Source organism: Callospermophilus lateralis, chromosome 18 (genome assembly GCF_048772815.1).
Source record: "Callospermophilus lateralis isolate mCalLat2 chromosome 18, mCalLat2.hap1, whole genome shotgun sequence".
NCBI classification, from domain to species: Eukaryota; Metazoa; Chordata; class Mammalia; order Rodentia; family Sciuridae; genus Callospermophilus; species Callospermophilus lateralis.
In genome coordinates this window covers 14,062,417-14,202,401 of record NC_135322.1, presented here as the reverse complement: position 1 = coordinate 14,202,401, position 139,985 = coordinate 14,062,417, and the positions used below count along the sequence as shown (strand labels likewise).

Genomic DNA, 139,985 nt, shown 5'->3' with positions numbered 1-139,985 from the left:
TATCCCACTTGAATCAAAGTGTGAAATATGATATATCAAGAACTATGTAATGTTTTGAACAACCTACAATAAAAATTAATTAAAAAAAAAATAAAATAATGTAAAATAAAGATATTAAAAAAAAAAAGATATTTTGAGAGAGAGACCATATTCATATAACTTAATTTTGGCACAACAGATTGAACCCAGGGGTACTTAACCACTGAGCCACACCCCCAGCCCTTTTATTTTGAGATAGTACCTCGCTAAGTTGCTTAACAGCCTCCCTAAGTTACTAAGGCTGCCTCTGAACTTGCTATCCTCCTGCCTCAGCCTCCTGAGCTGCTGGGATTACAGGCATGCGCTACCACACTTTTATAACATAATGTAACTTTTATGACAGAATATATGTTCAATGTTACTATTGTTGTTAATCTCTTAAAATTTATCATAGGCATGTATGTATAGAAAAAAATGCACAGAGAGAGTGGGAGGGTTGGTATCGATCACTATTTTAGGCATCTACTGAAAGAGTCTTGGAACATGTCCCCTCAGGTAAGAGGGGACTACTGTAGCAAGACAGGAATCAGAGAGAGCCCTTTCTTAAAGGGTAGCCAGGAAGGCCTCTCTGAAGAGGTGATACTTAAACCAGGACCTAAAGGCTATTACTAGAATATGAGCCATCCCCAGTGCCCACAATAGGCACCTGGCACATAGCTGTGAAATCAATGACGCCACATGGATAGTGGGAGGGAAGGGAATCCAGGCGAAGGGAGAAGTGGACAAAGGCCCAGGGAGAAGGAGCCTGGGGTGTCTATAGAAGGCACAGCAGGTGCAAGAGTGGCTGGAGCCAACAGAGGGAGTGAAAGAAGGACAAGCCCAGACCACTCTGAACTGTATGTGCCACTAAGTTAGGGATCCATCATGGGAAGTGGCTGACAGTGGGTGACAGCTCCAATTTCGGTGTTAGGCCAAGAACTGCTATGTGGGCTGCAGACCAAGGGCAGTGGACACAGCATTGTCCAGGCAGGAGGAGCCAGTGGCAGGAGGTATAGGAAGGAAGGGACAGCTCCACTGCCCAAGGACTCTACTATGCATGGATCCTACCAGTGCTACCACACACACTTCCTCCTTTGTCCCCAGGACAACCAGGGACCTGAGCCCCAAGGAGAAAGGAACACAGCAGTTGCCCTGCCCTGGGTTGTCCTGCTGAGCAGGACCCAACGTGCCCCAGAGGGAAGCTCAAGGAGGCAGAGGTGGCCAGGCTGTCCTTCCTACTTCAGGAGTAAGGGCTAACTGTTGGTCTGAGAGTGGGCCTCTGCCCTTCACCCTATGCATGGCTTCCTCTATCACCAAGGGGCATTTTATGACTGGACGGTATTGGGTTCCTTCCCTTCTCATAGACAACATCAACTGGGAGGACAAAGTTGATATGTACAGTCCTTACAACAGGATCTGGCTCAAGAGAGTTAGTTTTAATTATTCTTGTATTCATCCAACAAACATTTACTGAATACCTATTCATATGCCAGGCACAAATAAATAAATATAAAATGCCACACTTAGTAGACAGGTTCTATAAAGAAAAATAAAGCTGGGTAAGGGAAACATTCACGAGGAGGCAGGATAGGATACTCTGAGAAGGTGGCATTTGAATAGAGAACTTGTGAAGTTAAAAAAATAGCCATGATATCTGGGCAAGAGGGTCCTAGGCAAGACAGCAGCAGGTGCTAAGGCACCTATCCAAGAGTGTATTTTGCAAGTTTAAGGAACAGCAAGCAGACCAGCATGACTGAGTGTGGGCTCCAGTGGCAAGAAATAAGTCTGGAGAGGGGCAGGGCCTTGTAGGACATGGCACAAACCCTGGAATTCACTCCAAGAAGGACTAACAGCCATTCAGATTCCTGAGCAGAGAAATTACATCAAAAAGATCACACAGGGGCTGAGGTTGTAGCTCAGTGGTAGAGCACTTGTGTAGCACGTGTGAGGCACTGGGTTTGATCCTCAGCGCTACATACAAAAATAAATAATAAAGTTATAAAAATATATTTAGAAAAAAAGTGTCCAGGGGCTGGGGCTAGGGTTGTGGCTCAGTGGTTGTGTGCTTGCCTAGCATAGGTAAGGTACTGGGTTCAATCCTCAGCACCATGTAAAAATAAATAAAGGCATTGTGTCCACCTACAACTAAAAACATATTAAAAAACAAAACAAAACAAAAAAACTCCACTGTGTGGATGGACCACGTTTTAGAAAGAAAAAAAAGTGTATTGGATATACACTATTAAGCACTCCTCTCAAGGCTACCGGTCTGCAAACATTCTATAGAGCCAAGTAGCAAATCTCCAGGCTCTGCAGGCCACCAGCTCTGACACAACTATTAAACTGTGCCACAGCAGGGCAAAAGCAGCCATAGAGCAGCCATATACAAATGCACATGGCCATGTTCCAACAGAACCTTCCTTACCAACAGGAGGCAGGGTTATAGTGGGCCAACCCTACTGTGGACCTAACTTCTACTTTACAGGAAATACACCCACAGGGAACAAAGCAAACAATGTCAAAAGGCAGTAAGGGACACATTCGGCCTTTCTACAACAAGACAGTCAGCCTGGCTTGTCAAGGCTATCAGTTCTTGGAGGGCAGGGGGACAGAGGGCTAAAGTAGATTAAAAGAGGCCAAAGAGACAGCAGGAACCTAAAGGAATCCTTGTTGAAGAAACATTTTTGGAGGTAACTGGGGAAATTCGAGTATGGCACAGATAAGGAGAGGGGAGCAGTAAACACACGTTACAGGTGAGCATCCCTCATTCAAACGCTTTATATCTAACCTTGGAATTTTTTTTGGATTTGGGGATTTTTGCATAGCCCTTATGAGCATTTCTGACAGGAAAATCAAAAATGTTCCAAAATCTGAAACTTTGAGCATCATGTTGGTAGATAAAGTTTCCAATGATGAAGTATTTCGGATTTCAGATTTCCAGATCAAGAGGCTCAACCTGTATACTCATCTCAGGTGTGAGGATATCATGATCTTGTGAGGGAAAGTCCTTATTCGTGGCAGATGCCTGTCTGCAGTGGTAAGGAACAGTGTCATGAAGTACAAACAGAAGCACAAAATAATCAGGAAAATAACAAAAGATTCAGTAAAAATAGCTGACCCTCCATAGTGGTCAGGCCTAAAGTCTGTCATTAATAAGCTCTTTCTAACAAGTCACTGTCATCAGTGACTCTGATGTGCCTACAAGTCCAAGGACAGAGTGAAATTTTCACACCAAAACTTCCAGTTCTTCTCAGTTCCAGGTAGAAGACTTCACACCAGAAGGGTGGAAAACTGGGAATTCCTCAGTTGGGCCCAGGGGAATCTGCACCCAGGCGCAGGTAGCTGCAGGTTCACACAGTGATACTATTCTTTCAACTTTTCTGCATCTGAAACAAGCTGCCAGCAGGGTGGGGTGCGAGGAGGGTCCCCAGCTTCCTGGGGAAGGCAGGAGAGGCAACCAGGTTCCCAGTAAGGAAGGTGCTGCAGTGTCCAAGCCATGTTCAGCCACCGGCGTGCTTCCTGTCTCCCCTGCCACCCCATCTCTCTCCCCATCTCTCTCCAGACTCAGGGCAACTAGTGACCTCAGGCCTATGTGGGGCAGAGCAGCAAGGAAAGCATGGCCAGCCATAAGCAAAACAGAGTGGCCTCCCTCTTGCTGGGTTTCTGGCTCACAACGCCCCCAGGGCTAAGGGCAGGAATCTGGGGTTTGGTCTCTCTGGATCCAACCCAGCAGTTCTCTCTCCAAAGGCAGCAGAAGTTCCTAAGAAAAGGAAAAATGCTCCATCCAGCTCCCACAGTCTTAGTAATGGGAGTCATACCACACTGAAGGGTGTGTCACCTTGTGAGAATGGAAACTAGATCATCTCTCTTGCCTACTAAACCACTGCTGGCTCCCTGCTGCTCCTTTTCCAGGCTTGCAAGTTGTGTGCCAGGTACTGCTGAATCAAGGGCTTCCTGTTTATCATCCCCTGAATCTCTTTAACAACGCTGTGACAAATCCCAATTTATTAGATGCCTGCCAAGCTCTGCAGGGATCTCCATCTAGGGGCCAAGGCCCTGGCTGGGCCCTCCAGCTTCAAGCGCCTCCACTTCCCCTCTTTCAAGACTTCCGCTGGTAGATTCCCTGGTGACACAGAACTCTCTGTGGTCCCTGGGACACACAAGCTGTTTCACTTCCAGGCCTCTGCATATGCTGATCAGTCCTTTTCCTGGACCTTTCTAATTCCTACCTCCTATCCATCCTTCAAAACTCAGGCCCCCTCCTACCAAAAAAAGAGAAACATAACAAACAAACAAACAAGAAAAAAACAACTCAGCCCAACACCCAGGTCCTAAGCACCTATTTGTCAGATTCGCTCTCACTGACAGCCTATATTTTGGTCCCCAGTTTTCAACTGAGTAACAACTAAGCTGGCCTGAAATGGTAATTCTGTTCCCCTTGGTGGGGTAAGTATATTTTTAACCTTGGGGAGATATGCAACAATAATTACAGAATAGACTGTGGTAACATCTTGTGATATTATTTTGTGCAGGCTCTAGAACTGCACTGTCCAAGAGGGTACCACTAGCCATATGAGTGGCTACTGGAACTGATTAAAGGCAATTAAGATCAAATTTCCACTCTTCATTTGCCACACTTAACATTTCCATCACAGCAGGAAGCTCTCTTGCATGGCCCTGTTTAGGCTTCTCCAGAGGGTCAGCAGAAGGCCTACCCCACAGGCAAGCTAGACGTGTTTCTCAAAGTGATGTCCAAAAGGACGAAGTAGGAGGAAGAACTTTGCCACTCGTTATAAAAGGAATGAGTTTTCTGATATACAAAGAACCTTCAGATATAAATAAGAAAAACACCAACTACTCAATAGAAAATATTCAATAGAAAAAAGATATAAACAGATAGTTCAGAAAAGGAAATTCACATGGCCCTTGAGGCTCAAACTCAACCAGAGAGAGAGAAACCCTGAAGTGCTATTTCCCACTACTCAGACTGATAAAAACCCAAATGTTTGAAAACACAAGGCCATGAAGACACTCAGACATCACCTCATAGAACTACTTCTGAAAACAACACATGCAAGCTGAACACAGTGACTCAAGAGGCGATCACAGATTCAAGGCCAGCCTCCACAACTTGCAAGCTGCTGAAAAGGGCTGGGAATGTGGCTCAATGGTAGAGTGACCCAGGTTCAATTCCAAGTACCATTAAAAAAAAAAAAAAAAAGTATACATTCTTGTGACCCAGCAATCCTACATCTAAGAATTCCTCATACAGGCTGACCTACACACATGAGAAATGAGACAGCACCCATTTCATGTGGCATTGCTTATAGTGAGCCAAAGGCTGAACACAACCCCAGTCACCATTAACAAAGAACTGCTAGTTAAACAGGGATGCATATGTCCAGCTGTTAAAAAGAGAAGCAAAAAAACACTGTGGTGGGGTGGCAGCTCTCTATACGAGACGAGACGGAAAGAGTCCACAAGATACTCAGTGAAGTGCAAAAGGCAAGTTCAGAACAGCGTGGGTACAGTGCTGCCTTCTAGGGCCCAGGCGCCAAGGCCTCCATCTGCTCTTCAAGCACACAGAAGACAAGTAGTTTTGTGGGGGATGGAGAACGGAGGGAAGGGGAGCGGTAACAGTGAAACTTTCACCAGACACCTCCTCATTCCATATGGCAAGGACGGGGGAAGGCAGTTTGTTTGTTTGTTTGTGGTGTTGTTGTGGAGTTGAAGATGGAACCCAGGGCCTCGAGAATGCTAGCTAGGCAAACATTTCTACCTCTGAGCCAAGCCCCAGCTTGCCTTTATTTCTTCTTCCTCTTTTTGGTACTGGGATTGAACCCAGGGTACTGGGATTGGTTTACCCCAGCTCTTTTTATTTTTTATTTTGAGACAAAAACTTGCTAAGTTGCTGAAGCTGGCCTTGAACTTGCAATCCTCCTGCCTCACCCTCCTGAGTTGCTGGGATTATAGATATGTGCCTTGGTTCCCCACTCTCAGCCTGACTTTTGAACCAGATGAATCTACATAACTTCTTCTGATTATTAAATTGAACTTTTAAAGTGACTTTCTAGACCTACTTTAGAATCAACAAAGATGCTCACTAGGAACAGTCTGCTGTCATGAAGTACAAACAGAAGCACAAAATAATCAGGAAAATAACAAAAGATTCAGTAAAAATAGCTGACCCTCCATAGTGGTCAGGCCTAAAGTCTGTCATTAACAAGCTCTTTCTAACAAGTCACTGTCATTAGTGACTCTGATGTGCCTACAAGTCCAAGGACAGAGTGAAATTTTCACACCAAAACTTCCAGTTCTTCTCAGTTCCAGGTAGAAGACTTCACACCTGAAGGGTGGAAAACTGGGAATTCCTCAGTTGGGCCCAGGGGAATCTGTCCATTGTGCCTCTTCCCCTCGCACCAAGCTTGACCATTCTCAAAGGGCAGCCACATAGAGGTTCAAACTCACCTCTCATCTGGAGAGTCCACATGGAAGGTCCTCTCGATGACAGTGGTCCACTGCAGACAGCGAATGACGAAGGTGTTGGGCCTTGGCCTCTCGGTCTTCATCAGCTGACATTCTGCAGGCAGGGTAGGAGGATTGGGACAGTGAGGGGATGACCCTGCTGGCCTGTAGCCCATATTCCCTGAGCCACCTGTGTGTCAAGTCCCATGTCAGATGGTGCTGGGGACCCATCAGAGATCAAGACAGCTCTGGCCTTGCCCTCAGGGCAGACCACCAGATGGTAATAACTTAGCAGTCAGGTTGGGACAGAGACAGCCAGAGGCAGCATCCAACCCAGCTGCAGCATCCAACCCTGAGGAAGGGGCATCTCTGACCTGAGGCCTGAAGGCAAAGAAAACTGAGTCAGAGGGGATGTCATGTACAGAAGCCCAGCGGTTAAGAGGCGCCCAACATACTCAGGGATGCCAACTCTGCTCCAAGTGTTAGACAGGGGAAAGTGAGCAGCCACTTAGGAAAGGTGGGCCAGAGTCAGCTGGACAGGGCTTTGGAGGCTATGATAAGGAATAGGAACTTTGTCTTCAGGGCAGCAGGGAGCCATGAAAGGACATGGACAGACTGAGACAGATCCCCTGGCTGCCATGGAGGATGAGACTGGAGGCCAGAAGCCAGGGAAGAGACTGTGGCAGGACCCAGATGGAGGGGATGAGCTGCAGCAGAGTGGGGCAGGCAGGAGAGGAAAGGGAGCAGGTTGCAGCAGGAGTGAGAGGCATTTGGGACCAACACCAGGCACAACAGAGCTGTCCCAAGGAAACTGAGAAGATGACAAGTTTGAGAGAGGGAAGGAGAAGGGAGGTGGGAAGGTCAGTTTGAAACATGGTGAGTATGAGGAACCTGGAGAACACCTGGGGAGAAATGTCCAGGAAGCTGCTGGGGAAAGGCTGGGAGTACAAGCAAGAAGTCGAGGTAGAAGCCACCAGCATATGGAGAAAGCAGCCAGGAAAAAGGCTTCCTACAGACAGTGTGAGGGCTGGGTTGCAGGAGAGCCTCCAGGGAGGAGTCGGGCTGGGGAGGAAGCTGTAGGACAGACCTGAGAGGACGGTGCCGAGGAGACTGGGCTGCCTGTGAAACATTCTTAGCAGGTACAACAAGGACACAGTACAAATCACATCAGCAGGGAAGGAAGGAGGTGGGGGTTGGGGGAGTCCCCTGTTCCACAAGAACAAGGCAAGGAAACTGGTTTGCAAAGCTGGCTCTGTAGCACAGGTGCTACAGAAGGAACCAAGGACATGAGGTCAGCCCTGATCAGCTGAGTGGGAAGCTATGACCCTTCTAGGTGAGAGGGATGAAGGGAAGAGGCTGTTACCAGAGCAGGACAGCACTCCAGCTAGAACCACAGGGCCAGCTGGCGCTGGAGCTGGGGCCCAGAGAAGGGTGTGTATGAATGCCCTGCTTACGCCCTCTTCTCATTCTCCACCTCCCATAGGATGACCCCACAGCACCCAGCTGACAAGGAGGGACAGCAGGAAAAGGATGGGAAATGGATCTGAGGGCAAACAAGCCCAGGACAGTCCTCTGGCTCAAGAATGACCAAGACTCATGTGCCCCAAAGACCTGCCAGCCATTCTCTGAGTTCTGCAACACTGGCCTACTTGCCCTGAGACTCACCTGCTACAGAGAAGTTGTTTAAGGGGGGTGAAGTCTGGTCAGGAGCCTCTGGCCTCTCCTTATACCCAATGAAGGAGCCATCGCTCTTCAGAAGGAAGTACCGGGGCCTCCATGTCTTGATGTATTCACCTGAAAGAGGCGGGAGAGGAGAGAGGTCAGGACAAGGTTGAACAGTAGTATCCCAGGCGGTCAGGCAGGCAGGCAGGCGGGCAGGCAGGCAGCCCAGTGTGAGGGTGACTCTCAAGGGGCACCACAGTGGGAGGAGGGTGGACGAGTGTGCCTCTCCCAGGGGAGCCCTTAAGGTGGCCCCTGCTGACGCAGGCTGGGGCACTGGGCTGGTCCTGAGTGATCCACAGGGTCATGCCTGGCAGGAAGGCGCCTGTAACAGTGCAACAGAACACCAGCTGCCTCAGCATGTGGCCAACAGCAAGCTATCCCTGCCAGATGGTCCCATCCTAAGGGAGGCCCAGGCCTCTAAACACACATGCCCTGTGACCCTGTTAAGGCCAAATGCCATGGGCTTGAATTCACCAGCATAGCCACGTAGGTGAATCAAATGTCAAAATACTTTTGTGCCAGGTGGGCTATAGCTGCTTCCACACCCTTCGAGCACCTGCAATCCCTTCCACTTTTCTGGAGGCTGGGAACCAGGAGGAGGCTGAGGCAGGACCCACATGCACTTGCCTGAACACTTTCTACAAGGACCCACTCCTTTGAGGGCTGCCAAGGGTGAAATGAGATGGTGAAACAAATGTCCACATAAAACCCACACATGAGCATCCACAGCAGCAGCACTCATAGCAACCCCAAAGTGGAAGCAGCCCAAATATTTATCAACCAATGAGTGGTTATCAACAGAACTTGGTGGATCCAAATGGAAACTTGTAGGCCATAAAAAGAAATGAAGTTCTAATACAATGTTCATCCAATGAAGTGGATGAACCATACTTAGGCTAAGTGAAAGAAATCCATCACAAAGGACCACAAATTCCAGACAGTGTTTTACAATGGTTCAACTTTATGACAGCATGAGGCCAACATGCCTTCAGTACATAGCACACTTCAATGGGGGATTCTGAACTTTTCCCAAGCTACCTATACACAGTATACCTATATACAGTATATGATACTGGGCTCCTGGTCAGCCACATGATCACAAATGTGCTCAACCAACACTACCATTCCTTACTGCTAAGCTACAGTGCTCTGTAAGTTAGGTGCATTAAATGTATTTTTAACTTTTGATAGGTTTACCACGATGTAATCCTGCCATGTTGAGGAGTATCTATATCTATATCTATATCTTGGGATGCAGAGCCTAGGGGAAAACTGGAAGGTGATGGCCAATGGGGACAAAATCTTTTGGTGTGTAAAAAAAATCTTCTACAATTGACTGTAGTGTTGGTTGCACAACTCTGAATACTGAACTGTACCCTTCAGAAGGCTAAATTGTAAGGCATGTCCATTATATCTCAATGATGAGACAGCAATACCCAGCTCAAGAGCCCAGCACACTGCATATACTCAATGAATGCTCTTCATTATCAGTCCACTGTGCAAGAAGTGTGAGCCAGGCACTTGACTTCCATGGCACATGAAGAGGCAGGACACAGTGGACTGAGGTATATCTGCTGGATGTAAGTAAATCATTTCTCTTTTCTGAACTGTTTCCTCTTCTGGGGCCATCAACTAACTGAGGAGGAAGATAGCAATGAATAATAATGATACCACAGTGCTCTTTGTATCAAGCACTGTCTTAAGTATCTCATGAGTGGGTTTTAACTTATAAAATTCTCTCAAATGTAGATATAAATTACTCCATTTATATAAAGTTCAAACACTAGCAAAATCCTAAATTCAACAGCATATTAAAAAGATGCCTGGTGTGGTGGTGAAGACCGAGAGCCCCAGCTACTCTGAAGACTAAGGCAAGAGTTCAAGGCCAGCCTGGCCAATAAAGTAAATCTGTTTTAAAATATATATACGTACATTTATATTCCATGACCAAGTGAAATGTATCCCAGGAATGAAAAGATGGTTCAACGTACATTGAAAAAATGATGTGATCATCCCAATCGACACAGGAAAAGCATCTGACAATCCAACTCCCTTTCAGGATAAAAATACTCAGCAAGCTATGAACAGAAGGAGCTTCCGTAATGTGATAAAAGGCATCTATGAAAAGCCCACGGCTGACGACTGACGTCACACTCAATAAGGAAAGACTGAAAGCTTCTCCCTAAGGTCAGGATCAGGACAAGGATGCCCGTCTTTTCCACTGCTGTGCAAAATGGCATAAAAGGTACTAAAGGGAAAAGGAAAGAAGAAAATTACCTTTACTTTGCTGATAATGTGATCCTATGTAGAGAAAAAACCCAAAGAATCTACAGAATAGCCAGGTGTAGTGGCTTGGACCTAAAGTCCCAGCTACTCAGGAGGCTGACACCAAAGGATCATTTGAGCCCAGGAGTTCAAGGCTGACCTGGGCAAAATATTGAGACCCCAATTAAAAAAAAAAAAAAATACCCGGACTGGGATTGTGGCTCAGTGGTAGAGTGCTTGCCTAGTATATGTTAAGTCACTGGGTTTCATCTTCAGCACCATACAAAAATAAATAAATAAAATAAAGGTATTGTGTCCAAAGTAACTTCTAGAGTTAATAAGTTTAGCATAATCAACGCACAAAAATCAGGTACATGGGGGGGGGGTGCTGGGGTTATGGCTCAGAGGTAGAGCGCTTGCCTACCATGTGTGGGGCACCGAGTTCAATCCTCAGCACCACATAAAAATAAAATAAAGATATTATGTCCACCTATGACTAAAAAATAAATGTTTAAAAAAAATCTATATACCAACAACCAATAGCCCAAAAAGGAAATTAAAAAAAAATTCATTTACTATAGTCTCCAAAAGAATAAAATACTTAGGAATAATGTAACCATGGAGATAAAAGATTTTCATACTGTAAAACATTAATTAAAAAAATAATCTAATAAATGCAAGGACATCCCTTGTTACTGGATTGGAAGATTTAACATTGTCAGGATGACAATATTCAGAGTGACCAGGTGTGATGAAATCTCTCTCAAAATTCCAACAGCCCTTTTAGAGAAATGGAAAAGTCAATCTTCAAATTTATATGGAATTGCGAGGCGTTCCAAACATCCAAGACAACATTAAAAATTTTTAGCCAAGTTAAAAGACTCCATATTTCCCAATTCCAAAACCGACTACACAAAGCTACAATAACCAAAACAGTGTGGTATAAGGATAAATATATAAACCAATGAAACAGAATCAAGAAGTTAAATGACAAACCCAAACACTAAGGTCAAATGACTTTCAAAAAGGGGTGCCAGAGCCCTCACTAGAATAATTCAGCAAATAGGGCTGGCACACCTGGAAGTCCACATGCAAAAGAGTGAAGTCAGACCTCTACCTCACACTATCCACCACATACAAAAACGCATTAAAAATCTATTAATCTAAGAGCTGAAACTGCAGAACTCTAACTAGAATACAAAGGATTAAATCTTTACTATCGTGGATTTGGCACTCTTAGATGACACCAAAAAGAAAAAAAAAAAAAGTGAACTTATCAAAATGAAAAACTTTTGTGCATGAAAGAACACTATCAAGAAAGTAAAAAGGCAGCCAGGTGTGAAGGCACATGCCTATAATCCCAGCTACTCAGGATGCAGAAGGATACCAAGTTTGAGGCTAGCCTATCAACTTAGCAAGACTCTGTTTCACAACAAAAATAAAAAGGGTTGGGGCTGGGTATGCTGGCACACTCCTATAATTCCAGTGGCTTGGGAGGCTGAGGCAGAAGGATCATGAGTTCAGAGTTCAGCAACTTAGCAAGGTACTAAGCAGCTCAGCAAGACCATGTCTCTAAGTAAAATATAAAAAGGGCTGGACACGTGGTTCAGTGGTTAAGCTCCCCTGGGTTCAATCATAAATGCCAAAAATAAAAATAAAGGGAAAAGGAGGAGGAAAGAAGGGAAAGAGGGAGGGAGAGAGGAAGGGAAGAGAAAGAAGGAATGAAAAGGAAGGAAGCAGGGAGGGGAAGAGGGGAGGGATGAATGGACAAAGACAAAAATAACCTACAGAACAGGAAAAAATGCTTGCAACTCATATGACAAGAGTCTAGTATCTGGAAAATATAAAGAACTCTTACAACTCAACAACAAAAAGACAAACAGCTTATTAAAAAGGGGGTAAAGGACTTGAACAGACATTCCTCCAAAGACTATACAAATGGCCAACAAGCCATGAAAAAATTCTTAATAACACAGTTGTTAGAAAAAAAATCAAAATCATGATGAGACACTACTTCACACGCACTGAGATGAATATAATAATAATAATAATAATCTTTTTTTGGTATGGGGGGGTGGGCGGTCGGTGATTGAACTCAGGGGCACTTAACCACTGAGTCACATCCCCAGCCTTAGTTCACTTGCCTCACATTTGTGAGACACTGGGTTTGATTCTAAGTACCACATATAAGTAAATGAATAAAATAAAGGTACATCAACACCTAAAAAAATATTAAAAAAAAAAACAACAACACCACAAACAAAACTGAGCACGGTATTACACATCTGTAATTCCAGTGGCTCATGAGGCTGAGGCAGGAGGATTGAAAGTTCAAAGCCAGTCTCAGCAACTTATAGAGACCCTGTCAAAATAAAAAATAAACTGCCGGGCACAGTGGAGCATGTCTGTTAATACCAGCGGTTCAGTAGGCTGAGGCAGGAGGATCACAGAATTCAAAGCCAGCCTCAGCAAAAGCCAGGTGCTAAGCAACTCAGTGAGACCCTGTCTCTAAATAAGATACAAACTAGGGGTGGGGTGTGGCTCAGTGGTTGAGTGCCCCTCAGTTCAACCCCTAGTACTAAACACACACACACACACGGACTGTTTAGTAAGGAGATGAAGAAACTAAAACCCTGGGCATTTTTGGAATGTAAATGGTACAAGACACTGTAGAAAAATCTGGTGCTTCCTCAAAAAGTTAAACACAGGGGCTGGGGATGTGGCTCAAGTGGTAGCGCGCTCGCCTGGCATGCGTGCGGCCTGGGTTCGATCCTCAGCACCACATACAAACAAAGATGTTGTATCTGCCAAAAACTAAAAAATAAATATTAAAATTCTCTCTCTCTAAAAAAAAAATAAATAAAATAAAATAAGTTAAACACAGAATATACTATAAATTATAAATATAGGAAATATGACTCATATTATATAAACACATATACATATTATGTATATTAGATATTAGATTATAAATGCAAATTACAAATACAGACTACATGATCCAGCAATTGTCCTAGGTAATGCACATGAAAGAACTGAATACAGGTATTCAAACAAATACTGTACATTTTGTTCATAACAGTACTATTCACAATAGTGAAAAGGTAGAAACAACTCCAATATATATCTAGAGATGGATGGATAAACAAAATATGATATGTCCATAAAGTTGATTATTTGGCCATTAAAAATGAATGAAGTACTGATACATGCTGTAACACAGAGGAACCTCAAAAACATTATGCTAAGTGAAAGAAGCCCGTCACAAAAGAGCATATATTGTATAATTCTATTTATACGAAGGGTCTAGAGTAGGTAAACCCATAAAAACAGAAAGCAAACTGATAGCTGCCAGACACTGGGAGGAAGAGGGTACAGAGACTGACTGCTTAATGGGTATAAAGTTTTCTTTGGAGGTGATGAAAACATTTTGGAACTAGTTAGAGGTAACAGTTAACACAACATCATGAATGTACTAAAAGGCTACTGAATTGTATAATTTAAGATGGTTATTTTAATATTATGTAAATTCCACCTTATTTTTATTTATTTATTTATTTATTTGTTTTTTTTTTTAGAGAGAGAGAGAGAGAGAGAGAATTTCAATATTTATTTCTCAGTTTTTGGCGGAAAACAACATCTTTCTTTGTATGTGGTGCTGAGGATCGAACCCAGGCCGCACGCATGCCAGGCGAGCGCGCTACCACTTGAGCCACATCCCCAGTCCCGTTTTTTTTTTTTTAAAAAGACAAAAATTAGAAAACTGCAAGCTTGGGAAGGGCGCAGAGGCTTCTGCAGATTGTTTTGTTTTCTTTCTTTCCGTTTTTTTTTTGGGGGGGGGACTAGGGATTGAACCAGAGGGGCTTTACCACTGAGCCACATTGCCAGCCCTTTTTATTTTTTGAGACAGGGTCTCACTAAGTTGCCTGGGCCCTTGCTAAATTACTGAGGCTGGTCTCAAACTTGCAATCCTCCTGCCTCAGCCTTCCAAGTTACTGGGATTATAGGCATGTGACACTGTACCCAGCTCTATTTCTTTATTACACGCACGCTGGCACAGAGGTGAGGTAATGATCCAGAATTTGTCTTGGATATCAAGAAACCTAGATTAAAGAAAAAAGGAGTCTTGTTATCTTATCCCCCATTTTGTATGGGGAACCTGAGGCACAGGCAGCCTTGTCAAGGTTCACAGCTGTGGGCCGGGGATGTGGCTCAAGTGGTAGCACGCTCGCCTGGCGTGCGTGTGGCCCGGGTTCGATCCTCAGCACCACATACAAACAAAGATGTTGTGTCCGCCGAGAGCTACAAAATAAATATTTAAAAAAAAAAAGGTTCACAGCTGTCCTGTAAGAGCTAGCACTCCTGACCACTAAGTTGGCCTTGTACGGAGCCTGGCAGAGGGTGGGCACTCTGCTAATGATGGTGGTGGTGTACTAAGGCCGTGCCACAAGCAGGACCCACACATAGCACAAGGGACTCCACATTCTTAACCTTGCTGAACAAGAGGCAGCACACAGACTAGACTTTGAGGACATTCATTCATTCAGCAGCCAGGAGGCCTGAATTCAACCTCACACTCTGCACTAAAACTCTAGGTGATCACTCTTGCTGCTAGTAAAATGGTAGCCACCTTACAGGGCATCTGTGAAAATTCAACAGTGGGGCCAGACACAGTGGTGCATGCCTGTAATCCCAGTGGCTTAGGAGGCTAAGAAGGAGGATCAAAAGTTCAAAGCCAGTCTCAGCAAAAGCCAGGCGCTAAGCCACTCAGTGAGACCCTGTCTCTAAATAAAATACAAAAAAGGGCTGAGGGTGTGGCTCAGTGGATGAGTGCCCCTGAGTTTAATCCCCAGGAAACCTCCTCCCCGCCACACCAAAAAAAATCAACACTGGGCTTGTCTGGGGCAGAGTCCAGAGCCTGGCAGGGTGGGCACTCCAAAAAACAGTACACCAATTATTTTAGCCAGCAAGGGTTGGAGGAGAGGTGCCAAGACAACAGCTGCCTCAATGACAGGCACCAGGGGGGCCTGGAAGTACACGAGCACAGGTGTGCACACGTGTGTTGTGCTAACTCAAGGCAGGTATGTCCAAGTTGGGCCAACTCAGCAGACAGGGACAGGACTGTGGACCACTCATCTGGTCTCGCAGCATGAATGGGGACAGTGATGCCCTAATAGGAACTGAGACCCACTTAATGCCATTGGCTAAGTCCCCAGGCCAGAGATAAACTCCCCAGCCTTTGACAGTTCTCCAATTACCTTCAGGATTCCTGGCACTTGAGCCCAGTGAGCCATGGGCCTCAGGAAGCTTGAGTTGAGGGACAGACCCAAGACCCTTGCACACTCTAGCACATTCGCACCACACACAATTCCAGTTGTTCATCCAACTATCATTTACTGAGTGCCTACTGTATGACAAGCACTTTTTGAGGTGATGAGGACCCATCAGTGAACAAGTCACGTGGAAATCCCTGCCCTCATGGTCACAGAGGCCTGGGCTGTTAACCTAAGATACAGATGTAAAATGAAGGCTCAGTCAAATGACACAACTTGCCCACCATCACCATCTGTCAAATTTTGCAAAGTTCCACTAACAGACCCAAATTCAGGGTTGTCTGTAGGGGCTGGGCTGAGGTGCCGTGAATGCTGCCCCTGCCTGGACAGGGCAGCAGGAAATGGGTCCTTCTGCTCATTCTGATGGGGAGTCCTTGCCTGGCAGTGGCCTCTCTCTCGCATCACTGTCTGGTGTCTGTGGACTGGGACAGGGCAGAATGGTTCTCTTCTCCTGGTTCCACAGGGTCAATCCCATCAATCACCTGCTCACCCACCTCAGGACTCGCTGGCCATCCCCTCTGTCCATGTGCCCCTGACCCAGTGAGCTGTGGTGCCCTCTTCTGCCTCCCCCAGGTCTTTTTTCCCTGGTTACTGTGAATTGAGCCCTGGGGTACACCTTGCCACTGAGCTACATCCCTACCTCTTTTTCTTTTTCATTTTGAGACAAGGTCTTGCTAAATTGCCCCGGCTGGCCTCAGCCACCCAAACACCTAGAGTTACAGGTGTGCACCACCAAGTCTGGCTCCTTCAGGTCTTCATTTAGACATCCTCTTCTTAGTGAAGGCCTCCTCCTAACCACTGAAATTAAGATGGGTCTCCAAGTTCCTGCCCACCTCACACCCCATCCTTCTCTCATTGTCTGGTTCTACTCCACAGCATGTACCACCACAGCATACTTGCATCAGCCTGGGTGCTACCTGCCTCCCACCCAGAATGTAAGATATCATCACAAGTACGGGATGTTGCTATAACCCTGGCACCCGAACCACAGGAACTGATCCACAGGGACTGTACCTGAACCACAGGGACTGATCCATCAATAAATGCTTGCTGAATGGATGAAAGTGGAAGTAGAGGGAGAGGCTAAGGAGATAGCTTAGTGGTAAAGTGTTTGCCTGACATGCATGAGGCTCTAGGTTCAAATCCCAGCACCACCACCACATACACACACACACCAAAAAAAAAAAAAAAAAAAAAGAAGAAGAAGAAGAAAAAGAAAAAGAAAGTGAAGTGCAAGTAGAACAGCTACTAAAAATTCAGCTATGGACAAAGCCATGTCATAGCATGATAGCATGTGCTTCTTCCTGCCTGCATCCCAGGGTCACCTGGCGGCTGGCCCAGGGAACAGGCAACTTTGGGAGTCTTAAGGCCTAGTCTCTTCCCCACCCATGACTTCATTAGCGCCTCAACTTCCCATCAGTACACTGCATCAGGTCCCACCATGGGTCACAATACCCAGGGCTTCTACTGTCCAGAGTTAAAGCTAAGGTCCCTTCTGTGGCCTACAGGGCCCAACATGGTGGGAGCTATGTCACTCCTCTCTCCTCCACTTCACCCTGCTCACTGCACTCCAGTCATGCTTTTCCTAGAAAACAATGGGCATATGGGCTGGCCGTATGGCACCTTAAGAGAGAGTACCTGCCTATGTGCATAAGGCTTTGGGTCCATCCCCAGCACTGCAAGAACACAACGCACCAGGCATCACCTCCATGTTAGAGCCCTGACCTTGCTGTCCCTCCCGCTGGGCTCACTCCTGCACCTTCTCCAGGGCTCCTCAAAGCAGCCTCCTTTGCCTTGCCCATCTCCCTGGCCCCTTGCTCCTCAGAGTTTCTACGTTTTTTTCACAACAGCACTTATCACTATCACATATTGTTTGTCCCCATTTCCTACTGGAATGTGAATTCTATGAGGATGCCACTGTGTCCCAAAACCTGGGACAATGTCAACGAATATTTGCTGAATGAATGTTGAATACTGCCCTCAATTAAGTGATTCCTTTCTCTGTCTCTTTCCACACCTATTAAATGAGGCTAGGAGCAGTGGTGCATTCAGGTAATCCCAGTGAATCAGGAGGCTGAGGCAGGAGAACTGCAAATTCAAGGCCAGCCTCAGCAATTACGTGAGACCTTCAGCAACTTAACAAGACCCTGTCTCAAAAATTATAAATAAGTAAGTAAATAAATAAATAAACAAAACGGGGTTATGAACAAGATCACTGATGCAAGGCAGAGCCTGAGGCCTGGTCTGTGGCTTGTCCAGGGTGTCCAGCTAGGCCTGGACACTCAGCCCCAGTAGATCCTCAGCTCCCTCCCCAGGGACCCTGAAGGATTCCATGAAGTGGTATGCACGTAGCTAGCGGCATGGAGGCTACAAACACTAACTCCTTGGTTCAGTAATCACCCTACGCTTCCACCTCTCAGGGTGCCAGATGCCAAAAGAGTCAGGATAGGAGGGGAAGACACATGATCAAATGGGCAAAAGCCACCCCTTACCACGTTTGTGCAGCCAGCCTTCTTTGATGACAGACACTTCATTCATGGTGGCAGCGTGACACGCTGTCACCTAGCTTGGGACAGATCAGGGCAGCAGGACATGCAGGAGGTGCTGTGGATATAGTCTGGAAGACAAGAAGGAGCATGTCAGAGTGGGAGAAATTCTGCCCCAGCCCCTTCTCTCAGGACACTCAAGACTCTGAGGCCCTCTGGCCACTTGGCCTGCTGTGCATCAGGTATAGCCAGTGAAGATGGGGGACAGCCCTGCCCTTGAGGGCCCAGACTTAGCAGAGACATAACCAGGTCTCCGGAGACCCCAATCCTATGTGTGGCCAGGCCTCTGCACTCAGGCCCCTCCTGCTACCCTTCCTGCTGGCTGGGTGGGCACTGAGGTAGCTATGGCCCTGCCCGCTACATCACTCCCATGCCCCAGTACTGAGGTAACCCAGAGCGAATCACACAGCCCTGGGCACCAAGCGGAGGGTGTGCTCACAGCCATCAGCATCTGCCTGCCCAGCAATGCATATATCCACACACGCACTCTTTCTCTCTCATTCCCATTCTCTCTTTTCCAAACCAGAGAACCACCAACCTATCACCTTCAGCAAAATAAATGTCCATCCACCCCATGCTGGACTACCCCAAGCCACTCTCTCAGCCTCAGTTCCCTTCCTGCTCCCACCAAGAGGACTAAGAAAAGACAAGCGTGGCATTCTGGGGTCCTGAAAAAAGCAACCTACTGTGTATGCGCCTGTCTGGGCCTAGGAGTCAGTTCTGGTCCCTTCCCCAAGACCTCTGCTTCTGTCCTCAGGGACCAGCAGCCAACAGACTAATGGACGCCGAGGCTGCTGCCTCGTCTCAGGTTCCCAAAGCGGAGTGCAGAAGGGTGCAAGGAGCTGCCAGCTGGGCCCTACCTGGAGCCAGGGGCCTGGACTTGAGCCACGAAGCCCAAGGCGCCTTTTGCCTTTCCTGGCCTGAGGTTATTTGCGGACAGCAGGTCAGGAGCTACGGTGGCCCCCAGAGAAGTGTCAGCTGGCTCTAGGGACACCATGGGCATCAGCTTTCTCTCGTGCCCCAGGGGAGCTGGTGGGCCGGATACGCTACTGCCTGGCATGTGACGGTGGCAGGCTGCCCAGACCCTGGGCAGAAGGAAGGGAGGTAAGTGGGAGGAAGTGGGAGGAAAGGCAAGATGGACAGCGACAGGGATATAAACAGGACGGTGAAAATCACATTTTGGACTCCTAAGCTGCAAAGGCAACGATTCTGGGCTGGGAATAGCAATAAGGGCCTCCTTGTAAGCAGGCATGGCACCTCAGACCCTGAATACAGGCCAGCTAGAACCCTCCACTCTCTCCCCACAATGTCAATCTGCAATGTGACTGCCTGGCCCCATGCCTCCCGTTCCCTTCCCAGTTTATGGCCTGGCTAGTGGGATCACGCTCCGCCTCCTCCCTGGACTCCCCCTGCATCCTATCCCCTATTCAGCAGCTAAAGGACTCTCAAATTTGACTCTGTTCTTTCCCTGCTCAGAATCCTTCTGTGGCCCTTCATTGTCCTTGGCAAAAAAGTCAAACTCCTCAGCTTGATATCCAAAGCCTTTCAGGACCCGCTCTGCCGCCCTTCATCCCTGCTGCCTCTGCACACTCACCCTGCACGCCTCCCGCCCCAGCACCGACGCAGTCCCCACAGCCCCCCCCCCCCTCCAGCCCTGGCCTCCTCCCTGGGCTCACAGCCTCAGCTCTCATCCCTACAGCTCCATTTTAAATGGACCTTGTCCCTCTCCTCACTCAAAACCCTTCCACAGCTCCCCAATGTGCTCAGAACAAGAACAAAGTCCGTGCTGTACTGAGGAGGCCCCGTGGGAGCTGAGACACACATCCAGAAAGCAAAGGCTAAGACAATGGCAACGGTCATTAACATGCCTCGCTACCCCCCCCCAAAAAAAATCAGGCATCTGTCAACCTAGACTACATCCCCTATGCCTTCTCCCTCCACCGTGAGGTCTCAGTCAAAAAGTGACTCCTCCAGGAAGCCTCCCAGTGCTCTGTGTCCCCACCTCTGGCAATTCTCCCCACCCCTGTCAAAGCTAATTCAGTGTCCAGCACAGCACCAATACCAGCTGAACATGATAAATGAATCACGGCTCCCAAGGCAGCAGCCCAAATCAGAGATCACTGCAGAAACCTCTGCATTCTACTCATTCCACCAGTCTTTCTGAGTGTATCCTAAAGCTTCAGACACTGTCCTGGGTGCTAGATAGAGCATCACTAAGATACAGCCCTTGCCCTGTCTTATGAAGCTCACATTCTGGGGAGAAGGCAGAACCACGTGCATTCAGAACCATGTCAGCTTTGGCAAAAAGGCACTGAGAGGGAAAACAAAGTAAAGAGAAAGACTGGCAGGGAGTGGGGTGCTGTGTGAGCCACACAGCGTAGAGGACCCATGAGCAGATACCTTGAGGGACCAAGGAGTGAGGAGTGCAGAAGTACAGGGAAAAGCATTTCAGGCAGAGGAATAGTGAATGCAAAGTCCCCAAGGCAGGAAGGAGCTGGTGCGGGCAAAGCCAGGAGAAAACACTTGAGGTATTCCGAGGTGTGGCAGGGAGCTGAGGTGGACACCACACTTCTCCCTGCTGAGTTCACTTCCCAAAGAGCTGAGATGGAGAACTCAGCTGAGGAAGAAAGACAACAGGGGTCCCGGGTCCAGCCTCAGCTCCTCTTGGCGGCCCAACAACATCACCTCTTGGAGCCTCTGCAACCCAGTAGCACAAGGCTCCAGAGCAGCACCCAGGAACCTACTGTGGGAAGAGGGTTCAACCCACTATCTGGACCTGGTAAAGCCAAATACATGGCTGCCATTATTCAAAAGCTAAGTGAAGGCAGTCAGGTGTGACCGAGAGTGGTCAGGGTTCCAGAGTCCACGAGCCATCCCCAGCTGGGTGGCCTTGGGCAGGGTGCCAGCACTCCTGTAAGAGCCTCTCCTGAGTGCTCGTAACACCCTACCAGAGGGGCCGTAACTGTGCCCAGGCAAGGACAGAGGCTCAGAGAGGGGAAGCCATTTACCTCAAGTCTCCCAGCTGAGTGGTGGAGGCCTGGCAGCGGCTCAGCACGCCAGAGTCACGTTTTATGGTCTTGTTTCAGCAACTAAAAAGCCAGCGGCAGCTCAGGCGAGAACAGGGGGAGGAATTGGAAGATCCCCTGTGTCCCGCCTGGATCCTGCCCCGTCCTCCCACTGAGGGTGGCGCCTCGGCTGAGGTGTCTGTGACGCAGTCCTGTGGTGATGAAACACCAGGCGGCATGGCCAAGAGGACAGCCTGCTCACCAGGGAGTGCAGGCCTAGGACACAGGCAGGAGGGAACCCAGGCAGCACGCAGGGCTCTGCGCTGGCCACTCAGCAGGCAGCACCCCCTCTGCAGGGAGCTGTATGGCTCTTCCCCACTCACTACTTCCTAGGACGCCCATGCATGAGTGTGCTGAGGGTTCTGGCCAGGGCTACAGTTGTTGACCAGAGGTGAGCCACCTGGGAAGCAAGGCGAAAAGAGAAAGGGCAACTCACAGGACACCCAGATGAATAGGGAACAGGCACAACCTCATTAGTTATGGGGACATACAGATTAAAACCACCTGTCTGGGATGCTGAAATTAAAAAAACTGACAACACCAACCATCAGCAGGGATATGAGGAATCACGATTCTATGCACTACTGGAGGAGTACAAAATGGCCCAACCACTGTGGAAAAGTGTTTGGCAGTAAAAATTAAAATCTCGCCGGGTATGGTGGGATGCACCTATCGTCTCAGCACTCAGGAGCCTGAAGCAGGAGGACCCCTTGGTGTGGGAGACTAGCCTGGGCAACACAGTGAGACCCCATCTCAAAACAACAAAATTTACACACACACGCCTACCCCATAACCCAGCAATTCCAGTCTCCCAAAAGAAATTAATACATTTGTTCACCAAAAAACACATAGAAGAAGGTTCACAGGAGCAATATTCCTAGTGATTGCCAGGATTCCACTCACGAGAGATTGGCTAAATCAAGGAGTGAATTAATATTCACAGAAGAACACCACTCACACCACAGGGAGGAGGCATCAGAGAATTAGATGGAGTGGAAGAAATCAGATACAAAGTAACATAGCCAGCAAGAGTCCCTTCACAGCTAGATGGAAAAAGGACAGGCCATGCTGTTTGCTGTTTAAGAACGTCTTTCTCTGCAAAAAAATCAAGGAGAAACAAATGTCAACAAATGCCACAAAGGCAGGGCCTTAGGGAAACTCTGGGAGGTAACAATGTTCCCCTGTGGTCACACTGGGACCTGCTTTACAACCACTGGTTCTACTGCACTGTAGAAAGTATCTTCCATGTATTTTTCTGCATTTTATGACAAAAGAAGTAACTATACAGAGGAACCCTGGTTTGGAAGTTCAGATGATGAAGCCCAAATTGGGCCTCCTTCTATGTCCCAAAGCAGGGCTCTTCCCCCTTCCCCAGGAAGGCTGGCCTGCCTCCACTTCCCCCTCAAGAAGGCCTGGCCATCTGTGCACAAGGAGGCCTCTGGAGTCCCAAGGAACTGAGTTTCAGCCTCAGGCTGTATCTTGGCCATGTGACCGCAGGCAAGTGACACCCCTGGTGCTCCCATGTGTACACTAATCCCACTGGAGTGGTGGCCTGACCCCTCACAAGGAAGCTGGAGGTAACTTCTTGACCTATGCATAGAAATGAAATCATCACACACAGTGTGACCACACAGTGGTCAGCTCTAGATGGGGAAGGAGGGGAGGCAACTGGAGAGGAGATGGGAGGCAACCCAACAAGGCTCTGACTGTGCTGGTGAGGTTTTATTTATTTATTAAACATTTATTTTTTTCTTTTTAAAATTTTATTTATTTTTATGTAGTGCTGAGAATTGAACCTTGTACCTCACACATACAAGGCAAGCGCCCTACCCCTGAGCTACATACAGCCCCAGCCCTGGTTGTATTAATTTTTTTAAGAGCTGCTGACTACATGAGTATCACTGACTAATTTATCTCTATGCTGCAAACACTCTTTAATAAATTACTTTAAATTTTCTTTAAAACATTTTTATTTCCATCTGTCTGGCTCAGGGGTCTATTTCTCAATGGTTTCTAAACTGAAGCCCTCAGAGGCTGCATCCTTGAGATTCAAACGATGCCACAATGGCCCTGGCAGAGGTGAGCAGAAAGGGTCCCTCAGGTGACCACCTAGCTGGGCAGCTAAAAGGGGCCAGGTCCTCCAGAACCTCATTTGTTTACCTATAAAGCTAGGGTCATTATGGTTCCTGCCCCTTTAGAGTGACCCAGGGCAAAAGCCAAAGTCCTGACAGGAGCCCCAGGATACTATGGGGTCTGCACTGTCCCCAACTGATTTTCCAAAGGCACTCCATTCCAGTGGCATCTGCCACCATAGCTCCTGAGCCACACCAGGACACCACCCCAGGGCCGCTGTGTGCCCTGCTCCCTCAGGGGACTGACCCAGTCTGTACTAAAATAATCTGATGTTTCTTAAGCTCCTATCTCTGCCTCCCCTTATCTTCTTTTTTTTTTTTTCTGTATCACTGCAGACTTACATTCTGTATATATTTACTTGTTTATCAGTTTATTGTCTCTCTGCTCTAGAATGTCAACACAGTGAGGGCACGAACTCTTGCTTATCTTGGTCACCGCTGAATTCCCACAGCCTTGCAGTGCTGGGCACACAGTGGGCACTTAACTAAAAACCTGTGGAATGAGTGTGTACAGAGGGAAGCCCCGTGCACAGCAGTAGTTCAAAAAACATTCCTTCCCTGCCACTAGCTACGTGCTCCCCCTTCCACACCCCCCTCGCCCCCTCTCACTGACCTGGTTTAGATGCCAGGCAGCACATACGGGTTCAGGGCAGCAGGGAAATCAGAGATCTGCATCTCCTGGAGCTGGTGGCAGTGGGCTAGGGACTCCTTCCTTGCTGTGCCTTACTGAAGTGGTGGCAGTGAGCCCCTCAGGAGCCTCTGTCACCTGTCCTCTTATCTGGGCCTTCCTATAGCTCCCCAGGACCTGCTCAAGAGGTAAAATTCAAAGGAAACTATCATGGTAGAGAGCGTTTGCTTATGGGAATAGGGGGCAGAGTGCAGGGAAGCAACACTCTTAGATGCTACTCGCCACTCTGGAAACTGGCCCATGGATTGTGAGGGCATTTCAGCAAAACTAATGAGCTGGAGAACATGCGAGTACTCGGAGGAGACTTTCCTACATAAGACTGTGCCGGGACTGAGTTTTTTTTGTTTGTTTGTTTGTTTGTTTAGTTGTAGATGAACACAATACCTTTATTTTTTTATTTTTATGTGATGCTAAGGATTGAACCCAGTACTCCACACGTGCTAGGAAAGTGCTCTATCACAAGCCACAACCCCAGCTAACCGGGGCGGAGTTCCAAGGCAGGACTCTCAACTTGGCATTAGTGACATTGGGGGCCAGGTAATTCCTATTGTGGGGGCTGTTCTGTGTACTTCAGGAGGTTCAGCAGCATCCCTGGTCTCTAGACACTAAGCCAATAACACTCTCCCCTGGTTGTGGTCAGCAAAAATGTCTTCAGACATCACCACTTGTCCCCTTGGGAGCAAAGCCATCTCAACTGAGAATCAGAGTTCTCCCTTCCAAGCACCAAGCAGGCCTGACCTGCTTAGCTTCTGAGATGAGATGAGAACCACAGTAATAGTAAAAATCTGGAAGCAACCGAAATGCCCTTGACAGGGGTCTGGTACTACAATAATGCTTAACATGACAACCCCACTAAGTTCAGCAAATGCTCAGGTAGCATCACCAGGTACAGGGCCCATTTAGTGCCCTGTACCTACCAATCCAACCCACACAGCAACACTACAAAGTAGACTTTTTACTACCCCCCCTTTTTTTTGAGAGAGAGAGAAAGAGAGAGAATATTTTAATATTTATTTTTTTAGTTTTTAGCAGACACAACATCTTTGTTTGTATGTGGTGCTGAGGATTGAACCCGGGCCACACATATGCCAGGCGAGCGCGCTACCGCTTGAGCCACATCCCCAGCCCACCACCTCCCCTTTAATAAGGAAATTGAAGAACTCAAGTGAAATGACTTGCCCCACAACCCAAAAAGGAAAGAACAGAACTGAGATGTGACCCGGGGCAGCCGGGCTTCACCTCACACCGTACCCTTTCAAGTTAGGGGGACTGAATTCAGGTCCCTGCTCCCCCACTTTATAACCTTCCCAAGCTTCAGTTCCCTTTGCTGTGAAACAGAGACATCAGCAGTTCCTCCACCACAGGCTCACACAGGGAGGTCTCAACACAGTCCTCCCAGCCCAAGGAGTGGGTGCCGCTACTCAGCAACATTCTCTGTGGTACCAATCCTGAACACAAATACCAGCCTGGCAGTACCAGCACTGAGACCTTCAGCACTCAGCAAAAGGCTTGATGCTTGGCAGAACTTATATTGTCACCCCTTTTTCTGAAACACAAACAGGTATCCACCACATTGCCTCCATTCTGATGTTACTGAGGGTGTAAGCAGCTCATGACCCATGCATACAATTCACCTATAGCATCCTTTCAGAAAACCAATGAGTTACAGATCAACAATGAGACTTACAGGGCACGGTGTCCTGGGCGTCAGGACAGGGAAAAACAGATCAGAGGGGCTGTGCTAACAGAGGCAGACTTCAGGATGTGGGAGTCAAGGCAGGCTCACAAACCAAACATCGGACTCTGAACCCCACTCTGCCATTTGCTGTGGGACCTTGGGCAAGTCACAGTCCCTTTCCTCATCTTATCCATATACTAGAGATAATAAGAGTGTAGGCCTCCAAGGCTGTGGCAGGATTAGATGAGCTAATCCACATGAGCCCTCCCAACAGAGCTGACACAGCAGCTGTCCAGCACACATCAGATGTTACGATCTCCTCTGGTAGGTGGAGACATGGGAACTTCACTTCCTACACTGTATATTTCTGAACATGTGAATTTTTACCTATTCTACCTCCTTGGTGAGAAGGTGGCGTCAAAGAGACTTTTCTCTTCATCACCCTCCCTACCCTGCCACCTACCCCATCTGTCTACTTGGAGCAGGTGGAAATGGGGACAGAAGGAGGACGTGGGCAGGCTGCAAAAGAAACCAGAACTAGAATAAGCACTAGAACAGCTTTCCTCGTCTTCTCTGCCTCCCCCCACCACACGCACCTTCCCCATACTGCCACTCAGGGCCTTACGAACCCACAGAAACTATGTCAAATTATTTTGAGTCTCTCTGGTCATGGTGCCTGGCCATGGGCTCCAAACAAACAGAGCACCAGGCCATAGCCAGCAGGGTCCTCCAAGAACAACTCTGACGCTACTCAGGCCCTCTCCTAGGTACACATCTAAGGCCAACTTGGAGACTGCCAGGGCCATCTGCCTCAGTCCCTCCTCCACTCTTCAGCCTCTTAGGTCAGTGGCTCTAACACACACAACTCCCTCTTCTCCTGGTCCCTTGAAGACTTTGCTTTCTCACTCCAGAGCCTTTGCACATGCTGTTGCCCTGACCAGCATGCTATTTACCCATTTTCATTTGCCTACTGCTTATTTCCTCAGGAGAGCAGACTCAGAGCTTGGCCTTCTCTCCCCTTCACCACACTTACCTCTAATGCCCAGCCACCTGGACGATTATCTGGGTAATGTGGCCTCCCCTGCTGGACTGGGAGCTCCACATGGCAGGAACAGAGTCTGCCCTGGTCCTCACTGTGTTCCCAGCCACACCCAGTAAGGGCCAGGCCCAGAGCTTTAATTCATTCCAGGAGCAGGTGGCAAAGAGAATCACAATTTTATAGCTCAGAGTTCTGCCACGTGAAGGTGAAACAAAAATCTTTCATTCACTCACTCCACAAACATGGCAATAACTGTATCAGCACTGTCTTGGCCACCAAGGATGCAGCAGTGACCCGAACAGAACCCCTACCATTAAGGAATGTGGGGATAGGCAGTAAAATAAACTCAGGAGCAAACTATACAATATATCCAAGATTGACAAATGTTATAGGAAAAACAGCCTATGGAGATAAGATGTAAAGGAACGTTAAGGGATTCCAACTTTATACAGAGTGATCAGACAGAGGCTCATGGAGACAGTGACGTCTGAGCCAAAACATGAGAGCCACATGGAGTCCTGAAGAAGAGCATTCCAGGGGCTGGGGAAGTGGCTCGAGCGGTAGCACTAGCCTGGCATGCATAAAGCCCGGATTCGATCCTCAGCACCACATACAAACAAAGAGCACCACATACAAACAAAGATGTTGTGTCCGCCGAAAACTGAAAAATAAATATTAAAAAAATATTCTCTCTCTCTCTCTCTTTTTTTTTTAAAAAAAAAGAGCATTCCATGCAAGGAGAAGACAAGCAAGGCCAAGAAGTGGGGTGCATGAGGCTCCACCAGGAGGTGGAGAGAGAGTAGAAAAGAGAGGGACAGGAAATATGGTACAGAGAAGCCTGGCTGGGCAGTACTATGGATGCCCCTGCGAGGGGTGTGCTCTCCATAGGAGTAAGATGGAGACCTGCTGGCCTGAGGTGGGCAGAGGGAGGGGGCAGCACATGGAACCATCAACATCAGTACAGGGTGCTGGTCTTCAATAGGCAGAGCTGTGTTGCAGTCTTCCTTTCTAGGAGCTGTACCCAGAATAAGCCCTGTGCACTAGCCTGACACTTCCACCACATGTCCCACGTGGGGACCAAAGAACCTGCATTTGACAGATAAGGAAATCAAGGATGAGATTAATTCCCCACAGACAGAGGGCCAGGACACAGTCAAGGAGACTGGACTCCTACTGTCAGACCCTGAGTCCTTGTCTACCTCTCTCTGCCTCCGCTCAAAAGATAAAGCCAAAGCTACTCTCTCGTTGCCTATGCCTCTGACCCCTGGGCAGCCCTCTCTTACTTACCACTCCAGTCATTCTGCAGAACTAAGCTGTCCCCAATACATACACAAAAACCTGTGTCCATTCACACACACTACAGGACCCCTCCAGACCGGCTGAATGGGCACCTCCCGCACACATGCTGTTCTGTGTCATCACCATCTGCCTCCCCACCCCCAGGGACCTCTGAATCTGAAGCAGGGCCTGGTGGCCTGAGTTCCTACCTTACCTCTAGGACACCTAAAAGCAAACAGGCAGGGAGTGACCAGGGCCAATATTTAGTAAGTGCTCACAAAGTGCCAGGCACACACTACTGTTGAATCCTCCCCACAATTCTGAGAGGTAGATAGTACAACATCCCTGTTATACAGATGAGGAGACTAAGGCTCAGAGAGAGCCACATGCACAAAAGCACAGTGAGCCCATGCAGGGGATGGGCTGAGCCTAAGTTGGAGGCACCCAACAGAACAGAGATGTGGTTACTGAGAGTCTGAACTGCAGCCTCGGCAAAAGAATTATGTTTTTATTTTTATTTAATTTTAATTAATTAAAACTCACACCTGGAGTCTGAAGTAGGAGGAGGGATGGGCCAGTCACCCCGCCTGGATAAGAGAAGCTCCCATGCTACAATCCCTCTCCAACACCCCAACCAGCTCACCTCAGAGAACTGGAGCAGGACTCGGAGGCCCAAACTCACACCTCCAGTTGACTCCAATCCTGACTCTACCACCTCCAGGCTTCACAGATTGCTTCTCTGAACCTTAGCTCACTCATCTGTAAAATGGGATTTAATACCATCAGACAGAGTATATATTTATGTCACCTCAAAATTTTTTTGGGACAACCCCGTGTTGTCACGGGAACGCACTGAGATGTGCCTTATGCACAGCTAGGGATAAGACCAGTGCCTGGAGAAAGCAGCAGCAATTACACAAAGGTGAACTCTGAAATCAAGGGCCACCTTGAGCCTCAGTCAGGGTCAGGGAAGTAGGAAGGAATCATCCAGATGACTTTCATCATGCCTACATTAGCTTGTTGAAAATATCATCTAAATGAAAACACAGATTTAAAAAAAAAACACAGATTAAAAAAAAGTAGACATTAAAAGGCCCCTGGATGCCAGCATGAGAAGCTGGGGGAGGGACCCTCCTGCCTCCAAAGCAGAACATGGCCTACTTCTTTGCCCTCACCCATCTTCTGAGCCACCACTTAAATCCAGCCAGCCCCCTCTCACACAGTGCCTCCCCACCTACCTGTCTGTCCCTCCTCTTGGGGTCCAAGTCATGATTCCTCACTATTGTCTGGTTCCTGGGCCCTCCCACCGTCCCATCTCCTGCTACATTGATCAACTCTATGTCACCACCATACCCAGGTCTCTCTCACCTCAGGGCTTTACCTGTGCCGACTCTGCCAGCCCACCCCTTGGGGCTTCCTGCCATGGCCTGCACGCTCCCTCCTCAGAATTCCCAAACCCAGCTCTATATGTTCCCATCCTCCATACCCTCTGATAGGCTAGGTACCATTCCGGGGCACCCAAAACTACACATGGCAGAATAGGGACTCAATAAATATTTGGTGGTAGACTGGAATACACAAATGACCAAAACCAGCCACGGGCTAGCTCCTGTGGCCATTCAGGAATCAGAATCAAGGCAGGGGAGGGATGTGCCTCCTAGTCTCCTCTCTTCTCCCAGCCTCTAGGGGTCTGTAGGGAAAGGATGTGCCAAGATCAGAGTTGCACAGGCAGCAGGGGTTAGAAAGAAGCAGTCACACCCCACCGCTCAAGCCGGCATCCAAAGGAGGCCTTTCCAGGATGACTGATGCCTACTGTGTGCCAACTGCCTAGGAGAAGAGAAAGCAAGAAAGAATTCATTACAATAACTGTGATGACCCCAGGAACATTAACCACAATATCTGTCAAAAGAAGATCTGGTCTTATAAAGGCAGGTAGAGCCAGATGTGATGGCACACACCTGTAATCCCAGCTGCTCAGAAGGCTGAATTAAGCAGGAGGATCCCAAGTTTGAGACCAGCCTGGGTAACTTAGCAAGGCTCTGTCTCAAAGTAAAAAATAAAAAAAGCCGGAGATATAGCTCAGTGGTATAGTGTCCCTGCTGGGTTCATGCCCCGATACCAAAAAGTGGGGGAGGACAGTTGTAACATAGATGGAACTGGGTCCAAATTTTCAGTCACTGACACTGACTGATCTAATGTGTCCCTGTACCTCTATCTCCTCCCCTGTAAAATGGGGAGATAATAGTTGCACTGAGTTCCCAGGCTGTGGGACAACTAATGAAGGGAGACACATTCAGCTTCGGAGCCATGTTCAGCATAGAGAGGCCACTCAGCTAACAATTCTCAATAACAACACAGATAGGCTATGTAGCTTTCAGTTCTGCAGTTTCCCATCTACAAAATGGGGTGACAACATTGTCCACCCCCAAGGCTGCCGTAAAGGTTGTAAACTAACTGGCTAACTGGCATGGGATACTTATTGCAGCTCAGGGTGGGGCCCTCCCAGGTGAGCGCCTCAACTAACAGATCCCCCACTCTTCCAAGGCTCCAACTTTGAACTCACCCTGCCAATAGACAAGTGCAGGCTGGCTGTCCCCAGAGCCCTTCTCTACTCTCAGATGCCCATCAACCCCAGCCTCCCTTCCCAGAAACAGCAACTCAAGTAAGTCAAGCACTTTCTCAAGAGGATGATGCTTTCCAAGGCTGGACTTGAACTTTTGATACTCCGGCCTCAGCCTCCCGCATATGGGGTCAGTGCTCCCTAACACCTTAGCTCCCCAAGCCCTCCTACACCCCGGCTAGGCAGGCCCTTCAGAAGTAAACCAAGGTCCCCAGGGTTCCATGGTAACTAAGGGGTGTCAGAAGCAGAGTTCTCTGCCATTAGTTGTCCTCAGCCTGGATTATTAGGCAGTCCAGGCGAGGTGAGGGCAGGCCAATAACCCACCAGTCAGTGAGGAGCCTGAAAGCAAGCCAATAAGGGGAACAAGGCAGTGGCAGCAGCCCCAGTTCATTAGGAAAGAGCCCACAGGGTGGCAAGCAGAGGAAGGCTTGGATTTCTGGCCTCACCCTTAGAAACAACATCTGTAGACAAGCTTCCCAGGCAGGGCGGCTGGGCTCGAGGAACTTCCTACAGGAACCTCTGACATGGAGTCTCTCCTTGGCTGGCCCTGGCGTGCTCAGTGCACTCAAGAGCACCCAGGCCCTACTGTGGGTGCTAAGCTGGCAGTGGGTCCTGTCCCAATGGGGCCAGACCAAGATCCCCACTCTGTCCCCTCCCATACTCGCTCCCTCCCTCCCTCCCTCCTGGTGCTGCTCCGGAGCTGTCTCCCCAGCTGGGCCTCTCGCTGCTTGGCTGGCTGTCCAAAAGAGCCTGCCACGGAACCACCCCACCACGCAGCCCAGAGGCCTGATGGCTGAAGGCCTTGCTCTGAGAGCTCAGGAAAGCTGGAGGCCCAGACAGGGGTGTTCCTGGTCCTTCAGAAGCCTGAGATTAACTGCAGAAGACACTCCTTCCCATTCCCACTTCCCAGGGGATTTCTGGAACCCCAGGAGGTTTCATCTGAGGGAGGCTCTGTTCCATCCAGGATGATACTCCAGATCAAGCCTCAGAAAACATCAGGGGTCAGGCCCACCTAGGGTTACTGAGCCTCTTCATGTGCTGGAGAGACCCCCCGGGAGCCAGACCACCCAAATTCAGCACCTGGAACCAACACTTCCAGTTGGGAGACCCAGAGCAAGTTAGAGGGTCTCACTGCTGTCAGGTGGGAAGTGGAACTGATTCCTTAAGTCTGCAGGGTCTTCACCTAGGTCATGCTATGGCCCCTTCCACAGCACTCCATCACTGCCAGGGGAGGCCACCCTTGACTATTCAGCTAAAGCAGAGTTAACATTCCCACCCTTCCTTCCCCTGATGCCCACTTATCTTGCCTTTATAACACCAACCACAACCTGATGTGGCACTGCAGATCCACAGGCTGGGCACCTGTCTTCACTGGAGGGTGCCCCAGGAGGCCTGGTCTTTTCAACTCTCCAGCAGCACTGAGCATATCACAGGTCCACAAGCTGAGCAGAGGGCACGATCTGCAGCAAGACTGTTTCTATCAATGTCTGCAGTTCTGCATTATTTGCCGTCCACCCAGCTGGCTGCGTTAGGGAGGGGTGGGTGGAAAAGCCAGCCCATCGCCCCTCGCCTTGCTCCCCAAAGGTAACAGCCATGGGCCCTAGGGAACACAGTGTGAAAACCACAGAAAAGGGAGGTGACCATTGGGCCTCTGCCAGTCGTAAGGCAGTGATTCTGCTCAAGGGGGAAGTGGGAGGCATGTGAAACTCCCTGCCCAGCTCAGTCAATGTACCCGCCTCCAGGGAGAAGCCTGAGAACCTCTCATGGTGGAAGTCACCTTCTAACTAAAATTTGCCCAGGCTGCTCCAAACTCCTCCTATGGCAGTCTACCAGGATCTGAGGGAGCTAGGCCCTGCCTGCCCTGCTTGCTTTAGCCCCTGACTCCCCTCATGGGCTCTGCCCAGTCACACAGGCCGCTGTGAGGTCCATTCCTGCACCTCACCCAGTCGTCCTCCCTTTGGACCCAACCACTGTGGGTGCCCCCACCTGGAAGGCTGTTCCTTCACTGATTCCACAGGACCACCTGCCTGTCTGATATCAGCTCCCAGGTCCTCCCTGCCACCATGTATAAGGGAGCTCCCCATAAGTCTCCATCATCTAATCTGAATTTGCTGCCTGGCATCTAAACTATTCCATGCTTAGTCACCTGTTTTACACTGTTCTCCCTCAGTTTCACGAGGTTAGGAATTTTGATGAGTATACCCCCATATCCCCAGTACCTAATGCAAGGCCAGGCAGAGTAGAGGCTCAATAAATGGTGGTGGATGAATGAAATACTTTCCCAGCTCAAAGACCTCAGGATAAAATCCATACCTCTCACCTGGGTCCCACAGGTTCTTCCAGGACTCTCCCTACCAACTCCCACCCTTGGTGTCACTCTAGGAGCTATGGTGGAGAGCTAGGCATAGTGGCACAAGCCTATAATTTCAGTGACTTGGGAGGCAGAGGCAGGAGGATCACAAGTTTGAGGCCAGCCTCAGTAACTAGGTGAGACCCTGTCTTAAAATAAAAAATAAAAGGGGCTAGGATGTAGCTCAGTGGTTGAGTGCCCTGGGTTGAATTCCTAATGCTACCATTAAAAAAAAGAAAGAAAAGCACATGGAGAAGGGTAAGCACACAGCCTGACATCTAGAAAGATCTAGAATGTTTATCTAGGAAGGTCTCAGGGCAACAGCTATAGGTAAAAGAGAGGGGGCCTGGGAGCTGCGTTTGTCAGCTTTTACTTGATTGTATGCCCACCACACACCATTTCTGATCTGGAAAATGGAGATGCTGATGCAAGACCCGCCCTCTTCCTAATGTTTTCTGACATGGTCCTATGAACTAGCAAGGGCCTTCAACGACCTAGCAGGAATGATAAAAACTAGAACTGCTGGCATACCTGGGGGTGCATCTGTCTCTGTCATCTGTCCTAAGTAGAGAGAAGAGGAAGCAGTTACTGCAGACTTACTATTCTGCCCACAGAGTTTTAAATGCTTTCCAGAAATGAACCCACTTAGCCTTCCCAATAACCCTATCGGGTGAGACTCATGTCATTCCCATGACATGAATGATGAAACACTCTCCAAATGGTAGAGGATCCTGCTCAAGGCCACACGAGAAAAGGTGATAGGGCTGTTGTGAACTCTGCTCAGAATTGCTTCAGCGCAGCTCTTCAGAGGCTGGCAACCAGGTTATCAAATGTCTGGATCCTGGCTGGGGCAAACTGGGGCCTGGATCCTGGGACGCCAGAGGGGATGCAGGGTGGAGGGTGGGCAATGCAGGATGCCTCAGTCCTGCACATAGTAATACAATCGAGGTCACCAACTGGGACATCCACAGATCCAGGTACTACGGTAGGTACTTCTCAGGGATTAACTCACCAAATCCTCAAAACAGCCTGAGGTGGGGGCCTTTCTGAGTCCACTGCCTGGAGATGTGTGCTGTATCCTAGGTAACTGCCAAAAAGTGACACTGCCAGAACACATACCCATGCCCATGTCCCCACCATTCCTCTAACAGGTCCCCAGTAGTTGTGTCACCACCTGCATAGTTCTCTTGCTGAATCCTGCTCCTAGCACACATCTGCCTAGGCTAAAAGAAGCCCTAGCTCAACTCCAGGAAGACACCAAGTTTCCCCAGCAAACCCAGAAATGCTGGACTCCATAAGCAGGAGCCTTCATGGCAATCCAGGCTTAGGAGTAAAGGGAAAAAAATGCCTAGGGCGGGGCCAAGGGGACAGAGACCCACTTCAGCATGGAACCTGCTGAGCAATGATGTGTGTGCAGCACCAGGGTATAACTACCTGGGGTTCCAACCCCAGCCTGGCCTCCCAGGGTCTGGTAAGACCTAGGGGAAGGCAATTCCTCCTCCAATCCTTCTATGCACAACACACACAAACACCAAATAAAGCCCCAAGCCCAGTGCCAGGCAGGGTATCCACTCACAAAAGCCACTACCTGTAGGCATGGTGGCACACACCTGTAATTCCAGCTACCAGGAAGGCTGAGGCAGTAGGATTACAAGTTTGAAGCCAGCTGGAGAAGGAACTCTGTGAGACCCTGTCTCAAGTTAAAAAAAAAAAAACTTTAAAAAAAGGACTGGTGATGTAGTTTGGATATAGAGCACCCCTGGGTTCAATCCTCAGTATGGCCAAAAAAAAAAAAGCACTGCCCAGTTACCAATTACTCATTGACAAAAGGAGCACTGTGGGGGGAACATGAGCCGAGAGTTTACATCCCAACTACACCATTTCCAGACCTTAGGGAAGTGGTTTCGCTTCACAGTGAGTGCCTCATTTCCTTATCTGTAAAATGGGCATCACCCTACCTTATTCACAGAACTCTATAAAGTAGGTATAACAATAGATAAATTTTGAAACTTAAATGAAGTCTCTTAAATAAAGTTGCGTGACCATATGTGCAAAACACCTGTCACATGTCCAGCATGGAGGCGAATGCTCAATAAACACTAATTATCCACTCACTCTGGAAATGGTGCCTCTCTGTACCTCAGTTTCCTCATCTAAAAGTGCCTGTCACTCTAGAACACTAGTGTTCAGCAAGTTAACCTACGTGAACTATCCTTAACATAACGTGGCACAGAGAATTCACTCATTTAATGTCAGGCATCAATTTCAGGTTATTTTTTTTATTGCTGTTAACCCCATCCGGTGAACCCTCTAAAAGTTAGTAGGAGGAGAAGACTAGAGGAACAAACCCTGAGTGTAGACTAACCCTAGAGAGCACTGCTTCACATGACTCCAGGATCTTTCTCTCCAAGAACCATGACCCATGGAGGCCAGTCAGCTTGAAAGCCACCAGCTATAGACCACAGGCAGCCATCTGCCCCCTTGACCATTCATCAGCCCAGTCAGCAGGATCAATCAGGGACTTCAGCCAGTCCAACCAGAAATCCAGACCCAGGGCAAAGGTTATAGGGCAAGTCAAGGTCACAAGTTGGCCTAGGGAGCAGTGGCCACACACTTTTAGAGCTGTCTGCTCCAAACACCCATCCAGTGACTACAAAGAGAAACCAAATCTATAAAGGATCTGACTGTCCCAAACCTTTCAGAGCAGCATTTCTCCCTGAGCTCTGGACCGGGGCACCCCCCATTCAGGTCCCCTTGGCCTATGCGGAGAGGAACAGCTGGGAAAACAGCTCTCAGCCTCACCGTGAGGCCAACTGTTATCACCAAACTGGTAGGAAGCATAAACATGACTGGCAGCTGGGCTGGTAACCAGGAGACATAAACACCAAGGTGGTGCCAGGATGGAGGAGCTTGCAGTGGTGCCCACCAAGGATGAACTCAGGCAGGACAAACTCTGGCTGCTTCTCTGGGAAGGGAAGAGTGAATAAGGTTGAAAAGGAGCCCAATCAGAGGTCCTAAGTGCTCCAGCCCAGGCCTCTGCTAAGCCCCAATTCGTCTTCAAATAAAAGAAAAAGAATCTTAGAATCCTAAGGATCGAGATGTCCCCTGCTACCCTGCCCTAGGGGAGAGTGTCCCTCCAAACACTCCTTTCTCCCAAGTCTTAACAAGCAGGTCCTGGGGCAGCTCCTCAAATATAAGCCCAAGACCCTCTACCCTCCCTAATAAGGAACCTAAGGCTCAGAAAACTTACGTGATTTCTAAGACCTATTACCCCCACTCCCGAGAAGGAAAAAATTTGCCAAAGGATGTCCCACACACCTTAAAAAGAAATAATCTGAGCAGATTCTGAAGTCCTGAACAAACAACACCGTGGTTCAAAGGACCCCAGTAACCATCAGTTCTCCCCAAAATCATTAATAAAAGTTCAATCAAGAGTGAGTTCCACGTAAAAACCCACCACTACACATTAAATACGGAAAGCAGAAGCTCCTTCTCACCACTCGGTATCACAGCTCTATCAAAATACACCCCTAAACACCCACCTGGCCCGTCCTGCCCCCTGTTCCTCGTCCCCCCTCCCTCCCTGACCCAGCTCCCCACCAGGCCTCGGTGGTAGGATCCAGACGGCCCCACTACTGACACACTTGGTACAGGCCCCTCTCCAGAAGCCCCACTCCTCTAAATGCACTATAGGAACGGCTCTTAAGCCCCCAAATAACACAGTCCTCGACACGAGACCCCATGAGCCCCCTCAAGGATTCGGTCCACTCCGGTTCGGCCCTCAGCCCCTCAGGGGTTCGGCCCTCGCAGGCCTGGTGAGCTCCCCCAGCCGCCACAGCTGCGCAGCTCGCCACCCCCGCCCCTAGCCCCTCTGGGCTAGTCCCCCCGCCCCCGCGCAGCCACCCCCACTCAGTTCCGGAAGGGGGGGCTCGAGGACTCGGTCCCCGCCCGGCGGGCAAGGGTGGTACGGCCCAGCGCGGCACCGCGGGGGGCCCGGACGCGACCATCGCGGGGGGGTGCGCTCGGGGACACGCGCTGGCGCACTCACCTGTCACCGGCGGCCGCCCAGCCTCTCCGGCGGGGCTCTACCCCCGCCCATCGCCACGCTGCGCTAGCTACAGCTCCTTGTGTTTTCTGGCAGCGGCAGCGGCAGCGGCAGCGGCGACGCCTTCCCCGAGCCAGGCCCAACGGCTCGCGCGGCGCGGCCCCCCCGCCCCCTCCCCCCAGCCCCCGCTTGCCGCCCCCTCCCACCCCCTAGCCGGAAATACCGCCTTCTCCCGCCACAAACAGGAACTGACGTACAAAGAACGAGGGATGGCCTTGGACTGGGCCACGGCGCAAGCGCAGGGAAGGGAAGGAAGCCGGCCCACAGCCGGGCGCCTGCGCTCGTTGGGCAGTTTGGGTCGGTGTGGCTAAGAAAAGGGGCTGGCTTGGGCGGAATGGAAAGGAGAGGTAGGGCAGCGCAGGCGCCGTAGAACTCGGACGCCTGCTTTCTCTAGAGGCCAGCCACAGAGAAAATTTCCCGGCAGCCCCCGGTCCTTATTTACGTACGCTTTGATCTGCTCGGCTCTCGCCTGTACTCCTCGTTCCGAGGCTCTTAAAGAGCCCAGGAGCCGGAGTTGGAAGGTTCTTCTTTTTCAGCGTGCCAGTCATGGTTGAGCTCAGGCTCTGAAGCCACACAACCCCAAAATTTGAGTTTCCTCTTTTTCAGTGACTGTGGGCAGACGGTTTTCTGTGCCTCAGTTTCCACATCTGCAAAATGGAAACAATCACAGTAACATCAGTGGGCTGTTGAACAACTTTAAGTAAACAGAACGATTTTTATCGATATGACAATCTCTCATTCCAAAATCTATATTCAAATAAATATGGGCTGTATATCTTTTTTTGTGGATCAACTTGGGCCCACAAAAGTCTCAAAATCGCCCTTCTAGAAAAGAGATTTAAACAGATCGCGGCCCCATGTATTTGCTAGTGTACCAGACAATTAAAAGACCTCTGGCTCCCAGTCCCTTCTCATCGTTTGGGAGAGGATTGCTACCTTCTGAATTTGGGTTTCACCCTGCCAAAAAGCTTGGCAAGTATGCACCGGTGAGCGAGAAAAATGGCTCCAAGCTCTATCCTGGTCCACCTCTGTGAGAGGGTCTCAGGCAAGTCTCACCCAGGGCTAGGCTTTAGTTTCTCCAAAGGTCAACTAATACTGGTACTAGCTCTTAGTTAAGGGATTTCCAACTTGGAATTCGCTTGCTCCTCTGTATTCCTCTATTCCTCTTTTCCTTTCTTTTTCTTTTTTTTTCACCAGGGATTGAGCCCAAAGGCACTTAACCACTGAGTCCACATCCCCAGCCCTTTTATTTCTTGAGACAGGGTCTCACTAGGTTGCTTACAGACTCACTATGTTACTGAGGCTGGGTATGAACCTGCAATCCTCCTGCCTCAGCCTCCCTAGCTGCTGGGATTACAGGCATGTAGCATCACGCCCAGCTGTGTTCTTAATTTCTGAACTTCCCTCCTCAGGGTTGATAATTCTGACCAATGCCTCTGAGATCTCTAACCATTTTGGTATATTACTGTCTGGTGACAAGTCTGTCTCACAACACAGGGAGCCCCCACGAGAGGAGAGACCAAGACTCTCAATCATCACTGTGTACTCAGCACTGCCCCTGCAAGTCCTGCAGGGAGTGGGCTCTTAAGGAATATTTAAGAATTAGCTCTGGGGCTGGGGTTGTGGCTCAGCGGTAGAGCTCTTGCCTAGGACGTGCAGGGCCCTAGGTTCAATCCTCAGCACCACATAAAAATGAATAAATAAAGGTATTGTGTCCAACTACAACTAAAATAAATAAATAAATAAATAAGAATTAGCCTACTCTAGACCAGTTACTGTGGCCTACCCTCTTCATTCTCATCAGTGCCAAATAACTCACAGCCCATCGTTTCCCTACCTCTGAGTCTCCCTGGGCTAACCCTTTTAGGGCACCTGGTGAATTACAACACACTAAGACCTCACTGAAACTTTCCATGTGCTTATGTATAAACTCTTTGGGGAAACCTGTCATGAAGGACAATGCCTTTCAAACTATTTATTTGAAGACCTATTACACCCATGTGTAGAATTTCAGAATAATGAAACTAGAATAGCACCAAATGTATTTACCCTCATGTTCGGTACACTCTAATATTTAATATTCTTTTTACTTTTTCAATATTGAGACCTTGCTGAACTTATTTTATGAGCCACTAATGGGTTTGAACCTTTCTATTTGAAGATGGGCAGGTTCTAGTCACATCTTTCCTGTGTTCTTGTCAAAATAACTTTCCTTTTCTGGACTTTGCCTTTCCTTATTGGAAAATAGTATTAATGGCATTTATTTAGCATTTGTTATGGCCAGGTTCTGTGTCTAATACATTCCTACTGATGCTACCCATGGCTATCTACACAGTAATCTTGAGGATGAAGTGCAATGGTTAAAGGGTTAGCTCAAGTTCCCAGGACAATTTAGGGATAGAGATAGAGACTCAGACTGTCAGATACCAGAGCCTGTGCTTTTAACTCACATCATGCTGGAAAACAGAAAGTACAGGCCCTACTTCTGGGCCCTGTTCTGCTTCAGCAAACCACCTAATTATTGTTTGAGGGCCTCAGTCTTTCAATTTCAACATCAAGGGTGATGGAAGAGAAAATTCCCTAAAACCCAAATTTGTTCTTTTCCCTCTAATCTAGTCTATGAACTCCTGCCCATAACTATAAACATGGGTTGCACATACATTTTTTGGAGGGGTGAGGAGATTTCAGATGAAATCTTGATTAACCACAAAAAAGATTAAGGATCCTTCCCTGAGGGATAAGGAGGGTATTTTCTCAAAGCCTCCTACTGTCCCAGGAGAGAAGAGATCAGGACCCAGAGCCTGTTTCAATCCTTGCCACAGAAAACAGTTTCCCAATGGTGACTGGACAAGCTGCATGGATCAGCCCCCAAAGAACCTCTTAGCCCCAATCAGAAAGACTCGCACTCCATCCCTGTGAGGTCTAGGGGTCAAAGCCTGGCAGTGGTGGAGGATGCCATTAGGAGAGAACCTTCCCTTCCCTTCTACGTGGGCAATCAAGAGAGACAACCAGGAGGAATGAGAATCCCCCCTTTCTCACCCTAGTAAAGCGTTGAGGGGTTGCGGGGAGCAAGTCCATAGCGTTGATCAGATTCTTGAGTCTGGAACTTTTCATTTTAATTTAAAATATTTTAAAGAGGTCCCCATGTTATAAAGAATCATTGAAACAATATCTTCAAATCCCCAGCCAGAAATCACTAAGCTCCCCCAGATGCTACTGTATTGGGAAGATCTTTTTTAGAGTAATGTTATGTGTTTGGCAGAAGTACAGATAAGCCTCAGGGATTATGTTGGTTCCAATTTCCTCGTTTATAAAATGTTTCAAACTCTTTCAAAATTGTTAATAGAAGACACCATGCACATTGCTTCATTTCTTTTTTCTTTCTTTGTATGGGGTATTTAACCCAGGAGGATTTTACCACTGTGCTCCATCCCCCAGCCCTTTTTGAGACAGGATCTCACTAAGTTGTTTAGGGTCTCACTTAGTTGCTGAAGCTGGCATTGAACTTGTGATCCTCTGTCTTAGCCTCCCAAGTCACTGAGAGACAGGCATGCATATAATGCCTGGTTTTGCACACTCCATCTTGTCATACATCAGAGATTCCCAGTTTAAGCAACTGTGCTAGGTTGATGCACTTTAGTGCAGACTTTTGGGAGGAAGTTTTCTCAACTATCAATAAGACTGAACAACGTGCTTCAGAGACACAGATGGCTTCCCATCCATGTGGAATAAGAATCAAAGATTTTACCATGGCCTCAGGGCCCTATGCAGGCTGCCCCTGCATGTTTTTAACATCACCTCAAACTACTCTTGCCTGGACCCATGTTGCAGACACACTCACCTCCCCTGGTTCCTGCAGAAAGACAAGCTTGAACACGGACTGGTCCCTCTGCCTGAACTCTTCATTGTTCCCCAGCCCCATCCTGATCCTTACATGATTGGCTCCTTACCTTTCAAGACTCAGTCCAAATTTCACCTCTTAACTTTAGTTTGGTACCCCAAATCTGAAACAGCCTTGCTGTTACTATCTTGTTAGCATGTTTGAATCCCCTGTACAGATGTAACCCTAAAAGATACTTTGTTCATTTTGTAGCTGTCTTTTCACAAACCACTATACAAATATGCCTGTAAGGGTGAAGGCCTTGTCTTGAGCATCATTATCTTCCCAGCCCACAGTACAATGCCTGGCACAGAGTCAGGACACAGGGATCAAAATATAGTTTTTGACTGAATATGGTTTTAATAAGGTTAAAGCTCTGTACTGGTCTAATTTTTATTATACATCTGAACTGGTAAACTCCTGAAGAATTGAAATGAACAGTAAAGTATCTTCCCAGCCTTTATTGAAGAATTTCCATGTATCAGGCACAGTATTAGGAACTATATCCACATTTTTACTTTTTTTCTTTCTTTATTTATTTATGTTTGGTATTGGGGATTGAACCCAGAGGTGCTTAACCACTAAGTCACTTCCCCAGCCCTTTTTAATATTTTATTTAGAGACAGGGTCTCCCCGAGATGCTTAGGGCCTTCCTAAATTGCTAAGGCTGGCCTCAAACTTGAGATCCTCCTGCTTCAGCCTCCCAAGTCACTGGGATTATAGGCATGCACCACCACATCCAGCTCCACAACATCTTTACATGTTCTTTAGGCAGAAGTCTCTAAGGCTGATTTTGCAGAAGTAAACACAGACCCAGAGAGGGGCAATCCCCTGCTAAAAATCACACAGCCAGAATGTTGTGGCTCCCAGATTATCTTCAAAGATATCTCAGATAAAGCCCAACCTTCTACCTGCAGCATCGGATTTCTTTATGTGTGTCCAGATTTGAGATATAGCAAAGTCTCCTTTGTGTTAAGCTAAAGTAGGTAATTTTAAAACAGTGAAACACCTAAAAGTCTACCCTATTATGAAAAATTAAAATATCAACCATTTTTTTTTTTATAATGACATCAAGAAGGGAAGCCGGATGTTGTGGCACTTGCCTCTAATCCTAGGTTCTTGGGAAATTGAGGCAGGAAAATCTTGAGTTCAAGGCCAACCTGGATAACTTTGCAAGAGCCTGCTTTATAATGAAATAAACAGGGCTGGGATATAGTAGAATGTACAATACCCCAGGGTTCAATCCCCAGTACTTCAAAAACAAAGAAAATAATTTCTCAGATACTGGAATGATTTATTAACTCTATTCACACTACTGCCACAAGATGGCACCACACAAGCTGGCCATCCCTCCTTGAACCTACTGACTAGGTATCAAGACTGATTTTTTTAAATATATGTATTTATTTTTTGGGTTGTAGTTGGACACATTATCTTTATTTATTTTATGTGGTGCTGAGGATTGAACCGAGGTCCTTGCACATACTCAGCATGCACTCTACCACTAAGCCACATTCCTAGCCCATAGGTGTCAAGACTTTCTAGAGCAATTGTGGGGACCCTTGTCCCCTCCCTGTTACTTCAACATTCACTGTACAAAAGGAAGTTCTTATATGACACCTAAATGCAACACCTGATTCTAAACTGTATTCTAAGTCGGAGGGGGAATAACAATAAGGAACACTCTTCAGACGGATGATGAAATTGGAACAATAATTATGAATTTGAGTACCGTTTCTATGTTAAATTTATTTTTCTTTTTGTTCTGTTTTGTTTGTGATGTTAGGGATGCAGCCCAGAGCCTCCACCATGCTAGCTAGGTGAGTGCTCTACCATCCAGCTACCTCCGCAGTCCAATTTCTTGATTTTGATAGCTGTGCTGTGCTTATGAAAGAGAATGTTCTTGGACTGGGGGTGCTCAGTGGTAGAGCACTTGCCTAGAATGTGCATCAGCTCTGGATTTTTTCCCTAAATGCCCCCCAAAAGAGAGAATGTCCAAGGTAAAGGGAGCATGATGTTCTCTGACTTAACTCTCAAATGTTTCAAATCAGGACTTGCATACAAATGTAATTGTTTCCTTATGCAGGGGAGAATTGCCAACAGTTAAGACAAGCAGCGCAAATTGTAAATAACTAACCAATCAGGGTGTAGATTTGCTACTTTTCTTTTTTTCTCTTTATTGGTACTCCAGATTTAACCCAAGGGCTCTTAGCCACTGAGCCACATCCCCAGCCCTTTTTGGTTTTCATTTAGAGACCAGAACTCACTAAGTTGCTTAGGGCCTTGCTACGTTGCTGAGGCTGGCCTTAGACTTGCCCTCCTTCTATCTCAGCCTTCTGAGTCCCTGAGATCACAGGTGGGCACCACCACACCTGGCTTGTTCCTGCCTCTTTTCTAAACATTTACAATTATATTAAAATAAAAAAGCTCTCTCTCTTTTTTTTTAACAGCCTATAAGAATGTCATTAAAGTGTTCTTTAAATGGTGGTGCCAATGCCAGTGCCGAAAACCATCAATTTCAGAGATAAAGCTAGATAGCTCTATGTGCCTGCCACAGCTTTAAGCACTTCACACTAATGGATTCATTCAATTCTCATAACCATTCCATGAGGCAGGTGCTATTATTAATCCTCCCATTTTAGTGCAGAAGAAATTGAAACAGAGAGGTTGAATAATTTGTTCAAGATTACACAGTTGTAGAGCTTAGGTTCTTAATAATAATACACTATCCAGAAGGCCAATCAAGGCAGATGCAGGCTTCAGAAGGCTGAGGCAGGAGGATCACAAGTTCTAGGCTGCGGCAAGATCCTATCTCAGGGAAGGCGGGGGGCGGGGGGAGATAAGAAAGCTCGGGATGTAGTTCAGTAGTAGGGTGCCCCTGGGTTCAATCCCCAGTACCCCCCCCCCCGCAAAAAAAAAAAAAAAAAAAGCCAAACAAGGGGCTCAGTGGTATGTGGGCTTAGCACTTGTGGGCCCTAGGTTCAATCGCAGCACTAAAAAATAAAAATTAAAAGGTAAAGAAGACCAAATAGTTGCCAGAATATGTGATACTGGGGCTATTGCTAACCACAGTACAAAATATAAAGGGATAGAGAAGGCAGCTATAGGGGAAAACTTTGCTAAAACAAATGTAGGTTGATGTGTTCTGAATCTCCTGCCTCAAATGCACATTTAATCCATATCGTTTAACCAAAATAACACAGTAGGAAAAATAAAATAAATAAAATAGGGAGATAAGGTGGCTGCTAAGTATGATGTGATTGAGCCCACTAACCATTATTATGGAGGAAAAATCAGAATGTTCCTCAAACAAATCTGGTTATTATCAATGTCCACTTTTAAATACACAAATGGCATAAATTCAAACTTATTTTTTAATAAGTACTTTTTAGTTGTAGTTGGATACAATACCTTTATTTTATTTATTTATTTTTATATAGTGCTGAGGATTGAACCCAGGGCCTCTCATGTGCTAGGCCACCACTGTTGAGCCACAACCCCAGCCCCATAAATTCAAACTTATAAAGCATAGGTACACTTCCCTTTGACCTTTACAATTTTACCCCTGGGCATTTAGCCTATGGGTATGTTCACACATGAACAAAATATAGCGTGCATAAGAGGCACTGTCTCTAATAGCAAAGTATCAGGAAACCAACCATCTAAGTGTCCACAGTATAATGACAGTTAAACACACCATAGTGCGTCCACTTGAGGGAATACTATGCAGTTATTTTAAAAGGAAGTTTTTTTCCAATAAGCATACTAAAAGGCATTTAATAACATTTAAAATTATTAGCCATCAGGGAAATAAATACATATCAAAACCACAATAATAAGCTACCATTTTGTACCAGGATAACTATAATAAAAAATTCATCCGGTCACAGTGGCACACGCCTGTAATCCCAGCATCTTGGGATGCTGAAACAGGAAGAGCGGAAGTTCAAGGCCAGCCTCAGCAATTTAGTGAGGCCCTTAGCAACCTATTGAGAACCTGTCTCCAAATAAAAAGTGCTGGAGATGTGGCTGAGTGGTTAAGCACTCCTGGGTTCAATCCCTGGGAAGGAAGGAAGGAAGAAAGAAAAGGAAGGGAAGGGAGAGGAAGGAAGGAGGGAGGGAGGGAGACAGGGAGGAAGGAAGGAGCTCACTGGTAAAGCACCTCTGCATTAGATCCCCAGTATCCCCCAAAAAAGTTCACTAGGGATAGAACTTAGCATGTTAGCATGTGCTTAACATGCTTGAGTCCTGGGTTGGATCCCCAGCACCACAAAAACAAAACAAAAAAACTTAAGTAATAATAAATATTGGCAGGCTGGGGATGTGGCTCAAGCGGTAGCGCGCTCGCCTGGCATGCGTGCGGCCCGGGTTCGATCCTCAGCACCACATACAAACAAAGATGTTGTGTCCGCCGAAAACTAAAAAATAAATATTAAAAAATTCTCTTAAAAAATAATAATAATAAATATTGGCAAGAATGTAGAGAAATTGGAACCCTCATATACTCCTGATAGAAAGGTTAAAATGGTCTAGATTCCCTCAAATGGTTAAAAACAGAATTACCAATGAACCAAGAATTCCAATCCTGGTATCTGGCCAAAAGAATTAAAATAGTAGCTGGGGATATAATTCAGTGGTAGAGTACTTACCTATCATGAGCAAAACTCTGGGTTCCATCCCCAGAAACCACCCCCCCAATACATACACACTCAAATTGAAAACGCATCCAAGATAGAGCTGGGCACAGTGGCACACGTCTGTAATCCCAAAGTTTAGGAAGCCGAAGCAAGAGGATCGCAAGTTCAAAGCCAGCTTCAGCAATTTAGTGAGGCCCTAAGCAACTCAGTCAGACCCTGTCTCTAAATAAAATATAAAAAAGGTCTAGGGATGTGGCTCAGTGGCTAAGCACCCTGGGTTCAATCCCTGGTACAAAAAAAAAAAAAAGTCCAAGATAGGATGGATGGCACATGCCTAGAATCCAGGAACTTGGGAGTCTGAAACAGGAGATCACAAGTTCAAGGCCAGCCTCGGCAACTTAGGGAGACCCTGTCTCACAATAAAAACTAAAAAAGGCTGAGGATATAGCTTAGCGGCAAAGCACCCCTGGATTAAATCACCAGTACCACAAGAAAAGAAAAAAGTACAACTCACACATGAATACTTATAGTAGGGGCATTGTTCATAATAACCCCAAAGTGTAACAACCCAAACTGATGAATGGGTAAAAAAATGGTGATATACATTCCATACAATGGAATATTATTCAGCCATATAAAGGAATACATGCTAAAACCTGAATGAACATTGAAAACATGCTACATGAAAAAAAAAACATGCACAAAAGGCCATATATGGTACAATTCATTTGTATATGTCCAGAATAGGCAACTCTATAGAGATGAAAAACAGATTAATGATTGCTGAGGGGCGGGGGAGGGGCAAAGATGGAAGACTTGGGGAATGGTGTTTAGTGGGTGTAGGATTTTTGGGGGGAGGATAATGAAATGTCCTAAAATTGGTGATGGCTGCCCAGCTCTGAATAACTAGAAGCCAGTGAATTGTGCACTTTAAATAGGTGAATTGTCTGGCTTGAAGATTATATGTCAATATAGTGTTTAAAGGGAAGCTCTTTACATACTGTTATGATCTCCAAAATATATTAAGTGAAAAAAAAGTAAAACACAAACAATTATTTATGCAACTGAATGGGAAAATACAGCTGTTTGTATAGGAACCCAGGGCCTTGCACTTGCTAGGTGAGCGCTCTGCCGCTGAGCCACAACCCCAGCCCCTGGACCTTTTTGTTTTCTTTAATTTTGAGATAGGGTATCGCTAAATTCTGAGAGTCTCACTAAATTGCTGGTCTCAAACTTGCAATCCTCCTGACTCAATCTCCCAAGTCTCTGGGATTACATGTGTGTTCCACCAGGCCCAGCCCTCACCATCTGCCTTTAAAGGTCATTACTAGTTGGGCGCTGGAGGTAATACCTGTATCCCAGCTATTCAGGAGCCTGAATCGAAGGATCATAAGTTTAAGATCAGGCTCAGCAACTTAACAAACTCTTGTCTCAAAATAAAAATAAAAAGGGCTGTGGATGTAGCTCGACAGTAGAACACTTACCCGGCATGAGTGAAGCCAGTTCAATATCCAGCAACACCAACACACACACAAAATGTATACTGTGTTGAATCTCCATGTGTCCCTCTCCAATCACATCCCAGCTACCCTTGGAGGGAACTACTGTCCTACATTTGGGGTTTATCTTTCCCATGCATTTTATACATTTACTATACTTTAAGTATCCCTAAGCAATACTGCATGTTAAACTATACATATTCTTTTACAATTGTTTTTTTCACATAATATTTCGACTCATTCATATTGATATGTGCAATGTTAGTTTGTTTTATTTGCTGTATAATATTCTATACAGTATATAATATATCTGACATTGATGCCTAATTTTCCAAGATGGCCATAATGCAATTTCTCATCCCACATGCTCTTATTACTGACGCTCCTCTCACTGAGTGGTAAAGTCTATGATCCCTCCTGTGAATTTGAGTGGGCCAGTCATTGTGGCAAAAGTAGAGCAATGCAACTTTCAATGCCACATTAGAAGAGACAATAGTTTCCTCTGGTTCTTGAGAAGCTCCCTCTTGGAACCTAGCTGCCACGTTGTAAGGAAGCCCAGGCCACATGGAGAAGCCATGCATAGGCATTCTAGTCAATGGCACACACTGAGGTCCCAGCTTAGTACTAGCACTGGTTATCACCAAATATGTGAAGAATTTTTAAGAGGACACCAGCCCCAGCTAACATCTTTCTGCAAACACTTGAGAGACAATAAGTGACAACAGCCTAATTGAACCCAGTAAACCCCCATCACCATAAAAAAATTTTAAAAAATGATTGATTTAGGCAACTAAGATTTGAGGTGATTCGTTAGGCATTGGACAACTGGACTCTGTCACAGTCTGTCCTTTCTCCAGTTGATGGATATTTAGGTTGTTTGCAAGTTTATGCTACTACAAATAGTACTTCTATAAATACTTTTATACATGTCTTTGTGTGTATGTGGAAGTTTCTCCAGGGTACATTCCTAGGAGAAAAATTGCTGGGTTGGAAAGGAGAGTATGTCAACCTCAACTTTTCATAGCCCATCAAATTATTTCCAAAGTGGTTGGCACAAAGTTATGTCCCGTCAGTAGTGTATATACTCTCGTTATTCCAAATCTTCCCTGACACTTGAGACTTAGATTTTTGCCAGTCTACTGAGCACAGGATGGACTTATTGTGTATCTTTTTTTTTCCCCGCTCAGTACTGGAGATTGAACCCAAGGATGTTCAACCGTTGAGTTACATTCCCAGCTTTTTTTTTTTTTTTAAACAGGGTCTCATTAGGGAGCTGGAGATGTGGCTCAAGCGGTAGTGCGCTCGCCTGGCATGCGTGCGGCCCGGGTTCGATCCTCAGCACCACAAACAAAACAAAGATGTTGTGTCCACCGAAAACTAAAAAATAAATATTTTTTTAAAAATTCTCTCTCTCTCTCTCTCTCTCTCACAAAAAAAAAAAAAACAAAAAAAAAAAACAACAAAAAAAAAAACCCAAAACAAAAACAAAAAAACAGGGTCTCATTAAGTTGCTGAGACTGGCCTTGAACTTGCAATCCTCCTGCTCAGACTCCTAAGTTGCTGGGATTACAGGTGTGCACCACTATATCCAGCACTGTATATCCTTTTGAACCTTTGAATTTTGTACTGTTTGCATGAATTAATTCAAGATAAGTACTTCAGTGTATGTGAATAAGTGCTTTTCTGTTTTAAACATGTGGTACATATTTGGGTTCCATATTAAGATTTCATTTTTTAGAAAAAGAAGATATGCTAGTAGCAAAAACTATATTTCACAACTAGACATTGGTGTCTCTCTCTCTCTCTCTGGTGCTGGGGACAAAACCCAGGGCCTCACGCATGCTAACCATGTACTTTACTACGGAGCAACACCCCCAGCCCAAATATCTTAGTTTCTAATACTGTTCAGCAATAAAAGCAATTGGGCTCCTTGAAGACAGGGCCAACTCTAGGACTAGGGCAGGAAGCAAACAAGATGAACTGGAGCACCATGCAGTGCCAGAAAGTAAGGATGTACTGGAAAAACAAAAGCCAAGCTGGTGGCCCACACCTGTAATCCCAGAGACTCAGGAAGCTGAGGCAGAGGATTGGAGTTCAGGGACAGATTCAGAAACTTAGGGAGGCCCTGTCTCAAAATAAAAAATAAAGCAGGTAGAAGTACGTCAAGTCAAAGAGACACAATAGCCAACTGAAAGAGCTCCAATGGCCAAACCCAGAATAATGAAAGAAGAAAAAAAAAAGTCATATAGGTTTATAACTTAGAGTAAAATAAATATCCATGAGTCTGGATAAATAAATATAGCCAGGCATGGTGGCATATGCCCATAATCCCAGAGACTTGGGATGCCAGGGAGGAGGATAACAAGTTGAGGCCAGCCTTGACAATTGGGTGAGACCTTACCTCAAAATCAAAACAGAAGCTGGGAATGTAGTTCAGTGGTACAGTGTCCCCACTTAATTTAATTAATTAACAATGCTTGGGTTGATTTTTTTTGGGGGGGGGGTGGTATTGGGGATTGATTTACCACTGAGTTACATCTCCAGCCCTTTAATTTTTATTTTGAGGTGGGATCTCTTTACGTTGCTGAGGCTGGCCTCAAGCTTACCATCCTCCTGCCTCAGCCTCCAGAGTCACTAGGATTATGGGTATGCACCACCAGCCCAGTTAAAAATAATTCATTAAAATTTAAATTAAAATAAATTACTGGCTGGGTACAGTGGCGCATACTTATAATCCCAGCAGCTCCAGAGGCTGAGGCAGGAGGATTACAAATTCAAAACCAGCCTCAGCAAAAGCCAGGTGCTAAGCAACTCAGTGAGCTCCTGTCTCTAAATAAAATACAAAATAGAGCTGAGGATGTGGCTGAGTGGTCAAGTGTCCCAGTACCAAATAATAATAATAAAATAAAATAAATTATTGAATAAGTTAATAAATCAGAAGCGATGGATCGTGTAGAATTCCAAATAATTTACGTAGGTACTTTGCCCTCAAAAAGGACAGCACAGGGCTGGAGTTGTGCCTCAGAGGTAGAGTGCTTGCCTGGCGTATGTGAGGCACTGCGTTCAATCCTCAGCACCACATAAAAATAAATAAATAAAATAAGGTATTTTTAGAAAAAAAAAAAAAAAAGGAGAGTGCAACACCTCCCCCAGCTCCTTAAATGTGGACTGCACTGAGTGATTTCCTTGAAAAAAAGCACAAGATGTAAAGGGAAAAAGAAAAGTAACTTTACAAAGTGAGGAACTTGACAAATATAATCACAACTTACATAAACAATGCAAACTTGGGTTGGAGTGTGAAGGCTTGATATGGTAATGAAGTGGTACTAAATGGTTAAGGACTTCTGAAAAGTTCCTGACCTCAGTCTGATCTTGAAAACACATCAGATAAATTCCAATCAAGGGGCATCCTATAATAAACCTGACCAGCACTTTTCAAAACTATCAAGGTCATCACCCAAACCAAATAAAATCTGACAAACTCCCACTGCTAAGAGAAGCCTAAGGAGACATGCAACTCCTTATTTGATGACAATGTCACATTTGACAACATAAATGTAATATGGTATCCTAAATGGGATGCTGGAACATCATCTACTGTCATGTATAACTAATTAGAATATATAAAACAAAACTAAGACCATCAGAATAAACTTTGGATTTTAGTTAATACTAATGCATCTATATGGGTACATTAATTATAACAAATACACCATGTCAAGGTACTATGTTAATAACTGGGAAAATTGGGGACGGGGCATATGGCAACAGACTCTCAGACCTTCCGAGGCAGATCAGCCTGTAGGAGCAGTGTTTACCAAACTAAGTCAGCTCAGGATCCCAAAGCAAGGGACAAGGTCACTGCAGCTCAACTTCTGGCTCATCTCAGGCACTGGAGGAAGGGATAGGGAGTGGCCTGTGCCCTGGCTGCCTGCCACAGGTTCTGCAAGTTCCTGTTTTTCTTTAGTATCCACTGATGTGAGCCACTAAAAGAGATGACAGGTCCAGAGACAACCAAGACCACCGTCCACACAGAATCATTCTGCTGGGCTGTCTCAGATCTGACCCTGGCCCTGGGCTCACTGCACTTGTCTCCTCACCTGCTCACCTGATGAGAACAGAAAGGCCCTACATGGTGCTGCCCTTGGGATTCAACAAGTCCACCAACTTAACCAAATGCTTATTTAGAACTTCCTAGCGCAGAGGTGGTGGTCAGTGTTGGCTCTTGGCATCCCTTGACCCAATTTCTCAAGCAAGTCTCCAATTAGAAGAGTCCAACTTCTATTCATTTCCTTTTATTTTTATTTATTTATTTATTTATTTTGCGGTACTAGGGATTGAACCCAGGGGTGCTCTACCACTGAGCTCCATCCCCAGCCCTTCTGATTTTGTATTTTGAGACAGGGTCCCACTAAGTTGCCAGGCTGGCCTTGAACTTGTGATCTTCCTGCTTCAGGCTCCCAAGTAGCTGGGTTATAGGTGTGCACCACTATGACCTGCTTTCCATTCCTCCTCCTCCTCCTTTTTTTTTCTTTTTTGTAGTTGTGGATGGACAGAATACCTTTGTTTATTTTTTTAATATGGTGCTAAGGCTCGAACCCAGTGCTTCACACATGCTAGCAAGCACTCTGCGGTTGAGCTACAGTCCCACCTCCCTTTCATTCCTTTTTGAAATGGGGTGGTCATTATAAAAATATGCCAGCTGAAGAATACCAATAATCTTGGGGGAGAGCTTGGGTCAAATTTGCTATTGACCCACCATCAGTATTTGCACATTAAAGATATCGCTGGAGCAGGGCACAGAGTTGCGGGTTTGTAATCCCAGCTACTCCAGAGGTTAAGGTAGAAGGATTGTAAATTCAAGGTCATCCAGGGCAATTTAACATGACCTGATCCAGTCTCAGATAAATTGGGTTGGCCTTGTACTTCAGGGATAAAGCACTTTCCTGGCACGCACAAGTCCTTTGGTTCAATCCTCCAAATCTTAAAAAAAAAAAAAAAAAAGCCAGGCTTGGTGGTGCACATCTATAATCCCAGCAGTTTAAGAGGCTATGGCAGGAAGATTACAAGTTCAAGGCCAGCCTGGGCAACCTAGCAAGACCCTGTCTCAAAGTAAAAAATAAAAAGGTTTGGGGATGGAGCTCAGTGGTACAGTGCCTCTGGGTATAAGCACCAGTACCACAAAAAAAAAAAAAAGAAAAAGAAAAAAGAAAAAAAGATATCATTGGAGATCTTCAAATTCCCCCGAGAGTTGATCCTACATGTGCATCATTCATCATAGCACTACTAATGATAGCAAAAAATTGGAAACAATATGGATTTCCTCCTAAAAGGAACCAATTAAACAAATGAGACTGTTAGTATGTATGTGTGTTTGCTTGTGTGTACGTCTTTTCCTCTGGTTTATGTATGTATCGTATATGTAAATTTGTGTACGTGTGTCACATATGACTCTGTAATGTTTACACAAAAAAATTAGTAACCCTGGTGGCCTCTGGGGAAGGGATAGGGTGCTAGGAGACGTGGGAAGACTCTTCATTCTTGTTCCTTTTCCATCTTGAACCATGTGAGTATATTATTTGTGTTCAAAAATGCTTAATAGAATCAAGAAAATAATAATCCAGTCCTGTGGGGCACAGCTGTTTGGGTTGATTTGGAGGAATCTCTGAGTCAAGTGAATGGGACATTGTAAGTCTGGAGAGGTTGAGAGGTAGAGAAGGCATCAGTTCTGGTCATTCTGAGGACAGTGGCAGGACAGGGCAGGACTCCCAAGCCCTGTGGCGTCTTAGAGCTACAAATGCTTCCTAGGACAAGTTGATGGGGTGTGGAGGACATGTTCACATAGATAACTCTAGTCTAAAACCACTGTTGGAGGACTGGGGTTATGGCTTAGTGGTAGAGCACTTGCCTTGCATGTGTGAGGCGCTGGATTCAATCCTCAGCACCACATAAAAATAAATAAATAAAATAAACGTATCATGTCCACCCTCAACTAAAAAAATTATAAATAAATAAATGGAACCACTGTCCTAGGACCCTGCCCCCATCCCCAAAGGGTCATGTTTCAAATACAGAATGGAGGCAAGACAGGGTCAAGGTAAGGATCCTGGAGTCAGCTCCCTGAGGTCAACCCATCCAGGCACATGCCAGCTGGCTGAGGCCTTCAGCAATATACTCCCCTCTGTGAGCCTCTATGAAAAGCAACAATGACAGAACTTACCTGTGGTGCAGGTAAGCCTTCTGTGGTAAGTGAGCTAGGTGTGTTTTTCTATCATTGTAGTTCCTATTACATATCAAGAAATGACAAGGACTGGGGATGTAGCTCAGTGGTAAAGTGCTTGTCTTGCATGTTTGAGTCCACAGGTTCAATCCCCAATACCACAGAAGAAAACAAATTAAGTAAAATAAAGATATGAGGTCTAGTCTGATTGTCACTGGCTCTCTTAGATATCCTCCAAACCCCTGCCCCGTCCCGGGTGACTCCTTTATCAGATCCTGTCCTCTCAATAGGAAAAGGTCCACCAATTCTCCTCCAGGGACCTCCCAATCTCTCTGCTCTTACCAGCTGGTATCACTGGGCCTTCGGCTTTGGCTCCAGCCTGCAACCTACCCATTGGGAACCCTAGCAGTGCCTCACTCTCAGCATGGTCAGAACAAAGCTCCCTGATCCCCAGCCTGCTCTCTCTCCTGCCTCCCTGTCTCTGCCAATGGCTATTGCCCAGCAGCTCAGGGGTAAAGTTTGGGTGGGACGATGATTCCCTTCTTCCAATCAGCGTCTGCTGCCGTACTTCCAAAGCACACCCTGTGTCCACTGGTTTCTCTGCTCCCCCACTGCCACGGTATCAGGCAGGTCACCTTCGTTCCCTGCCTGGAAACCTCAGTGGCCTCCACCTCTGCCTTCCCAACAACGCACTCTCCTCACAGCAGCCAGTGCCACCGACTGTCATACACGGCAACTCAGTTTATCACTCCCCTGCTTCAAACCCTCCAAAACTAGAGCCCTCAGCCCCATATCAACATTCCTCGCCCTGCGTCCCAAAGCCCCAGAGCATCTGCTTCCTGTCTACCAGCCCCCATCTCATGGTAGACAGCTGCCCCTCACTGGCAGCCCCGTGGTCTTCTTCATGTTCCTTGAAGGTCTTTGCCCCTACTTGTCCCTGTGTTAGAATGTTCCTACTGAACTTCACAAAGCCACTTCTTGTATCCCAGTTCAGTCAACATGTCACCTCCTCTGAAAGGCTTTCTCATCCCATATACCTACAGTGGCCCTGGCCTCTTTCTCTTATCCCTCCAATTTTTTGGACAGCACCATCCTGTAGCCACCTTCTCCCTCATTACAGAGGCTGACCATGCAGCCAGGACCCTGGCCAGCCCTGCCCACCTGCTAGAATAGGCAGGGGCTGCGCAGAGTGAGGGGGTGAACAACTGAATCAACAAGAACTAATTTCCTCATAAATGAAGCCCACAGTTTGAAGAGCCACCAACAGGCAGAGTGGCAGAAACAGGTGGAATTGTGGAGGAAGGGCAGAGTGGCAGAATAGTGGCAGCATGTTGGGGGAGGAATGAACGGTGACTGTGACCATTACTCCCTCTACTCGAGGCCCACACGTGTACAGGAGCTTGACCTTCAGTGACGGAGCCCAACCCTTGGCCAGCGCCCCTACCCCACACTAGGCTTGCAGTGAATACCCTTAGCTCACCCTGAAGGAGGGGAGAGAAACGGTTTGGAAGTCACAAAAATATATTAAATCAGCTGTTGTCTTCTCTCTCCAAACTGGCCTCCCTTCCCAATGCCCCTTGCCCACCACCCACCACAGACTTTTAGAGAAAAAGATGCCCAGGGCAGGAAAATGGAGGTGCCCCAGCAGTAGCCCAGGGCCTGGGAAGTCCCTCCAGCCTGGGCGTGGAGGGCATCTAACAGTCTCTACAGGCTCGACGCCACCGTCGACGTGGGGGCCGCTGGGAGGCCGGAGGTGCAGGAGGGTCAGGCAGGACGCAGCGGACAGTCGGGCCTTGCCACGGGGACAGAAAACAGAAGAGAAATGAACAGAGTGAAGAGGAAGAAAGAGAGGAGTTACAGCAATGGGGAGGGGCAGAGGAGGGAGAAAGGCTGGGTGCCAGGAGAAGGGAGACCCCCAGGGGACACCCACTTTGAGCGTGGGCAGGGGAACAGGGAGCTAAGGAGCTGGAGTTTGAGGCAGCAAGTGCTGCTGAGAGGGAGGAAGGGGTCACAGGAAAGATGATGGCACTTGGCACTTGGAAGAGGTAGAAAAGTGGATTCTGCCAAGGCCATGGCCAGAGAGCAGAGAACAGAGGGCAGGAGAGAAGGGAAGTCCCATAGCAGGCAAAGCCAGGCCAGTGACCAGCCAGACCAGGAACTATGGGGCAATTCCTCAGAGTGCTCAGGCCCAGTGTGAGTGCCTGAGGGAGACAAGCAGTGTCACCAGGAGCTGGCAGGTGGGCGGACAGGCCCTCGAGGAAGGCTCTGAAGGGACCAGGAGCCTGAAGAGGGGCCGGACACAGGCCGGCAATTCTGCCCTCTGCACCCCGCCCCACATGTGGGCTAGAAGGTCCTGCGGCCCAGTCTTTTGAACACGCTCACAGTGCCTGCATGGTCCATCTGGGCACCAAGGCCCTCAGTGGAGCTGCTCCCCCGGGGCCCCACCAGAGTCCTCTTAATGGTGACCTTGACCTCAGCCGAGGACTTACTCTTGGTGCTTGTGACCTGGCTGTCCTGGGCCTCAGGCACAAGGGTGGCCTTGCCCAGTCTCTGGATGATGCTGACTTTGGACAGGGACTCCGGCTTCCTCTCCAGCCCAGGGCGTGAGGAAAGTGTCAGGCGCCGCAGTGTTGGGGCAGCCGTCGTTGTCATTGAGCTTGTGGCCTTGGCTTTGACAGTCAGTGCTGGCTGGGGACTGGTCTTGGCTGGGCCCCGTCCTAGCTTCTTCAGGACCCCAGCATACTGCAGGACAGAGCTGCTGCTGTCATTGTCACTGTCCCATGCCAAATCCTCATCCATCTCTGGGGTGGCCCCGAGGCGACTGAAAACTCCCGTGGGCTGTGGACATCAGAGATAGGACAGTGAGTCATGTAGTCACTCAACACACTGCCTTCCTGGAACTCAATGCTGGATTAAACACCCATCAGTCAGATGGTGGTGACAGCATGGGGTGGAGATGACAGGGAGTAGGAAGCCCAGAGAAAGCACCAGACCTTGCCTGAAGTTCAGGAAGGCTCCCTGGGCGAGAACGCAGCTGGGCTGAGATCTGAATGGTAAAAGAAAGGGTCCAATAAAGCAGGGAAGGAACAGGGTGTGCTGCACAGAGGGATGACACGGGCGGGGTCTACAGAGGAGTATGGGAAAAAGTCACTTGGTCATTTACTCAGCAAATATATCCTGAGCCCCAACTCTGGGGCCTGGCCCTAGACCAAGCAATGCTGGGGATACAGAGCAGTTCCAGACCTGCTCTCAAGGGGCTCACAGTCCAGTGGGGAAGACAGGCTTGGCTCCAAAGTATGACAGCAATAACTGCAATTATGGGGCTGGGATTGTGGCTCAGCGGTAGATTGCTCGCCTAGCACGGGCGGGACCCGGGTTCGATCCTCAGCACCACATAAAAATAAAGGCATTGTGTTGTGTCCACCTACACCTAAAAAAATAAATATTAAAAATAAATAAATAAATAACTGCAAGTATGACATTGAGGTGTTCTCTGAGGAAGAGTATGCCAGGGTTACCAGCACTTCAGTAGAGCAGATTCCCACTCGGAGGTGTGAGCCACCTGGGAAAATAAAAGTCTGAAATAATCAGTAAGAAATAAAGACAGGGGCTGGGATTGTGCTCTCCTAGCCCGTGTGAGGCACGGGGTTCCATCCTCAGCACCACATAAAAATAAATAAAATAAAGATATTGTGTTCAACTACAATTAAAAAAAAAAAAAAAAGAAAGAAAAAGAGAAAGAAAGACAAAGCCAGTCAGAAATCAGATTTAAAAGGGGGTGCCTGATGGGTCTTCCAGCCCAGCTAGGAACTGGAACTGAACAACTGAAAAAGGCCCCAGGGGAAGGATTCAAAGGCAGGGATCTTGAGGTAAACAGGTTATTGGGTGTTTGGCAGGTTATGCCTATCTCCCCACCTCTGGGTGGCTGTGTTTGATCCTGAGGCTTTCTCAAACTGGGAAATTTCAGGCAGGATTTCCCAGAAAAGCAGCTTCCCTGCCTTACTGGCTCAAATAAACCCATAATTTATACAACAGAAGAATGCGGGAGGGGAGGAGCTAGGGGCAGCTCAACCCTGCTTAGAGTTCAGAGGGACTCCAAACTCCAGCTCCACAGCCAGGCACCCTGCAGAATGGATGAGCACAGAGATGCCTCCACCTGGCTGGACCCCTCAGCCACATGACCCCAAGAATGATTATCATCCCAGTGGAATGAGGAGGTGAGAGACAGCCAGAGCAGTGGCACCTGGTGAGCAAGAGAGTGAGGAAGGAGAAAGAGCCAAGGACCCACAGTTCAGCAAAGGTGACATCGGCTCATCACACATCCATGCCCTTCCACCATGCAGGGATTATCTGACTCATGCCTCATGACCACCCTTTGAGCTGGTACTCTATAGATGAGAACCTGAGGCACAAAGGGCTTAAGTGAATGGCCAAGGTGACATGGCCAGCCACAGTGCGATCCAGGGTATGCTCCAAACCATACTCCATGCCTGGGACCCAGGGAATTGCAGCCCACTACAAGACAGTGGGCTTCGTCACAGGAACAGGGAAAAGCCTCAGAGGGGTTTCCAGCAGAGAAGGAAGCCAGCCCATGCTGCAGACAGCACACCTTGCCGTTGGGGAGACAGGGGCTGGGGGGGGTTAACGGCAGCGGTGTGAAACCAGTTAGGAGGCTGTCACCCCATCCAGGCAGGAAGAAGTGGCAGCAGAGGTAGAGAAAGACAGTCACCCAATTCAAGGACTAACTGGAATGGAGGAGGGGGACATCCCTAAGAAGGGGTCCTAGAAGAGGAGTGACTTTGGGGGAAGATTCTGAGGACAGTTTGGGTTGGTGAGAACAGGAAACGACCGGCAGAAATCAGGACAGATTAGGACTGGACTGGAAAGAGAGAGAGAGAGAGACAGACAGACAGACAGACAGATAGACAGGTAGACAGACAGACTACAGACAGACACAGGGGCAGAAGACAAAGGGGAAAGCCACCTGAGCAAAGAAGGGAGCAGCCTGGGAAGGTGGGGAGCCCATGCTGGGGCCCATAAGGGGCGAGATGCAGGAGCTTTCAAGCCCCACAAAGCTCCACCTTTGCCAACTCACTTTATTCCCCATCGTCGTGTCTGCCTTGGTCTCAGCACCGAGACGGTCAAACACGGACGTTCTGTGGACACCTGAGAGGGAAGAGAGGCCATGAGAAAGCACCTGCCCAGCAGCCCTGCAGGCCCAGGCCCAGGCTGAGCAATGCAGACCCTGAGGCAGGGACGACAAGGCCAGCAGACTCTAGTCAGCTCCACTACAGCCGAGTCAGCTGTACACCCACACTATTGGCTACTGTTGACCCTCACCCTCACACCGGCTAGAGTCAGTGTGGGAAAGATCATCGCAAACTGACACCCTGACACCCCAGACTCCTTACTCCTTAGTACAAATTCATGAAATATGTGTAGGGAAAGAGTCCTTAACTCCTATTTGGTCCTTTCTCTTTGGGGATCATGGGTCCTAGGAGACTATGATGAATGGTAATGAGTCCTCTCAGCAAATAATAACCTAAATCTCCACCAATGGAATGTTTACCAAATCATGGTTCACAAATACTATGGAAATAAATGGCCATTAAAACCGAATGAAGAGTATAACTAATTAGAACAAATTTAAAAGAAAAACAACAATGATGAGGAACCAGGCACAGTGTACACACCTGTAATCCCAGAGACTCAGGAAGCTGAGACAGGAGAATCACAGGTTCAAGACCAGTCTCGACATCTTAGTGACACCATCTCAACATAAAATTTATTTTTAAACACATTTTTAGTTGCAGATGGACAGAAAACCTTTATTTTTATGTGGTGCTGAGAATTAAACCCAGTGCCTCATATGTGCTAGGCAAGTGCTCTACCACTAAGCTAAAACCCCAGCCCCCAACATAAAACTTCTAAAAGGGCTGGAGATGTAGATCAGTAGTAGAGCACTTGGCGAGCATGCTTGAGGCTCTGGGTTCAATCCCCAGTACCAAAAATAAACAAGTAAATAAAAAAGTAAGATGATGCTATTTGTGTTTAAAAAGAAAAAAATATCCATATGTGAGCAGATACACACAAGTTCACAGATGTTACCCTAAACAGGTTAACAGCAACCATGGGATACAGAAATGATGGGAAAGTCTTTTTACTGTATGATTCTGCCCCATCTGAAAGTTTTTCTATAAGAACAAACGTAACATTCTTCTATTCTTTTGGTACTGGGAATTGAACCCAAGGGCACTTAACCACTGAGCCACATAGCCACATCCCCAGTCCTTTTTGTCAATTTTGAGACAGGGTCTTGCTAGGTTTCTTAGGGCCTCACTATATTACTAAGATGGCTTTGAACTTGTGATCTTCCTGCCTCAGCCTCCCAAGTCACTGGGATCACAGGAGTGTGCCATTGTACCTGGCCTCAAACACAACATCCTAAAATAATGCTACCATAACAAAGTACACCTCCATGCTACCAGCCCCCGCTTGCACTGACTCTCAGTCTAACTTCCCTGGCTCACAATGACAATGCTCACTTTGGGGCACTTGCCCTCACTCAGGCAGGGTCATTCACTTCACAGGCAGCCATCACTGACTCCTTACCCCTGTCCCCAGGAGCCTGGCTACACTAACTGCAGGACGACAGGACACAGGTGATGTGTTCCCCTCCTCTATGGCCACTGTTGCATCTCCTTGGCCCAAGGTCCCCTAAGTCCATTAGTCTACTCCTCAGCCCCCACCTGCAGGCCATGATGGGTGTTGTGTGATGTAGCCAGGAGACCCACAGTCTCCAGGACACACAGGCCAGTACCTTTTGCTGCCTGCTGCTGCTCCAGGATCTTGCGGGTCCGGGGGGTGGTACCCTTGGGCATGTTGATGATGTATTTCCCCTCCATCTCAGCAGTGACGCGCCGACGCTTGGTGGGAACAACCAGGCTTTCCTCCTCCCTGCGGGCCAGGGCTGCTAGGGGAGGGTTAGGGTTAGACTTTAGGCAAAGGGCACATATGTTCTTTATTTCCATATTTGCATGACTGGACCCCTTACTGGCCTCATCACCACCAATTGAGGCCTGAGGAACTCAAAGGTCTTGGTGTCACAAGGTCACAGAAGGCACTTGGGATCTCCAGACATCGGGGGCACCCAGGCTCTCTGTGATTCACCCAAATCCAGCCCAAAAGCCCTCAGATGGGGATCCTTCTGGGTGAAAGGAAGGGTCTACACTTTCACAACTGTGCTTTTTCCCCTCCCTTTTCTAATGCTCATTTTATGACAACTAATAAAGCTGTATATGTATCACTTAGGCATTGTGCATAACTAAATTACACTTCAATTAAAAAAAAAAAGAATTCCTCAACGTGTCAAGAGGTGAAAGAGCCAGTCACCATTATTTCAACACCTTATAAACTAATGGTAGCCTTATTATTTGTGGCACACAAATCAAGGACAAAAGGGGGCGAGGCTTCCAAAAAAACAAGGCAAAGGGGAGCCCATGTGATAGAGATGGGAAGAGTACGATGAACTGGCCTGGGAAACACGCAGTCCCCCTTGGGCCTCAGCTTCCACGGTGCCTATGACACCACACTGTGGGGCCAGGGCCAACCAAAGCACAGGAGTAGGGCAGATCTTGGTGTCCAAAGGTTCGAGTCCCATTCCCAGCTCTCAAGGTGAGACTGGGAAGAGGAACACAGGGCAATCATGGAGAAACCCGAGGAGGATGCCCACGGAACGTGAGGGGCAGAGGTCCACTGTTAGAAGGAGGCCATAGAGGCACTGAGCCAGAGCATGCAGAGGAGATGCAAGAGATGAGTCCAACCACGCAGGGCCCTAGGAGACCATGGGACAAGGGTGGGCTTCATTATCAGAAATGGGAAGCCCAGAGGGTTACAGACACAGGGTTACAGGCTCAGACTGACAGCTGGAAGGAGGCAGTAGGTTCTTTACCTTTGACCCAGGCACTAAGCACAGGGTCCAGCACTAGTGGGGCTCAGTGAATGGCTGCTAAAAAAGACTGAGCCACTGAGTGACAAGAGCAATCCACACCTGTGCCAACATGCCATTGAGCACTTCCCACCATCCTCCCAGTTGGAGACCTGAAGTGAGCCCTACAGAGGTGTGGTGACTTGACCAAGTTCACAGAGGTGATTTAAGTTCAAAGGTTTTGTAGCCCCTGTAGCCTTCAAAGAACCTTGCAATATTGGGGATATGTCACCCCAAATACCTTCTGTCAACACATATTCAGCTCCAGCTGTGCCCACCACCTGCCCAAGTCCCTCACCAGCAGCCTTGGCACTTTTTGCTGCCATCTTGTTGGACACAGTGACAGAGATCTTGGAAGTGCTGGTGTCTGACCGTCTGGCGGGAGTGCTGGGTGGGGAGTCTCGGTTCAAGCTGTTGGCAATCATTCGGGAGGCAGCTGAGGGGAGAAAAGAGCGGAGTCCAGTCAGGCGGGGCCCTGGGAGGAAGGCCTGAATCCAGCAGCCTCAGAGCCAGAGTGGAGAAGGCTGGCACTGGACAGCACAAGGAAGGGGCAGCCCGTGTCACCCTGTGGCCGCACTCTCCTCATAATAGGGATGCTTGGAGGAGGGCTTTACCTTCCCTGTGAAGCTCACCCCTCCCAGTGCCCTGGACCAGACTCGTTTCCACCACACCTCGCCCATCAGGTGCCCAATCCTGGGCTGAGCTCACTCCTCCCCTCCCCAAGCTCCTCATCCGTGCCAGTCTCCAGGATCTTCCTCACCTGGCAAGCGGGAGCCTCCTGGCACTCTCTGTTCCTTCTGGCTAGAATGCTGCTCCCCAAGGACCGATAGGCTGGCTTTCTCTTCACTCAGGTCTCCTCTCAGGTGGCAACTCTGGGTCAGCACCCGTCACCTCTATCGCCCTGACCCACACTATGCTTTCTTGTTCTTGTAGCCCTCAACTCTGCTTGACAGTCAGTTATATCTGTTTACTGGTGGACTCCCCCACAAAACCAGGAGTCTGTGAGGAAACATGGTCTGCTAACCGCAGGGTCCCCAGTAACTAAAGTGGTTTCCTTCATACGTCCACAGTGAATGTCTACTGAAGAGATGAACTCATCGCTGAAAACACCAACATACCCACTAGAAAGGAACCCCTGCGAACCAATTCTACAGATGAAGGATCAGGACTCAGGGAGGGCAGTCACTCAGCCAGGCTCCTGAGCAATGTGGGTCTGGCTCTAGTTGTGCTGGGGCAAGAAAGAGGTGGCCTCCCTCTGGTGATGGGTGGGTAGTCTCTGGTAGTCTGTCACCTGTGAAGCAGGAGCGGGGATGCCTGGGGTGCGAGGGTGGGAGCTGCAGCATGCCAACAGGAGAGCCCGCCCCAGAATGAAGAAGATGGTCTTGCCTGGGGTTTGTTGCTGCTAGCTCTAGGGCATGGGTTTCAAGAGCTCTCGGGGAGCCGCTGCAGGGGAGGGAAGGGAGAAAGTCTTCATGCTGCCATTACTTTCTGACTAGTCCCAGAAGCCTCACCTCAACCCCTACTTTCTGCCAACTGGCTTTCAGATTGTGTGTTGATGTTTTCCAGGTGCTAGGGATGGAACCCAGGGCCTCGTGCTTACTAGGCAAGCACTTTACCCTGAGCTACATCCCCATTCCCAGACTTCAGTATTTTGTCTCACTACCCTCCCAAAGTCATCTTCTTTTCCTGTAGGGACTTTCTCTCCCATAATGACCCTCAATGCACTGCTATAATTACCTATTGCTTTTTTTTTTAATAACAACTATAACATATAGAAAACTAAATTAAACCTACCCAGACCATTTAATAAAAGATGATCCTCACATACCCAGCACCCAAGTCTGGAGGCAGAGCAATATTAGTTCCTCAAAGTCCTAGGACTAGAGCTGGGCATGGTGGTGCACATCTATAATCCCAGCAACTAAGAGGACGAGGCAGGAGAATTGCAAGCTTGAAGTCAGCCTGGGCAACTTAGTGAGACCCTGTCTTAAAATAAAAAAGTAAAAAGGGCTGGGAATGTAGCTCAGTGGTAGAGAAACCCTGGGTTCAATCCCTAGTACCACACATGCACACACAAATGTCCTGGTCCTATCAGACTGCCTCCCTCTCTGGAAAGAAACGTCTGGTTCCAGCCCTGGTCTCTTCTCTGCTAAGGCTCTGGTATATACCCAGGGTCAATTTCCCAGAGACATCTCTCCAGCTCTTCCTTCAGCTGGATGGGGTGGCGTTATGACCAGCAGCTACAAACTCTTGGGCTGTGTAGAATCTGCCCCAGGAGAGCTTCCACTCACAGCATTGTACCTGGCCAGGTGCACCATGATCAGGAACTTCTACAATAAAAGGAAGGCAGCCGAGACGGTCACACTTCTTGTATTGACACAGAGGGAAGTATATTGCTGACAGAGGCCAGGGACCTGCTGCTTTATCATCATGACAGCTAAGCACTGTTTGGGTGGAGGTAAAAACACTCTGTCTTGGCTCCACTGAATTTTTGCTTTATTTTCGTTTTGAGATGGTCTCTCATTATGTTTCCCAGGCTGGCCTTGAACTGCTGGGCTAGAGCAATCTTCCTGCTGCAGCCTCCCAAGTTGCTGGACTACAGGCATGCTCCAGTCTGCCTTGTTTTCCATTGAAATTGAGTTGAGTCAGGATGTCAGAGAACAATGAACTGTCCTCCCTCCTGCACCAGAGAGACACACATGATGGATGCTAGGAAGTGCATACAAGTGATCTTAGTGGGAATGCTGTTTGGAGATCTCTTCCACACCCTTTTCTTTCTTTCTTTGCCTGTTACCCCTTCTCTTCTTAATTGCCTACTTTCTTCACTAGTTCTTAAGTATATGTGTTCTCATTTTTTAAACTTTGTTTTGGTAGTACTAGGGACTTGAACCTAGGGCCTTGCACTTGCCTGGCAAGTACTCTACCACTGAGCTCCACCATCAGCCCTTTTTATTTTTTGTTTTATTTTATTTTTTAAATACTTTTTTAGTTGTCAATGGACTTTATTCATTTATATGTGGTGCTGAGAATCGAATCCAGTGCCTCACACATACTAGGCAAGCGCTCTACCACTGAGCCATAACCCCAGCCCCACTTTTTATTTTTGAGACACAGTCTCACTAGGTTGCCCAGGCAGGCTTTGACCTCAGCAACCTACTGCCTCAACTTTCCAAGTAGCTGAGATTACAGGTGATGCACCACCACACCTGGCTAAACTTAAACTATTAACAATATTCAGAAAGGCATAAAAATGTCCTCATTAAAGATTTAAAAGACTGGCAAAACTACTCTATGCTATTAGAAATCAAGGCAGTGATGCCTCAGAGAGGGGAAGTGACTGAGAGGACCTCAAGCGGGATTCTAGGAGGCTGGTCATGTTTGTGTTTCTGCATTTGGATGCTGGCAACACGGGTGTCCTACACATAAGTCATTCAGCTGTACCATTATGATCAAACCTTTTTCTGCATATATGTTGTGGGACTATTGTAAAAATAATCACCGATTTGTTCAGCTTCCCTGAATTCATGCCTTTGAGTTGGCGCTGCCTACAGTGATTCTAGCCTCAGCACAAGGTGCTTATGCTGGCCAGTTAGGAAGAGCAAATATTATGCAAGCAGAGACTAAAGATGTGCTTTACACACATCTGGGGCCTGATCCTGTCTCAAAACAATAAAAAGGGCTGGAGGTGTAGCTCAATGGCAGAGGGCCCCCTGGACTAGATCCCTAGCCCTGCAAAAAAGAAAAGAAGGCCTGAGATGGCTTTGCTTCTACCTCTTAGATTGCTTTTGGGCACTCTGGAACATGTCCACAGTGAATAAGAACACACTGTAAGAACAGCCACTCACTTCCCAGTTTATTTCTCTCCCTTAAAGAGGGCTGCAGATGGCTGGGCACTGTGGCCCATGCCTATAATCCCAGCAACTTGGGAAGCTGAGGGAGGAGGCCAGTCTGGGCAACTTAGCAAGATCCTGTCTCAAAATAATAAAAGGGGCTGCAGGTGTAGCTCAATGGCAGAAAGCCCCTGGACTAGATCCCCAGTCATGCAAAAAAGAAAAGAGGGTTCGAGATGGCTTTGCTTCCACCACTGCAAAATTCAGAAGTGATGCAATGGATAACCAGGTGTGTCCTCTTTGCTGACAGAGTGTGAAGAGGAAAAGAGGCCTGAATAAATGAGACTCACCACTAGAGGCACCACGGCGAAGTTCTCCTGGGAGCGGGCTGGGACTGCAGGGCACTGACTCAGTGGCAGCTTTACACATGTCCTGTAAAAAACAGGCACCTGGGTTAACACAACAGAACCAGGGACAGAGATCCGAGCAACATGGAAAAGGATCAGAACCTGACTGTCAGAGAAGGGATGTTCAAACATTTCATTCGTGACCAGGAAAATGCACCATGCACACCCAAACCGAGGGACATCCCACAAAGTATCTAACCAGTACTCTTTAAAACATCCAGAAGAGGGCTGAGGATGCAGCTCAGTGGCAGAATGCTTGCCTTGCACAATACCCTGTGTTCAATCTCCCCCCACCCCAAAAAAAGTGTCAGGGTTGGGATTCGGGTGTAGCTCAGTGGTAGAGTGCTTGCCTGGTATGCACATGGCCCTTGGTTCCACCCCAGCACTGCAAAATAAAGGAAAACAAAACAAAACCCTGCTGTCCTGGGGACAGATAAATTCTAGAAATAAATGATGAATATGGGGAAGGTATGAATTCACAATAACGATAAAAGTTAGAACCTTTACTGAGGCTCTACTTCAGGCAGAGTACACTGTGCTAGCCTAACACAGCCACACTTCAAGATAGGTTTACCTCTCTGCTCTTTATAGGCAGAGAACATAAGACACAGAGAGGTTAGGCCATAAGTTAATGTCACAGAGCAAATGGCTGAATCAGCTTCAGAACCCAAGTCCCCCTGCTGTGCTGCCAGGTCTCCTACTAGATTTGCAACTGCCTTCCATGCTAAACCCAGAGGGCCAGGCAGAGCACCCACCTGGCGGTGTACCACCTTGGCATGCTTTAGGATGGCAATGATGTCACCCACCACAGTCACGCCCAGCTCATTCATGATTTCCTTGTTGAGATCTAACAGCATGCTCTTTTGGATCCTGCAGGGGAGGGTCAACAGTGAGGCCCAAAGTGGGCCAGCCAGCTCCCTGCCTCCCCCCACCCAAGATCAGCCCTGTCCCCTCAAGTCACCTCACCTATTATCCACAAACATCACAGCATAATTAACAGCAGGTCCTGGAGGAATGCCAGCTTCCTTAAAGAACTGGATCCACTCAGAGGTGGCTGGGGAGTTGAACAGAGCTTGTTATTCTCGTGATTCTCTTGAGGGAAGAGCAGCAGCAGAACCCCAAGAGCTCCGAGATTCAGAGCACATCACCTGCCAGGCCTCCCACTGAGTGCACACACCAAGGAAGGAAGCTGTCCTCTCACCACCCGACTTAAACACTATTGAGATTCCCCCACCTGCCAAGGAGGAAACAAAACCTAGGCTGGAGAGGTTGGGCAACCCACCCCAGGGCACAAAGCTAGCCAGGAACAGAGCTCCCGAGCTCTCCACCTTCTCCTCACAGCTCTGCCCTGCCCTCAAGCTGCCAGAGCATTGCAGGCACTTGGTCAATGACTAATCTGCAAGACCTGGGATGAGGGGTTCTCTTCCCTCCCTCCCCAGGCCCAGGGGGAAGGGTCACAGAGCTAGCTCACAAGTTTCAGCAAGACCCTACCCGCCACAGAAGCAGCCCTGCCTCAGAAAGAGGCATGAAAAGAACGAGCATAAGCTTTGGCTTCTGGGTTCAAGTCTCAGCTCTGCCATTTCCTGCTTGACTAAGGGACTTGGGGCAAGTCAACAATGCTCAGTGCCTTGTTTTCTTCATCTATGAATTTGGGAAAATACTGTGTACTTGGGACAGTTCAGGTTTTGTTCCAAGCACTGGGAGTACCACAGGGGACAAACTGAAGTCTCTGTTCTTGTGGAACTGACATTTTATTGGTGGCATCACCAGCATCCTTGGATCACTGTGCAGACTCAATGAGAAAATCCACATAAAGGTCTTCAACTGGTGATTGGCCAGAGGATCTCCTCAACCCATGTCATCTTTTATATTTATTATTTATTTATTATTACCATTACTACTGATCTTCCTCTCTCCTCCCACTACCACTAAACATGAAGCCGGGCTGGGGGTGTAACTCAGCGGCAGAGAGCACACTTAGTATGCTATGGGCCTGAGTTCTATCACCAGAGCCAAAACAAAACGAAAACACATGGAGCCACTGGCAGACTCCGCCATGAAGCATTGTTATACCTAAACTTCTTTTTCTGACCCTGACTTGTCAGGCCAGGTGGAAGATAAGATCAGTGATCCCATGGGCTGGGGGTGTGGGTCAGTGGTAAGACAATTAAAGCTCTGGGTTCATTCCCAGCACTGCAAAAACAAAAACACACAACAAGACCAATGGTTCCTTGCAGGGCGGGCTTAGTGGCTATAATCCCAGCAGCTCAGAGAGCTGAAGCAGGAGGATCACAAGACCAGATTCTGCAGTTTAGGGAGGCCCTAAATAACTTAGGAAGTCCCTGTCTCAATAAATAAGGGCTGGGGATGTAGGTTAAACACCCCTGGGTTCAATCCTCTGGTACAAAAAAAAGGGGGGGGGGCGTTCCAAGTAGACATTTTCTTTTTCACATTTTAATACCTCTAAAATGAAGATCTACCTCATAATTGATGGTGTGCCAGTTTCACCAGCAACTTCTTTCTCGTGGTGATAATAGTACACCTAACAATCCATGCTATTTTGGATTAGAAAAGATTTGGGCCAAGTACGGCAGGGCACGCCTGTAATCCCAGCAGTTCAGGAGGCTGAGGCAGGAGGACTGCATTTGAGGCCAGCATCAGCAACTCAGTGAGGCCCTAAGCAACCTAGCAAGACCCTGTCACAAAAACAAAACATAAAAAGTGCTGGGGATATGGCTCAGTAGTTACCCAGTACCCAAACAAAAAAGATTTAGTATAATTTCACTCATTTTCCTTTTAAAACAACTGAAGCTTAGAGTGGAAAAAAAGACACAATCAGGATTAGGTGTTTTATGGGTGGCTTGCAGGACTCAGGCACAGACCCATAGGTCACATCTTGCTAAAGAGGACCCTGCCCAGCCAGTGTCTTTCAGTGGCCTGAGCCCTGTGGGGCTAGAGAGCAGACAAGGCTTCCTGACCTTGAGGCTCCCTCCACCAGCCCACAGGAAAAGGGAGCTGTTTCACTCTTTTGAACAGGCACTACCCACTGGCCAAGACGCAGGGCTCTGGGTGCCATTAGCCCACACTAGGCAATGTGTCTATGTAGCAAAAAGTACCACATAACGATTCCATTTCTACAAATGTCTAGAGCAGGCAAATTCAGAGACAGAAAGTAGATTAGTGGTTGCCAGGAGCTGGGAGAAAAGAAGTGGTGACTGCTGATGGGCATGAGGTCTCTTGGAGAGTGTTAAAAAGGCTTTGAAATTGACTGTGGTGATGGCTGTACGGCTCTGTGAATAGAGAATGTAAAAACCATTAAATTTGTATACTTTAAATAGGTAAAATGTCTCGTTTATGAATTGTATCTTAATTAATCTATTCTTCAGCAGAGAAAAACATCACATAGGTTGGAAATAACTCTCTGCCTAAGGAAAATCCTGAAATTTTAACCATAAGATTATTGAAAACCAGTGTCCAAGGAACTGCAAATGTCCCCACCCAGCACATATCATCATCTCACGTATTACTAAGAAGGAAAACAAGCAGCCAATTAAACTGTCATAAGCGGCTGGTTGTTAAGTTGTAGCCTCACTTCAGAAATGTTAACTGAGCAACAATGTATCTTGGAATGGGTGAGCGGGTGTTTGCTGCACATACCAGGAGACAGATACAAGAATATACATGGCAGGGCTGGGGTGTAGCTCAGTGGTAGAGTGCTCGCCTTATATGGGTATCGCTGGGCTTGATTCTCAGCACCAAAAGTTACAACTAAAAAAAAGTTAAAAAAAAAGAAAGAGCTTCAACCCTTGATGGTGGCATTATGAACATACTGTGTCACTTAGTGAAGTACTACACAACAGCGAAAAAGAAAGGACAACAGCTATGTTTGGCCACAGAGATGACCCTCAAACAAGGAAGTCAGACACCAAAGAACACAGAGCGTAAGACTTCATTGCGTAATTTCAAAATCCAAGACTGGGGCTGGGGGTGTAGCTCAGTCAGTGGTGGAGTGCTTACTAGCATGCACTAGGTTCAATTCCCAGCACTGAAAAAAAAAAAAAGTCTGTAGAAGAGGACAGTGATAAAAAGTCTGTAGAATAGGAGAGTGATAAAAAGGTTTCTACCAGTGAAACTACTACACAGAAATAGAAAGATAAGGAAATATGTCCAGAAAAGATCAGAGAGTGGTTTACTCCACCTGGAGGAGTGGGTAGGACCAAGGCAGGACCCCGAGGCATCTGAAAATATTTCACTTCTTGACAAGGATGGTTAGACGGAGTTTGGTTTTCAATCATTCTATTGCATCATGTGTAAGCCAACAGGTACACAAGTCAATAGATTTTCTTAAACCAAACACATCCATGTAACCAGCACTCTGATCAAGAAAGAAAATATGCCCAACATCCCAGATCCCCCTATTGCCACTATTACCCCTTCTCAAGGGCAACAACTACCTTCTAAAATTATGGATTGGTTGTGCCAGCTTCTATGCTGTATTTAAATGGGATTATAAAGGATATTTTCAGATATTTGCTTTTTAATTGTTTTAAAACCATGGGAGGGCTAGGGTTGTGGCTCAATGGTGGAGTGCTCACCTAGCATGCATGAGGCACTAGGCTCCATCCTCAGTACCACATAAAAATAAAATAGATATTGTGTCCACCCAAAACTAACAATATAAATATTTAAAAAAAAAAAAAAAATGGGAGCCAGATGTGGTGACACATCTCTGTGATCCCAGTGACTCAGGAGTCTGAGAGGAGGATCTCATGTCTAAGGCCAGCCTCAGCAATTTAGAGAAACCCTCAGCAACTTAGCAAGACTCTCTCAAAATTAAAAATTAAAAAAAGACCAGGGAGGGCTAGGGATATCACTCAGTTGGTAGAGTGCTTACCTTGCATGCACAAGGCCCTGGGTTCAATCCCCAGCACCAAAAAAAAATAAAATAAAATAAAATAAAATATAAAATAAAGGACCAGAGAAGCACTCCTGGGTTTAATTCCCAGTACCAAAACAAATATCATGTTAATGGGTTTCCTGTACTTCACTACACGTACAGTAAATCTCAAGATTCTCCAAAGCTACCAAGTAATTTCTGTGTCTGGGCAATCCTGAAATCAGAGTGTAAAGACAATCAGGTGATACAGCTCATGAAAATCACAACAGTTAACATTTGTTGAGATCATATGACCAAGAAATGACTTGTGGTAATCTCCAGAATGCCAGGATGCAAGGAGTATTATGATCTCCATTTCACAGGTTAGAAAACCAAGGCTCTGAGAAGCCCTGTAGGAGATCTGACAGACGTCATACTGCAAGTTCTTTATGGCTGAACTACGCAGTCAGTAGATCCAGATACACAGAAGAGGCAGGCAGCCTTGAACTGGCCCCAGCCCTGCCCCCCACCTTCGTCAGAGTACAGCTGTTCCTGCCAGTTTCCTTCCCTCCCTCCCCCTCCCAGCCATACCTCAGAAAGGGCAGTGGGGAGAGGGGGCCATCCAGAGAAGGACAGACTCACCCATAGTCACCGAGACCATCGTCTCACTGGGCCAGACACTGCACCCTGGAGCCTGGAACAGAGAATAAAAGAAGGTCCATGAATCGCCACCATGTGAGCACACGTCCCTCTCCCAGTGCCGGCCAGCCTGCCTGCCTGCCTGCCTGCCTGCCTGCCAGAGGAGCATTCCTGGGCTAGGGGCTCACAGTCCAGGAATAGCCTAGAGCAACTGGCAGAACGTCAGCTCAGACAGAGCTGCCACCACAACTATCACTTGTGCCTGGGACAAGTCACAGGGACAACAAATGTCCATAGCTCTGATCCCACACACCTCAAAGGTCTGATTAGAACAGGGACAGAAAAAGACACTTCCTGCCCCAAAATCTTCTTCATAAATGCCGTTCACTCACCCATTTACACATTGTTTACTGAGAATGTACTCCGTGTGAAGCACTTAGAATACTGAGATGAACAAAGACAGGGGAGTGAGACGAGAGTCAACAAGCAAAACAGAGACAGGGGAGTGAGACGAGAGTCAACAAGCAAAACAGCTTACAGTGCAGAGTGTTGGAAGCTACCAGTGTTACAGAGAAAACATGTAGGGCCTGGGAGGGGACAGTCGCAATCTTCAATTGGATGATCAAAGAAGACTAAAATGACACAGAGACCTGAAGGAGGGGAGGGAGGAAGCTGTGTTTTTTGTTTTTGTTGTTGTTTTTCATATTTATTTTTTAGTTATATATGGATATAATTTCTTTATTTATTTTTATGTGGTGCTGAGGATCGAACCCAGTGCCTCATGCATGCTAGGCGAGCGCCCTACCTCTGAGCCACAACCCCAGCCCAAGCTGTGTAGGTTTACAGAGAAGGTCCAGTGAGTCCGGTGCCCTAAGACAGGGGCTCTGCTGGCAGGTCTGAAGGATGAGGAGCCAGTGTGGCTGCGGAAGAGCGAGCCAGGACAGCAGGAGCCTGGTCAGAGAGGTGGGGGGCCAGAGAGGAAATGGAAAGCCAATTTTTACTTGGATAAGACCAGCAGATGCTGAAAGGTGTTATAGACACAACAGCACCAATGGAAACTTTCCAGGCATGAATGGCAGTGTTGAAAGATAACTAAAGGAAATGACTTTCTCATGTGCTACCTGCCTCCAGGACCACCTGGCCACACTGTCTTGGGCCAAACTTACTTCCTCTCTTCCATTTGCTCTGCCCTCTCAATTGACTCTGCCCTCTTCAACCAGGCCCAGTTCCAACACTGATGCTTCTCCCTCATCTCTCCATTCTGAGGGTATAAAAGAGTGGTCAAGAGTAAGGACTCTTGGGCTGGGGATGTGGCCCAAGTGGTAGCGCGCTCGCCTGGCATGCGTGCGGCCCAGGTTCGATCCTCAGCACCACATACAAACAACAAGGCTGTGTCCGCCGAAAAAACTAAAAAATGAATATTAAAAATTCTCTCTCTCTCTCTCTCCCTCTTTCTTTTAAAAAAAATTCTCTCTCTCTCTCTCTTTAAATAAAAAAAAAAAAAAAAAGAGTAAGGACTCTGGAGCCAGGCATGGTGGCGCGGCACACCCGTAACCTCAGCAACTTGGGAGGGGAAGCAGAAGGATCACAAGCCTCAGCAACTTATGGAGACCCTGTCTCAAAATAAAAAATAAAAACGGCTGGGGATGTACCTCACTGGTACCAAAAAAAGAAGAAGAAAAGGGAAAAAAAAAAAAAAAAGAGTAAAGACTTGAACTAGACTGCAGGGGGTTCAAATCCAGCTGTACCACTTACTAGCTGTGTGGCCTTGACAAGTTACTTCTGCAGTCCAGTCTCAGGATCCCCATCTGTGCACTGGTGTGGCTGGATGTTACTTACTCTAGAGGACTGCTGTGAGGGCAAAGTGGGCTATGTACCAAGGCCTGGGAGGGGGCTGAGACTAGGCTTGGTGTATACTAAGTGGACTGGGAAGGGCTCCTCCTGGCCTCATCCCCTGGTCTTGCAGTCAGCCTTCCTCTCCATCAGGTGCTTTACCTGTTTCTCAGTTTTGTTTTGTTTAATTTTGAGTTGGGGGTCTCACTATGTTGCCCAGGCTGGTCTTGAACACCTGGGCTCAAGTGATCCTCCTGCCTTACCCTCCCTGAGTAGCTGGGACTACAGGCATGTGCCTATGAACCCAGCTTGCCTCCTAGTTTCTACACAGGATGTCACATGAGCCTGTAATACCTATCTCCCATCATCCTCCTGGCAAGCTCTTCTTCCCTCTGTTGGCTGTCCCCCACTTTATGATGCTTTCCCTCAGTTCCCACATGTGAGACTCTCTCCTCTTCCCTGACCTTTTCTGGCTTCTGCTGATTCCATGATTGACGAACATGACCAGACATCATTTTGCCCTGTACCTAACACTCATATTCACTTTCCCTTCTAGATTTTACCACGGGACAAAGATACTACAATATGCATCCCTCAAAGAGCAGGGCATGGGGCTGAGGTTGTAGCTCAGTGGTAGAGCAATTGCCTAGCATGTTTGAGGCACTGGGTTTGATTCTCAGCACCACATATAAATAAATAAAAATAAATAAAAGTCCACTGACAACTAAAAAATAAAAAAAAATTAAAAAAAAAAAAAAGAGCAAGGCATGGAAAGATGTCAGTAAGATGTCAGCAACTCACAAACCAGCACTAACAGCATCAGGACCAAAGTTAAGCATCATACTGATTGCCTCGCAATAGCCTCATGAGCAAAGACTATTATTAGCTCTATTTTAATCAATCAAAAAACTGACTCATAAGGAGCAGTCATTTGTCAAATGTCACATCTAGCAACTGACCTTACTGAGATTCAAAAACAAGTTCTCCTTGATTCCGATGCCCATGGAGTAAGTCCTTGTGAGTGCTTCCTACATGCCAGGAATTGAGTATATAGTTAGTGACTTCTCACAGCCAGCCTGGGAAAAAAGTAAAAAATGAGCAAAAAAGTCAAAAATTTTAACATGAGAGAGGTAGGTTTAAGGTTCACACAACAACACACAGCAGGGCCAGGAATTGAATTCAAACTGTGGTTAATGCCAAACAAGGTATTACTATGAGTCTGTCCTTGAAAGATCTTAGCTAATACTTATCTGAATCCTTTAAGTATTGGTATTCTTCCCCATTGCTGTGGAATTCCCTCTTGGACCCAATTACCTTTCTCTACCACCTTAAAAGCCACTTCCAGTGCATTCTTCAGAGTTGAAATTTAACAAAATAGAAATTTTTTACATGGCAGTTCCCAAAACTCAATTAAATAACATGTACCAGATTCCATGTGCTAAGCTCTTAAATTTGGATACATATCCCAATTTTACCTCTTCCTAATCCTGGGCAAGTGGCTAAATCTTTCTGGAACTCATTTTTCTCAACTGTACAATAAGAAAGAGTATCTATTGCTAAAGGTGTTAGAGGGGTTAAATGAGCCAATAAATCAAAGCTCTAAGAACAATACTCAGCAAGTGGTAAGTGTGCCTTAAATAAAATAAATCTTCAGTAAGCTAGGTTCAGGGTTGGACACGTCAGCTGCATGCGAAGACTTTTGACCAGAGGCTGAGGCAGGAGAATTGCAAGTTCAAGGCCAGTCTGGGCAACTTTGCGAGACCCTGTCTCAACATAAAAAATTGTAAAAGAGGGCTGGGGATGTGGTTCAAGCGGTAGTGTGCTCGCCTGGCATGTGTGCGGCCCAGGTTCGATCCTCAGCACCACATACAAACAAAGATGTTATGTCTGCCGAAAAATAAAAAATAAATATTAAAAATTCTTTCTCTCTCTCTCTCACTCTCTCTTTAAAAAAAAAAATTGTAAAAGAGCTGGCACATAGCTCAGTGGTAGAACATTTGCCTACCATGGGGGGGCCTTGGGTCCAATCCTTATTACTACCAAAAAACAAAACAAAAACAATTTGATGGAGTCAATGAGATTTGACAACATGGACTCATAGAACATAAATTATCCTCTTTTCAGTTATATTTCATTCACTGTCTACAATTTATGGGCTGTTTTGTTTCCATTGTATTTCAGATTTTTTTTTTCCTTTCTCATGGCAAGCAATGTTAGGTTTCCATTAGAACAGAAATGTAAATTCCTTCTCAAATGAATGACAAAGGAACATGCACCAGTCATTTTCAAGAAAAATAAAAATCTATACTACAAGATTGGACAAAATTGGCCAAATAATAAGTGGCATAATGTCGATTTTCCCAGCTGCGGTTCTGTTTTTCCTACTGCTATCTCTGAGATTCCTTCCTCCTTTTTATTGGAATTCCCAGCTACACCAATGACTCTCTGAATCATTATCATTATAGTCCCAATCTACTGAGCTCTTGCTATGCTAAATGCTTAACATACACGTCTCATCACAATCTGCAAAATGACCATATGATATTGAGACTGTCAGCGCAGGAAACTGCGCTTCAGGGAGGTGAAGGCACGGGCCCACTGCCACACAGTGCATCTGGGACTGGAACCCAAGTCAGTAGGTTTCCAAGTCCAACAATCTCTTACGCCCAACGCAAGCATCACCAATGCTAACAGTGGTATAGAAAGGCAGGGAGCACTAGGTACAAGCTCTGAGCTAGCGGCTGTGACATGCAAGCGCTCACTTCGCATTCGACCCCTGAAGCGGGAGCTACAGTTCTATTCGGACCCCCATTCTACAGAGAAGGAAACGGAGGCTAAAGAGAAAGAAATCACTCGGGGTCTCCCAGTGGAGCCCGGTACTCCCTCCTATCCCACCGCATCCGGCCCAGGCTCACGTCCCCCCACCCCCACCCCCCGCCCTCGCCTCACCTGGCCCACCGGCCCAGCACCCATTCGCGCAGCCGGCCCTCCCTCCCGGCGGCGCCAACTGTCAGACACTCCTCCTTGGTGCCGGATCGCCCGCCCCGGAAGCCCGCCCTCAACACCGGAAGTCTGACTGACCGCTCGCGACCGCTCTAGCCCACCGGGCCGCTACCATCGAGAGTGCGGCGGGTGGTCACGTGAACGTGCCCAGGCTCCCAGGCGCTTTCCTTCACCCGACGCTAGGTAGGAGCTCAGCCAATGAAAAGGGCGCAGGCCTGACCCCGCCTACCCGCAGCCCAGCCCGAGCGAGCCTGCGCTCAGGTGGGGCAGGAAGGCGGGGCTCCAGTCTAGAAGGTGCGTGTGGGGTCCCGGAGTGGAAGGCAAGGAGTGCAGGTACTGTGCGATCCGGGGCACGGCGCCCCGCTGCCCTCCTGGTGTTATCCTCTTGTCTATAATGCATCCCTCCTCTATGCCATCCATGTTCATGTCACCCATTTCTTCTCGTGCTGTATCCCACTTAAGTCGTCACCACTCCCCTTGTGTTGCCATCACCCTCTTTCTGCAACCACCAATCCCTTTAATTCTTTTTCCTTTCCCTTAAGTCCTCATTGCCCTCTGTAAGTCGTCATTGCCTTACGTCGACGGCATCCCTCTTTTTTGCCGTTTCGCCTTCATGAAATCCTCACTTCTAAATCGTCATCAAACCCCACCTTCGCACCCCCCGCCGTCACTATGTCGACGTTTACCACCCCTTATGTCTTCCTTTCTCCCCTGCCACCACTGCTCCTCTGACAGTCGCCATGTGTGCCTCATGCTCCTAGTTTTCTCCATAAAGAGCCAACCGGCCGTACAGTTGTTTCTCTTCCCTCATTTTCACCACCCTTTCCAGAGGTCGGGTTACATGTTCCCACCATATGGGGTAGGAGAGTCCATTATTTGGGATGTGTCAGTGTCCCGGCTCCACCTCTAAATGCCCGGGTACCGTGGACCAGCTTATCGCTCCTCTCCAATCCCCTTTTCCTCATCTGTAAAACACACACAAGGACATGCGTGTCAAGGATGAGCGTCAAGAATCTGCAAATCCATTTTTATGGCATGGTCAGCCTGACATGGCCTTTGGGATCATATTGTTATTAACCATGTCATCCTCATCCAGTCACCTTCTTCACCTTCTCATGATCCACCCCTCCCCCTTCCCAGCTGCACTCATTCCTGTGGTGACCTCCCTCATTGCTGTGACAGACCGTGCCACTGCAGCCACCCCACCCCACGATCTTCATATTGCCTTCACCTCCGCCACGATTACCACACATGAACCTTGCTTCTTAATCCCTATCTCTTTATCCTGTTGTATGGAGTGACCCCACCCCCAAAATGACAGCATCAGCTAGAACTGTGGGAGTAAGTAGGGTTCCGCAAGGGAAACTACAATTATTTTAGACCCAGGCCTCCTGGGTCTTAGTCCCAGATTCAGCAGTCCTAAGTCCTATTCATTCAGCCCATCTTAGGCAGTGTAGTACAGTGGTTAGTGATGTGAGCCTTGGGGGCTAGAACACCCTAGTTTGATTAAGCACTTAGTACTTAAAGAACTGCATGACCTTGGGCATGTGGCATGTGCAATATAGGAATGAAAACACAAGTTAGTCATTCAACACATATTTCTTAAACATGTGTGTTCAGCACAGTGCTGAGCATTGGGGAAAAGTCAGTGAACAAAGCAGAAAAGTCCCTAGCCTTAATGGGGTTTACATTCTAGTATGGGTAAGAGACAAGAAGTGAACACTGTAAGTAGGTAAGTAGATTATTTGATGTGTTAGAAGAGGGGTGCAGAATACACGGTCAAGGTTCTAGTATGTATGTATGTGTTTATTTTGTAACGCTGGGGATGGAGCCCAGGGCCTTGCACATACTAGGCAGGTGCTCTATCACTGAGCTACACACCTTGCCTGTGATGTTTGTTTTTGCTGAGTGTGTGTATGTGTTTGGTTTTTTGTTTATTCGTTGGATTCTTTGTTTTGACAGTACTAGGGATCACACCCAGGGGGCACTCTAGCACTGAACTACATCCCAACCCCTTTATTTATTTATTTAAAACAGGGTCTTACTTAGTTGCTGAGGTTGGCCTCCAATTTGCAGTCCTCCTGCCTCAGCCTCCTGAGTGGCTGGAATTACAGGCATGTACCACCATGCCTGGCTAACCTGTGGTTTTAAATAGGATGGTCTTATAGCTGGGGGCTGTGATGCATGTCTATAATCCTAGCAGCTCTGGAGGCTGTGGCAGGAGGATTGCAAGTTCAAAGCCAACCTCAGCAACTTAAAAAGGGCCTAAGAAACTTAACAAGATCCTGTCTCTAAATTAACTATTAAAAGGGCTGGGGATGTAGCTCAGTGTTAAGAGCCCCCTGGGTTCAATCCCCGGGACCAAAATAAATAAATCAGTCTGTAAAGGTTTTCTGAGAAAGTGACATTTTAACAAAAACTTTCAGGAGCGGAGAGAGTGGCATGGCTATCTGGGGGAAGGGCATTCTGCAGAGAGAACAGAAAATGCAAAGGCCCTGAGGTAGGAAAGTACTTAGAGTATTTAAAGAATAGCAGAAGCCCAGTGAGGGGAAGAGGTGTAGGAGATGCAGGAAGATTGTTTGAGGCCTCATTAGCGACAAAGAAGACTGACTTTTATTCTGAGTGATGTGGGAGCCACAGGAGGATTTGGAGCAGAGGAAGGACACAATCCAAAGTGACATGAAGCTATCACCCTGAGCACCTGCATCTCCAGAACTTCTACTCAGGATGGATTGGCAAGAGACAGCCTTGTTGGAAAGAGAGTCCTCTTCACGCTGTACTCAGATATCCTTTATATTTGGACAAAGCTTCTGATACCCCCTTCAGATTTTTGGAGAGGGATGGGGTGCTGGTGGGGTTTTGAGAGGCAAAAAAACACCTCTGTAGTATTCAGCTAGTACTGGGGAGGGTACATGGGTGGGCAGCAGGAATTTACAGATTATAAACAAAAGGAAAGGGGGTTGTCACGGGGCCGCTGTCCCTGGATCCCTGAGACAGCCTGTGTTCAAATCCTGGCTGGCTCCCCATTTCCTGGCTGTGCCAACCATAGAACACGTCAGCTCCCTTGTCTGTTAAATGGGATTTTAAAAAGGACTGTCACGAAAATTAAGTATAGAAAGTCCTCTGAGCAGAGCGTGTCCTAACATGGGAGCCTATCCTCTCCCCAACACTCTGCACCTCCACAGGCTCACACCTCCTTCAGGGTACCTGGGTCCCTTGCAGGAGGCCATGACAGGAGATCTGCTGTATTTTATTTGCTCATGAATTGGTTCAACAGTGTATGGTTCTGAAACAGAACTGAGTTCTAGATCATATTCCCAGCTGAGCAACCCATACTGTGCCACCCGAGCAGGTGGCTTCCCTGAACCCTGATACTCATCTGAAAAACAGGGATGGTGATAATATTCCTCGCCCAGACTTGGTCTGGAGTTATTTTTTGAACTAGAACATTACTCATTTCCAGTTGTGATGCCACTGTCCCCTGCTTTATTTTTCTCCAAGGCATGTACCGTATGTTACTCATTTATTCTTACTTGCCCAGGAGAATTTCATTATTAAAGGGATCCCGCCCCTCCCCTTCCTTCCCCTCCCCTCTCCTTTTCTTTCCCCAGTACTAGGGATTAGACCCAGCACTTTTATTTTGAGACAGAGTCTCATTAAATTGCCCTACTTGGCCTCAAATTTATAATCCTCCTGCCTCTTCCCCTTGAGTTGCTGGGATTACAGGTGGATACAGGCCTACCATGCCTGGCTAGAAGGATTTTTTTTTTTCCTGTTTTGCATTGTATCTCCCACCCACCCCCTTTATTTGCGGGGTGGGGGTGCTGGGGATTGAACCCAGGGGCATTCAACCACTGAGCCACATCCCCAGCCCTTTTTATATTTTATTTAGAGACAGGGTCTTGCTAAATTGCTGAAGCTGGTTTTAAACTTGCAATCCTCCTGCCTCAGCCTCCCAAGCTGCTGAGATTACAGGCATACACCACTGTGCCCAGCTTATATGGCTTGTATCCCCACTTTTTAGAGCAGGGCTTGGCCAAATAGATGAATGAGCTGGCCTCTGAGCATGGTATGTGTTGTTCCTGTGCTCACTGGTGCTGGGGACACCGTGGTCATGGAGATGGCCTGGCCCTGCCTCTTAGGACTCATTAGCCCAGTAGAATAGACAGACATGTCACCAAGTAGTGATAGCCAGGAGAGGTCAGGGTCAGGATAAAGGAGAGACCAGCAGAGTGTCAGGGATGGGATGGGGAGGGACTGGGGACTGGGGGACCCAGAGGGGATACCTAATTCAGCCATGGGGGATAAGGAGAGCTTCGTGGAGGAGGCGGTTTGTGGGTGGAGAGGGACGTGCAGCATGGAGAGGAGGAAAAGGTATGCTCAGCAGGAGAACCAGCGTTGCAGGATCAGTGATGCATGTGTGGTTTTGGTTCCAGGAACTGAAAGATATTCAGCCTGACTGCGGTGAAAAAATGAACCAAAGAATAGCAGGGGAAAGATCATCTCAGGCCCCGGGAGCACAATGAGGAGCTAGGACTTTGTTCTAAGGACACTGGGGAGCCACAGGGAGTGTTTGAGCTGGGATGGACAAGTCAAATTCAGACGAGGGGGCTGGGGTTGTGGCTCAGTGGTAGAGCGCTTGCCTAGCCTGTGTGAGGCACTGGGTTCGATTCTTAGCACTGCACATAAATAAACAAAATAAAGTCCATTGACAACTAAAAAAATATTTTAAAAAATTCAGATGGAGGGAGGATTGGAAATTCTAGTAAAAGCTGGGAGCAGAGGGAGATGACTGAAATGAGGACCCAGGTGGCAGAGGGCAGGTTGGAGCTGGGAGTCATCATCGGGAGGCCAAGTGGGGTCCTAAACAAGGTCCAGGACTGAAAGAGTCAGGGAGGGCTTCCTGGAAGAGGTGGTATCCAGGCTGAGACCTGAAGAATGAGTGGGATAACTCTCCTTAAAATGAGTACCTGGCCGGGGTTGGGGCTGGGGCTGGGGCTGGGGCTCAGTTGCAGAGCACTTGCCTCACACGTGCAAGGCACTGGGTTTGATCCTCAGCACCACAGAAAAATAAATAAAGATGTTAAAAAAACAAATGAGGGGCTGGGATTGTGGCTCAGCAGTAGAGCGCTTGCTTAGCTCTGATGGGACCTGGGTTCGATCCTCAGCACCACATTAAAAAAAAAAAATAAAAAATGAGTACCTGGGCGGGCGCAGTGGTGCATGCTTATAATCCCTGCAGTCTGAGGCAGGAGGATCTCGAGGGTGGACAGCAAGGATCTACAGATTATAAATATAAACAAAATAAAGCCAGCCTCAGCAACAGCGAGGCACTAACCAACCCTGTCTCTAAATAAAATACAAAATAGGGCCAAGGATATGGCTCCGTGGTTGAGTGCCCCTGAGTTCCATCTCTGGTTCCCGCCCCCACCCCCCCCCAAATGAGTACCTGGAGAAGGACCCAGTTTAGGAGAGATGGTGAGGTCAGCTGGGGATGTGGTGGGTGTGAGGGGCCCAGGGATACTCAGGAGAAGTGTCTAGGAGGCCACGGAGCCTCCAGAGCTGGAGTTTAGGCAAGAGGAGGAACCAAGAAAGGGGCTTAGGATTCAGAAAGGGGACCTGGGGCTGTAGTGGAGAGCGAGGTCCACAGGCCCTGTATGATATGGTGGAAAGTTTGCACTTTGGCTCTGGGGTCACAGAAAGGTTCTGAGCAGGAATAGGAGCAGAAAAGTTTTGAGTGGGAACTCAGATTTTTAGATTTAGTAATATTTACCATTTAGGATGGTTTTTGGACTTATTTAATTGTTTTTCAGACCAAGCATCTTCTCTTCCTATAGGGGTATTTATCTTAAGGGGTTCTTTGAAATAAAACTTCTACTGTTAAAAAGAAAATTGGGGGCTGGGGCTCAGTGGTAGCACACTTGCCTGGCACAGGTGAGGCACTGGGTTCAATTCTCAGCACCACATATAAATAAATAAAATAAAGGTCTATCAACAGCTAAAAAAATTTTTTTAATTGTTTGCAAAATTAGTGTACTATTTTCTGTAGAGTTGGCCACAAACTCTTGATTGTTCAGTCCAAAAGGGCCTGCCCCATCAAGTGGAAATGCGCGCCTTTAAACTTGAGGGCATTTTTTTTTTTTTTTTTGGAACACCTGTCGATTTCTAGATGATTCGTATATGCCTCAGCAGTCTCCTGCTCATTTTTTTTAAATTTGTTTTTTCTTTACTTGACAGTAGAATCCACTTGATAAAATCATACAAGCATGGAATATATCTTGTTCTAATTAGAACCCCATTCTTCTGGGTGGACACGATGGTGGGATCCACTTAGGTATTTTAGTATGTCCCCTATTCTTTATTCTCTGCTGGCTTGAATCCACCTTGAATTTCCCCCACTGTCAGCTGACATGCCATTATCTGTACCCACCCAGTCTGCTCTGGGCTTAGAACACAAGCTGGTTATCATTGTAAATAAAACAAGTATCATTTGGTCTAGAAAAACATCTAGAAAAGTCTTCCCTCAAAGTTTTCCATCCTTCTGTATTTCTTCTACTTTCAACAAATATTTATGGAGAGAGTCCAGTGTACAAGACCCTGGGAAAGAGGAATAAATCAGATACAGACTATAGCTCCTTGAGGACATGTGAGTCTATTAGTGGTGATAACAGTGTGCACAAGGTACTAGGGGCCACAAACCTCACCAACCAGCATCTAGCAGGGGATGAACTTGGTGTCTGCTGTTCACGATCTCCTTGACTTTTTTTTTTTTTTTAATATTTACTCTTTAGGTGTAGATGGACACAACAAAATGCCTTTATTTTTATGTGGTGCTAAGAATCGAACCTGGGTCCCGCCCGTGCTAGGCCAGCGCTCTACTGCTGAGCCACAATCCCAGCCCCATCCTTGACTTTTTTTTTTTTTTTTCCCCCCACTGGGGACCGAACCCAGGGGCACTTTACCACATCACCAGCCCTTTGTATTCTGAGACAGGGTCTCAACCAAATTGCCCAGGCTGCCCTCAAACTTCTGTTCTTCCTGCCTCAGCCTCCTGAGTTGCCGGGATTACAGGCGTGCACCACGACACCAGCTTGACCTCATTGATTCTTCCCAACAAATGTGATGTTGGTATTGTTTATCTCCCAGTTGATCAGAGAATGAAGGAGACTCAGTGAAGGGAGCCTCTTCCCCAGAACAAACCCTGATCCAGTAGGGTTGTGGACTGGCCCAGGTAACCATTTGGAGATCCCTGTTTAATAGATGAGATCCCTGTTTAATAGTGCTGGGGCTACAGCTCAGTGGAAGCATACCTGCCTCACATGCACAGGCCCTGGGTTCAATCCCCAGCACCACACACACACACACACACACACACACATACACACACATACCTGAGGCCAGCAGAGATCAAAGAAGTAAAATCCATGGCCAAGCTCACTTGGCAAGAAAATGGCAAAGGCTTTGAACCAGGGCTGCTGGTGAAGGAGAGATCAAAACTGCCACTGTCACTCTCACTAGGAGGTGGGATGCTCAGGAAGCACAGGTCTTAAAAGCCCAAAGGGTTCTGCTTCCTCATTTTCTGTGGGCTGCGGTATCACACTCCAAAGGAGGCATGGCCACAAGCCAAGGGGCCTAGGGGAATATTCTGTGAGTTAGAAGGGAACGCGCTTCCTGGCCGTGGTGTGCTCCACATCATCAAGAAAACAGATTATAAGGATTTGCCTGGGTTGGTTGCACTGGGCCCTGTGGGGATTCTGGGGTCCTGGGAACACAGGCACCAAGGTGGGCCAAGCAGATATGCCAGCACCCACTACAGGGTCTAATTCAGTTTTATTGCTCAACCCCATCTTGTGGGGTGGGGGAGGCAGATTATTTCTCCAGCTGAAGCCACAGCCCTCTGTAGGCTGGGGTACCCCAGTTAGGTGCCTGAGCCTCATTATGATTTAATTTCTATAGAAATTATGCACATTCCAGCCAGGCATGGTGGCAAACATTCCTTTTGGCTGCACTGAGGATTGGGCCTAGAGGTGCTCTACCACTGAGCCCATAAGTTCCCACCCCTTTTTTTTTTTTATTTTGACACAGGGATTCCCTAAGTTGCCTGGGCTAGCCTTGAATTTGCCATCCTCCTGCCTCAGCCTCCTGTGTTGCTGGGGTTACAAGCATGTGCCGCCACACCTGGCTTCAGTGGCTCTTCTTACACTTGCTTTTTTGTGTGTGTGGCATTGGGGGCGGAACACAAGGCCCACATGCTAGTCAAGCTACACCTGGCAAACCATACCGCTGACTCTACATTTTTTGTGTTAATTGCTTTCTTTTAGTCATCTTAAATTTTATATGTTCAAAACCAAACCCCTGATCTTTTCCCCGAACTTATTTCTCCCTCGGTCTTCCCCTGACCATTTTTCCCAGGGAACAGTCCAAAACCCTTGGAGTCATCTTGGGTGCCTCTCTTGTTCTCGAACACACCCAGTTCAGAAACCTCATCCACTCCATGTTCAGAAGGTTTCTAGAGCCCACCCGTCCTTCTCCCCTGGCTGACCCCATGCTCCTCTCCACCCTCATCTCCTGCCTGTGCGCTCCCAGCAGCCTCCCTGGGCCCCACACAGCCAGAGGGAGCTGAACATCAGTGCTAGTGTCCTAGACGCTGATGTAGCCACAGCTTGGCAGCTTGAAACAAAGGAAATGTGTTCTCTTCCAGTTTTGGAGGCCAGAAATCTAAAATCTCAAAGTGCTAGTGGCAGGGCCACACTCCTACCAGCAGCTTTAGAGGAGATTCTGTCCCCAGCACTACACTGGGCTTCGGATGGCTCCCCATATCCCTGGGCTGTGGCCACCACACCCCCATTTCAGCCTCCCTGGTCATGTGGCCTTCTGGGTATCTTCTGTCTCATAAGGATATTTGTCACTGTGTTTAGGGCCTACCCAAATAACCCAGGATGATCTCATCTCAAGATCCTAAATGTAATTACACCTGCTTTTTCCAAACAAGGTCACACAAGTTCCAGAGGTAATGCCACTGGACATATCTTTCTTCTTTTCTCTCCTTTTTTTATTTTTTTGGTCCTGGGGGTAGAATCCAGGGGTCCTCACTACTGAGCTACATCCCCAGCCCTTTTCATTTGAGTTGCTCAGGCTGGCTTCAAACATGGGATCCTCCTGCCTCAGCCTCTCAGTTGCTGAGATTACAGGTTTGTTCCAGTGTGCCCTGCTCAGACATATCTTTTCTGAAGCCACCATTCAATCTACCACTACATCCAACATAAACCTAATTCTGCTGGGAACCCACCTGTGACCCTGTCCTACTCACCACCGTCCATGTAGCCCTGCAGGATGTGGCTCCATCAGTTCCCTGACTCATCTCCCTCTCTCCCCAAGCCTACTCCACCCCAGCACACTGTCCTCCTCCCGCCTCCCCTCACACCTGGCCAACTCCTGCCTCAGTCTTTGTACCCTTTCTCCCCCTGAAGTCCAGGTTGTACTCTCCCTCCTTCCAACTCAGTGAGGACTTACCTGACCTCCTTGTTAAAACTGCACACCATTCCACCCCCACCCCTGTTCCCCAAATCTCCACAGCAGGTGTTACCTTCCAGCATATTCCATTCATCTTCAGTATCTAGGGGTCAGATGTTGGCTCCACAAACCCTACCCTCAGGGATACCAAAATTTTCAGATGCTCAAATTCCTTATATAAAATAAAGTACACCAGGGGCTGGGATTGTGGCTCAGCAGTAGAGCACTTGCCTAGCACAGGCGGGACCCGGGTTCGATTCTCAGCACCACATAAAAATAAAGGCATGTGTTGTGTCCATCTACACCTTAAAAAAAATAATAAAGTACGCCAGGCATGGTGGTGCACGCCTATAATCCCAGTGCTCAGGAGGCTGAGGCAGGAAAATCAAGAGTTCAAAACCAGTCTCAGCAACTTGGTGAGGCCCTAAGCAACTCAGTGAGACCCTGTCTCTAAATATAATACAAAAAAGGGGCTGGGGTTTTGGCTCAGCGATAGAATGCTCTCCTAGCATGTGTGAGGCACCGGGTCCCATCCAGAGCATCATAGATAAATAAAAATAAATAAATAAATAAATGTATTGTGTCCAACTACAACTAAAAAAATATCGAAAAAAGTTATTAAAAATAAAATACAAAAAGGGCTAGGGATGTGACTCAGTGGTTGAGTACCCTTGAGTTCAATCCCTGGTACCAAAAAAAAAAAAAAAAAGTACTATTTGCATATAACATACCCACATCCTCCTGTGTATTTCAGATCTTCTCTAGACATAGTGTCTAATACAATGTAAATGCGATGTAAATGATGGTTATAATGTATTGTTAGGGGAATAAAGGCAAAGAAAAAGTCTATACATGATCAGTACAAACATAATTTTTTGTAATATTTCCAGTCCACAGTTGGGTGAATCAGCGGATACAGAACCCGTGAATATGGAGGCCTAATTTGCAATCTTACTGGTTCTGTCTTCCCTCGTGTCTATTTTATTCACAGCTGTATCCCCAGGGCCTAAAACAATACTTGGTGCACAGCAGATACTTAATAAATGAGTGAAACTAATGAACCTTATGAAAAAGATGCTGTTGTCACCATGCTCCTTTTGCAGAAAGGGAAACCGAGGCATGGAGGTATTAGCACTTCTCTGAAGCCAAGAGTCACACAGAGGTACTGAAGCTCAGGCTCAGTTAGGTATCTGGCTCCAGCACCACCGTTTTAACTGCCTTGCAATCTAATCAGATCTAAACTGCCACTCAGTGGTTGCTAGAAAGATCTTTGGTATATTGCTTTGGTTAAAAATAAAAAGAACTAAAATTGGATACCCATCCTTACAGACCTGTAACCTCTGTACAACTTGAAAGCCAAAGGCCCCTGACAGTGTGAATGGTGTCTGTTCTCTTCCTGTCTTGGGTCTAGCCTGGCCATTCCAGTTCTCCATGCCCCTCTGTTGTATTTTTATTCATCTTGACTGCCCTAAGTTCACTTCACCTGCTGTTTCAACCCCACATTCTTAAATAAAACATTTCTCACCAATGCCTTCAAAAATTAAAGTCTGACATTTCCTGCCTCTTCCCCACCTCCCCACAACACTCTGGCCCACTCCTTAAGACTGTTATCTTCTGCTCAGATAACCTTCTCATTTCAGATCACCTTGGGCTACTGCCCTTTTTTCCTGCAGGATCCTTTTTAACCCATCCCTCTCTGGGAGAGAAAGAGATCTGGAATTCTCTTGCCTTCCATTATTGGGATCAGATGCTAATGAGGCATTGTATTGTTCCTTCAGATCTGGGCTGAATCTTGGAGTGATGGGGAGAACCTTTTGAGATTTTCTTCTAGAAAAAAGAAAGAGCAATGCTTTCCCTTAATTTGGGGGAGGGGGAGGCATCAGGGATTGAACTCAGGGACACTCAACCACTGAGCCACATCCCCAACCTTTCTTTGTATTTTATTTAAAGACAGGGTCTCACTGAGTTGCTTAGCACCTCACTGTTGTTGAGGTTGGCTTTGAACCCGCCATCCTCCTGCTTCAGCCTCCCATGCTGCTGGGATTACTGACTTGCACCACCACGCCCAGGTCCCTTAATTTTTTTTAAAGGACTAAAACAAGCAATAGCTGTGTTCACTTTATACTTTCTTTTTGGTACCAGGAATTGAATCCAGGGGTGCTTAACTATTGAACCACTCCCCAGCCCTTTTATGTGTGTGTATATTATGAGTATATATACATACTTATATATACACACATTTGGATGAGTATCAGGGATTGAACTCAGGGGCACTTGACCACTGAGTCACATCCCCAGCCCTTTTTTGTATTTTATTTAGAGACAGAGTCTCACTGGGTTGCTTAGTGCCTCGCTATTGCTGAGGCTAGCGATCCTCCTGCCTCAGCCTCCCTAGTTGCTTGGATTACAGGTCTGTGCCTCCACACCTAGCTATACTTATTTCTTAACCTGTTCTGAGATGTTTTCTATACTTCTCTGTAAGTAGCTTACATTTCACAGTTTTCAAAACTGAAATGGACCTAGTTCTCTGGCATAGGCCTGTAATCCCGCTACCCTGAAAGTTGAGGCAGAAGGATGGCAAGTTCTCAAAATTTTCTAAAAGCTCAGCGGTAGAACGCTTGCCTACCATGCATGAAACCCTTGGTCCAATGGGCAACACTGCCAAAATCAAAATAAAGTAAATCAAAAGGAGAAAAAAAAATAGGTTTATATAAAAAGAAGAAGCAATCCAAAACCCTCCCAAAATTCCACTTCCTTTCAGGCAATCACTTCTGACACTTGCTTCTCTCAAGAGTTTTCTTTTTCTGCAGGTATCTGTTGACTTCCTATGTGTTTGGGGGACACGGGTTCAGAGGAGAGAGAAGGTAAAGGAGCAGGAGCAGGGGTCTCCAGTTTATTTCTAGAGGTGTGGCTTTAAATCCTACTTGGGAGATATGAGATTGGATCCAGAAGCCTGGACCTCAAAAATATTTTTGTCTTAATCCCTATAAAAATATCAGTTGGCTTAAACAAACAAACAAAAAAAAATCAAATACCGTAATCCACACAGACTCTGACAGAAAGTCCGCCACCACCTTCCCCCACCTCTCTCTTCCCATCCGTAGCGTGGGCTGAGTCTTCTGCTGGTTTTGTCGCTTCGTCTCCAAATCATGCCATTCAACCTTGATTTTCCCCATCTTATAAGCGTTTTATTAATTAATTTTTATGTATTTATTTTTTGACTAGGTAATGCATGCCCACGGTACAAAAACTCACAAGGTTTGTAGACCAGAAAAGATGCGGGGTTCCCATTTCTCTGTGATCTTCCCGCCCCTCCCGGGGGCTCGGGGTGGAGTGTGGCGAAGCCCATCCCCCAGCCACACACGCCCCCACTCGGGCCAGGTTGGCGGACCGCATCTCGGGGGCCGAGCCCCCCTCCTCGCTGCGGTGAGCTGGGGCTGTCCGCTCGCACTGCGCAGACTCCCCGCTGCAGTGGGCGGGGCCGACGGGAGCCCCGCCCCTCCACTCCTTACCTCCCGCCCCTGCTCAGCCTGTTGGGGCAGAAGCTGGGGCCCCGCGGAGGTAGCTGCAGACGCCTGCCGAGTAAGGCCGAGGTCCTTCGAGGCAAGGGTGGTCGGGGGGGATGGGCTAGGGGAGGCGGGGAGGCCCCGGTGGTCCTGGGCTGCGAGCCTGAGCTGTCTTGTGTGGTGGGTACCTGAGGGCGAGGGCAGAGGAACCACCTGGAAAATGCCCTGAGTAGTCCCAGTGCTAATAAAAAACAGGCACAAAGACTCGGGGCCTCCGCAGACCCCATGCAGGGCTGTCTGTCGGAGACTGTCTAGATTAGAGCTCCGAGGAAGGATAAAGGAGGGTGCTGGTGGGGAGCAGCGTGGTGACAAATAGGGGGAGGGGGCAGGATGGACGCCAAAGGCCGGCAGGGTAAGTCTGAGTGATGTAAAGAAAGCAGAGGCGTTGAGTCTTTAAAGAATTTCGAAATCCCTGCTGACCAGCGACCAGTTTCCTCTTTTTGGGGTGGCAGGCACAGTGCCAAGGGCCCCCGTGATCATGGGCAGAGGGACTCAGTGAATCCCACAAGCCCAAGACTAATCTGCCTTCTCTGATGTCCCTCAAAAGCCCAGAACACCTCACACAGTGCCTGCTTTTGTTCCCCCAGTTCGGAGACCCTGACACACCCACCTTTCCGCCTGGGCTCAGCATATCCCCCAGCTGCAAAGCAAGATGAAGCCTAAATTGATGTACCAGGAGGTAGGTGGATGGGGACTAGTGGGGATGGGCTTGGTGCAGTGGAAGGTTGGAGACCGGGCGAGCCACTCTGTCGCCCCCCTCCCATCCCCATCCCCATCTCCCAGCTGAAGGTGCCTGTTGAGGAGCCAGCCAACGAGCTGCCCATGAATGAGATTGAGGCATGGAAGGCTGCTGAGAAGGTAGGAGCCCTCTGATACCCTTGATCCGTCTCAGGGATGGGTTGAGCTGCCCACCATGGGTCACCTGACTGTCTCCTCTTCCCCACAGAAAGCCCGCTGGGTCCTGCTAGTCCTCATCCTGGCGGTGGTGGGCTTCGGTGCCCTGATGACTCAGCTGTTTCTATGGGAATACGGGGACTTGCATCTCTTTGGACCCAACCAGCGCCCAGCCCCCTGCTATGACCCCTGCGAGTAAGTGGGAGGGGGAAGCTGGGTGGAGGGGAAGAACCCTGTTAGGCCAGGGGACCCTTAAACACACACTGAGCAGGGGGCTGCACCCGGCCTCACCCTGTGCAGTGAGAGAGTGAAGAGATTGCAGGCACCCAAGTGCATGCCCACCCCCCTTTCCCCCACATGCAGTGCAGTTTCCATGGCAGCCACAGCGTCATCGTCTCTGCAGGTCTGTGAACAAATAGACAAGCACACCATTCCATCCACATCTGTGAATGAAGACATGCACACACGCAGTCTCCCCACCACACCTCTGGACGGATAAATGCACACACACAAATATACATAGCCTCCCATCCACATCCCTGGGCAGACAGGCACTCATCCCAGACAGTCCTCTCCAGCCTCATGGCTGATACTGTCCCCATCACCCCCAGAGCAGTGCTGGTGGAGAGCATTCCTGAGGGCCTGGACTTCCCCAATGCCACCATGAGCAACCCCTCCACTAGCCAGGCCTGGCTGGGCCTGCTCGCCGGTGCTCACAGCAGCCTGGACATCGCGTCCTTCTACTGGACCCTCACCAACAATGATACCCACACGCAGGAGCCCTCTGCCCAGCAGGTACCTGGCAGCCTGGGCCCTGGCTGGGAATGGAGGGGGGTGACAATGGGGAGAGTGAAGGGGTTTCCCCTGATGCCCTAGGAACAGATGGGCACGTCTCATGTGGCAGATTGGACACAGGTGTTTGGAAGCAGCTGTCTGCACATGGCCCTCTGGACTGAGGGTGTTTGTCACGATCATCTGGAGACCTCTGAATGTCAGGGTGCAGGTTTGGTTACAAGGGATTAGCCTGGCAGATGTCACTTGCCCATAAGCTGTCCCGACCCACTCACACAAAGAAATGGAAGAGAGAAGTAACAATCTATCCTTGAGCCTGACTGCTGCCTCCTAGCTATATGACCTTGGATGGGTCACCTCTCCTCTTGGGCTTTAGATTCCTTACTTGTAAAATGAGGCCAACAGCTGGGTGTGCCTGTCATCCCAGTGGCTCTGGAGACTGAGGCAGGGAGATCTTGAGTTCAAAGCCAGCCTCAGCAACTTAATGAGGCCCTAAGGAACTCAGCAAGACTCTGTCTCTAAAAAAATATTTAAAGAGGGCTGGGGATGTGGCTCAGTGGTAAAGCTCCTCTGGGTTCAATTCCTGGTGCCGAAAGAAAGAAAGAAATAATAAAATAAAGTGGGGCCAAAAATATAACACCTATTCTTGCAAATTTTAATATAGTGCCTTGCACAGAATCTGCCCTTGATAAGCATTTGCCAATAAGGCACCCTTGTTACAAGTCAGGAATGATGACACACACCTGGAATTCCAATGATTGGAGGCTGAGGCAAGAGTTTGAGGCCAGCCTGGGTTATTTAGTGAAACCCTGTCTCCAAATAAAAAAATAAAAAGGGCTGGGGTTGTAGCTCAGTGGTAGAGCACCCCTGGGTTCAATAGTCAGTAGAACAAAAACAAAAATTCTTGTTATGGTTTGCTGAAAACTTTAAAAATCAAAAAACCTTCATCACTTGAAACAACGTAGGTTAACCCCTACTGTTGAAAAACTGTATCTGATCCTTCTGTTTTCTTCTCCCTGCTGCCTCTGTTTGTGAGAAGTAGACTCAAAATCTATTAAAAATCTCAGGGCTTCTTAAATACCACCTTAAAAAATAAAGTTAAAAGCCATAAGAGTTCCAAGCGTGGTGACACACGCCTGTACTCCCTGGGACTAGGGAGGCTGAGGCAAGAGGATCACACGTTTGAGGCCAGTCTCAGCAACATAGCAAGATTTGTCTCAAAAAAATAGAAACAGCTGAGGGTGTAGTGGATCAGAGCTTCAACCTGGAGGCAGTGTTTGGGTTCAGTCCCCTTCCACCACTCAGTTCTCCCAACTCTCAGTTTCCTCATTTGTACCTGGAGAATTGTAAACAACTCTGCTTCACAGGATTTTGAGAATTCAGTGAGTTCGGGCATCAAGGGGCCTAGGAGATACCAGAGAATCACTGGTTCTCACTGTCACTGGGGTCAGTGTGCCTCAGCCCATATTTTCCTGGACCCTCAGCCCTGAGCCTCACCTCAAAACCTGTGATATGCCTGGAGGCTCCTGCACTGACATTTCCAATGTGCTGGATCTTGGGAAGGTCCCTGGAGGGGCAGAAGGGACAGAGAGGCCTGGGGGCATAAGTCTCAGAGCAGCCAGTGACTCAAAGAGGTCAAAGTTTAAGACAGATAAAGAAGTGTTCTAATATTTTAACTTTAAGCCTTTTAGATTTATATTTAAATTATTATTAATCATATATCAAAGCCAGATCTCAAAACGGTGCCTTTTGAGGTGCCTTGTGGGTTTGACATCCTGGCTGGCCCAGCTTCTCTAAAACTGTCCCCTCCCCACAGGGTGAGGAGGTCCTCCGGCAACTACAGACCCTGGCACCTCGAGGGGTGAAGGTTCGCATCGCCGTGAGCAAGCCCAATGGGCCCCAGCCACAGGCGGACCTGCAAACCCTGCTGCAGAGCGGTGAGCTGGGGACGGCAGGGGTGGCAGGCCTGGAGCTGCCCACCTTGGCCCCTGACCACTGCCCCCATCGGTCACAGGTGCCCAGGTCCGCATGGTGGACATGCAGAAGCTGACCCACGGCGTCCTGCACACCAAGTTCTGGGTCGTGGATCAGACCCACTTCTACCTGGGCAGTGCCAACATGGACTGGCGCTCACTGACCCAGGTCTGCCTGCATCCTGCCTACCTTCCCCCCAGGCTCCTCCCCCTCTACAGAACAGCCAGCCTCTAGCTGCACCCCTCCACAACCCAGCATCCTCTCTGCCCATTCTCTGCGGTGGTTCCTTCCTGCTTCATACCAGGGATCCCTAAATATTCCCCATGCCAGCCCTCTGTTGCCCTCCCCCTGCTCACGGGTGCCTGGGGTTCCCTCTGATCCTTGATGGCAGCTGCCAACGGTGCACAGAGCATTCAAGGCCCTGTCTACCCATCTGGCCTTCATTACACATTCCCTGCACACCTGTTCTAAACCCAGCTCCATCCTGGGTGGTGCTGGGAGCATGATGGTGACAGGTGGACTTGACTGGAACTCCCAGTTCCATGTGGAACCTGACCATCCACCAGGCAGTGAGCCCAGAGGACTCAGGGATGGAATGGGGGAAGCAGTGAGCTGTGGAAGCCCAAAGGAGACATCTGACCGAACCTGGGATGTGAGGAAAGTTTTCCCAAAGGAGGTGATAACTAATCTGATACTTGAAGGATCAACAGGAATTAGCACAATATAAGGATGAGGATAACAGCTTATGCAGTGACATGAGGGTAAGAGAAGACAGGCCATTAATTCATTTCAAAAGGATAGTTCTCCAGATCCCTAGTCTCACCAATTATGCAGGGAGATGCTGAAGATACTCAGACATCTCTGTGCCTGTCCTCCTGCCCGATGGGGAGATGGGTTTGTCACCAGAAAGAATGATGAAGGAAGCCCAAGAGTGCTAGGAGAGCCCAGGGGAATGCCTGGGCAGCCCAGGGAGGCTTCCTGGAGGGGGAAGCACATCAGCCTAGACTAAACCTAAGAATGAGAAGGAGCTAGCTCTGCGCAGGGTAGAAGTTGCAGCCTATGAGAAAGTTTAGGAAACCTAGAACTCCAGAATAACTGAATGATTTTCTCCAAAACTTAAGTTTATGTTTATGAATTTAAGTGGGATGGGATGGGGGAACAGTGGGCACAGCTCAGCTATTCAGCACAGGGGTGGGAGAAAGACTGAGGGACAGAGGGGAATAGACCAAGAAGCAAACTGGATGGACTCCCTGTCCGCTGGGGGCACCTGGCTGCTGTCCCTGGGCTCAGCACTGCCCTCTCACAGGTCAAGGAGCTGGGCATAGTGATGTACAACTGCAGCTGCCTGGCTCGAGACTTGACCAAGATCTTCGAGGCCTACTGGTTCCTGGGCCAGGCGGGCAGCTCTATCCCATCCACCTGGCCCCGACCGTATGATACCCGCTACAATCAGGAGACACCAATGGAGATCTGCCTCAATGGAACCCCTGCTCTGGCCTACCTGGCGGTGAGTCTAGGAAGAGTGGGACCTGTCACATCCTGGTGTGTGTCACCCAGAGTCTCCAGCTAGCCCTGCCCAGTGATTTTCAGGGAGGGGTGTCCTGATACTGGCCCTCACCCCTGCTCGCTCTGCTTCCCCAGGGTCCTGGGTCTGTGTCTCAACTTCCTTGAACCTTGGTTTCATTAAGAAAATGGGTCTCCTAGTATTTCCAACCTCTGGGTGGGGGATAGCTGCTAGATTCATGCACACCAAGCCCTCCGTATTGTCCAGCACAGCCACAGGAAGTTCTTTCTGTTTAAATTAATTAAAAGTAGAGCCAGGTGTGGTGGTGCACACCTGTAATCTCAGTGGCTCAGGAGGCTGAGGCAGGAGGATCGCAAGTTCAAAGCCAGCTATAAAATAAAAGAGGGCTGGGGTTGTGGCTCAGTGGTAAATCACATGCATGAGGCACTGGGTTCGATCCTCAGTATCACATAAAAATAAAATAAAGAGGGCTGGGGTTGTGGCTCAGTGGTAGGGTGTTCACGTAGTATGCATGAGACACTGGGTTCATCCTCAGCACCACATAACAAAAAATAAAATGAAGATATAGTGTCCACCTAAAACTGAAAAAATATTTTAAAAATAAGTAAAAAATAAAAGAAAGATCAGTGATTAAATGTCTCTGGGTTCGATTCCCAGTACCGAAATAAATAAATAAATTGACTTAAATTAAACATAGCGGACAACTCAGATCCTTAGTCACATGAGTCACATTTCAAGTGCTCAGTAGCCACATGTGGCAAGTGGACAACGTAGATGAAGAACATTTCCATCACCTTAGAGGTTCTGCCAGACAGTGCTCCCTTTTCCTGTAGCAGATATTGAGCACTTTAGATAAGGCGCTGCTGTTTTTAACTGCTGATGTTGCCTCTAGTTGTTGGGGGACCACCTGGATTCCCCACAGTGCCCCTGAGCGTGTCACCTGGCCAAGCCCTGAGTCACTGTGGAGAGCATGGTTCATCAGGGTCCTCTGCTACAGTGGTCTCCACTGAGTCAACGTCTCCACCTTGACCACTCCCCTTCCAAAGCCTCACTTTCCTCTTCTGTTGCGAGGATTAAAGGAGCTAGCCGAAGGGCCTGGGGTGGCACTGGACATTGAGTTGCCCAGTCAGAACCAGCTGTGAGGCAGGGCAGAGAGTGGAATAGAGCAGAGGTCCTCAAACCATGTGCCCCAGAATCACCTGGAGGGCTTGTTAAAACCCAGACTCCTGGGCCCCATGGTAGCACTCTGGTTCAGGATACTGTGTGCAGAGAGGCACAAGAACTTGCATTTTGAACAAGTTTCCAAGGATGCTACTGCTGCTGGATCAGAAAAGCGTAATTTCTGGAACCAGGCAGCCTGGGTTCCGTGTATCAGCTATGTGACCTTAAGGAAATTGCTTACCCTCTCTGGTCCTGACTCTTCACCCTCGAAACACAGTGAGCATCTCTCCTTCATGGAGGCTTAGAATTCAGTGAGATCTACAAGACCAGGCTCATGGTGAGCTGTCCCTCTACAGGATCCACTGTGACCATACCCCTGGCAGGAAAATTTTCTTGACTCTCCCCTCACCCCCAGAGCGCACCCCCACCCCTGTGTCCAAGTGGCCGCACCCCAGACCTGAAGGCCCTGCTCAACGTGGTGGACAACGCCCGGAGTTTCATCTACATTGCGGTCATGAACTACCTGCCCACCATGGAGTTCTCCCACCCGCGCAGGTAACACTGGGCACAGAGACAGGGCTCGGGGCAGGGAGCCCCTGCAAGTGGAGAGGGGTGATGGGACTCCAAGAGCAGGCCAGGAACCTGAGGCAAGAGGACAGACGGGGGAAGTCACAGGGAGACAGAGAGAGGGCCTAGGTGCTTGAGGCGGGAGAAGGGGGTTCTCAGAGAGGAGGATGGCGGGCGACGGAGAAAAGCATGAGAATATTGGGGCTGGGGCAGGGCCTGGCTGGAGGCCTGAGGTAGGAGTGCAGGGGGAGGGGCCAGGGAGGCAGGGGACACAACTCGACTTGGGATGAGGGGCCTGGGGGAAGAGGCCAGGGGTCCTGGGGTTGGGCACAGGGCCGGGTTGTGATCTGGGCGGGGGATGACTGGGCTGGAGGAAGGTAATGTGGAGCCAGTAGATTAGATGAAAGGACTGGGTTAGGGGCACAGGGACGATGGCCAGGAGCAGGAGATGAGGGATAGATGAAGGATCAGGGACCTGAAGTCCATAGTGGGGTGCTCTTGAGGTTTGGGGAATCTCAAGCTAATGCAGGGCCCAGGCTTGGTTCCCCAAAGCTGAGGGCGAAGCTGTGGATAAAGCTGCTCTCCTGCACCCCCTCTCTGCCTTGCCCCCAGGTTCTGGCCTGCCATCGACGATGGGCTGCGCCGGGCTGCCTACGAGCGGGGCGTCAAGGTGCGCCTGCTCATCAGCTGCTGGGGACACTCTGAGCCATCCATGCGGTCCTTCCTGCTCTCCCTGGCTGCCCTGCGTGACAACCATACCCACTCCGACATCCAGGTGGTAAGCACCCACCCACCACCCCCTCAGCCTGTGTGCAGGGCAATGCTAGGGACGCAGCCCTCGTGGAGCTTATGTGACATCTGACAAGAAAGACCCAGAGTGAACCAGGCTGTGAGGGAGAAAGCATGGGTCGTGGCTGGGAGAGGGAAACAGGAAATCCCTGCCTCTGGCTGAGGGGTCAAGGATTGACCCCTCAAAGATTGTTTGAAAAAGTAGACATCAAGCTGGGCTTGGTGCCACAGGCCTGTGATCCCAGCTACCTGGGAGGCTGAGGCAGGATGATCCCAGTTTAAGGCCAACTTGGGCAATTTAGAAGCGATCCTGTCTCAAAAAAATAAAAAGGACTAGGGATGGAGCTCAGTGGTAGAGCACCTCTGGGTTCAATCCCCAGGACTGAAAAAAAAGAAAGTAAGGGAGGGAAAAGAAGAGAATCCTCAGAGATGTGATTTCAGGGATGAACAGGAGTCACTCCTGGGGGAATGGGGTTGCAGTTGACAAGAGGTCCTCCCTTCAGCTGGATTTACTGGGGACCCACTACATGGGGCCCTGCTCTGGCCTCAGGAATCTCCGAGGCCTGGTTGCACACACCCCCGTCTTATCCCAGGGCTTCTCTGGCTCCTGACCTGCACCTCGGGCTCCATGCCACCCTCTTACCCCTGCCCCATTCTCCACAGAAACTCTTTGTGGTCCCTGCGGATGAAGCCCAGGCTCGAATCCCATACGCCCGTGTCAACCACAACAAGTACATGGTGACTGAACGTGCCACCTACATTGGTGAGTGTCCCTAGCACCTCCACGGTTACTGAGGAAGGGACTGTCCGGGCACCAGGGCCTGGCTACCACAGGACCCTTACTCTGCGCCCCCGCCCCCACCCCGCCAGGAACCTCCAACTGGTCTGGCAGCTACTTCACGGAGACAGCGGGCACCTCGCTGCTGGTGACGCAGAACGGGCGCGGTGGCCTGCGCAGCCAGCTGGAGGCTGTTTTCCTGAGGGACTGGGACTCCCCTTATAGCCACGACCTGGACACCGCAGCGGACAGTGTGGGCAGTGCCTGTCGCCTGCTGTGAGGCCTGATCCAGTGGACAGGCCGCGGCCTGCGAGGCCCCCATGGCCCCAGACGCTCTGGGTCCTGGTCCCTGTTCCCGTGTCCCCGCTTCTGTCTGCCCCATCGTGGCTCCACAGGCTCTGTCCTGCGCTCCCACCTCTACCTCCACCCCCAGTGGCCTGATACTACAGCCCCAGGACCTAGCAGAGCTGGGGGAGGGATCAGCCCCCAAAGAAGTGGGGGTGCATGCTGGGCCTGGACCCCTGGCCCACCCCCCTTTCCAGGGCAAAGAGGGCCCAAGATTATAATAACAAGTAAATAATTGTCTGTATAGCCTGCACCTGACTGAGTGCTAGACAGTGGAGTGTAGGGCAGGGGACAGCTGGCATGGGCCTCTGCTGGGGACATCTTATGTGCTGAGCCCTTGGTTTACCACGTGTGTGGGCTGGTATGTGCTAAGCCCTCAGCGTGTGATCAGTATGGCCTGGGTATGCTGAGCCCTTGGCATGTATCACACATGGGCTGGCGTGTGCTGAGCATGCGGCGTGACCATGTGGGCTGGCACGGACTGAGCACCTGGGAAGCCAGCATGGGGAAGCATGTGCTACACACTGAGTATGCTCCCAGGTGATCAGCCTGGTCTAAACCATCCCCTATCCCAAGGGGGACCAGCATACTGGATGCTGGAGTGTGGGCCAAACCTGAACCTTCGCCTGCCAGGTGAATACACACCTAGCATGTGCCAGGCACAGGTGAGTGCATGCCCGGCCCAGAGCATAAGGAGAGGCAAGGAACCCCGGGGCCTCTGCGTTTGGTAAGGACGAGTTGTGCTGAACACGGGGTGTTCTGGGGGGAGGTTCCACGGTGCCCAGTGCTCAGCATATTTAGGGAATGGGTTAGTGTCCAAGCCTCCTCCTCCCAGCGTCATAGCCTGCTGTATGAGCCACCTGGGCAGAGCATCGCAGAGCCAGGTCCCGGGTGCCCGCTGAGGACCCTACCCTGGACCGGAGAGGCCTCAGGCAGTGAGGACGGGGAGGCAGCACTGTTGAACGTTTCTTTATTGAACTACACGGAGGCAGCGGGGCCAAGGGCGAGCTCAGGGCCAGTGGGGTGCAACCCTCTTCCTGCCGTCCCTGGCCAAGGGGGCCATGAGCCAGGCCCTGAGGGCCACCTATGGGTGGTGGTGCAGGCATGCGCTGTGGGAGGGGGGTATGGGGAATTTCTGGATAATTATCTTTTCTGTAAGAATAATCTGTGGATTCAGGGGTGGCACTGTGGAGCAGCTCAGGTCAGAGGGATGCCAGCCCAGCCAGTGCAACCCCCAGCAGCAGGCAGGGGGGGCCTTGCCATCAGTGGTGCCCGCCAACGTGCTGCAGAAAGCTGGTGGCCCGGGGCGGACCATGTGGGTGGGGGTGGCGGGGTGGGAGCCCCTGAGCCCGTGGCCCCCTGACTCCCTCCAGGGTCCATTCGGGCTCACTCAGCCACTCTCCAGGACAGCTGCTGGGGTCGAAGAGCTCAGGGCCTGACCTCTGTGGGGGCAAGAGAGGGGCATCAGCAAGAAGTGTTGGTGTCTGCTGGGCCTCAGTCCCACTTTCCTGAGAGGGACAAGACGCACTAAGGGCCTGTCCAGTCTGGGTCGTGGGTTCTCATAGGAGGTTACTGGGTCGCAGCATGAAGGTGGGACAGTATGGTGGAGCCTTGTCCTGTCCTGAGGGCATTTGTGTGTGCTGAGCCTCACTGGGTAAGGGTGGCCTCACGTTGGCTGGTCCTTGTGTCCTGAACATGGGCTAGTGTGTGCCCGGTCTCCCCACATGCTGAGGGTGGGTCAGTGGGTGTCTGCACCAGCGAGAGGTGTGTGGAAGGCCAGGCCCAGTGATCTGCGCCCCCACCCTGGAGCCAGCTCTGGGGAGGCCCTGGCCAGAGCCACTGCCCACCGCCCACCGTCGGCTTACCTCAGCGTCCATGGTCATGTCCTTGATGTTGGGTCCATCTCCCTCCCGCTGTGGGATGGCAGGCGGCTCCGCAGAGGCTCCTTGGCACTCGCCTTCCTCCCAGCCACTCCCCCGGCAGGGCCCATCGTCCTCGGGCGAGGCCTGGCTCAGCCGGATGAGGTTGCTGAAGTTGGAGTCGGACTTGGAGCCCGCGGGCGGCTTGCGGGCCTTGTGGCGTCCTGCTAGGCGGCTGCCATAGAAGGCCAGGATGGGCTCTGGGCCAGAGTCGGGGACCCGGCGGCCCGTGGTGGCCGCCTTGAGCGGGGCCAGCATGTCGGAGACCACGTCGGCCCGGGTCTCCCCCCAGAGCCCGCGGCCGGCCTCCTGCAGGCTCAGGTCGTCCAGCTGGTCGATGGCTCTCTGCACGGCCGGAGCCTTCTCCTCCCGGAAGAAGGGCCCGCTGCCCGCCATGCTGCCCATGCCCACGGCCTCCTCCTCCTCGGCCAGCCGGTAGTACGGGGGCCCATCTTCTGTGGTGGCCATGACAGGCGGGGGTGGCTTGCCCTCCACCTGCAGCGAGAGGCGGCAGCCGCGCAGGGACAGCTGGTAGTACCGCGTGGTCTCGTGTGCGCTGCGCAGCTGCTGCATGGACACGAAGGGGTGGCGCAGGGCCGCGCTGGGGCTGATGCGCTCGTGGGACTCCCACGTCAGCATGCGCTTGATCAGCTCCACCATGCTCTTGAGGTCCGCGTGCTCGGCCAGCGCCTCCCGGTCCGGGAAGGTCAGCCGGCTGGCAGCCCCGCCACCATTCACCGTCTCGATCTGGTCCAAGGACTTGAGCATGTACTTGCGACGCTCCAGGGGACGCACCTGGTGGAGCATGGGGGACGTGGGGTTGACCTGCATCAGGCCCGGAGCCCCAGACATGCCCCTGCCCTATGTTTGACCCCAGACTCCCAGTTCTGCCCATGATCTGCTTTGGGGCTCTTGTGCTGCCAAGTCGGACACACCTGATCCATCCCACCAGATGCCTTCCTGTCTAATCCAGACCTCTCCTGCTGCTGCCGGAAAGACACCTGATGGTGTGTTCTTTGGTCCTGATGTCACCTACCCAAGCTCCACACCTCACCCCCGGGCCTTCAACGCTCTCCAGAGCCTTGGGTTCAGCCCCTACCAGCAGTTGCCCTAAACCTCTAGTCCTCTCTGGAATCAAATGCAGATCCTTTTACTGCTGCAGCCTCTGCTCCTGATCTCAACCCTCCAGACCTCTCAGGGGTCAAATCCAGACCCTTCGTACACACTAGTTTGACAACCCCCAGCCATTGAGCTATCAGAGGAAGTACCATAAATTTCAGTCCCACTTTGATCTCACTCAGATCCTTCTTGCTATGAAAGCTCCCAAGCTGGCCTCAAACTTCTGGTCCCCTCTGCCATCTAACCCAGATTCTCTTGCTACAGGTATGACGACGACACCATAGAGGTAGCAAATGGACTACCCACCTGGGGTCTCTCTCACAAGCCTCTTTCTGTTGGAACTCTCTCACCAAACCCCACATCTCACATTTGGCTTAACCCAAATCCCTTATGCTACACAAGTTGCTGAGCCCAGAGCCATATTTCCAGTCCCACCTTTGGTCTCACCCAGATCTTTCTTGCCATGACAAGCCCCATAGCTGATGCCCCAATCTTCTAGTCCTCCCTGAGGTCTAACCAAGATTGTTCTTGATATAGCAGTCCCCCTCCACTGATTGCCCTCACCCCACCTCCCCCCCTACCTTGGTCTCAGCCAGGTAGTCAGCTGAGGACTTGAGCTGCCAGGGATTGGTGGCATCAGGGTGGGGGTTACGCTTGAAGAAGTGGTGGGCCTTGCGGGAGGCGTGCAGCAGGTGTGGCTTGGGCAAGCCCTGGGTCTCACAGATGTAGCGCACCTGGTCATACTCGTTGTTGCCGGGGTAGAGGGGCCAGCCCAGGTGCAGTTCAGCCATGACACAGCCCAGCGACCACACATCCACCTTCTCACAGAAGGGCAGCCCCAGCAGAATCTCGGGGGCCCGGTAGAAGCGAGACTGGATGTACGGCTCTTTCACGTAGCGCACCTCACTGAAAATACTGGCTGAGCCAAAGTCAATCACCTGTTGAGAGGAGGAGCAGTGGCAGGGGAGTGGCAGACAGCCCTTGGCACCTCCCCTGCTATCTCTCACCTGGAGTCCGTTTGCACCCAGCTCTGGACTCTGTCCCAGTGAGACTTCCTTCCCCGTGAATGTTCCTGTCTTCCAGCCCTTCTTTCCTGTTGTGTGTCTGGCTCTGTGTCTGACTCTCTGCACTAGAACTTATGCCTGGGACTGGGGATGTAGCTCAGTGGTGGAGCACCTGCCTAGCACGTTCGAGGCCCTTGGATCCATCTCCAGCACCAAGAGGAACACAGACTTCATGACTGAGGGTTAGGGCGCTCCTCTTCCCCTTACCCACACCTTGTTTGGCTCCCCTTCTAAACCAACCCAGAATCTGCTTACTCTGCCTTCCATCTGCAGTCCCCACCCTGGTCCCCTCCCGGCCTCTTCACTGGTCTCCCTGCACTACCCTCTATCTGTCCCACTTGAGTCCGATCTCCTGCCTACATCCACGTCCCTTGATAAAAGCCGAAATCCTCCCCGTACTCCACCAAGCTCCAACATCTGCCCCTGCCACTCCTCACCCTCACCTTCACCCCACTCACCCTCCTCCAGCCACATGGGCCTCCTCACTGTTCCTTAAGCCAGACATGTCCCCCGCTCAGGGCCTTTGAACTACTTCCCCTTGCCTGGATGCTCTGCGCCACATGTCCACAAGGCTCCCTCGCCTCCTTTAGGTCTTTCCTCAACATCACCTTCTCCGTGAGGCCTCCTGCCACTCTCTCCCCCTCCTAGCTCTCCGCTTTTTGCTCTTACTGTTAACACCATCTCACGTTATTTTACTCTTTCATCAAGTTCATTGTGTTTTTCTCCCCAACTAAAGAGGCCAGGCCCACGAGGTCAAGGATTTTGTCTGTTTTGTTCAGTGCAGCATCTGCAGAGGCCTAGAACAGTGCCTGGTACTCACTCAGTAGGGGCCCGGCAGAGGGAGTGAATGAACACAGGGCTTCACCTCCCTGCCGTTCTTCAATCCTCCCCCTCTCTCTTCCCCCGCGGTGCTGGGAAAGGAACCCAAGTCTATGCCTGCCAGGCCACTGCTCCACATTAGCCACATCCCTTGGCAATTGCTTCTTGCATGGCTTGTCTCTTGTCTCTGTGTCCCTCTCTATCTTTGTCTCTATGTCACCCAACAGAAGGACACCACCACCCTGAAGGCCGGGTCTTCTGTCTTCACCGCCAGGCACTGCTGACCCCCCCCCCACGGGCCCTGGGTACATGACAGGTGCTTGGTGGTCACCCTGGACAGCTGCTCTCTCTGTCTCTGTTGAGGCCCTGACTTCACTCTGAGGTTCTTTTCATTGAGCTATTCCTGACGGTCCATGCCCAGACGGCAGCGTCATGAAGTGGTTACTAATCTGAATGCAGAGCCCTGACCACTGGGACCTGGTTCCCAGAGAGGATGGTGACTCTGTCTACCACGAGAATGGCATCCCCACAACGACAGGACAGGACCAGAGGGACTGAGGTTGGAACAGGATGGGGAGACATCAGGGCCTGGAGGAGGCGCAAGGGAAGCCTCAGGTCTGGGATGGAGAGATGGAGGGATGTGGGGCCAGCAGGGAGGGGAGACAGCATGAAGAGGGTCAGGAGACCTCGAGTCCAGAAGCTGAGAAAGACCTCCATGTCACAAGGGTGTCCCCCGCCCCAGCAGCTGCACTCACCTTGACCCTGAAGGGGCAGCGGGTCTGATCCACCAGCATGATGTTCTCGGGTTTGAGGTCGGCGTGGATGATGGCCAGCTCCTTGAGCCGCGCCAGGGCTCTGAGCACCTGCAGGGTGACCGTCCGGATGTGACGGGCCGGGAGGGGTGCGAAGTTGTTCTCCTTCTGGAACTCAAAGAGGTTTTGCTCCAGCAGCTCGAAGACCAGGTAGAACTTGAGGGCATCGTGGAAGAACTCGAGGAAGCGGATGATGTGGGCCTCGTCGGGGTCCAGGCCCCGCATGCAGCGGAGCAGCTTCAGCTCGTTCTTGATGATGCGGCTGCGGTAGGCGTCGTTCTTGAGGATCTTGATGGCCACCATCTCACCCGTGCTTCGCCGCCATCCCTTGGCCACTTCCCCAAAGGTGCCCTTGCCCAGCACCTCAATGATGTCGTAACAGTCGGTCTCCGACTGGATGGTGGCCATGGTGCCCCTGCTGACACACGCTGTCCTGCCCCGACCCCGGAACCAAAGGCTCTGCCTCCGAGGTCTCCCACCCCTCCGACGGCCCCGTGGCCCCCCCAGTGGGGGAAAGAGAACCGCACTCGTGCCTTCCCCTACAAAGTTGGTCCCCACCTCCCTGGCACCCCTCGGCCCCTTTGGCCACACGACAAGTCTACCAGGGGCTGCACCCCTCCCCCAAAGCCCTCCCGGCTTGGGATGAGGGGCCCCAGGCCCCCCAAATGGGTTCCAGTGTTGCTGAGTGCCTCTGGTTCTGTTGTTGGAGACCTGAGCCCTCGGCTGGAGTGGGGGTGGGGTGCCAGGCTGGGCCCCCTCCCCCACCCAGTGACGGAACCCTAGAGAGACTGGCTGAGGAAGGGTTGACCGAGGACTCAGATCATGGACCTGGAGTCTGCAGGAATGGGGGTGTACCTACAGACAAGGGAGAGAGGCAGACTTCCAGTTAAGGGGATGTGTGTGTTTGCGTGTGTGTGTGTGTGTGTGCGCGCCTGTGTATGTGTGTGCAAGCGTGTTCGTGGCCAGAAAACACCTGTGGCTGGGAGCTGTGGCTGGGGCAGAGCAAGGTTGTAGAAGGTCCTGGATACAGGCTACAGAGTTGGGATTTTATTCCGAGGGTACTGGGGAGCCACAGAAGGGCTTTGAGCAAGGAAGGGTAGGGTCCGATCTGAGTGTCCGGATCAAAGTGGAGGGGCAAGAGTGGAGGACCAAACCCAGGAAGGAGGCCAGGGCAAGGCCCAGGTGGGAAAGGTTGGGGAAGGGTACAGGAGGACAGGCCGTGTGACAGACAGGTTGGGGGGAAAGGATGAATCTGTGCAGTACAAGGCCCAGGGAAGTATCTGAGAAAGGAACATGGAGCAGTTTGGGGTAGAAGATGCTGGGGCCAGGTTACAGAGTAAACATTAAGATGTTTAAACCTGTAATAGAGTAGGAATTGCAGGGAAGAGAGAATCAAGGCACAAAGACGTGGAGTTTTTTGTTTGTTTTTTGGTACCAGGGATTGAACCCAGGGATGCTTAACCACTGAACCACATCCCCAGCCCTTTTGTTTTTGTTTGGGGACAGGGTCTAAGTTGCAGAGACTGGCCTCAAACTTGTGACCCTTCTGCCTCAGCTTCCTGAGTCGCTGGGATTACAGGTATGCAGCACTGTGCCCAGCAAAGAGGTTTTTAAAATACCTAAAAAGTCCCTCAACTGGGTGCCAGAGACAAGCATTGATTGACCCTGCCGACAGCAAGCTCTGAACTACCACCCTCACAGTCTCTGAGTGTCCAAGGGGAGGCTGCAGAGGCCACCGGCTCCCATGGTGGATGCAGGAGAGAGTCTGGGAGTTGCTTGCACAGAAATAAATAGAAACCACAGGGGAAGGGGACACAGCCCAGAGAGGGAGTGGGGGTGGACCAGGACCTCGTAGGAGCCCTGATGGCCCAGGGGCAGGAGGAGAAAGACGAGTGGGGAAGAGAGACAAGGGAGCCGGGACCAGAAGATAGAAGTTTCCCTGGGAAGTTGGAAAAAATGCAGGTGAAGCCACAGAGAAGCCCCAGTGTGTGCTGGGGGGCAGATAAAGTGGGAGGCAAACCCAGCACGCAAGGGGCAGGGGCGGGGGGCGCTGCAGAGGCGTGCGCCTGAGTGGAGACGGCTCCTATGGTGTGTGCTGGGGACGCAGGAAGTGCAGGGCAGCCGGCCAATGGGAGAAGGTGCATGGAGTCTGCATCCCTCATCCTGAGACAAGGAGGAGGAGGTATGAAGAGAGCAGGGTAGTGTCCTTTTATATCACAGCAGAAACATGAGGTAGTATGGAGGCCCTAGGGGGGCTTAGATCCTGAGTGGGGATTGGGCAGGGAGATGGGCAGCCCATGATCCCAAGGCTCAGCACTGAGAGGTGCTGAGGATCCCAGGACCCAGTCCTAAGAGGCAGCCAGGTGTTTGGTGTGGAGGTTCTGAACCCATAGTTCTGGAGACCAGGACAGGCCTTCCTAGGTGGGGCCAGGTGGGTGGGGCAGTCGAACCAGCCTGACAGGAAAGAAGGCAGGGTGTACAGAGGTGTGCGGTGAGCAGGGGGCAGCAGCCATCCTGTAGGAGTGGGTCCCCCCGGACGGCAGATTCCCTGGCAGAGGTTGATCCACTGCTGTGCCCTCCTGGGGAGCTCCCCAGCATCCTCCTCAAAGGCCTCTGGGAATTCTGAAGGGCTAGAGCAGGCGCCCTCCACCAGGGCTACCTGCCTTTTATAAGACCAGAGGTGGCCTGTTTCTCCCTCACGCCAGAGGATCCCCTCCGGGTGGGTTCAAGTTCCCACCCAGGACCTCCTTTCTCTTCACCTTCCCACCACCCCCACTCCTACCACACACGCACAGGAAACAGGACCCATGGCTACCTCTGGATTATTTTATTCACATGGCTTGGAATGATACAGGCACTCCTGCTGAAGAGAGGACAGGCCTCCACCCTGCCCTGGTCAGTCGCCCACCTCCTGGCCCTCTGAGGGTTAGTGCTAGTTAACTCACACACAAAACGAGAGGAGGGGATGTCTCCGTCTGCTCAGGGCTTCAGACAGCAGCCGCCTGGGCCCCCTCCATCCTGGTGGGGCCTGGAGCCCCTGTCTCAGAAAACCCCACACTGGGCAGCCGGACCCTGAAGCCACCCTCTTCCTGGTCCCCACTTCCACTCCGGGCCTTAGGGCTTAGAGACACCCTGGGGAAGCGGAACTTGGGTGACTTCTCCCCTACAGGGGACTTGGAGGCTGCATCCCCCTCCTGTCCCTTAGAGGCCTTAGAAGGGGCTGCTAGGCCCACACGGGGCAAGCGGACCCTGACCCGGCCCCGACGACCCGAGGCCCCTTCCCCGCTGCCCTCTTCTTCCTCCTCCTCAGGGCTGGGGGAACCTTCTCCAGGGGCCGACTCGTTTGGGCTGAAGCCCACCCGGGGTAGCCTGAGCTTCGGGCTCTTGACCTTCTCACCCTCCTCGACCCCCTCCTTGGCCCGCACCAGGCCAAACCGGGGCAGCCGCACCTTGAGTTTCTGTGCCGCGTCTCCTTCACCCCCTGCCACCTGGTACTCGGCGTGGCTGCCCACGGCGGGTGGCGAGAGCTCCACGTCTGGCAGCGAGAGGCGGAAGGTGTGCTCGGCCCCCGGGGGCTGGCCCTCGGTCCCCTCTCCCCTGGCTCCTGCCCCCAGCGTGGGCAGCTTCAGCCTCAGCCCCTCCTCGCTTGTGGCCACCTCATCCACCTGGGCCTCCCGGCTCAGCCCCACGTCCAGCTCCAGCTGGGGCACGGTCACGGTGGGCATCTTGAAGATGCCTTCACCCACCAACAGCTCACCACCTGCCACTTGGCTTCCAGGCAGGGACAGGCTCACCTGAGGCACCTGGACTTTGTAGCCTGCTGTGCCCTCTGCTGGAGGGGGCATGCTCTTGGCCTGCTGCCCTGGGGTGCCCGCCTCCCCAAAGCCAGTTAGTTCTACCTGGGGCAGTGTGATGCCCAGTGGGGGCATCCTCAGCACCCCCTCATGGCCCTCAGTGGCCACCTGCCCAGTTGTGGACACCTGCAGGCCTGATGGCCTCACTCCACTAATAGCCACTGCTCCCTCTGCCCCTACTTCCTCCTGAGTCCCCAGGGTGACCAACTCCACCTCAGGGATCCTAAGCTGCCCAGCTATGGACTCTGGCTTTTCCCCAGGGCTGATGCGTCCACCCTGGACTTCTGCTTCCTTCCCTCTGACCAACCCAAAAGAGGGCATCTTCAGCTTGGGCATCTTGACCTTCCCATCCCACCCCCAGCCCTTGCCCTCCAACTCAGCTATCCCTGGCACTAGTTCTCCTGGCTCAGCATCCCGGCCTTTGACCCCAAACTTGGGCAGAGCAAACCTGGGCCCCTTGAACTTGACATCAGCCCCTGCCACCTCCACCTTGCCCGAGGGCAGGTGGGCATCCAGGCTGAGCTGTGGAATAGACAGATCGAGGGCAGGCAACAGGCCTCCATCTCCTGCCTCTTTGGCCTCAGCTTCAGTCCCCATCCGAGCCTTGGGGAGTGAGATAGCAAACTTGGACACCTTCAGCTTGGTGGCTCGTCCAGCCCCCTCAGCCTCTGCCTTGGCCACCTTTGGTCCTGAGAGTCCAAACTTGGGCAGGGAGAACTTGGAGGAGGGCTTGGCCTTCATCTCCATCATCTCCAGCCGCCCTTCCTCAACCTCCACTGTGGGCAGCTGAGGAGTGACAATCTCAACAGAGGGCACTCGGAAGCCCACTTCCCCAACACCAACTGCCACCTGGGGACCCTCTGGCTGCTCCACCTTGCCCACTTTGGCCTCCTGAACCTGTCCCTCCAGGCCGAGGGCCCCGGGTAGGTCTAGTTCCACAGAAGGCAGAGTGAGAGAGGGGACACCCACACGAGCCTCACCACCCACCTCCGGCTGCAGACAGGGAAGTGTCACTAGCTTTCCTGAGACCTCTGCACCTGCCTCACCTGGTTTGCCTTGGGACGGAGGCCCCACCCTCCCCAACTTGGGCATGGGCATTTTGGGCATCTTGAAGCCAAACTCCATCCCCTCTGCCTGCTCCGCCCCAGCAGCTTTTAGCTTCACCTCTGGTGCCTTGGGAGCTGCCAGCTGCACATCTGGTACCGCTGGCACCTGCATTTCTGGCAGTCGAATCTCTGACACTTTAGGCAGCTGCACCTCTGGGAGCTGCACTTCGGGCACAGCCATCTCAGGGACCTTGGGGAGTTTCATCTCTGACACTTTGGGCAGCTGCACCTCGGGAAGCCGAACCTCGGGCACAGCCATCTCGGGGACCTTGGGGAGTTTCATCTCTGGAACCTTCGGGAGCTGCACTTCTGGGAGGTGCACATCGGGCACGGCCATCTCGGGTATCTTCGGGAGCTTCATCTCTGACACTTTGGGCAGCTGCAGCTCCGGAAGTCGAACCTCGGGCACAGCCATCTCGGGCAACTTCGGGAGTTTTATCTCAGGGAGCTTCATCTCAGGCACCTTCGGGAGTTTCATTTCTGGAACTTTCGGGAGCTGCACTTCTGGCAGGTGCACATCGGGCACAGCCATCTCGGGTACCTTCGGGAGCTTCATCTCAGGGAGTTTCATCTCAGGAACCTTCGGGAGCTGCACTTCTGGCAGGTGCACATCGGGCACAGCCATCTCGGGCACTTTCGGGAGCTTCATCTCAGGGAGTTTCATCTCTGGAACCTTCGGGAGCTGCACTTCTGGGAGGTGCACATCGGGCACGGCCATCTCGGGTACCTTCGGGAGCTTCATCTCAGGGACTTTCATCTCTGGGACTTTGGGCAGCTGCACCTCTGGGAGTCGAACCTCGGGCACAGCCATCTCAGGCACTTTTGGAAGCTTCATCTCTGACACTTTGGGGAGCTGAACCTCTGGGAGTCGCACATCTGGGAGGACTGCCTCAGGCACTTTGGGGAGCTTGATCTCAGGGGCCTTAGGGAGCTTCACTTCAGGCCCTTTGGGCACCTTGACCTCAGGCCCCGCGACTCCAATGCCAAAGGAGGGCATTTTGATGGTGGGCAGCTTCAACTTGCTCTCAGCAACAGCCTCAGGGGCCGAGGGCCGGGGCTCCAGGAGAGAAAGGCCAAAGGTGGGCATTCGAAGTCTAGGACCCTTCACCCTGGCCTCTGGACTGACCTTGGTCACCTTGGCCTCAGTGACTTCTTTCCCTCGGGTCCCAAAGCGGGGGAAACTGAGGCGGGGCATCTTCAAGGCCACCTCAGGCACCTCTCCCCGGGCCTCTGCCTCTTTGCCTGGCAAGGCCAGGTCCACCTCCACAGTAGGTGCTGCTACTTCCAGGGTGGGCACTGTCACCGCCACAGCCCCTTCCCGGGTCTCCAGGCAAGGAAGTGTGGGGAGAGTGGCTAGTGAGGGCAAGGTGGGCAGCTCTACTTGGGGGACCTGGATCCCTATAGCTGGAGGCTCCGCAGCAGGTGCAGCAGGGGCTCCCAGCCCAAGGGTTGGCAGGTGGAGGCCCAAGCCACTGGGAGCCTCTGCTGAGGGGCCCTCCGTGGGAGCTGAGACCTGAGGGACACCCACCTCAGCACCTGGCAGCCAGGGCCCAACCAGCTCCACCTGAGGGGCTGGGAAACGGGCTCCTGCTGCCACCTCTGCCTCTGCCTTGGCCTTCCTGGGGGGAGGAGCAGCAGCAGCCAGCCGGGCTACCTGGGCCTCTTCGGCCACTTCTCTTACACGCAGCCGAGGCAGCTGGAGGCGCCGGCGGGCAGGGGCAGCTGGGACAGGACCTTTGACAGCCTCAGCTTTGAGGCCCCGACGCAGACGGGAGAACTTGGGAAAGGAGAACTCGACGTCAACGGGGGCCAGGTCTGCAGGGGCCCCCAGGGCCCCGGGCACCACCAACATCTTCTTCTTCTTCACAGGGGACAGACTCTGGATGTTCTGGGGAGAGAGGAGAGAGGCAGGAGGCGGTGGGACAGTGGGAGGCCGGAGCAGACAGGAAGAGCCCCACTGGTATTGTACCAGGATGGAGATATTCTGGGTAGAGTATCTTGTCCCCCAAAACCATCCCCACTTCCTGCCTTTCCCCCAGAAAGCAAAGACATTCATGTAGAATCAACAGGACTGTGGGAACTGGACCCCAAGATGTCTAAGTCCTCATCCAGGAATTTCCCCAGCACCCTTATGGTGCAGATGGGGATTGAACAGCGCTCAGACTGGAACCTGGCCTTCCTGGTTCCGAATCCTCCCTAGCTGGCCTGGATCCGAAGATGGGAATGCCTCTTCAAGATGGTTGAGGGCCAAGGTCTGGGGTAGATGGACTCCCTCCCGGGGGAGGAGTTTAGGGACAATGAACGAGGGTGGGATTAGAATTAGGTTAGTGACAAGACAGAGGGCAAGGATGGCCCACGTTGGCGGGGAGTGGGGCTCACGGCGCAGAGACAGGATCGCTGGGGCTGTCCAGGACCGGGGCCGGGCTAAGCACGCGTACCAGCTTGGCCACCTTGGCCCGCGGCCCCTTGATCTCGTAGCCAGCCACGGTCCCGGGCCGCAGCGCCAGGTCTCCGGTGGGCACAGTGCGCTTCAGGCAGAAGGAGACCTTGTAAGGTTCGGCGCATTGCAGCAGGCGAAGTGCGTCCTCGTACTTGAAGTTCTCAAAGAACACGCGGGCGCTCAGGAGCTGGTCCCCTGCAGGCGAGGTGGAGGTCGGCAGGGCATGGGCATCTGCCAGCCCCGCCCAGGTCTGGTTCCGCCCACTTCCTGGGAGCTAGCGCAATGAAGCCCCGCCCCCGGGTTTAGCCCGCCTATCCCGAGCGCAGGCTTGAGAGGCGTGCCACCCCGACTAGGGCCAAGACCCTAGTAACGAAGCCCCGCCCATGGCTTTAGCTCCGCCTCCCCCACTGGGCGCCGAACACGTCCACAACGCTCAGGTCTCGCGGGTCGCCTTTCCACTTCTCTACCCCAACCTCACACCTCAAAAGGTGACTTTGTTTTCTTTACGGAGAGAACAAAAGCAGAAGGTAACTTCCGCAAGTTCCCACACCATCTGTTTACCTCCCTGGTCTGCTGGATCTTTACTCCTGTCAAGGGATGAACTGTTCTCACTCCTGGCTCGGGTCAGTTCCCCCGCTGTTTGCCCAGCGATTCTCCCCTTTTCCCACATCACCTTGTGCCCTTTTTTTCCACATTATCCTATCAGCATAACAATATGCCATTTCTCCCATAAGAATGAATGTCTGGACCTCACAGTATGGAGCTCCTGTCCCATAGATCTGTTTACCTTGATGACAAAAAATGCGTCGGCATTATTTACAATTCTCCAGTCACACTTTCCATCCGCTTACTAGCGCCCCGCTTCACCCCACGTACATGAACTGCACCTTTCAAGGTCTCAGGCAGTGACCCCTGTGTAGTTCAATAGTCAAATCCCAAACTTCATCTGCTTGGACCACTTTATTTTATTTGACCCAACTTTACCCTTTTTCTCATCTACTTGTTTCAGTTGGTTTGGGGGGTGTCACTCCTTCTGGAACCCCTCTGGAGGTTGCTGAGGCTACCCTCGAACTTGCATCGACATTGGGATCCTCCTGCCTCAGCCTCTCAGGTTGCTGGGATTATGGGCATGCACCGCCTTGCTCAGCAAGTTTCTGAACTCTTAAAGACACTGTTTGAAGTGCTCAGGCCTTGGGCCTCTTCTCTTCTCCATAAACACCCTACACTCGGCTTTGGGGAATTCTTGGGAAGCTCATCCAGATTTAGGAGTTTAAGGATCATACATCTGCTGATAACTCCCCAGTGAATCTCTCCAGCCAGCACTCCCTCCTTCACTCTGGACTCATAAGGCCTCTCTGTATCTGTAGGGGGTTGTTTTCAGCTCCTCCCCTCCTAGACATCAAAAATCTACAGATGCTCAAGTCTCTTATATAAAACAGCATAGTATTTTCATGTAAGCTACATACCTCTTCCCACATATATAAAATGAGATCTAGATTACTTATTTATTTTTTGGTAAGGAGGAATGAACCCATGGATGCTTAACCACTGAGCCACATCCCCAGCCCTATTTTGTATTTTATTTAGAGACAGGGTCTCTCTTGAGTTGCTTAAGGCCTTGCTAAGTTACTGAATCAGGCTTTGAACTCACAATCCTCCTGCCTCAGCCTCCCTAGCCACTAGGATTACAGGCATGTAACACTACACTCTGGCTAGATTACTTATAATACCTAACACAGTGTAAATAGTCGTTACACTGTGTTGTTTAGGGAATAGTGACAAGAAAATGTGTCTGGACGTGTTCAGATACAATTACAGATGCAATTTTTAAAAAAATATATTTTCAATCTTTGGTTAAATCCTCAGATGCAGAACCCGAAAATATGGAAGGTGGACTGTATATCCAACTACCACTCCACATCACCTGGGTGTCCAACAAACACCTCGCATCTAAGAGGTCCAAAATACACACCTGGTCTTTTCCAAATAAGCACCAGCCCCAGTGTTCCCCATTTGTTAGACTAACAGCTCCATCCTCAAGTCGAAATCCCTGGAGGCATCCTTGACCCATCTCTGTCCATGATATCCCACATTCAGTCCTGAAGGTTTCTCCTTCAAGGTATATCCAGGGTCCTTCTCTTCACCTCCAACAACACTGTTTTAGTCCTGAGCATCACCATCTCTTACCTGGATAATCCAAGTAACCACCTTGTTCTCCCTGCTCCCAACCCTGCCCCCTACAGTCTACTGTTATTGTAGCCGTTCAACATGATCCATTCCTGTTCCTCTTCTGTTCACAACACTCACAGAATACAATTCAAAGTCTCTCCTGCTGCTGGGGAGGATTCAAAGTCGGCCTCAGCAACTTAGTGAGGCCCTAAGCAACTCAGTGAGATCCTGTCTCAAAATAAACTTTTAAAAGGGTTGGGGATGTGGCTCAGTGGTTAAATACCCCTGGGTTCAATCCCTGGTACAAATAAAATAAAAGTCAAAGTCTCTGAGTAAATAGTCAAAGTCTCACCATAGCTTTAGCCTTCCAAAAACTGCTCCCCCCTTGCCTCTCTGACATCGGTCTTACCATTCACTTATTGCATCCACTGGCTTCCATATTCTTCCTCCAACAAACCAGCCATGCTCCCACCTTGGGATGTTTGCATTGGCTGCTCCCTCTGCCTGAATGCTTTTTCCAGATGGCCACATAGCTTGTTTCCTTACTTCCTTGCAGACTTTCCACCCTTCCTAGACCACCTTGTGTAAAAATGCAGTTTTCTTCCAGGCATCTATAGCACATACTCCCTTCTAATTTACCAGAGATTTTACTTATTTTAACTCCTTCTCCACTGGATCGTAACTGCAGGGACTGTTGTCTGTTTGTTCACTGCGATAGCCCAAGCACCTAAATAATGCCTGCAATAGAAGGCCCTTAATAAATAGAAGCTGTATGAATAAATGTGAGCTTCACTCACATTTCCTAAAACATCCCTCGCTTACTGAACCCCTCTCCAACCTCTCCAGGTTATTAACTCCTCCCCTTTTCTTCTGCCCCAACAACACAAACATTAACTAGCAATTACATAGTGCTTACCATGTGCTACTTAGCTGTGTGCTGTTTTCAAATACTGACTCATTTAATCTACATAATAAACCCATGAGCTCAATACTAGTTGTTCCCATTTTAAAGATGAGAAAACGGTGGCACAGAAAGATCACAAGCTAGTAAACGGGGCCTCAGGGATTCAAATCAGACAAGGAGCCCCCAGAGTCAGCTCTGAACAATCACAGTGCCAAAAAAAGCCCCGCCTGGCCCCAGGCCCCGCCTTTTAGAGACCACGCCCACAACCCTGAAGTCAGTTTCAGCCCTTGGGCCCGGGACAGATTCCTAACTCCACCCCCGCAGGTCGGCCCCGCCCACGCCCCGGCCCCGCCCACCTTCCTGTAGGCTGAGGCTCCTGGCGGCAGGTGAATCCTCGCGCAGCTCGCGGACGAAGATTCCTTCTTTACCGCCGCCGGCTACGTTGATGCCGCTGACCCCGGTCTGCGCCTCCGTCTCCACTATAATCTCCACCAACTCCGCTCGCCTCAGCTCCTGCAGACGGCGGGGAGGGGTCGCCATGGGACGCCAGGGCTAGACCTCGCCCGGAGGTCGCCATCGCCCTTAAAAGCGGCTCTTAGGCGGGTTCCCCGGGCACCTGCCCCTCGGCGCGGCCCAGGCTGGACGTCCGGGCCACTCATCCGGCACCTCTTTTAGCACGCGCGCGGGCGGCTAGCTCTCTGCACTACGGTTAAACAGCTCCGCGGGCGTGAGCGCCACTGCGAGCCCCCACGGCTGCTGTCCGAGGGGCGGGGTTGGAAGAGGCGGGACTCGGTGGAGGCTGCTAGAGGGGGCGGAGCCAGGTAATGGGACGGGACCGTTCGGGGAACCGGGATCAGAGAGCACTTGGCGAGGTTGGGAGCAAATGGAGTGTGGAAGAGTACCGGGATGAGAAGTCTGTGGCCGCAGTTTATGAGGGGTTTCTTTGGAGCTGGGGCAGTGACCCTTATTCTAAGCGTGAGATTGAGCCACGAGGAAGGGCTTTAATAGCAGCAGAAGAAGGGGCGAGGTTGAGGACAGGATTCCTAGGAAAGGGTTGGACCCCTAAGCCATGCAAGATGAGGCAATGGGGAATGGGACTTGCCCTTGGCCCTGCAGGCTTGAATGTGTGTGACTGTGCTCTATAACCTCAAGACCTACATAACGCCCACCGGGGAGGGAATCTAGCAGAGTGTGGGGTGGGGGTCGGTGCGTGGGTAAATGAATGGTGGACCAACAGTGGTGGCATTCCTGGTATTTACTGTAAATGGTGCACACTGGCCCTGGCCCAGCGGCACGCTGTGTGATTGACGTCGTTCCCAGAAGAGGAAGTGAGAGGCCTGAGTTCTGTCTAGGAATCCAATCTGCCGTGTCTTTCTGGGGGAGCACCTTGCCCTCCCTGAACCCGTTTCTCTGCTGTAAAGTTGGATAACAGAGGTGTACTGGAAGGAGTCTGTGATTGTGAGCTGTGAACTAAACCAACAGGCATCAGAAGGGACAGGGCAGGGCATTGAGACCAGCAAGGACTGGAATTGAACTTGGGGCTTGAAGAGGGGAAAGCAGTTCTGAGCCTGATGCCCCACTGTGGTGGCTCCCAGCGGGGAGAGGACTGGGCAGGGCAATGTGAGAAGGAGTAGGAAAAGCTGTGGCAGCAGCTGGAAGAGCATGACCATCCCCAACACCCTTTGGCTGTGCAGGCCCTGGTCTAAGCATTCTCTGTTCAGCCTCTCATTTCATTCTCCCTTCAGCCTTGGGAAATCAACAGAGGAGAACCCCGAGGCCCAGAGGCTCAAAGGGATGAGGTCACCTGCTCGGGGCTGCACAGCTGACATGGTGGGGAGTGGGATTTGATAATTCCAAATTCTTGTCTTTAACCACTGTTCCACACTGCCTCATCTGATGAAGGCTTTCTGCTGGGTTTCCTTAGCTTATTATCAACTCCTTTATGATCCAGTGAATTAGCTGCTTTGCATCGATTTGTGCCACGCACTAAACTGAGCCCTTCACATCATTATTATTTCCCCCTCAATTATATTTCCATTTCACAGATGGGGAGACTGAAGCCCAGAGAAGCCAGGAAGTGTCTCCTTGCTGTCCTAGTCTGTGCTCCCTACACATTCCCTGCAACCCCCCCTTGCAGGGCCTGTGGCACTCACCTCGGCACTCCGGCTCCTGGCCTCCATGGTACTGCTGGGAGACACGTGAGCCCCAGGCTCCTGCTTCCTTTCCCCCTTCCGCTGCAGAACCAACTTCAGTTCTGCATGAAGCAGCTGCCTCTGAGCCTGGGGGACAGGGATGGAGGGTAAGGCCAGGAGGTGATGAGGGATAGAAGCCCAGCTTCCAGGGGAAGGGCAAGGTGGGCATCAGAAGGAGAGAAAGGCCCCGCTCCCCAGCTGTCCCCTCACCGCTGCCTGGGCGCAGGTATTCCCTCCTAACAGGAGCCCGGCCCCAGATGCCACACAGCTATCTGTGGGGCTCCCGGCCTTCCGCTGGGGTCTTGCTGCCTGCCAGGGAAAGATCAGGGCATGAGGCTCCAGGTAGGCAGGAAAGGGCAAGGAGGGGCATGTGGTGCCAGCCAGTGCTCACCTGAGGGTCACCTTCAGCTCCTTGGGCCTCCTGGGTCCGGGGCTCTGAGAAGAATAATGGGAGCAGTATTATCAGCTAACGCGCACTGTTGCTTCCAAGTGGATGACCCTCCCCACTCTCTGTCAATGTCCTGTCCCAATAATGCAGGTGGGGACATTGAGTTCAGAAGACCCCCCCACACACACATATCCCATGACAGCTGGAAAACAAGAGGCAAAGCCCAAGCTGACTCCTGGGCCTGTCCAGCAGCAGAGCCCCAGGGCCAACCACCTGGACCAAACACACAATATAATGACATCCACTCCCATGTGCTCCCAGAGGTCACAGCCCCTCGCCTTCCTGTGCTTTTTTAAAAAGTGAGGGAAAGCATGCCCGCCTTGCAGGGCTGTTCCATGGATCAATGACTTAGAAGGTATAAAGTGGCCCACACGAGGGAGGAGCTTGTGTTTGCTGTTATTACCAAGAATGTCCTGTGGTCCTGACCTTGTGTCCTGTCCCCATAGGTATCGTTGCACATGGACCCCAGAACAGCTTTGTGAGGTCAGGATTGTATTGAGCCCATTACAGAGGAGACAACTGAGGCTGGGGGCAGGGGAGTCACTTGCCTGGTGTATATATGGCCAAGCTGGGACTTGAACTTGTCTGACACCTCCAGCCTCTTATATGGCAATAATAATAACTAACGGTTACGGAGTGGTTATTATTGGCCAGTCCTTGGACTGAGACCGTCACCTTCTCCCTCACCTCTGAAAACCCTGTCCCCTCAGAGAGGCCAAGAGAAGTCACACAGCAAAGGAGGAAGCAGAGCTGGAGGTCACATGCAGTCTTCTGCCACACTCTCCCCGGGGAATGGTCATAGATATTGTGTCCCCAACCCCCAACCCAGGTCATACAGCAAAGGAGGAAGCTGGAGCTGGTGGTCACATGCAGTCTTCTGCCGGACTCTCCTGGGGGAACCGCCATAGAGATTGTGTCCCCAACCCCCAACTCCTGGCTTGTCCTCACAGCCCCCACCTGGCATGCCAACCCGCCAACCCCTGCTGTAGAGGGAAAGGTCAGACCTCACGCGGCACATTCCCTCACACAATGGCCCATCTGCTGGGCCAGCCACATTCCACCCCGCCCACCCACCCGCAGCTGCACAATGGCCCTTCATAGCCCACCACCGGCCAAGATAGGGGACCCCCTCAACATCCTGAGCAACTATTCCACTAGCAGGTCCCCCACAGTGTTGGAGGGCCCCTCTCTGGATTTCCTAGGGGTCCTGGTCTATGTGTTCATCCCGGCCTCCTCTCTCAGCCCCTACCCCTTCGAGCAGGGACAATCTCTTCCAGGCTGGCTCCCACGTCTGGGGTGTTCCTCTGAGTTGGGCCCTGTGTCATCACCCAGAGGCCTCAACGTCACCCTGGATAGGGTGGCTGTTATAAGGGTGGAAACCCAGGCTCAGAGGGGGAGAGTGTCCAGAGTTAGACAACCAGGAAGAGGCAGAGCTAGGGCCTGTGCCCTTGACCCTTACTGGTACCAAAACTTGCACTGGTAGTTCTGACACCTGGGCCACAAAACAGCTGGGCAGAAACTAGGTGAAGCAAGAGAGGTGGAGGGGACTGGGAATGCCGTTTCAAAGTGAACTTGTTGGAGCCAGACCTGGCTAATTTGATCCCAGGGGGCCCCCATTTTACTGATGAGTAAGAGAGTTAAGAGGCAGGACATCACAACTGAACCCAGGTGTGAGAGCTAACCAGGACCAACACAGTACTCTAAACTGGGGAGTGGGGGTGAGACGGCCTTTTGCAGGCAGCGGCAGAGGGCGGGGACAGTCTCCTGGGCCAGGAGCTCCCTGCTCCAGGCCCTGGCAGTGAGAGTCACACCCAGAACCTGACACAGGAAGCCCAAGCAGGGCAGGACAAGAGAGTGCCCTCCTTCCTCAACCCTACCTGGACAGCTGCCCAGCCCAAGTTATATTTAGCTCAGAAGTGCCCTTCCTGAGGAACGTACCCAGCTCCTGGGGTGGGGTGGGGGCAGCTTCGGAAGGAAACCCACTCCACCCCAAGCACTCTGTGTTCCCAGTGATGCCCATCCTAGTAGGCAGGGGTAGGAGGTAGGGGAGACTCTCTGGGACACCCTGACTCGTGTCAGAGGCAGATCTGATGGGGTCTCCTGGTGAATCAAGACTGGGGCAGTGACTAAGACCCTGTCCTGGTTCATGCCTGAGTTCCCAGAATTTTCAGCGTTCCTGTTTCTTGAGCACTTACTATGTGCTTTGGCTCATTCAACGCCCGCCCCCCCCCCAACACTTCCCTGAGGCAGGTACATCTAAGATATCCATTTGGACACTTGGGCCCTTCAGAGTAGCTGAGAATTAGGGGTTGACGTCTAGGCCCCGCCCTTTGGCTGAGCTAGGTCCACTGAGGAATCTACTAAAGGCTCTGCCCTTCTAGCGCTTTCTTCAGTGGCTGCCACCAACCTCACTTGGGAATTCTGCCTGCCTGAGAGTCTCAGCTTTCCCAGCCACGGTGACCTGGTGTCCTCACAGTGGGAGCGGGGGGTGACCCGACTCATCCAGAATATTACTGAGGCCACTCAGTGGGGCCAAGGGGAAGTGTAAGGCGATGGCCTCTGGCTGCCTCGGTGAGTCCCAGCTCCAGCACTTGCCAGGTATGAAAACAGGGGCAAGGTCCTTCTCATCCGAGACCTCAGTTTCTTATCTGTAAAGTGGAGCCAGTAAAAATGGCTTTGAAGATTTGTGAGACAAGAGCAAGTCCTCAGAACATCCCAATGTAAAGTGCTCAATTAACAGAAACCTCTCTGATAGCAGAGTGTATGCAGGAGGGCTCCACCTCTCCCAGGGTCTCATACCCAGCCTTTGCTCCCCCAAAACCAAAGGGGAACTTTGAATGAGAGATAAAATCCAGCCATCTTGGGCACCACCCTCCCACCGATAAGATCACCACCACCATGCTGGGCGTGGTGGTGCATGCCTATAATCCCAGTGGCTTGGGAGGATGAGACGGGAGGACTGCAAGTTCAAAGCCAGCCTCAGTAACTTAGCGAGGCCCTAAGCAACTCTGAGACTCTGTCTCTAAAATACAAAAAGGGGTTGGGGATGTGGCTCAGTGGTTAAGCACCCCTGGGTTCAATCCCTGGTACAAAAAAAAAGAAAAATCACCACGGTCGCTTGGCATCCTATTCTAAGAACCAGAAAGCCTGCCCAAGGCAGTAACTCATGAACTCTGTGAGTCGGCCTCTGTCAGCCCATTTTAGAGACGAGCAAGTAGAGGCACAAAGGCTGCACAGCCAGAAAGAGGGTGCAGCTGGGATTCAGGACTGGCTCAAAGTCCTCCTGCCTGGGCCCCAGGCACCCTCCCAGACCTCCCAGGACCCTGGGTCTCAATCTCAGCCTGGTCCCAGGAGGAGACTGGCTGGCTGATCTCTTACCTCTGGGCCTCCAGACACAATCGAGAGCTCCCCAGTCCGTCTGTTCAGTCCCAGCCCTAGGCTGGGGGGGAAAAGGAATCGGGAGGGTAGGAGGGTAAGACCCCAGCCATTGGCTGCTGAGATATGATGTCACCAGAGGGTGGGCAGTGGGGAAACAAACATCCCCTTCTCCCAGCTACATCCATGTGCCAGGGGGTGGGGACCAGAAGGCACCGCCTGTCCTTGGCTGAGCCCAGACCTCCACCGAGAGCCCCACTTCTGAGACCTGCGCGTGGCCACTCCAACTTAGAGACTCAGCACCCCACCCCCACTGCTTCCTGGCCCCCGGACCCACCCATGGCCCTGATGTTTCCTGGGGTCCCCAAGACAAACTCCTTCCTGCCCTCTCGCCTCACAATTTTGGTTTCAATCCCAGTTCAGCTGCTCCTGCCTGGCTGTGTGACCTTCCTTAGTAAGCCTTCAGTAAGTCACAGATCATCTCTGGCCTCAGTCTCTCCATGTCTAAGATGGAGCTCGTAACAGAGTGCCACCTATACACATTTTGTTATTTATGGTTACACAAATTAGAGGGCCGGGTGGTCTTCTTGGGGGACTTGGGAACCCTTTCCAGTGAAACTGGGCATGGCAGAACCCTACTGCTCCGTTTCATGAAGTTGCTATTTGGGGCTCCTCCCATGTGCTCAATACTGTGTGGGGTGCCCACAGTTCTGCTTCCAAAGCAAGGAGGGTTCATTGGGCCCAATATATAGCTACAGGAGGTTGTGGGGCTGGGCTCGCACCCCCCACTCTGCTGGACCCCCAAAGACCCTGCTACACTCTCCTATCCCTCCTTTTCACAGATAAGGAGACAGAGAAGGTCAGTGACTCACCCAAGGTAGCACAGCAGGTAATTGGCAGTGGCCCAGCTTTCAATCCAGACCTGCCCAACTCCCAAACCAAGGCCACCAGGCCTCACCCCAGTTCTCTGGCCCCTGGCCCGGCCCCCAGCCTGCCCTGACTCACCAGACCCCGGGGGGCGGCACAGGGAGCACAGGTACCCCCACATGCCCCTCGCACCCACTAGCCGCTGCCCTGGATGCTCGTGGCTCTTTGAGCCTGGGCCTGGGGCTGGGGCTGGGATGAGGCTGGGGGATTACCCCCAAAGCACGAGTCAGCAGCTTCTGCCCCATTGTCCCGCCAGGCGCCAGCACCAGGCCCCCAGTCACACCCCAGCCCCTCATGCCAGCATAGGTGGCCCCTCTGTGGACCTGTCCCCCACCCCACACATAGGAGTTGGGGACTGCTCTTGAGGACATGGGGTGCAGAAACAGGGTGGCTAGAGCCCAGAATACTGGGGGCCTCCCCTTTCTCTCTGAAATGCCCCCTGCCCACTCTCAGCCACCAGGGGAGGCAGGAATGTGCTGAGCTCTGGGAAATGCCTTCCTGGCCTGGCAGCCACCAAGGGTAGGGGTGTGGCCGGAACCCGGCCAGCACCCTCCTCCTGAGCTGGGCGGGGTGGAAGGGACCTGTGGTCAGGGCTGCCATTGGGCCTGTGATCCTTATTTTACTGCAGTTTCTTCCTCTCTTTCATTGACCTCCTCAAAGATTCATTTGTTCATTTCCTCATTCAACAAACATTCGCAAGCCCTTGTCCAGTGGCAGGTCCTTTGGGGCCACCAACAGACCCACATCTACCTTGGGAGGCCAGACTCAGGAAAGGATTCCTGTAGGAGCTGACGTTGAAAGTCAAACTGGAGGTTGAGGCTGAGGGAGAGGGCAGAGGAGAGGGTTCCAGGCAGGGGGACCCACAGGGAACAAACCCAAAATGGTGAGGGCCATAATGGGAAGTCCCAGGCGGAGTGGTCAGGGAGGGCTTCCTGGAGGAAGTAGCCTTTGGGCTGAACCCGTAGGATACATAGGAGTTAATGCAGAGCAATGGGTGGTGAGCGAATGAGAAGTAGAAGGAGTGACCTGTGCATTGGCCCTTTGAGAACGTGGTTAATTGAGAGTGGGGGGAGGCTGAGTAGAGGTCTCAGGCTCAGCCAGGCAATGAGGAAGGAGTGAGACTTTGTACTGAGGGCCCTGGGCAGCTATGGAAGGGACAACGTACAACCGAGCTTGTTGTTGTTTTGCAGTATGGGGATTGAACTACCAGGGGCATTTGGGCATGGTGGTGCACGCCTGTACTCCCAGTGGCTCCAGAGGCTGAGGCAGAAGGATCACAAGTTTGAGGCCAGCCTCAGCAACTTAGTGAGGTCCTAGGCAACTCAGCAAGATCCTGTCTCAAAAAATAAAATGGGCTGTGGCTGTGGCTCCATGGTTAAGTGCCCCTGGGTTCAATCTCTGGTACAAAAAAAAAAAAACAAAAAAACAAAATCTTGAACCTCCAGGGACACTTCACCACGGAACTATATCTCCAGCCCTGTTTTTTATTTTGAAACAAGATCTTGCTAAGTTGCTTCAAACTTGTAATCCTCCTGTTTCAGACTCCCAAATTGCTGAGGTTACAGGCCTGTGCTACCAATGTCTGGCTCAAAGGTGATCTTTTAAGTGCTTGATGGTAGACATAGTCTAAGCTACAGGTCGGGTTAGAAGGAGGTTGAAAATCTGCCTCTCTCCACTCGCGGTCAAATAGAACATAGAGTTTGGGACACACTGTGCTCTGTGTCTCTCACAGCAGAGAACCTTGCTGTTCCCAATCTTAGGGAAAGAGCTTCTGTCTTTAGCCATTAAATATGAAGCTGAAGGGCTGGGGTGCAGCTGAGTGACTGAGCACTTGACCAGCATATGCAAGGCCCTCGGTTCCATCCCAGGACAGAAAAGAGTAGGAGAAACCCAGCAGCAGCAGCAGCAGCAGGGTGACCCACGGATATGTCCCAGCACTCAGGAGGTTGAGGCAAGAGGATTACTGGGTCCCAGGAGACTGAGACCAGCCCAGGCCACATGGTGAGACCACATCTTAAAAATAAATAAAATAAAAATTGATGCTAGTTGTACTTTTTTTTTTTTTTTTTGTAAATGTCCTTGATCAGATTAAGGAAACCCCCTTTCCTGGTGTGCTGTGGGTTTTTATCATGAACAGTGTGGTGTGTCTCTGTCCAGGTCTTGGTTCCTCTCTTTCTCTCTGTCCTTATTCTTTGTCTCATACTGTGGCTGTTTCTCAGTCTCTCTCCTTCTCTCTCCTTCTCTCTCTCTCTCTCTCTCTCTCTCTCTCTCCTTCTCTCCCTCTCCCTCTCCCTCTCTCCCTCCCTCCTGCTTTCCCTCACCCAAGAGGGTGTGGCCATGGGAAGTTTGAGTTTAGGGGGTGGCACCAATGTCCTGGTTCCGGTCAAGGCCACCTCAGTAAACACAGGACATCCTGTGGGGCCAGGAAAGGAGGTAGAAGCTCCCCATGGATCACCCTCTCAGAGCCAGCCTGAGCAGAGGAGAGCTGCTGCCCTGCCCCGACACATTGCTGGGCCCACCCAGTCCAGCTGGGGGGCACTGATGTCTCCCTTGCCCCCACCCTTCCTGCCCACTCTTGCTCCTTGACCCTGTCCACTAAGCTTCAGTCCCAGGAGCCCAGCAGCTTCCACGCCTTCCCCTAGGGTCCCCCCAAGCCCAGTGCATCCACCATGGCCCATCCTGACCTCCAGCATCAACCCCAGACCCTGGTCAGAGTCCCAGAGGACTATGTCCTGGCCCCCTGGCTAAAGCTCTGAGCCTCTTCCTAGACCCCTCTTCCAGCCAAACCCAGAAACTGAAAATGTTGTAGGGCCCTCACCCCTTAGCCCTTGCATATGCTGTTTCCCTTTTCCCAAAAACAGCCTCCCTTTAGGGTGGACACTATTATTGTCGCAGTTTACAGATGAGGACTTGGAGGCCCAGAGAAGTTAAGAGGCAGATTGGCAAAGCTGGGTTAAACCCAGGAGGTCTGGCTTTCAAGCATAGCCTCTTGTCTTTCTCTCATTGATTCAATAGCATCTGTGAACATCATTTCTGTAGCATGTTTTCCACTGTGCCAGTTTAGCCAGCGACGCGTCCTTTCTCCAGTGCCTCTGGGTAAAGTTGCACAGGTTGTGCACTGCACGTTGGTTCCATATTTAAGAGGCGTGTTTCAGGTGCTATGGATTTACATACTTATTATGACAATTTTCTGGCAGGTGGAGGCCAAGTGCCTTGAGGAAGGGGTGTGTCTTTTGCACAAAAGCACCTCATGGGCTAGATCAGCCCTGATTCCATCCCTTTGGCATCTTGGGTTTATGATGGGCCTGTGCTTGAGGATCTGCTTCTCCTTCCCCAGGTCTGACCCCCTGGATGGCTGCACAGACTCTGGTGTGCCACTCCACCCTCAAGGGTGGTCACACCACGTCAGCCAGCAGATTCCAGGGCCCACACCATTCTGAATTGAGATGCCAGGCGCTGCCACTGCTTTTCACAGGGCCTTTGTGTATTCTGGCCATGACACCCCCCAGGCCAGCTCCCTTCTGCAAACACTTCCTTGACACCTAGGAGAGTGCGGTCCACCGTCCTTGGCCACCTTTTCCTCACTCCTTCCCTCCTTTTTTATCTTCCCTTATTCAGCAAAGATTCCTGAGTACCTACTCTGTGCCTGGACCATGCCTCTTTCATAGATGGGCTGGCTAGCGGCATCTGTGGGTTTCACAGACTACCCCCAGTTTGGCCCCCAGAGATTTCAAGAAACAAGCCCCAGTATGCTGTAAGCAGAGGCCAAGGGGTCGGCTGACACCCCCCATTCCGCACAGGACACAGAACTCCAAAGTGGACACCAGGGGGCGCTGCTGAGCTCAGCCTAGGCCCCCAAGATTTCCATCTGGGACAAAAGCCGGAGTCCAGTTGCCCAGGCGTTGGGGTCACCAGGGATTGGAGTCAGGACCCCGAAACACGCTCCATCTAGGCACCAGCTCCCTACGGTCATCTCCACCCGCCGGCCCAGCCCGCCTCCTCCACTTCCAGAAATGGGCACCGCTTCCTCTGCTCCTCCAGGAAGTCGCGCTCCGCCCGCCCCTTCCCGGCCCCGGGGGCCGCCGCAGCTCGCCGCCTCCCCCGGCTCATCCCGCCGCCGCTCCCCGAAGCTTCCGGCCCGAGGGGAGGCACCGGGGTCGGCCCACGTTTTGCTGTCCCCCGGCCGGCGTTTCTGCGACCCAGCCCAGCGGGGGCTCCCGGGTCGCAGTCCAGCCCTCTGCTCCTCCCTGTCCCCCGCCCGCCGCGTCCACGGCGACACTCCCTCCCCCCCGCAGTGCCCGGCACCCGGAGCGCTGCCCTGCCCCCACGGCCGCCAGGAAGGACGCAGCCCGGGTCCCGTGCCAGGCCTGTGAGTGTGCGGCCCCTCCCAGCAGGGCCAGGAATGCGGCTGGACCGCGGGGGCGGCCGCAGACACCCGGCGCGCTCCCTCCGGCCAGCCTATCACACGGGCAGTCAGGCAGGTGGCCCCGGCTTGCCTGGGCCTGGGTTTCTTCTACAAGGAGAGCCAACTAACTGCCTGCCCCTGAGGGCCCTCCCTTCGCTCCAGCCACCAAACTCGGGGACTTTATTTTGGAGGCCTCTAAAGTGCCCTGTCCTTTCCCCAAAGAGAGACGCGGAGTGGGTTTTATTTTGAAAATCTGGCGGGCACCTCCCCTTCTTTCACCAGGTTCCTGGAGAACTGTCATTGCTCTCAGAAGCAGCTCTGTCCAGCCTCCAGCTTTGGTTGTTTTCAATTCTGGGCCACTCTGGGGACCTCCTCCCCCTCTCCCCTCAAGGTACACAAGGAAGGACTAGGTTCATTTTTTAAAGTGGCCTGGGGCTTCTGCACACACAGGCAAAATGCAAACCAACCGAGTATGTTCTGGGGAGTTTGGCCAGTTGCCAAACTAGTTAGCCTGCTTTTGGGCTCAATTCAGTAGTAAAGTTCATGATGTGAAACCCACCTCCCCCATGATGACCTCCCAGAGCCTTGGTTTTCTCACCTGTGGAATGGGGATCATAATAAGAATCCCTATCTTGTGGGGTTGCTATAGGATTAAGTTAACATGTCAAGTGCTTAGAAGAGTTAAAGAAACACACAGACTGGAGACTTCCTAGGGCCTGGTTTTAATTTCAAAAAATGAGTTGCTATCTCCTCCCATATTAGGGAAGGAATAGCCCAGACTGTGACCCCACAGGATTCAGTCCAGCATGGGGCCTGACCCAATCACACTCCAGCCACCAGGCCCTGTCATTCCATCACTAGGGGTCAGTCCTCTTCCGCCAGCCTCAACAAAAGAGGACACATGTAATGTGCCCAGGACTGGATTCATTCTCTCCAAAGTGGCCCAAGTCCCCTTGTCTGTGCTAAGGAGCCAGCTATGTCTTTCCAAGGGGGGTTGGTCCAGCCATCAGGCTCGATTCAGGTGCCAGACAACCATCCCAGTCCTGGGGGTCAACGCCCTGGCCCCGGCGGCCGCTCCAACGCCTGTGTGCCCACCAGCACGTCCATGAGGTAGTCCAGCTCAGCCTCATCCAGCGCTGGAGCCTCCTCTTTGCCTGGCTCATCCTCAGGGCCAGGTTTGAAGCCCTCAGAGGCTGGTGCCCAAAGTTCACTGTCATACATGGAGGTGTCAATGTCCTCAAATAGGCCTTCGAGCCCATCGTCCAACAGACAGCCAGTGGCTGGGCCTAGCAGGTCCAAGGCACCCAAACTGGATGGGGCTCCTCCAATGGGGCGGCCTGGAGGCCCCTCATCTGCTGGTGGTTGTGGAGCCTGGTTAAGGTCCTCAATGTGGCTGAGGTCCTCCAGGAGGCTGGCCACAGAGGCCGAGAGGGCGGCATCAGAGCTGGCCAGCAGGTTATCATCCATGCTGGGGGCCGGCGGTGGGTTGGGCACAGATGGCAGGGCAACTGTGGGTGCCATGGATGCTTGGATACGCCGCAGGGTGTTCACCACCAGCACCAGGTGCCGTAGGTCTGGTTCACTCTGTCGCAGGCTGTGGTGAAGTTTGATCACAGAGAGGTCAAAGAGGGAGCTGGAGGCCACAGCTGGGGGTGCCTGTGCCACTGCTGGGTGGCCAGGATCCAGCCACCAGGCGTCCACTGCCAGGGTTTCCTTTTCCTTCTCCTTCTCCTCCTTTTTCTCTTCTTCCTCCTCCTCCTCCTCCCGCTTGCGCTTCAGACCCTTGCTCAGCATTGTCTGCAGGGAGGGAGAAGACCTTCAGTTATGGCAAGCAGATATAGAATTTACACCCTGCCCATGTGATCTTGGGCAAATTATTTAACCTGAGTCTAGACTTTCTAAAAGAACTTTTAAGTTATGGTTAATAATGATGTCTATAAGTTTTAAGGATCAAATGAGATACACCAAAAGCACTTACAACATTGTCTGGTACTGGTAATTACTCATTGATACTCAATAATATTATTTTGTTTGTTTCTTCAGTGGACCATGTGGAATGACCAATATTCAACCTTTTAAGATAATTTAAAAAAGCAGATTTTGACTTTTTTTTTTTCCTTTTGTAGTGCTGGGGATTAAACCCAGGTCCTTGTGCATATCAACTGAGCTATATCCCTAGCCCCCAAAGCAGGTTTTGTATAGCATATTTACTGAGTGTCTACTATGTGTCAAATAATACACAAATACAGGAAATGCACAGATAGGGATGGGAAGATACTTAAAAGGTCCTGGAGATGATCAGTATAGGCACCTGTAAGGAGCTGATACAATGAAGGAAAATATTCCAGAGAGAGGGAACAAAAGTAAAGAAATACCCACAGGCTGGATAAGCCTGAACTGAAAAAAGACAGTGTGATTGGTGTCCAGAGTGTGACAAGTAGGAGTCCAAGTGGGGGTGGGGAGCAGGCAGAAGAGGAGTGTGGATTTTGAGTGTGCCAGGGAGTCACTGAGAGGGTTCGAGCAGGGAGGGGAGTGGTGCTGTGAGCTGATTAGGTTTCCAGAAGAAGCCCTTTGGGGCTGGGGGACTGTGGGTGGGCCTGAGACCCATTCAGTGGCTGCTGCACTAGTAGGGACCTGTGATGCTGATGGCTTAAGAAAGTTGATCGATTCGATTCAGGGCTTATTCGGGAGACGGGGCTTGCTGTGAAATCCTGCTGGACACAGTGGGTCTGTCACTGAGAGACGTTTGAGGACCAACACTCTTCCCGGAGTGAGGGGGCGGCTGGAGTTTTAGACCCCTGGCCCAACCTACTTTGGGGGCCACGAAGACTGCGGGGTCCAGTCCCCGGTACGTTTTCTAGCAAGATCCTAAGGATGAACCACCGCACTACTCAAAACTGGATCTTTGCCGCCTTTCCCCAAGACCTGCAGTCCGGAACCACAGGAATTCAGCCCCCACCCCGACTCCGCCCCCGACTCCCGGCGCCCCCTAGCGGCGCCCAGGCCGGCTTTCCCCCGGGGATTCCGGTCCCTCTGACCCTGACTCTTTACACGGCCCCGAGTCCTGCCTACGGTTTCTGCCTGCCACTCGGGGCCGTGCAGGCCGAGACCCCGGCCGGCGCTTCTTCGATTCTGGCCTCCCCTCGTTTCCGGAAGGCAGTGGAGGCGGCTCCTCCTGAAGCGGCGGCGGCGGGGGCGGGTGAGTCACGCAGCCGGAGCCAGGGAGCCGGCGCCTCCGCCCCCTTCTCGGGCTGCGGCGTGATTCACCCAGCCCGGCTGGGGCAGGCGGCACGTATAAGCCGAGAGTCTCGATCCCGGGCATCTCGATCCGGGCAGCCCCGGTACTCATCTGTCTGACCCGGGAATCGAACACACCAAAGGACCGGTCACCGGTACCCCTTCTTTCCCCAGGCCCCTTCATTTACATACCCAGCTCACTCGCTGCCAATCAGAACAAAGAGGTAGCCACCCGCAGCCAATCAGAAAGCCGCGGCAGCAGCATCGCTCGCTCGCTCTCCTTCAGCAACCGGCGCCTGGGTCGGGAGACGCAGCTCTAACTCTGGAGCACGACTCGGGACTCCTGACTACCCTTAGCTACCGCCCACTCGCGTGGCGGCCCCGCCCTTCACCCCAGGGATAGGCCCTGGACGGTGATGGGCGGAGCCGGCATGGGGCAGATTCAAAAGGAGGGGAGGTTGCCTTCAAGGCGCATGCCCGGGCAGCTGCTTCAGGGAAGCGGGTAAAGACCGGTGGCTATTTGCCCTGTGGGACGGTGGCGCATAGGGGCTTTTCGGCCTTTGAAAGTGCAGATTCTTCACATCTACTCATGCACCTGTCAAGCCTAGCAATTGAGGTTCTTACGTACACAGCCTCAATAGGGGTCTACACTCTAGGCTAGAGTCGCCTAGTTTCACTATTCGCTCCGTGTGTGACCTTGGAAAAATACTTGACCTCTCTGAGCCATACACAGTCTGTTAAATGGGGATTCTCTTGCCTAACTTTTAAGCATTAGCAAAGTTAGGTGCGCGAGGTGGAGCATGACTGTAATCCCAGCAACTCTGGAAGCTGAGGCCACAGTGTCACACATTCAAGGCCAGCCTCAGTAACTTGGTGAGGTCCTAGGTAATTTAGTGAGACCTTGTCTCAAAAATAAGAAATAAAAAGGGCTGGGGGTGTAGCGGTAAAGTGCCTCTGGTTCAATCCCTAGGACCTAAAACAAACAAACAGCCCCCCCCCCCCAAAAAAAAAACCGAATTGGGAAAGTTCAAATAAAATTGTATCTGTAAAGAGCACTATACCAAACTCAGCAAAGGCTGGACAATTGAATTCAGCTGTGGTTAAAGAGTACAAAGGTTAAGTGGGAATGGAATATCCCTTGTCACATCTTGGTCTCTGTTCCCTAAGTAGCTATGTGATCTTGGGCAAGTGTTTTAATCCTTAGAGTCTCAGGGTTTCCTCTTTAGAATAAGGGTAACAAACAATATCTGGGTGTTTTGTTTATTGGTTTGTTTGTTTGTTTTTGTTTTTTGTTTTTTGGTACTGGGGGGGTTGAACCCAGGGGTGCTTTATGACTAAGCTACATCCCTAACCCTTTTTATTTTGATACAGAGTCTCTCAGTTGCTGAGGCTGGCCTCCAACTTGGAATTATTTCAGCCTCCCAAGTTGCTAGAATTACAGATGTGTGCCTCTTCACCATCTCATGTTCTCTTGTGATACTGGGAATGAAACCGAGGGCTTCACATATGCTAGGCAAACGCTCTAACACTGAGTTATATCCCCAGCCCCCATGTTCTTCTTATTTATTTATTTATGTACCAGGGATTGAATCCTGGGGTGCTTAACCACTGATACACATCCCCAGCCCGCTTATATTTTATTTTGTTTTTAAATTTTTATTTACTTATTGTCAGGGGCCCTTGGCCACTGAGGTACATCCTCAGCCCTATTTTGTATTTTATTTAGAGACAGGGTCTCACTGAGTTGCTTAGCACCTTGCTTTTTGCTAAGTCTAGCTTTGAACTTGTGATCCTCCTGCCTCAGCCTCCCAAGTTGCTAGGATTAAAGGCTTTCACCACTGCACCTGGCTCCATGTTTGTATTCGTAAGAGATGTCTGGTGCAGTTCAGTGGTAGGGCATTTGCCTTGCATGAGCAAGGCCCTAGGTTCAATTCCCAAAAGGGGCGGGGGGCAGGTAGAATTTCAAGATGTCTGCAATTTGTTCTTTATTGTTTTAGCAAAAACAATAACAATCTCCCCAATAAAAACTGAGCACACACGTGCATGTATAGATAAAGGCAATTTAGCAAAATGTTAACAACTATTAATTCAGTTGGGAATCTATTTGTGTGCTCAGAATATTTTTTCCCTTATCTTTTCTATGTGTTTGAATTTCATAATAAAAACAGAGTAAAGATGCTAATTTGAACCAGGCTCCTGCTAAGGCAAATCCCATATTTCTACCCACAATCCATTTTTATGACCTGGCAAAAATGAGGCTCAGAGTCTCCAAGTGGCTTCTTTCAGGCTATACACTGAAGAAGAGCTTACAGAAATCATTTGATTAACATGTACTTTTTGAGCACCTATTATGGATGGACACTGTTGATGACAGGAGTACAGCACTGGATGGATCACACATACTTCACTCATGGATCAGGGGAGGGGATGTAGAGAGGAAAGAAATAGGAAAGCAAATGTATTCACTGATCCACAAACCTTTCTGCATTAAGCCTCTTCTGTGGACCAGACACTGAAGATATGCTAGTGAAATTGTAGATCAAAATTCCTGGTGGGAGGAGATGGACCATAAACTTAAATTACATAGTACTTCAGGAGCTGATAAGCGCTAGGGAAACCCATAGCACGGGGGAGGTGGTAATGAAAGGGAGTGCAACTTTGGGGAGGAGAAAGGGGTTCTCTGAAGGGGCGACATTTGAGCAGAGTCCCGAGGAAATGAGAGAGGTAGCCAAACTCCTGGAGAAGGAAAGAGCCCGTGCAAAAGCCCTGAGGTGCTGTTGGTGGCGAGGCCAGTGTAACTGGACTGGGAGATGCTGAGGAGGAGGGCACAATCTAGGGACCTCACTCCCAGTGGGATTCCAAGACCCTGGAAGATGAATGAATGAGAGAAATAATTTCTGACTCGAAGAAAATAAAATAGGACGGAATGACAGAGAGGCCTGGGGCCAGGGTGGTCCCTGAGGGAGCCTCCCCGAGGAGGTGACACTGGAGATGGAACCAGAATGTGGAGAAGGAGCCAGAAATTCAAAGGCTGTGGGGAGGGAGGAAGAGCGGACCGGGGCCTTGGGAAAGGAAACCAGAAGCGAAGCCACCAGGCCCGGCTGGCCGGCCGGGGAGAAGCCACCGCCAGCTGGGGAGGGAGGAAGGGAGGGAGAAGGGTGGTCAGGGGAGCGTCCCGCCCCCAGCCGGCCGCCGCGCCCGGCCTCTGGGGAGGGAGGAGGCGCCAGGCCGGCTCCGGGCCGCGGCCACCTCCCGGGTCCGGGGCGAGCTGGCCAGCCTGGGCGGAGGGGGCAGGTGGGAGGGACCGAGCTCCGTGCCACGCCCCGGGGGCGAGCGACGCAGCCCATCCCCTGGCGCAGGACCGTGCAGGAGGCAGGTTGGGGAACGTGGACTCTGCCCCCAGGGTTCCCTCGGCAGGGCCAGCCTTTCCACTTCTGTGGCCAGTTCCTTGACAGGTGCGACATTAGGGCAGGAGTTGGGCTTCAGTTCGTTCACCTGGAAAGTGGGGGTGCCCCTGGTCCTGGCTTCGCCCGGGGTACTAAGAACCTCCCGGATTCCCCTTTCTCTGGGTTCTCTTTAGGGAAGTCAAAAAGAGAGTTCTAAGAAAAAGGTGAGTCAGGTTTCATCCCTCCTCTGCTGAACATCCTCCCTTGGCTTCCTTGTCACTCAGGGTGAAGCTGAAACTCCCAACAGACCCTTCCTGATTTGCCCCCTCACCTCCTGCACCTCTTCTGGTATTCTGGCCCCCGGCTCACTCTGCTCCGGCCCCCTGACCCTGCACACTGACCCGCAGACCTCCTACTCATGCTCTGACCTCAGGGCCTTTTGCACTGGCTATTTCCTCTACCTGAGCTGTAATCACTTGGCTCACCCCTTACCTCCTCAGGTCTTTACCTAAATGTCACCTTTTCTGTGAAGCCATCACTGGCCATCTCATCTAAATAGCAACACCCCATCACTTCCCCATCTTCTTCCACAATATTTATCATCACCTGACGGTCTACGTTTTAACTTTTTTTTTTTTTTTTTTTTTGGTACTGGGGATAAAACCTAGGGCTGCTAGGTTTTATCAATGGCTCTTTTTATATTTTATTTTGAGACAGGCTCTTACTAAGTTGCTTAGGTCCTTGCTGAGTTGCTGAGACTGGCTTTGAACTTGGGATCCTCCTGTCTCAGCCTCCTGAGCCCCTGGAATTCCAGGCCTGAGCCACCGGGCCCAGCTTTTAGCTTCTTTTTAATGTTTATTTCACTTTCCTGCCATGATCATTCCTGCCAATGGGACTTGTCCATTTTATTCATGTGCCTCCTGGAAGAGTGCCTGGCCCACAGCAGACATGCAACAAATATGAGCCATTATTGAGTCTCTGGGGTGCATCAGGCTCCCCGTATACACACTTTGCAAACCTTGCTCTGTAAAGCAGATATTACTGTAGAATGGCATTTGAGGACTAGCAGGGACTAGTGTGGCTAAAGCACAGGAGTAATGTGTGTGAAAGGTGAGTTAAGAGAGGTGGGAGGAGGGGTGGCTATTCAAGGCCTGGAGGGGTTTTTTCCCCAATGTCAACAAATAATTTTTGGTTACCCACCTGTGCCTGCTATAGTTCTATGACCTGGGTAGTCGGGGAGGATACAGCTGGGCAAAGCCCAGCACCATCTCTCCTCTCGGTTTCCAATAGAGAGGTGGAGGCTAGAGAGGCTATCATAAATGGGTAATAAATAACTTGGGATTGGGTAGGTAGGCGCTACTGAGAACAGGAGGGCGAGGTGGCACACGCCTGTAGTCCCAGCAACTCAGGAGGCTGAGGTGGGAGGATGGCAAGTTTGAGGATAGCCTCAGCAATTTAGCCAGACCCTGCCTCAAAATAAAAAGGGGCTGGGGACAGGATTCAGTGGAAGAGTACCCCTGGGCTCAAGCCCCAGGACTGAAAAAGGAAAAGAAAAAAATCAAAAGAAAGTCAAACAAGATGTGTGATAGTGTGGTGGCACCCCTGGATGTGTCACGCTAGGAAGGATAAGTGAAGCTGTGTGGAAGTGTCCTCTGGGTAGATTTGCAAAAGGCCCTGGGGTGGAAAATAAGCTTGGGGTCTAAAGAGACCAGCATGATAGAGTTGAGTGGAGAATGAAAGACGAAAGGGGGAAGTTGTCAGGAGTGAGAGTTAACACAGGCTTTGATGGAGTTGGGGTTTTATTCTGAGTAGGACAGAGATAACTGGAGGTTTCAGGAACAGGAAGACATGATTCAATTGGCATCCATCTTGGAATGCAGGCCTTGTGTGCTTTCTTGAGATCCCCTAATCACTTCCTCCCTCTCTCTCTAGATTGACATCTACCTCAGGTAACCTCTCTAATTTTTAACTTAAATACAATGCCCCCCTCAGGGTGAGATATTTGGATGAGCCAGAAACCACAAGCAAAATCCTCATCCTTTCTCTGCCCGCCAATGATATACTCAGGTATGGTTCCTCCTGGCAACTCTAGAATAAAGTCACTTTATTCTTTTTTTTTTTTGGGGGGGGGTGGGTCCTGAGGATTGAACACAAGGGTACTCTACTACTGAGTTATACCCCTAGCCCCCCCCCCCTTTTTTTTTTTTTTTAGAGACAGGGTCTTCTACATTGCCTTGGCTATCCTTGAATTTGAAATCCTCCTCCCTCAGCTTCTTGAGTACTAGGATTATGGGTGTGCACCAGAGTGCCTGGGTCAGAAAAGTCCCTAATGCTGAATAAACTCACCTGGGAATGGTCATGCGGGAGTGTATGACATTGCCTTCCCTCTGGCCTCCCCTCTTTCCACCCGACTATGTCCAGGCGGGGTTTGTGTCTCCCAAACAAAGTATCTGTTCCTTAACTCAAGCAGGGCTCTGCTTCCTGGCAGTCTCCTAAAAAGATCTGCTTTCAGCCAGGCTTGGTGGCGCACGCCTGTAATCCCAGCAGTTTGGGAGTCTGAGGCGGGAGGATTGCAAGGTCCAAGCCAGCCTCAGCAATGGTGAGGTGCCAAGTAAGTCAGTAAGACCCTGTCTCTAAATAAAAAATACAGAGTGGGGCTGGGGATGTGTCTCAGTGGTTGAGTGCCCCTGAATTCAATCCCCAGTACCAAAAAATAAAGCTCTGCTTTCAGGACTGGGAAGGTGTGGATGTCTGTGGGCATGATCTTTCCCTTCTGGGCCTCAACAGCATAGTTCATAACAATGAAAAGTTTGACTTTTTTTTTTTTTTTCCTTTTTTGTAGCTGTAGATGGATAGCATGCCTTTATTTCTATGTGGTACTGAGGATTGAACCCAGTGCTTCACATGTCCTGGGCAAGCACTCTGTCACTGAACTATAGCCCCAGTCCATTCCACAGGGAAGTTTAAATCTATCAAGAAGCATCGTAAACACAATGGCTAAGGGCAAAGCTCTTGCTGGGGATGTAGCTCAGCCTTGGGCCCTTCAGGCACTTCACCTGGCATGCCAGAGGCCCTGGGTTCCATCCCCAGTGTGGCAAAACCACCAAACAAGAAAGATCTAGAGGCCAACTCACTTTAAACCCTGTCTCCTTAATCCTTGGTGTTCCTCAACTGTGACCTTGAATAACAAGTGACTTAGCCTTTGAACTTCACATTTGTTTTTTTGTAGTGCCCAGGGCCTCGCCCATGTTAGGCAAGCACTCTGCAGCTTAGCCACTCCCTCAGCCCCTGAATCTGTTTTCTAAGGAAAATGTGATAACAGTACTTACTGCTATATAAGGATGTAGGATTAAAGGACTTAATTCAAATAAAATGGTTAAAACAGTACCCTCAAAAAGCACTCAGTAACTGTTAGGTACAAGGAAACTCTTGCCTTACCTTTAGCAGGGAAACGTGCAGGTGCCCGGGGAACTTCCCAGGTCCCTCCCATCAGCACCCAATGAAGTTTAGAAACTTAAGGCAACACCACTCCTCTCAAAATACTTTTATTTAAAATAAAAAAAATTACAAACAATCAAAAAAAAAAAAAGCCACCACAAACCCTGCCTTTCTTTTTAAATAACGCGGCATGGAGCAGTTTGGTTTCCACCCTATTGCACGTGGTCCGGCCTGGTTCTGAATCAGGAAGCTGCTGGGGCTGGGGTCCTGCCAAGGAAGTGGGGTTCAGCCTGGGGGAAGGAGACCAGCCCCTCCCACTCCCTTAAGAGGCAGAGCCTGGGTTTCTAGAGCAACCTGGCAGCACACCCCTGCCACTGTTGACAGGCCCCACTTTATCTTCCCTGAGGACCCAGTGGTCACAAGGGGAGTGGGAACTGGAGGAAAGGCAGAAGAAATGTGAGAAGTCAGACTCCCAGAAACAGAGTCTCATTAAGGCATTTGGAACAGATAAATTAATTCAGGAAGACCCACCTTCACAGAAGGCGGGGGTAACCAGACACACACACATGCAAGTAAGTTTGTGGAACCCTGAAATGGGAGGAAAGGAGACCGTAGTCACTATCTGGAGCCCCCATCAAAACACACGAGTTGCATCCAGGGATCCAGCCCACTGAGGCCGCCGTGAGGAAGGGTTCTGTCCCCTTGGTAGTTTTTAGGATCCTAGAATGATTTCCATGATGTGATCTAGTTCATTCCACTCCCAGGACCCTGGGGCACAGAAGAGGTTGTGAGGAGGTTCTGGGGGGGCCAGTGCAGGCTCCTTTTCCACTGCAGATGTGTCAATGTCCAGAAAGAAGTCATCCAGGCCAGAGTCCCCCAGGTACCGGGAGCTCAGAGCTTCTAAGAAGACTGGGTCAGGTTGGGGTAGCACTTCGTTCTGGAGGCCTGGGGGAGCCACTGGATTCTGAGGTGCTTCTGTCTCATCCATGGATGTCTCCAACTCCCTGAGGATAGAGCCGATGGTGGTGGACAGGGAGAAATCTTCTTCGCCCAGGAAGAGGGGCTCGGGGGGCAGGGCAGGTGCTGGAGCCAAGTGAATGGCAGCCTGGAGTTGCTGTAGGGCGTTGTGGATGAGGACATGCCTGCGGAGGCTGGGTGCTCGGGGGCCCAGGCTGCGCTGGACTTTGTCTAGGGAGATGCGTAGCAGAGCTTGTTGGCAGCTCCGAAGGCTTGCTGGACTCCAGTCCCACTTTTCATCCTCCTCCTCCTCTTCCAAATCTGAGTGTTTCCTCTTCAGGCCTCCCACCATGATGCTCTATGAAGAAACGAAGGGCAAGTACAGTTACATGGTCATTCGGATCCCACTTTTTCAGGTAGGACTGTGAAATTGGGAGTGACTTTTTTATTTATTCATTTATTTATTTATTTTTTTATGTGACGCTAGGGATTGAACCCAGTGCCTCACATATTCGAGGCAAGTGCTCAACCACTGAGCTACAACCCTAGCCCCTTGGGAGTGACTTTTAAAATGCACATAGCCAGAATCCTACAAATTTAAAAAGATGATAAATGCATGTGATTAAGAACATAAGATGGGAGCTGAGCGCAAGCAGGAGTCCAAGTTTCAAGCCAATCTGTGCAACTTAGTGAGACCCTGTCTCAAAAAGTAGAAACAGCTTGGGACTTAGGTCAATGGTAGAGCACCACTGGGTTCAACCTCAGTACCAAAAAAAAAAAAAAAGAGATAAAACAAGACATGGACTTTTAAACATAGCTGGGTTTGAATACCCCTTATTTGCTTGTTGTGTGCTGTAACAATGAATTTACATCCATAAGAATCAATCTCTTTGGGGCTGGGGTTGTAGCTAAGTGGTAAAGTACTTGCCTATCATGTGTGAAGCACTAGGTTTGATCCTCAGCACCAAATAAAATTAAAATAAAGGTATTCTGTTCATCTACAACTAAAAATATATTTTTTAAAAAATCAATCTCCTCATCTGCAGAGTAACTCAAGTAACTCAAGATCTCAACTCAAGTCCTTCAGAATTTTTTTAATTTAACCTTTATTTTATTTGTTTTTATGCAGTGCTGAGGATCGAACCCAGTGCCTCACCTGAGTCAGGCAAGCGCTCTACCACTGAGTTACAACCCCAGCCCGGTCCTTCAGAGTTTTAAAACTATTCTCCATAATACTAATTTCTTCAAACATCTCACCCACCCAATAGGTGTGGAGTACAGAGACCTGGATCAGAAGTAGAGAATTCCAAGTCTGAACTCTGCCTTGGACACTGCTCAGTTGTGTGATCTTGGGAAATGATGTGAGGTCACTTCTGTGGGACTTATTTGTAAAACGGAGATTGTGAAAATACTTTCCACCACATATTCAAGGAGACACCTAATGTGCAATATGTACAAGGCACAACACACAGCAGAAAGTACTTAATGAACAAGAATTAATTTATTCGTTCGAATTAATTCATTTGTTCAATAGTCGGTCTCCGTCCCTTCATCCACCCTATCCCCACCCCTGCATCCTGCAGGGGATGAACCCAAGGCCCAGTGCACACTAGGCAAAGGCTTTATCACTGATTCCCCAACACCAGCTCAATAGTTGTTTTCTTTGTATTGGGCACCAAACCCAGGAGCACTCTACCACTGAGCCACATCCCCTGTCCTTTTTTCACTTTGAGACAGAGTCTCTTCCTCCTGCTTCAGCCTCCAAGTCGCTGGGATTACAGGCTTGCTCCACCGCGCTCAGCTCAGTAATTTTATTCGTGCTACCTGGAGAATGTTAGTGCACCTATTTGTCGGTTCTTTTTCTTACAGGGAGGATAGTCTGTCCCTTTTCTCTTCCCTAACTGCCTGGGAGCACTCCAAAGAGCAGGGAAAGGACCTTCCTCATTCCTTCCATCGGCGCCTTCAGCTTCCCCCAAAGCGCACCCCACAGGAAAACTTGCTAGAACTCAAGTAACGCCAAGACCCGCCCCCTAACGATCCACCCAATGAAACTTTGGTGTCCCACAGGCTCCGCCCCTCCCTGGGTCTATATTCAGCACCCAGGAACGCCCCAATTGGACCCAGGTGCTTCTGGGAAATGTGGACTAATAGCCGCAACGAACAAACAGATCAAGAATTCGCACTACAATCCCCAGAGGGCCCCGCTCGCCAACGGGACAAAACCACGCCCCTACCGCCCTTAGAACATGCGCACAGGGGTCCCGGTTGTGGGGGGAAGGGAACCCGGACGTCCAGCTGCCGGGCGCCAGGCGAGCCCCGCCCTCTCTTGCCTCCGGGGCGGCGAGTCTGAGCTCCACGCCCGGAACACCCCTCCCCCACCCAGCTCAACTCTAAAAGTGCTTTTTCCCGGTCCCTAAAACCCCAAAAGGTAAGGGATTCTTCTCCAGACTTCTCTCTGGTCCAGAGACCCAGGCGTTCAAAGAGGACAGATGCTCTTATATCCACCTCGTTGGGGAGACTGGGATATCAATTTTGAGACCTCCCTAAACTCTCCTAATTTTCCCCTTTGAAAGGGCCCTAGATCTCAGCTCAAACTCTCTGTCCGTCTTCAAGACCCGAACATTGAACTCTCTCCGTGAGCACTTCTCCGCCACAGCGTCTTGGACTCTTTAAGATCCCTTGACTCTAGTTCTCTGGTTTCACCAAATGCTCATGATACCAGCCTTCAATTTCTCACACCTTAACCAGAATACTACGGAGCCCCGAACTCAGCCCATCGGGGAAACCCAAACTGTCTTCGAATCTTTAAGACACCCTGCCCCAAAAGTTCCTTCCCCGGGTTCTCTGGCTTCTCCAATTACTCCATGTCGCAGCTTCAAATTTCCTCCATTTGAAAATCCTGCCTCACCTCCCGCCCTGGATCGCGAACTCAAGTCTCTGGTCCTCAAACTCTTCACACCTTATCAGTCACCTTTAATCTGCGCCCTCCACTCCCGCCCAGACCCCACCTCCACTAATCTCTGGAGCACGCCTCTACATCCCCCAACCCAAGGTAAATCCCAAATCAAGTGGCCACTCCTCACCTCGGATGCCAGGTTCACAATGACCACCTCTTGGAAAGCCTACCGCGTACCGACCCACCAGTGCGGAGTAGAGACCTAGCTCACCTCCCGGGGGCCTCTCCTCCTGGCCTCAAACCACCCAGCTCCGCCCCGGAGCCTAGCCGCGAGCCAAGATTGGCTGGAATCCTGCCCACCGCGGGGCTCCGATTGGCTGGGCGGAGCCACCGTCGGACGCCCGGAGACCCGACCCGCCCAACCCGCCCTACTCCCCTCTCCTCCCCTCTCCTCCCCTCTCTTGCGCCCGCGACCATTTAAAGGATTCCGAGCGGTCTT

The 139,985-nt window shown here is 50.1% G+C and overlaps 8 protein-coding genes across 27 annotated transcripts in view; 1 reads left to right on the top strand and 7 right to left on the bottom strand.

Annotated features, from left to right (window-relative positions):
• Positions 1-37,402, bottom strand: part of Akt2 (AKT serine/threonine kinase 2) — a 50,859-nt gene extending 13,457 nt beyond the window's left edge. The window contains exons 1-6 of one of the 7 annotated variants that reach the window (XM_077105863.1): positions 37,248-37,402; positions 28,873-28,988; positions 19,210-19,434; positions 18,296-18,420; positions 8,149-8,277; positions 6,487-6,598 (exon numbers count right to left, since the gene is read on the bottom strand). In XM_077105863.1, coding sequence (XP_076961978.1) covers positions 6,487-6,598; positions 8,149-8,277; positions 18,296-18,341 — 287 coding nt within the window. In that variant the 5' untranslated portion in view covers positions 18,342-18,420; positions 19,210-19,434; positions 28,873-28,988; positions 37,248-37,402. Of the gene's footprint in view, positions 1-6,486; positions 6,599-8,148; positions 8,278-18,295; positions 18,421-19,035; positions 19,141-19,209; positions 19,435-21,357; positions 21,584-28,872; positions 28,989-31,295; positions 31,481-36,001; positions 36,750-37,247 lie in introns of those variants that run through there. The other 6 variants (XM_076839108.2, XM_076839107.2, XM_076839110.2 and 3 more) reach the window with 6 other exon arrangements.
• A 17,673-nt stretch (positions 37,403-55,075) lies between these two features.
• Positions 55,076-76,144, bottom strand: C18H19orf47 (chromosome 18 C19orf47 homolog). Of its 6 annotated transcripts, none has more exons than XM_076838330.2 (12): positions 76,062-76,143; positions 74,072-74,188; positions 71,283-71,334; positions 69,422-69,532; positions 66,731-66,818; positions 66,520-66,634; positions 65,708-65,789; positions 61,826-61,963; positions 60,361-60,513; positions 58,636-58,706; positions 56,030-56,378; positions 55,076-55,332 (listed from the first exon to the last, which is right to left on the bottom strand). In XM_076838330.2, the coding sequence occupies exons 2-12, from the start codon at positions 74,114-74,116 to the stop codon at positions 55,235-55,237; spliced, it is 1,302 nt and encodes a 433-aa protein (XP_076694445.1). In that variant the 5' UTR covers positions 74,117-74,188; positions 76,062-76,143; the 3' UTR covers positions 55,076-55,234. The 6 variants fall into 6 exon arrangements, with proteins under 6 accessions (XP_076694445.1, XP_076694446.1, XP_076694449.1 ...); XM_076838331.2 differs by having other exon boundaries at positions 60,361-60,510; XM_076838334.2 differs by lacking the exon at positions 69,422-69,532 and having other exon boundaries at positions 60,361-60,510.
• Positions 76,145-76,229: 85 nt separating this feature from the next.
• Pld3 (phospholipase D family member 3) lies at positions 76,230-98,263 on the top strand. 9 transcript variants are annotated; one of them, XM_076838443.2, is made up of 14 exons: positions 76,230-76,448; positions 88,439-88,492; positions 88,854-88,886; positions 89,782-89,873; positions 89,978-90,052; positions 90,141-90,283; positions 90,700-90,883; positions 92,697-92,817; positions 92,895-93,022; positions 94,161-94,361; positions 95,956-96,095; positions 96,720-96,885; positions 97,560-97,659; positions 97,767-98,263. In XM_076838443.2, the coding sequence occupies exons 4-14, from the start codon at positions 89,847-89,849 to the stop codon at positions 97,952-97,954; spliced, it is 1,473 nt and encodes a 490-aa protein (XP_076694558.1). In that variant the 5' UTR covers positions 76,230-76,448; positions 88,439-88,492; positions 88,854-88,886; positions 89,782-89,846; the 3' UTR covers positions 97,955-98,263. The 9 variants fall into 9 exon arrangements, with proteins under 9 accessions (XP_076694558.1, XP_076694559.1, XP_076694560.1 ...); XM_076838444.1 differs by lacking the exon at positions 88,439-88,492 and adding an exon at positions 83,262-83,346; XM_076838445.1 differs by lacking the exon at positions 88,439-88,492 and having other exon boundaries at positions 76,230-76,409.
• Positions 98,264-99,281: 1,018 nt separating this feature from the next.
• Positions 99,282-104,160, bottom strand: Hipk4 (homeodomain interacting protein kinase 4). The gene is made up of 4 exons (XM_076839481.2): positions 103,696-104,160; positions 101,639-101,995; positions 99,885-100,733; positions 99,282-99,461 (listed from the first exon to the last, which is right to left on the bottom strand). Exons 1-4 carry the CDS (start codon positions 104,158-104,160, stop codon positions 99,282-99,284), a joined length of 1,851 nt encoding a protein of 616 aa, XP_076695596.2.
• A 2,579-nt stretch (positions 104,161-106,739) lies between these two features.
• LOC143638145 (periaxin-like) lies at positions 106,740-110,564 on the bottom strand. Its single transcript, XM_077105677.1, has one exon. It carries the CDS (start codon positions 110,562-110,564, stop codon positions 106,740-106,742), a length of 3,825 nt encoding a protein of 1,274 aa, XP_076961792.1.
• A 447-nt stretch (positions 110,565-111,011) lies between these two features.
• On the bottom strand, positions 111,012-114,766 carry LOC143383424 (periaxin). Its single transcript, XM_076837941.2, has 2 exons — positions 114,582-114,766; positions 111,012-111,347 (listed from the first exon to the last, which is right to left on the bottom strand). Exons 1-2 carry the CDS (start codon positions 114,763-114,765, stop codon positions 111,088-111,090), a joined length of 444 nt encoding a protein of 147 aa, XP_076694056.2. The 5' UTR covers position 114,766; the 3' UTR covers positions 111,012-111,087.
• An 11,551-nt stretch (positions 114,767-126,317) lies between these two features.
• Sertad1 (SERTA domain containing 1) lies at positions 126,318-129,119 on the bottom strand. The gene is made up of 2 exons (XM_076838941.2): positions 129,002-129,119; positions 126,318-127,369 (listed from the first exon to the last, which is right to left on the bottom strand). The coding sequence occupies exon 2, from the start codon at positions 127,364-127,366 to the stop codon at positions 126,623-126,625; it is 744 nt and encodes a 247-aa protein (XP_076695056.2). The 5' UTR covers positions 127,367-127,369; positions 129,002-129,119; the 3' UTR covers positions 126,318-126,622.
• Positions 129,120-135,724: 6,605 nt separating this feature from the next.
• Positions 135,725-139,775, bottom strand: Sertad3 (SERTA domain containing 3). The gene is made up of 2 exons (XM_076838770.2): positions 139,674-139,775; positions 135,725-136,948 (listed from the first exon to the last, which is right to left on the bottom strand). The coding sequence occupies exon 2, from the start codon at positions 136,940-136,942 to the stop codon at positions 136,346-136,348; it is 597 nt and encodes a 198-aa protein (XP_076694885.1). The 5' UTR covers positions 136,943-136,948; positions 139,674-139,775; the 3' UTR covers positions 135,725-136,345.
• Between the last annotated feature and the right edge of the window lie 210 nt (positions 139,776-139,985).

Excerpts from the sequence above, each read along its gene's own strand:
- LOC143638145 (XM_077105677.1), bottom strand. The coding sequence starts at position 110,564 with ATGTTGGTGGTGCCCGGGGCCCTGGGGGCCCCTGCAGACCTGGCCCCC.
- Sertad1 (XM_076838941.2), bottom strand. The coding sequence starts at position 127,366 with ATGCTGAGCAAGGGTCTGAAGCGCAAGCGGGAGGAGGAGGAGGAGGAA.
- Hipk4 (XM_076839481.2), bottom strand. The coding sequence starts at position 104,160 with ATGGCCACCATCCAGTCGGAGACCGACTGTTACGACATCATTGAGGTG. Across the intron at positions 101,996-103,695 it reads GCTGCCCCTTCAGGGTCAAG|GTGATTGACTTTGGCTCAGC; the intron begins GTGAGTGCAGCT and ends TCCTCTCAACAG. Across the intron at positions 99,462-99,884 it reads ACATGACCATGGACGCTGAG|AGGTCAGGCCCTGAGCTCTT; the intron begins GTAAGCCGACGG and ends TTGCCCCCACAG.
- LOC143383424 (XM_076837941.2), bottom strand. The coding sequence starts at position 114,765 with ATGGCGACCCCTCCCCGCCGTCTGCAGGAGCTGAGGCGAGCGGAGTTG. Across the intron at positions 111,348-114,581 it reads GAGCCTCAGCCTACAGGAAG|GGGACCAGCTCCTGAGCGCC; the intron begins GTGGGCGGGGCC and ends CCTCGCCTGCAG.
- Sertad3 (XM_076838770.2), bottom strand. The coding sequence starts at position 136,942 with ATGGTGGGAGGCCTGAAGAGGAAACACTCAGATTTGGAAGAGGAGGAG.
- Pld3 (XM_076838445.1), top strand. The coding sequence starts at position 89,847 with ATGAAGCCTAAATTGATGTACCAGGAG. Across the intron at positions 90,053-90,140 it reads CATGGAAGGCTGCTGAGAAG|AAAGCCCGCTGGGTCCTGCT; the intron begins GTAGGAGCCCTC and ends TCTTCCCCACAG. Across the intron at positions 96,096-96,719 it reads GAGTTCTCCCACCCGCGCAG|GTTCTGGCCTGCCATCGACG; the intron begins GTAACACTGGGC and ends CCTTGCCCCCAG.
- C18H19orf47 (XM_076838329.2), bottom strand. The coding sequence starts at position 74,116 with ATGGGCATCGGAATCAAGGAGAACTTGTTTTTGAATCTCAGTAAG. Across the intron at positions 66,819-69,421 it reads ATTCTTGTATCTGTCTCCTG|CCACCTCTGAGTGGATCCAG; the intron begins GTATGTGCAGCA and ends TCAACTCCCCAG. Across the intron at positions 61,964-65,707 it reads TCGCCGTGGTGCCTCTAGTG|CTGCCTCCCGAATGATTGCC; the intron begins GTGAGTCTCATT and ends TTCTCCCCTCAG.